Source organism: Bos javanicus, chromosome 23, assembly GCF_032452875.1.
Source record: "Bos javanicus breed banteng chromosome 23, ARS-OSU_banteng_1.0, whole genome shotgun sequence".
Classification (NCBI taxonomy): Eukaryota; Metazoa; Chordata; class Mammalia; order Artiodactyla; family Bovidae; genus Bos; species Bos javanicus.
In genome coordinates, this window is record NC_083890.1 from 11,376,926 (window position 1) to 11,518,924 (window position 141,999).

At 48.7% G+C, this 141,999-nt stretch overlaps 2 protein-coding genes across 5 annotated transcripts; one reads left to right on the forward strand and one right to left on the reverse strand.

Moving 5' to 3' along the window:
- Positions 1-2,027: 2,027 nt before the first annotated feature.
- CMTR1 (cap methyltransferase 1) lies at positions 2,028-55,562 on the forward strand. Its single transcript, XM_061398060.1, has 24 exons — positions 2,028-2,216; positions 4,194-4,331; positions 14,827-14,978; positions 16,473-16,631; positions 19,433-19,525; positions 21,174-21,245; positions 22,329-22,423; positions 22,545-22,617; positions 27,484-27,682; positions 28,441-28,559; positions 30,481-30,577; positions 30,889-31,021; positions 31,682-31,861; positions 45,448-45,504; positions 46,274-46,331; positions 46,780-46,848; positions 47,806-47,937; positions 48,849-48,971; positions 49,657-49,748; positions 50,579-50,647; positions 51,944-51,991; positions 52,828-52,940; positions 53,479-53,587; positions 54,209-55,562. Exons 2-24 carry the CDS (start codon positions 4,199-4,201, stop codon positions 54,339-54,341), a joined length of 2,508 nt encoding a protein of 835 aa, XP_061254044.1. The 5' UTR covers positions 2,028-2,216; positions 4,194-4,198; the 3' UTR covers positions 54,342-55,562.
- A 1,109-nt stretch (positions 55,563-56,671) lies between these two features.
- CCDC167 (coiled-coil domain containing 167) lies at positions 56,672-73,174 on the reverse strand. Of its 4 annotated transcripts, none has more exons than XM_061398062.1 (4): positions 72,098-72,269; positions 58,624-58,718; positions 58,380-58,432; positions 56,672-57,021 (listed from the first exon to the last, which is right to left on the reverse strand). In XM_061398062.1, the coding sequence occupies exons 1-4, from the start codon at positions 72,137-72,139 to the stop codon at positions 56,918-56,920; spliced, it is 294 nt and encodes a 97-aa protein (XP_061254046.1). In that variant the 5' UTR covers positions 72,140-72,269; the 3' UTR covers positions 56,672-56,917. The 4 variants fall into 4 exon arrangements, with proteins under 4 accessions (XP_061254046.1, XP_061254045.1, XP_061254047.1 ...); XM_061398061.1 differs by having other exon boundaries at positions 58,624-58,790; positions 72,098-72,209; XM_061398063.1 differs by having other exon boundaries at positions 72,043-72,102.
- Positions 73,175-141,999: the final 68,825 nt, after the last annotated feature.

Genomic DNA, 141,999 nt, shown 5'->3' on the forward strand with positions numbered 1-141,999 from the left:
AAATTCTGAAAGAGATGGGAATACCAGACCACCTGACCTGCCTCTTGAGAAATCTGTATGCAGGTCAGGAAGCAACAGTTAGAACTGGACATGGAACAACAGACTGGTTCCAAATAGGAAAAGGAGTACGTCAAGGCTGTATATTGTCACCCTGCTTATTTAACTTCTATGCAGAGTACATCATGAGAAACACTGGGCTGGAAGAAACACAAGCTGGAATCAAGATTGCTGGGAGAAATATCAATAACCTCAGATATGCAGATGACACCACCCTTACGGCAGAAAGTGAAGAGGAACTCAAAAGCCTCTTGATGAAAGTGAAAGTGGAGAGTGAAAAAGTTGGCTTAAAGCTCAACATTCAGAAAAGGAAGATCATGGCATCTGGTTCCATCACTTCATGGGAAATAGATGGGGAAAGAGTGGAAACAGTGTCAGACTTTATTTTTGGGGGCTCCAAAATCACTGCAGATGGTGACTGCAGCCATGAAATTAAAAGAATTACTCCTTGGAAGGAAAGTTATGACCAACCTAGATAGCATATTCAAAAGCAGACACATTACTTTGCCAACAAAAGTTCGTCTAGTCAAGGCTATGGTTTTTCCTGTGGTCATGTATGGATGTGAGAGTTGGACTGTGAAGAAGGTTGAGCGCCGAAGAATTGATGCTTTTGAAGTGTGGTGTTGGAGAAGACTCTTGAGAGTCCCTTGGACTGCAAGGAGATCCAACCAGTCCATTGTGAAGGAGATCAGCCCTGGGATTTCTTTGGAAGGAATGATGCTGAAGCTGAAACTCCAGTACTTTGGCCACCTGATGCGAAGAGTTGACTCATTGGAAAAGACTTTGATGCTGGGAGGGATTGGAGGCAGGAGGAGAAGGGGACGACAGAGGATGAGATGGCTGGATGGCATCACTGACTCGATGGACGTGAGTCTGGGTGAACTCCGGGAGTTGGTGGTGGACAGGGAGGCCTGGTGTTCTGCGATTCATGGGGTCGCGAAGTCGGACACGACTGAGCAACTGAACTGAACTGAAGGTCAGACTTGAGTTTATGGGTGTGAAGTTGTTGCAGGCCCATTCTGACTCCATGTTGGAGGTGTTTCTTAGACTTGCTTTTCATTGCTTTTGTTATTATAATCACTTGTAAGCCCTGCCTCAGAGAATCCTGCTCCTCTGCCTGACTGTTAAAGCGCCTTTGTTCAGATCCCTGTTCACCTGTAGATGGCAAGATGTGAGAAATTAACACATCCCCTGCCTGAGACTCTCTATTCTAGGAGATCTTTGCAAGATCAATGGCCTTTTTACTTTGTTTTCCTCACATCCCCCCCATAGCTGATCTATTAAAAAAAACCTGGCAAGATAGTTATTTTGAGATATAGTCTGTCAGCTTCTCAGTCAATCAGCTCTCAGAATGAAGTTGTATTCCTTGCCTCAAGCCCTGGTCTCCAGTCATTGGCCTGTCCCGGGAGAGCAGAACAAGCTTGGACTCCAGGAACAAGGTGACACCGAGGACGCTCAGCAAACTTCTGGCCCCATTGGTCTGAAGATCAGAAGAGGAGTTGGCAAGGGAAGCCCTATGTGTCCATACGGTAAGAGGCCATAGACAGCTCTCCTTCTTTCTTCCAGATTTTACTTCAGTATATGTAGAGGTTGCACTGTTTCTCTATGTTGGAGATAACAGCAGTGAACAACAAGGTTGGGTGTGTGTGCCTTCAAACCATTTTATCCTTTACCTCTCTAAACTTGTTCTTAATCTGTAAAATTAAAACAATTGATTGAGAGAGGAGTTGATGTGATGCCACTTTGCCTTTTCTGTTTTCCACGTTTGTTTCTCGTCCTCTAGTGCCAGAAAACAAGAGACCTGGTTGCTCTCGATTTTATAGTCCTTCCGCGTCGGGTCTTCTGCGCAGGCGCCCTGGACAGGCCCGGGGCAGGGTGGGGCTGAGGCGGCCCCGAAGCCGAGCAGGTCTTCCCCGGGGCCAGGGCCCGCGAGGGGTGGGGGAAGCCGGCTGCCCTGACGTCATCAGGCTGCGCAGCCCGCAGGGCGGGACCCGAGCGCGACTAGGCGGCCCGCGGACCGGGGCGGGCTAGTGGGGAAGCGAAACTGAGGGAGGAGGCGGCGGCTCTGGCAGCGGCTGGGCCAGGCCTGGTGGCGGCGGCATCGGCGGCCTGACCGCCCCCCCTCTCCGCTCCTTGGCAGGTCGCCCTCTTCCCTCAGCGTGAGTGCCGACGCGCGGCCCCGGGTGGGGGGGCGGCGAGCGGGCGGGCACGCGGGGCTCAGCATCCTCACGTCCGCCGCCGCCGCCTCGGCCCCCGCGCTGGCGGTCGTGACCCTTGCCGCCCCTTCTCTCTCCCCTCCTCCCTTATATCCCCCGTCTCTTCCCCCGCGCCCTGTCTCCAGTCCACCAGCCGCTGCTGACACACGTCTCTGCGCACATATTCTTCACACACTCACGTTGTCTACAAATGAGAAGGCTGGCCGGGAGGGACGCGAGCTCATCTCTTGCTTCTTGTGATAACGGGTGGCGGTGCGAAACCCAGGCCTGGGGAGATGGAGAGGGGATCTGAACCCCTTCCCTGGGAGAGCAGCGAGTCGAAGAGTTCCCTGCCAGGGCACATTCTTTTGGATGTGTAGGTCACTTGAGCTGTGGTCGGTTGGCTGCGCGGCCTTCCCCTCTCGGGCCTCAGTTCCTTGCAGTGGCAAAGGAAAAGAGGGTTGGATGAGGTGGTTTGGAAGGTCCAGATCTAGGATGTGTAGGGGCGGAGCACCAGCATCTCCTGCCTTTCGCAAACTATTTCCACTCCTTTTCCTGCATCCATCTCACACAGTTCTTGAGTTTCCTGTGCTTCCAGCCTCCCCCAGACGTGCTAGGAATCAGAGGGCCCTTTTTGCTTAGGTTATGGGCCTTGGAGGTGGTGGTGGTTGCGGGGGCGGGGAGGGGGCGGATTTTTAAGACCGTACTTTAAAGTTAAATGTAGCTCAGCCTGGTTTTGTTTTCTGTTTGTTCAGCTTCTCCTGTTCTTCCTTCTTAGGATAGCTCCTGCCTGTGCCTAGTTAAGAGGCTGCCTCCTTAGAAAGGAGGAGATTGTGTGTTGGGTTGGCTGGCTCATCCTTGAGCTAGAGAGAAGTGACACGTGATTCATGTTTGAATCATGAGGCATCAGTGATATCTTTGGATTTCAGCACTGCTGCCCTGACCCATGCTGTTCGCCTGCTCTTGTGTCCCTGCAGCTCCCCTTCCCCAAGCAGTTGCAGGCCAGCTGAGCACCCAAGTGTTTGCTCTTATTTTTGAGTACTTTCTCTTTTCTGAGTCCTCTTATAGCCACTCTGTTTTCACCTACTCTTGTTTTTCAATTTAATCACTCCTTGAGGAATGATTTCAGGAATCTCATTATTACTTCATTCCATCTCATTTCCCCCCCTCATGTTTGCCTCTCATGCTTACCCATGGGCATGGATGATGGTGACACCGTGCCTCGCCTCCTTCCATTCTCTTTTTCTGGAGGCGGGTTCTTGTTCTTAAAATTTCTGTTTTTGTACCTGAGTCCTATGATATGATGTCTGGTCCTGCTAACTTTCCCACTCTTCCATTTTTTCAGTCAAGTCAACCACTGCTTCCATTCCTTACTCCATTTAAAAACTTTCCCAATTCTCCCATGTTTTCAAACATCCTGAAGTAAACCAAAAACCAGTATTTGTATCATACTGTGTAATCTTTTAATTTTCCTGGTGAAATAATAATGGCGATGGAGTAGCCTTTCTGGGATAGTCTTTTCACCTTGAAAATATTTGTTGATATTCATTAGGTTTCATGATTGATTTCCAGTGTACCTTATCATCACACGTGTCCCTTGTTGCATCAAAACTATAGACTAGCAAGTACCTAAGGCCTTTTTTTCCCTTGTGGCTTGTGGAGTTGATCCATGACTTTTTAGCATTTGACACCAGTGGCCCAGAGACCTCTGGGTCGGTGAGCACCACATTTTCCAGTCAAACTGACAGCTCTTATTGAAAACCAGAGCTTGGCTAGCCTTCCTGGGTATCATTCTGAGGAAGAAGCTGTTCAAGCACTGGCACTGGGAGCTGTTTGGAGTTGCCAGCTTTCATCCCATTAATGGTTTACTCTCTGGAATTCCCTGCTGTGATCCTAGTGTCTCTGACCAGGGCAGCTGACTATCTGGATTTATGGTTGCAGTAACAATGAAGAGGAGAAATGATTCAGAATGCACTGCCCCTCTCAAGAAACAGAAGAAAAGAGTTGCTGAGCTTGCCCTGAGCCTCAGCTCCACATCTGATGATGAGCCTCCTTCCTCTGTCAATCATGCAGCAAAAGGTAAGCCTGCCTCTGGTCAGAGACCACTGACCATCTGGCTGCTTGAATCCCTGATGCCTCAGTTGGGCAGAATACAGCCCACTGCCCCATGAGGAAAATTCGGCAAATTCTACCGAGATGTATCGGCTGTAGACTTTCTCTTTTGCCATTCTCCTGTTGGGGGTTGGGAATGTGTTGTAACTAAAATGCTGGCCTTTCTACAGGCGTGCCTTGGTTCTGTTGTGGTCCTCCAGTGAGTGGCACTCTTTGCTGCCTTCAGCCAGGTAGACATAGTGGTGAGCCTTGAGTGCCCCTTGCTCTCAGCTGTTAGTGATCCAGGGGCTCTTTCACAGGGCTGGACTCTTTGCTGTGGTGATCTGGCTTAATTTCCCTCAGGTTTTTGCATTCTGTTTTCTCAGTTCCCTTGGCAGTTATGGTCAGAAACACCCGAAGGAATTGGAGCATCCCTGTGTTCGCTGTTTGCATTAAGCTTTAAGGATTTCACTGATCTGGTTGAACCTAGCATTTTACTTTGCTTATTTTCTAGGGTGACAGATGTTCACAGTTTCCACAGGTGCTTTCTGTGGAGCTTTCTGTCTTGGAGCTTGCCTGAAATACCAAACAATTAGAAGTAGCTCTGTTTGCATTTTCCTTGAATTGCCAGCTGTATTAATTTCCTAACAGTACCGTGAACTACGTAGCTTAAAACAACAGAAATATATTCTCCAGACTTCTGGAAGCTAGAAGTCTAAAACGAAGGTTACAGCAGGGCCATGCTGCCTCCCAAGGCTTTAAGAAAGAATCCTGCCCTGCCTGTCTTCATTTCTGCTAGTTGCTGGCGATTCCTGGTGTTCTTGCAGCAGCATAACTCCAGTCTTTGCCTCTGTGTGTGTCTGTGTTCAAATTTCCCTTTTCTTAGGAGGGATAGCAGTCATTGGATGAGGGCCCACCCTAATCCAGTATGACCTCATCTTAATTTGATTACATCTGTAGAGACCCTGTTTCCAAATGCCATGTTCCCAGTGCTGGGTGGATATGACGTTTTGGACACCCAATACCCCCAGCAGTCTTGGATTTTGTATCCTGTGCTGGATCAGTGGTAAATTGGAATGAAATTTGGTGACTGATTGGTGACTGAGATAGTGTAAAGCATTCCCTTGAGGGTGATAGAAAAAAATACAGTTTATTCTCAAGAGGCTGGCTAATTGAGGGGCGGTAACTCATCAGGTGTACTGAATTGCTGGTCCAGAAGGGAGGAACTTGACAGACCTTGCAGACAGCTAATGAAGCATTTGGTGTGGCCATGATCCCCGCTAGATAAGAGACTCTTCTTATAACCTTCTGTGTGGGGATAGGTGCGGCTTTAAAGTTGTCACAATGGATTTTAGGGTGGGTGGGAAAGGGTTTATGTCATTGAGGTTGCTAATTTGGGAAGGCAAAAATATATTGGGTGAGTCGGTTCTGGCAAGTGTTGAGGAAGGGAATTTTGCTTATCACCTGGGATTTGAGCAACTTGAAGGTAGAATCTTCAGTCTTGAGCAGGAGAAATGGCGTGCAAGGGAGAAGGGGAGTGTGTGCCTAGGGGAATACTTAGGTGGTGGAGGTATCTGGTCCTAAGCGAATCTCAGGGGACATTTGCTCTCAAGAGAATGACTCCCAGGAGATAAAGGTGTATACTTAAGACTCTTTCAAGGGAACCAGTCTAATTTAAATTTCAAGCTTTTAAAAATGTAACTGTGGAGATTATCCCCCCTCCCTCCCATTCTCCCACAAACTCCCCTTAATTCTGGCAAATGGCTTTAACCTTTTCAGAAGTAGTACCATATGACTCAGTCAGGTTTGACTGTTCCTGTTGTGTGTACAGAATGGAAATCTAGAGGTGGCCAGTACATTGTATATGTCTGGCAATAGGCTGTTTGGTCCCTTTGATTGGCAGAAAAATGAGGCAGAGGCAAACACTGTTAACTTCCCGGGTCAGCTAGTTTTAGGGAGGGGCAGCTCCACAGAGGGAGAAGGCAATGGCACCCACTCCAGCACTCTTGCCTGGAGAATCCGGTGGACGGAGGAGCCTGGTGGGCTGCAGTCCATGGGGTCGCTAAGAGTCAGACACAACTGAGCGACTTCACTTTCACTTTTCACTTTCATGCATTGGAGGAGGAAATGGCAACCCACTCCAGTGTTCTTGCCTGAAGAATCCCAGGGACGGGGGAGCCTGGTGGGCTGCCGTCTATGGGGTCGCACAGAGTCGGACACGACTGAAGGGACTTAGCAGCAGCAGCAGCTGCTCCACAGAAGGCTCTGAGGATGAGGGTCTGGTGTCTTCATCAGCAAGACTGCTGTCTGTGCCCCTCCCCCTGAAGCCCCATGCCTGGCATGGAATAAATGGCACAGTAAGTGGGGACGACAGAGGATGAGATGGTTGGATGGCATCACCGACTCAATGGACATGAATTCGAGTAAACTCCGGGAGTTGGTGATGGACAGGGAGGCCTGGCATGCTGCAGTTCATGGGGTCACAAAGAGTCGGACATGACTGAGCGACTGAACTGAACTAAAATATTTACCGAATAGAACTGATGGAAGGCAACAGGGGTATCTTTTCTAAGAGCCTTAAAATGCTTCACCTCTTTGATTGTGCCACCCCTCCTCCAGTCTGCAGAGGATCATTTCATTAAGTGCCTTGTGTCCCTGTCATCTCCTTCTGTGGTGACTTCTCTCAGGCATCCCCTGGACAGTGTGCTCTGGTAGTTTTCTGTCTCCCCAGAAACTGCATATCTGCTGAGAGCTCTTGTGTGACTTTGCTGCTCAGCACACTGCATTAAAGCAGATGTGTTTCCTCTCCAGCCACTGCTACCTGGACACACTGTTGAATAGATGATTGAAAAATGCTCTTTAGGGAGTGCAGATAGAAAAACAAAACATGAGTAGTTGCTGTGTCTGTCTGTCTGGGCCTTGTTTGTGCTTCCTTTGCTGGATCAATGTGGTGACTCATTAATAGGTCTATTTAGTTTAATCAGTTTGTTTATTTTGCATTATTGACAGGGTAGCTGCATTGCCAGTCTGAGACTGACATCTGACCAGACTAAAGAAGAAAAGGGATGTTGTCATGGCCACTGGGTCATCGTGCGTTCTTTTGAGTATTTTAAGGGGTTTGAAGGCATTTTCAAGCCTAAATATACTCTTGGAAATTAAGCAAGGAGCGGCAGATGGCAGTCATTTTGTTCTTTTTGGTTGTTTGTCACAGGATAGGTTGGTCTAGACCCCGAGACGATTTCCTTTTCTCCTCAGCTGCACATCCCGTGTGGGCTCCCAGCCTTCCCACAGCGTGTTGCTCTGGAAGTCGCCGGGCTCCTTCAGCCGAAAGTGCCTTCTCTCCACCAGGTTTTAATTCTTCCCTAAATAGGCTCTTTTCCCTGAAACACCGTCGTTTTCCTGTCAGCCCAGATTCATGGCCTTAATCAAAAACTTCCTTTATCGGTATCTGTTTAAATTGCTCTAACGAGTTACCATTTGTCCGGCATGAAGGAGAAATTGAGTCTCTAAACAGGAATGAGTGTGCTCCGCAGCAGTGGTTGGGCAGGATGTGGTGTTTATTGCAGCGCGTAGTTTATTCTCCTGCGTCTGTGTGCTGCTCGCCATGGCCGTTCGTGGTCAGCACTGCCCCGCCTTGTGTGTGGTCACTCTCGTTTTTAATCCTGACGTGTTTGACCTACTGTTCTATTGTGAACAATTCTGTCAGTAGCTGGGCTCTCCGGTAGGTTTTAGAAGGGAAGCTCCTGGGGTGTAAATGGGAATGCCACCCAGCTTTGGCAAGTTCTTAATGAAACTCATGATTTTAATAGACCAACCTTATTACTCCTGTTAATTTATATCCTCATTATAAGATTGTCTGCTCAATATTTGCTAATTCTTATCAGTCTTGGGAGGCTAAACTTTCTCTTTAGCTCTTGCTGCAGCAGAGACAGGTGTCTTCTTTTCATCTGAAAAGAGTGGCCGTGGCAGTCTGTGGCCATCAAGACTGTTCCAGGGCACTTGGCTTCAATGGTGTCAGGCTAAGAACAGGCTTTAAATAGCACGTGAAATGGAGAAATAAGGCTTATCTGCTAATCCAGCACACTTCTCCATCTCACAAAGAAAAGCCTAGTCGGATATTTTAGCTCCCATCAGCCTCATTCTCAGACCCTGGGCGGGACAGCTGTACTCTCGGTGACACCTTGGAAAGAGGAATGGAGTGGAAAGATCTTTGTGTAAGAGTCCAGTCCAGGAGTATTGCACCTGAGCCACCAAGGATTTGCCCAGTGAGCCTCGCACCCACATTTGGTTCTCTCTGTCATTTTGGTCCAAAAATGTTACGAAGACAAAACGAAAGATCTCTCTCTCTGGGATCTGACGGTGGCAGCAACCCTACATGCCCAGGAATGGTAATCATATTTTTGATGGGTGCCCACTGATGGATCCTTAAGCAAACCTAACAGCCTGGCAGCTCCCTAGAGCTGGATCAAGGGCACATTGTCCTGTGAGAAGGATACCAAGCTTTCCTAACCTTTGTATAGACAGATGTGTGAGTCTCCAGATAGCTGGTGAAAGAAATAACAACTGATGTAACATGCTAACTTCTAGGCTAGTCCGGTGGCAGGATCCCTGGGCTTCCCTGAGAAACTTTAGGGCTGTGCCCAGGGAACTGCCCCCTACTGAGCAGTACAGGTTAGAGTCAGGAGCAACTGAGGAGAAAGACGCTGCACCTTGGGAAGCACAGCTCTTTAGCGTGTGGGAGCTCTGTTGAATGCACATCTCTCCTCTCCATGGGCGATGAGAGGCCCAGGCTTAGTCTTGAGCTACTCAGGTCTTTTCCCTCATATCTGCTGTCCTCTGAAGATTACTCTGGAAACAAATTCTGCACAAGGCTTATTAAATGAGACTTTATTTCTTTATCGTTTTTTTTCTTTCTTTAACCCTAATTTTGAAACTAATATATTCTTATTTCTCACACAGAAAATGCAGGAAAGGCAAGACAGAAAATAAATATCACCATACCTCTCAGTTTCCATGGTTACTCATTGTTAACGTTCTGGGTCTGTCCTTCTGAGTAGCACTCTGTGATGTGTGCCACATTGGCCCATGTAAGCACATCGGCTCCTTGTTGAGGGAATTGGAGGGTCACCTTAAGAGGATGAAGGCCAATTTGGTGCCTCTCATTCAGGGATTGTCTCAGCCAACATTCCTCCTCAGAAGCCAGAATTTTGGTTTTAAGTTTATTCTAATTTTTTCACACATGCTCACCTGTTTTTCTTTTGCAGAACGTCATATATACTGAAAAACGCATATTTATCTTAGCTGTTGCATTTTTAAGCTCTCTGGGAGTAGGACTGATACTTTTGGATAGTACTCCATTGTATACAACATGGACCATTTATAAAAACAGGTCCTGAACCAAAGTTGTTGCCTGATGTATTAAACAGTATAAGGTGTCCTTTTTTGGCCTTGGTACAGGGTGCTAAAAAGTAGTCCAAGGGGACACAGTTCTCTGTTAGGATATAGATCTTCCATCTTCATGCTTAAATTGTTTGTTGAACCTTAAAAAAATTTTTTAAGACTTCATTTTATTTTTTTTAGAGCATTTGTTTCACAACAAAATTGAAAGTAGAAAGGGACCTCCTACACCCCTGCCCCTGTGTGTACAGCCTCCTCCATTAGCAACATCTGTCTCTGGAGTGCTGTATTTGTTAAAATTGATGAACCTATGCTGATACAACATTACGGTTCACTCTTGATGTTGCACACTCTGTGTATTTGGACAAATACTAGATTGGTGCAAACGTAATTGCAGTTTTTGTATTGTTGAAATTTGCCATTTAATACTGGAATACATTCTTAATGAATGTGATATTATACGTCATTTTAATGCACATTTCTCGCCTTTTTTTTTTTTTCCTGCTAATGTCTTTTTACTTTCTGTTTATCTTTACTTTTTGGACTATGGAAATGATGTTAGATGAAAAGCAAATTCGAGCCATTTTCTTGAGCTTGAAGTCATAAAGCAGTGGTGCCAATTTGCAACATCAACAACTCATTTGGCCTAGAAACTGCTAGTGAACATACAGTGCAGTGGTGGTTCAAGAAGTTGTGCAAAGGAGACAAGAGCTTTGAAGATGAGGATCATAGTGGCTGGCCATTGAAAATTGATAATGACATCTGAGAACAGTCATCAACGATGATCCTCTTACAACTACACAAGTTGTCAAAGAACCTAGCGTCCACCATTCTATGGTCATTTGGTATTTGAAGCAAATTGGAAAGGTACAAAAGCTCGGTGAGTGAGTGCCTCATGAGCTGACAGCAAATCAAAAAAATTGTCATTTTGAAGTGTCATCTTCTCTTATTCTATGCAACAGCAATGAACCATTTCTTGATCAGATTGTGATGTATGATGAAAAATGGATTTTATATGACAGCGATAACCAACTCAGTGGTTGGACTGAGAAGCTCTAAAGCACTTCCCAAAGCCAAACTGCATCCAAAAAAATCTCATAGTCACTGTTTCGTGGTCTGCTGCCCATCTGATCTACTACAGCTTTCTGAATCCCAGTGAAACCATTATATCTGAGAAGTATGCTCAGCAAATCGATGAAATGCACTGAAAACTGCAACGCTTGCAATCAGTATTGGTCAACAGAAGGGGCCCAGTGCTTCTCCACGACAACACCTGACCATATGTCACACAACCAACGATTCAAAAGTTGAACACATTGGGCTACCAAGTTTTGCCTCATCCACCATACCCCTTCTTCAAGCATCTCAATGACTTTTTGCAGGGAAAATGCTTCCACAACCAGTGGGAGGCAGAAAATGCTTTGCAAGAGTTTGTTGAACCCCAAACATGGATTTTTATGCTACAGGAATAAACCAACTTACTTCTTATTGGCAAAAATGTGTTGATTGTAATGGTTCGTATTTTGATGAATAAAGATGTGTCTGCAGATGGTGACTGCAGCCATGAAATTAAAAGACGCTTACTCCTTGGAAGGAAAGTTATGACCAACCTATATAGCATATTCAAAAGCAGACACATTACTTTGCCAACAAAGGTTCATCTAGTCAAGGCTATGGTTTTTCCTGTGGTCACATATGGATGTGAGAGTTGGACTGTGAAGAAAGCTGAGCGCCGAAGAATTGATGCTTTTGAACTGTGGTGTTGAACTGTGGTGTTGAACTCTTGAGAGTCCCTTGGACTGCAAGGAGATCCATCCAGTCCATTCCGAAGGAGATCAGCCCTGGGATTTCTTTGGAAGGAATGATGCTGAAGCTGAAACTCCAGTACTTTGGCCACCTCATGCAAAGAGTTGACTCATTGGAAAAGACTCTGACGCTGGGAGGGATTGGGGGCAGGAGGAGAAGGGGACGACAGAGGATGAGATGGCTGGATGGCATCACTGACTCGATGGACGTGAGTCTGGGTGAACTCCAGGAGTTGGTGATGGACAGGGAGGCCTGGTGTGCTGCGATTCATGGGGTCGCAAAGAGTTGGACACGACTGAGCGACTGAACTGAACTGAGCCTAGTTAATAATGGTTTTAAAATTCACAATCCAATACCATAATCACTTTTGCCCCAACCTAATATATAATGACATGTATCCTTCCCTGTATTTCTGGGGGCTGGATGTCTTACACCACATGTTTGAGGTATTGTAAGAGGGAATGTCCTAAGGAGTTGTACACTCACTAGATGCTTAGCAGAGATGACAACTGGGTGCCAGTTCTTTAAATTCACTACAGTGAGTACCTAGTTTATTTGTTTTAATGCAAAGCCTCAGTTCAAGTGTTAGAGATAGAAGGTTAATTGTGGCACAGTCTTTGCTCCCTAGGAGTGACTGTGTCCAGTGGGGTGGCATGTGGCAACTGCCTCTCAGGCAGTGTGATGAATGCTGTGCTAATGGTGTGAATACTGGTGCTGTTGGAGCTCTGTGGAAGGGAAAGTCAGGCCTTTGTGCTAGGGAAGACTTTGCTTTTCTCTGAATGTCAACCCTTTGCGAATCCGTGTTCTCACAAGGAGATGGATGGATCAGTGCAGACAGGCTTTAGAATTAGAATGTAATCCTCAAGTTATGAATATCTGTATAAAGCCCATTTTGAGTGTATAGAGAATTTTTTTTAAATGGCTGTCTTTTGTGCCTTTCCTCAAATGCTTCCCACAAGCAGCCAAACTTTGAGTCAACGTCTCTTCTCAAGGACCTCCTTTCTTTCTTAAAAGAATTGTGCTATGTTGCTAAGTTAGGGTTTTTTTTTTTAACATTTATTTAAAATTTTGATAGCTAATATATTCACATGAAATATAAAAAGATAGCCACTATAAACTCTAGTGATATAAAAATAGAAATCAGGCTTCACTTTTTCCACTTGTTCCAAGGAATCGTTTTGGTATTCTTCTCTCTGCCTCAACCGCACATGTATGGCTAATCACTTTTATTGGTCTTGTATATCTTGCCTTCCAAAAGCTCTTTTTGTAATTACAAGAAATAAAAATTTTATTCTATTTTATTCTTATTGTCCTTTTTGAGAACATTAAAGTTAGGATGCCATGCTCATGGATATGGTCTCAGTCTTCTGTTATCCAGTTGACAATGTTTCTTGGTGGTCTCATCATTTCAATACATGGAGTGGAGGTTCCCAAGTTTTCTTGGTTCTTGACACTCTTAGTGTTGCCTTAACTTTTTTCACTATGCCTTTAAAATAACAAAAGAAATACGTAACAGGTTTGTTAGTATTTAGGTCTAAATGGCAAGCATTTATATCCTAATAACTACCAGATGTTTGCAAGAATAATATTCATAAATTGAAGAAACTAAAAAACTTCATTCTTTTAAAAAATTTTTATTGTGAGCTGCACTGGATCTTCGTTGCTGCTTGCAGGTTTTCTCTAGTTGTGACGTGTAGGAGCTACTCTTCCTTGCAGTGCAAGGGCTTTTCCCTGCAGTGGCTTCTCTCGTTGCAGAGCACAGGCTCTGGGATGAAGGGGCTTAGTTTTCCGGCACCATTTGGAATTTTCCCAGATCAGAAATTGAACCTGTGACCCCTGCATTGGCAGAGGGAGTCTTAACTACTATTCCACCAAAGAACAAACACAGTTGCCTGTTAATGAGGTTTGTGTACTCCTGAGCACTGTACAGCTTCTTTAACCTTGGGATCAGGTTGAACACTGCCACTGTAATTTCCTGTTCTGCATTCCTCCTGGCTTGTGGTTTATACCATTTTCAGTGGTAATATGCAGAAATTGTTTTACCAGATTTTTTTTTTCTTTGCTCACTCTGTGCACCATGGAAGATCTGCATTCCCTGATCAGGGATCGAACCCCCGCCCCCTGCAGTGGAAGCATGGAGTCTTAACCACTGGACCACCAAAGAAGCCCCCTGTTTAACTGATCTTTGAGATAGAATTTATTTCCAAATTTGGGTGGGTTTGCCTAAGAAACGACTTGAATAAAACTATATTGGGTTGGGATATCTTATTCTTTTTTTTTGGCCATGCCATGCAGCTTGCTGGATCTTAGTTCCCTGACCAGGGATCTAAAGGACCTGGCAATGAAAGCACTGAGTCCTAACTACTAGATTGCCAGGGAATTCCTTAAAATCTAAGAGATTCACATATTTATCAAAGAGAAGGAAAGATGCAGTTATAGTGATTATCTAGACTGTGGCTTATCCCACCTTTGGCCGGGAGACAAGTAACCCACCACTTCTAGTAGCTGCTGAGGTGGGTCTTATTTGGAGTCTTTTGGCAACAAAATTGCTAACAAATGAGCTAATGGCTTGACTCCCCCAGGCCGGCAGCTCCCTCCTGGAGTCTTTAGTTGCAGCTCCTCTACTCCCCGCCTCAGTTCAGCTGCTTGGACCCCGGTCTTCTCTCTCCTCCTCTTCCTTTCCTGTCCCCACCTCCCCCTTCACTTCTTCCTTTCTCTTCCCCCACTTTCAGTCTGTGAGCCAGCTCTTTGAGGCTGTGCTGTAGACACCCCCCTCTCAGCCACAAGTTTGAAGGGCCATGAAAACAGAAAGCTAGGTTAGACAATCGCAAACTAGTAGTCCCCATGATAGAATTGTTGAAAATGAAAACAGGTATCAGTGTTTAGAAAGGGATGTTCAACTAATAAATAGCAGCAGCAGAAATAATAATCATATTGTTAATAAATTTTTTATTTGACACTGCACTCCCAAATATATTTTTTCACTTAATCTTCAAACAACTCTATGAGGAAGGTATCATCCCAGTTTTGTAAGAGATGGGAAAGGAAAACTGGATTTCGAACTCCCATTGTGTGTCAGATACCCTTAGGAGCCTTCAGTGGCCTTGCCCAAGATTACACAGTTTAGACGAGGGAGAGAATACATTTGACCTGGGTGACTTAATGAACTGTGTGTGTGCAATGCATATACCGAACACTAGTTGTATAAATGAAACTTGAACTTTTAGAGGCTATATTGTGCCATAAACACACTAAAAGATTTTCTTTTTTTCTTTTCTAGCATCTGCTACCAGCCTTAGTGGGTCTGACAGCGAGACTGAGGGGAAGCAACGCAGCTCGGACTCTTTCGACGATGCATTCAAAGCAGACTCTCTTGTGGAGGGAACTTCCTCCCGCTACTCCATGTATAACAGTGTGTCCCAGAAGCTCATGGTATGTCAGCACTTGGGTTGGGTTTCTAAAGCTCTACCAGCAGAATGAGAGGAGGGAAACTGTTGGTAGGAGAAGCAGCAAAGCGAGGGCGTAAGTTTTCCCTCTGCTTCCCAGCTGCTGTAGTTCAGTAGAGAGGGCGTGACCCCTTCCTGATACATGTATCACATTGAATCATCCCTGGGAAGCGGCTGTTCAGGCCTGCTTCTCCTGTCCAGAGCTGGGGCAGCCTTTGGTCTCCTTAGTAGTGAGTTCTTATGAGCAGATGTGAGCACACAGATGTGTGTTGGTGGATAAGGGGGCTTCATGCTGAGATTTTTGCTCTAGTGAGTGATCTTAAAAAAAAAAAAAAAAAGACTAAAATCCTGCTCACTCCCAGGTTCCTAAATGGGAGTAGAGCTGTCTTCTGTGTTAACTTCCAAAGGAGGGCCCAGTTTTCCTTTCCAGCTTTGGTACCCTGTTGATATACCACAGGAGGAAGGTGGAAGAAAAGACTTGCATACTTCTCTTACCAGACTTCAGTTTATGTGCAAAGGTCAGGGAAATCCAAGTTTGTCTTCTGTCTAGCTTCACAAATATAGTTGACGTCTCCATTTTCTGTTGGAGTCATTTGAGAATGAGAACTGCCACTTCTGAAGTCGTAGTCAGGATTCTGATTTGGGGGCCAAAAACTTCGGGAAAGTGGGAGATGGGAGGGTTGGTGACTCAGACTCCGACCTGGGGAAAGGTTTGTGGCTACTGTAGGAATTTCATCCAGCTGCTGAGCCTGCAGTGCCCCTTCCACAGGAAATACAGGCCTCTAGAGGAAACAGGTCTTTAGGGTTGGAGTTCTTTTATTAGACAAAGGTATGTGGGTTTGGGGTCTCTGGTTTTAGGGATATGTAACTGGGCCCAGGACTCTAGAGGTTAGTGTAAGCTTTTTAGTTAGTTGTGACATTTAAAAAGATGTTTCTGTCCAGTCTTACAGTACCTTCCGTACCTCAGTTTTACATGAAGTGATTTTTCAATTAATCTCTTGATTAAGTGGGCTCCTACAAGCCCTCATTGTCCTTCCCTAGTAAGGCCGTTTGACTGGTTAAGGGTAAGGTTTAGAAGTTGCCGCTGGAAGCAGTTCCATTTTAAATTATGTTCTCTTTATCAGCTCTGCTCTAGATTTACTTCTCACTTAATCAGACAAATTAGCTGGAAGGGTAGTTGTGCAAATGTCCAGTGAGATTCATTATGTACTCTTGGTGCCTTTAATTACAGCTATGAGGTCCTTCTCATTTATCCAACTTCTGGTTGCCCTAGACTTTCACCTCCAGAATAGACAGCCACGGGGCTCACAATCAAATTGCAGTTATTAGGCTAGAAGGAAAACTTTAGGCCTTACTCGTTTGTATTTCTCAATTTAATACAGTGTCTGACACAGTAGAAAGACTGAATAAATGTCTTATTTATGTAAGTGCTCCACTTCTGTTTGCTCATATAAATGCACCATTTACTTCTCTTTTTCAGGCCAAGATGGGCTTCAAGGAAGGTGAAGGATTGGGTAAATACAGCCAGGGTCGGAAGGACATCGTTGAGGCCTCTAATCAGAAAGGTCGACGAGGCTTGGGTCTGACACTGCAAGGCTTTGACCAAGAGCTGAATGTGAACTGGCGAGATGAGCCAGAGGTACCTGTGTAGCGAGGAGATGGAAGGCCATTTATGTCTTTATGAAACCATATTAACAAACCAGAAGTCCCCAGAGGCAGTATGATCAGGGTGGTTGGTGGGGATTGGAACTACTTACATGGAAGATATGGGGGTGTCCAAAATGGAAAAGAGGAGCCTGGGGGAGATACGGTGGGATATGGATTTGTTTCCTGTTGCTTCATATAAGACTGGGTCTAAGACCAGTGGGTAGAAGATACAGAAAGGCAGAGTGTGTCTCTCACAAAGAACTTGTATAAATAGATACAGCTTTTCACCAGTGATGAACATGCCTAAGGAGGTAGTGAGCGCCCTCTGCTGAAAGGATTCATGTGAGCCAAATGAGGGCCACTCTCCTACTGTGTGAGTAAAAGATCAGGTGCCCGCCAAGGTCCTTGCACCTCCTCAGGTTTATGATATCCTGATATTAAATAGGTGTTTGTTTATGCCAAATAGCTTTTCTCTTGTGGGTTTATTCTGCTTATCTCCTTGGGTGTGAGTTTGTTTTAATCCTGAATATCTAAAGAGATTCCCTTTTGATGGCATAGATAATGTTGAGATTTTATTTTTATTCATTTACTTATGCCCTACCTTAGTCCACAGAGGATTTGAAGTGGGTATAATAAAAGTACCTAAAAATAATGGTAAAATGTTACCATTATAGAGTTGAAACTAGAGAAGATAAAACACAAATGCCTAGCCTATACAGTTGGTGTAAGTTGAGCTTCAGATGTTGCTCTGAACTCTGTAAAATTGATATTTTATTTGTCTCCCTGATGTTCCAGTTCAGCAAAGAAGTTCTGTGAACCTGTGCATGAAAAAAGCCTAATAAAGTGTCAGAGTAAGAACGCTAACAAACCAGGAGTTGCTGGATTCTGAGAGTGGTCCTGCTGTGTTGCCTTGTAGTTGTATGGAGACTCAACAATGCAAAATAGGCAAATATTTATAATTGGGGCTAGATGTAGGTTTCTACCTCCAAATTCCTTGGTACTTTCCATGTCCTCATTTATCTAAAGTGAGTGAAAAGTCCCTACCCTCTCAATGGGGCAGAATTAGAACTTTGCTAAACTTGGAATCTGAAATTGGCTCATAAAATCTGTTTTTAATAGAGACAGGCTGTTGAAGAAAAAGGGGGTTTTTTGGCCTTGTCACATAGCTTGTGAGATCTTAGTTCCCTGACTGGGGATTAAACCCTGGCCATGCCAATGAAAGCTCCAAGTCTTAACCACTAGACCACCAGGGAATTCCATGAATAATTTTTTTGAGGCAAGACTGACTTAATCACCATTTACCATAATTCACTTTTTTTCCTTAAAGATAATCTTTTGGTTAAGAGTTTGCCTCAACTATTTGTTGGTGGCCACTTCTTTTTGTGTGTGTGTGGCTGTGGTTGTTTTTTGTTTTTGTTTTAAAATTTAATTGTTTGCTTATTTTTGACCATGCCAGCTCATGTGGGATCTTAGTTTCCCAACTAGGAATTGAACCTGTGCCCCCTACAGTGGAAGCACAGCGTCTTAACCACCGGAGCATCAGGGAAGCCCCACCCCTTTAAGGTAGTTGGTCTGGGCGGCCTGAGGTGAACGTCCAACTCCTGGAGTCACCGCATGGAGAATGCTCCAGTGGCACCGCTGTCCAGGAATACGGAGTGTAAGGTGTGGAGCTTTAGACAGAGCTCACTTTGTAGGTAGCTGTGATGTTCACACTTCCGGGGGAGGTTGAATCTGCTGTTCCTCTCCAAAGGAGCATCCATATTGTGTATGAGCTTCTTTTTACAGGTTATAATTCACAACTTTTATACCTAAAGGGACTGGATTTGACCAGGAGGAGAAGCCATGATTCACTGCTAGATTCATTGACAAAGTTTTCAGTAATTTTTCTTTTAAACTTTTTCTCTGTTGATGGTAGTTGGCTTGCCCTCAAGACCTTGCATTGAGATACCATTTTATGCCTTTCAGAGCATGTAATATTACCTTTAATCTCATTGCTTCAATTCGCAATGCTGAATCTCTTCTCCACACTTGCTTGGAGGGAAAATGTGGAGCTGCCAATGCAGGTTAGCCACCTATTTAGGTTTTATAATCGTTGTCTCTTCAGCCCTGTGAACTTAGTTCTGGATGCACATTAGAATCACCTGGCGACCTCTAAAAAAATGTCCTTATACCCAATCCCTCTGAGACCAACAGAATCATATACTCTGAGGGTGGGGCCCAGGCATCAGTACTTTTTAAAAGGTCTACAGATAATCTTAGTGTGGCTAGGATGAAAACCACAGTTTTAGCTTGGTAAGGAAAGTGACTGAAAAATTAAGAGGAAGCAGCACTAGAGAAGCCAGTTTCTACTGTGTCTTGCAATAAAAGGCATCAGTAAGTGAGGCTTATTGCACTGTCTTCCTGATGTAATTACCTTATAGACTTATATTCTTCTCTCTGTCCCCACTGCTCTGACTATAGGCCACCTGAGTTAAAGACTATGTCTTTTTACCTCTGTGTACTGAGCTTTTAGTCCACAGTAGGTGTTCATCAAATAATACTGGAACAAATGAAAGAAACTTTGAAAGTTGGAGAAGTTTCTTAGAATTCAAACCAGAATTGGCCCTGGCCTTTAGAAGCTGAACTTCAGAAGTCTGGCTCCGTTTTTAGGTCTGACACTGCCGTTGGCCTCAGCTTCCTGGACACTTCTCACTCTGAGCCCCTCTTGATTGTTTTGGGGAAAGCCCTGGTGAGCTGGGGCTTGGCCCTGAGGGTCTGCCTTACGTGACTTACTTGCCTCTCTTTTGTTTGTAGCCCAGTGCCTGTGAGCAGGTGTCATGGTTCCCAGAATGTACCACTGAAATTCCTGACACTCAGGAAATGAGCGATTGGATGGTTGTGGGGAAGGTAGGAGTTGCGGAAAATGTACTCTGAATTCTTGACACTTCTGACATTTCTCCTCCTCAAATCAGGTGTGTGTATCTATATACTCACAGTTTAAGAAAAGTGTGAATTTGAGCTTTCTAGCAGGAATAAAGCTACGTCAAGAGGGTGTCAAGAGCTTCACGGATATGCCCCTGGAAGATGTGGCATGCTGGGCTTTTTTCCTCCTAGTCATTTACCTTGCAAGGCAGCACAAAATGCATAACTTCTGTCTTCCTCTTGGCTGCTTTTTAGAGTAGCTTATTATACACCTGTGTATATTCTGGTCACTACTGGGCACTGTTCCAGGTAGATAAAAAAGACTACCCCTGTCCTCAGAAAGGAATGAGAGAGTTGTTACAAAAGGAATTTGTTTATTCTCTTTCTGAAAAATTGTAAGAATTAAGTATATAGTTTTACCAGATCAGCATGTTCCAGAGAGCAGTTCTCAAAGTATAGGGACTTGAGGGATCTCCATGACCCTTTCAGAGGGTCTACAAGGTCAGTTATTTTCATAATTCTGAACAGTTATTTGCCTTTTTCATTCTCATTCTCTTGCAAGTGTCCTGGGAAGTCTTCCAGAAGCTATGACACGTGACAGCACATGCTGAATGCACATGTGGGCAGGAGACTCTCTGTCTTGTGTAAGCTGGGTGCTGAGCTTTGCAAACAGGGAAAACAGTGCCACTCTTCCCAATCATTTTTTTCCGGAATATAGTTTCCGTACACATTTATTGATATTAATATAACATTTTAAACTTGGGCTTCCCTGGTGGCTCAGAGGTTAAAGCATCTGCCTGGAATGTCGGAGACCCGGGTTCAGTCCCTGGGTTGGGAAGATCCCCTGGAGAAGGAAATGGCAACCCACTCCAGTACTCTTGCCTGGAGAATCCCATGGAGGGAGGAGCCTGGTAGGCTACAGTCCATGGGGTCGCAAAGAGTCGGACACGACTGAGTGTGTAAATATTTCTTACTAAATATTTAAACATCTCTGTTTTAATTTCTAATAATAAGGTATATAAATACACACACACACACATATACACGTCTATCTCCCACAGAAACAAAAGCTGTTCAGGATCCTCAGTGATCTTAAAGAGCGTAAAACCTGAGAATACCGAGTTTGAGCACCACTGATTTAGAGGCAGCCTCACTCGTACATGACGCTGAACTCAACATCCCCATGAGGCTCCCACGCCCTTGTTTTCTGTGACGCTGCCAAGTCAGTGCCTGAGGTCCTGCCTTCATACTCACCAAGGAGCAAGAGGCTTCCTGGCTAAAGGACAGCCTCTGTCATTTTGGGTGTTCCCAGATATCCCCCATCCTTCTGCCCCGCCACACTCTAGGGACAGACAGCTTGGGTGTCTCCTCCCTGTTTGCTTTTCTCAGCCTCAGCATTCACAAGTCTTGTATCCATATGGTGCTTTCGCGGGAGCCCCCAGGGGGCTGCTCCTTCTCGCAGCCGTCTGGAGCCGAGCCAGGGGGATTTAGGCTTTTCTCTTTCCCGTCCCTCAGGGGTTGATATTCTCTGGCAGGGACTCAAGCCCCCTTTTGCTCTGCTCACTCAGAACCCTAGATTCCCCCCAAATGCAGTCACATGTGGTCATTATGGATTGTTTTCTTCTTCCTGTAGAGAAAGATGATTATTGAAGATGAAACAGAGTTTTGTGGGGAAGGCCTGCTTCGCAGTGTGTTGAAGTGTAAGGTAAGGCCTCATGGCTAGAGCTGGCGCTGAAGATTTTGTGTGAGGGGCTGTGCTGGGTTTTTCTTATTCTTTTGAGTCGGTTGTGGGGAACCTGAAATTTAGCTAAGATTTTTTTCCTGGAGAGCAGATGTCAGTTTGGCGTGTTTCTGTGAGCATCCTTTTTCCTGGTGACTCCCCTGCCCTGCAGTGTTGTTCTGTCCCTGTGGTCAGTAGCCAGGGAGGGAACCACTTAATTTCAGTGGGTGGGTTCATCGTAACCCTGAAGGGGGGCTGGCGTAGTGGAAGTTTTGGAATCATTGTTCAGTATCAGAGCTGAATTCAAATCCTAATTTTGCGGCTTTTTTTTCTTTGCTGAGTGACCTTGGACCATTTGCTTTAGCTTTTCTGAGTTTGAGTTTCCTTATCTTTAAATTGGGAAGAAAAAAATACTCCGTGTTGTTAGAGTTAAAAGAGATAGTTGGTGTTACTCTCCCCTTGACATCTTCTGACCTGACCTGACTTTGGTCAGGAGGTGCATTGCCTGGGGCAGGGTGAGCCGGGGAAACTGAGGAGAAAATGAGTGGGAGGAGAAGCAAGGCCTGAGACGAGCCTCACGGAGCTTATTTTTCTGGCAGGTAGAGAGTTGGAAATATCCTCAGGTAAAGTGGGGCTTTCTTTTTCCAGAGAGAATTAGAAGAAAGAGAAGGGTTCCTTGCTGGGAGGTAGGTGCCCTCAGAAAAGCCTGATCTTGGTTTGCCTACCCTCTTTCTGGGTACACCCTTCATAGCAAAACTCTGGTCCCTGCCGAGTTGCTGCTGGAGTGGAGAAGCAGGCTTGCAGCGAGGGTTAGCAGTGCCAGAAGGATTAATACCACTTACCATGTGGCAGGCACGTGCTTGCTTCCCTTCTATTTTGTGCCATTTTACAAGTGAGGTAGTTGAGAGGGAGAGTGATCGAGCTGCCTGTCTGGGGTCACACATCTGGTCATTTCAGAGCTGGGATGCAGCAGAGGCCTAGCTTTTCAGAGGGCTGTGAATCCAGCTCCTCAAGCTCCGTCCTGAGGGTGATGCTGCTCACCTTGTGGTTCTGATTCTCTCCGGGCAGAGTGTGTTTGATGTTCTGGATGGGGAGGAGATGCGGCGAGCTCGGACCCGGGCCAATCCCTACGAGATGATCCGAGGAGTCTTCTTCCTCAACAGGTTTGCTGGCATTTCCCTCCCCTCCCCTCCCCCGATGCACACTGGTCGATGTTCCCATTTGAGCCTCAGTTCTCCCATCTGTCTGGTACTGAGTATGCTTTTCTGTCTTGCTTTGTTGCAGGGCAGCAATGAAGATGGCTAACATGGATTTTGTGTTCGATCGCATGTTTACAAATCCAAGGGACTCTTATGGGGTGAGAACAAGATTTTGCTTCTGAATTCATAGTGCTAAATAGGCTTCAGCTTCAGTGGCTCAGAAATTGCCATTTGTACAATGCTAGGAGAGTATTCCTGCTGGGTGATGGAGATGCATTTTGTGATGAGATATATTTTGTTTTGAGTTCTTCAGCTAGGGTTCCACAGTGCTTCCTGTGGTCCCAGGAGTGCCCTAGTAAGCAGTTATCTCTAGGGCTTCAGGCCCGGAGTCCCAGCTCCCGACTCTGCAGAGCCTGCTCTTCACTCCAGGTGGAGGAGTGCAAGGCTTGCAGCAGTGGAGGAGGGGTATTCCTGACCAGATCAGCAGGTGTGGCCTGCATAGGCCAAGGGAGCAGGGAGGTGAGGGCACAAGTTAGTGCATAGGCCTCCCTGCTGTGCTGATTAAACATGTGTTTATCCAGCCCCTGCGTTGTGCCGGGCACAGTGCTACCCACCAGGAATACATGGATGTGCTCCCTTTCCCCATGGTGCTAGGTTCTGGGCATTCTGGGGACCTGAGAGCAGGTAAGGGTGAGGGTTGGATGTGTGTAGAGCCTCTCCATGCTCGTCGACGTGTAGAGGCCAGTTGCCACCAGGAAGCTTGAGCCTGCCTCTTACAGGGTCGGGTGGAGTCTGAGTGCAGTCAGCCCTCTGTGTCTGTTGACTCTGCGATACAGAGGGCCGGCTGTACACCACCACTTTATGTAAAGGACTCAAGCATCTGCAGATTCTGGTATCTGTGGGGGGACCTGAAACCAATCCCCTGTCAATACTGAGGGACGACTGTGAGCAGTCCTTACAGTGAGTTAATGTTCCAGATTGAAACTTGTGACATCATCTGATTTGGTTGCTGCTGTTTCTGGTATGAGAGGGCAGTACTCTGGGAAATGTCTGAGTGTTGAATGAAATGTGGGCATCTGGGTTCTTTCACTGGTCTGTTTACAATCAGTATCATGTCTGAAGGTCGGGGGCAGGTAGGAAGTGCAGCATTTAGTCACAGGTGGTGTCACTCAGGGTCATACCTTCTTTGCATCTCAGCTACCTCATCTCTGAAATTAGCCCTACTAACCTGCCAGAGAACCAGGAGAACCAAGAGACTCTTAAGGTTTGCTCCAGCTCTAAAATCTGTGCCTTCAAATGTGGCCACTTTCCCTTTTTGCTTCTGTGAACAAGCTTCGTGTGGGATCCTAATTACAGGTGGTGGATCGGAATGATTTTCTACTTTACTACTCTCATTTTTCTGAACACAGACCCTCCATATGATAGAGAAAGAAAAAAGGACATTTCATTCTAGCTTTCCCTTCAGAGTTTCAAAGCATTTTCACCCTGTCCTAGAAGGTTCATTCTCTGACAGTGCAGGGGCCAGGAGCCGGCTGTTCCCAGTCCAGTTTCTGCCTCACTCAGCCTCCTCCTGGTAGGCCCCCGATTATCCACTGCTTAAAGAAATTTGTTTTCCAAGTTCTTCACTGCTTCAGCTTCACCTGCCTGGTTGTCTCCTCCATGCTGGCAGAATGGCAGGTGGACCCCTCCAGCCTGTAGTTACTTCTCTCTCCCAGGTCTCCCTCCCACCTTACAGTACCAGCAAGCTGTACGAAACGGCTCTTGGAATTAGCATCTTGAGAAAATTACATTGATATAGTGTTGATTTAATTTTCTGAGCTCCGAATGATTTCCCTTAAATCCCTGCCTGGCAGAGGAACTCTGTCAGGTTGATGGGAAATCACAGCGTCATTTTGGGCTTTTGAATGTAAACGCCTCCAGCAGCTGGGATCTGGTTATTGTCTTTTGCTGTCAGGAAAATGAAGTAGGCATCAGGGTCATACCATTCAGGTGGAGGGTGGAGATGTTACATAGGAAAAGGTGGCTGTGTTTGCGATGCTTCAGGCAGCTTCTTGACTTGCATTGATTGATAGTGGCCATGGAGAATTGCCCTTCCAGAGAAGTTCTTCTACGCTCCACTATAAAAGTGATTTCTCTTCAGCTCCTAGTGTTTGCTTCTGTCTGTTCACCCCTGTTTCCTCCCAAGGACTGGAGTGACCGCCAAGCCCAGCAGGCTTGTTGTGTTTAGAGCAGTCCCAGCAGACGTGGGAGTGGCAGAAGCCCCAGGCACACGCCCAGGTTTGCTAGAGTCTCAGTGGCTCTTGGATCAGGGAACTTAGAGTAAGAGTGCAGACAATGTGAAGCCTAGCAAAGTGTGAGGAGGTTGGAGATGGGAAGCTGGGGGGAGGCTCTTTGAGGTTTTTCAGCATGTTTCTGCTTCTACAGGTTGTGGTAAAAGGAAAAAAGAGGCTAGGGAAATAAAGAGATCATAAACAAGAATTGGAAGGGGCCAGGAAGAGAAGGGCGTTTAGATTCTTTGGGTATATGGAAGCGTATTATATATAAACGTTACGTGAGGGACTTGTGTGCCTGCGGTTATCGTTGTGGTAAGAAAGCATTGGCTATGAAGCATAACAGGATACAAAAGCTGAATGTAGATCTTTAAGTTTCAGCGCTGTCTTAGAAGAAATTAGACAGCACTTACAAAGTCCCCGCTGCCTGTGGAGCACTGCGCCAGACTCTGCAGAGAGAAAAGGAGGGGAGGGACAAGGGCCTGACTCTCAGGGAGCTGGCTGATCGAGTTGAACTTCGTGTCGTCTTAACATTTGTTCAGTATTGTACAGTTTTTAAGGGTCTTCGACATAAGGTACTTTGTTTAATCCTACAATAGCCTTAAGAAATAACCTACATTAGTTCCAGTTTGTCGTTGAGGAAGCTCAAGCTTAAAGACATAAATCGTGTTCTTGCCTTTGACTGCACAGTCAGTAAGTGGCAGAGGTGAGAACCCTGGCCGTCCTTTCTGTGAAAGGAGCGCTGGCCGCGGCCTGCGAGGGTGACACGTCTTGAAATTACAGAACAGATCATATTTATGCTGTCTTTTTGGAGGTGAGGTGCTTTCATTGATTCATTCTCCTTTCTTCTCACAGTCTTCTCACATGGAGAAGCTGGCGCCTGGGGCTAGGGCTTGGCCTGTGATGAGGAACAGTGTGTTCACTCTTTGCAGTGTGTACAGGCCTTAAACTTGTGACGCCTGCCTCACTACCGCTTTGCAGCCTGGGAAGTGCTGCATAATATTCTTGGCGTATGCCATTAGGTCTTTTTTAGTGTGCAAATGAATACAATAAGAAAATATGAATAATTGATGGCTCAGGAACAAAGAATGTTAGGGTGGTGGAGCAGAGGGAAGGGAGAAGGAACTGATGTGGCCCAGCACACTGAGTGGGCTTGCCACAGGGTGATGAAGTGTATTTTTAGCTACAGTCCCTTTCTCCAGAGACTTTTTCTACTGTTGTGATCAAGCTAGATAACCATCATCAGATGCAGAGCCCTTGTCACCTCACAAGTGACTGGACTGTGAGCATTAGTATTTCCATTTCTTTCCTATAACTGTTTCCCCTGAAGCCTTCTGATCTTTATCTGGCAGTTAGAGAGCTCTGGACAAGCACCCAGCCGTGCCAGACTTTGAGGGAGAGAAGGCTGCGCTGTCGTAGCCCTTCCTGCTGGATGTTCATCAGGGTCCCCTGCGGTCACCCCTCTGGAGCTCAGCCTCTTGTCACCAGTGCAGATGGCACGTCTCTGCCCTGGAGGCTTGAGACAAGTGGAATTCACCCTTGAGGGCCCAGGTGTGTAGAAGAGAAGTGTAAACACAGTCTAGATCTGCATTCAGCATACATTAAATTTAATTAATTTGGCCAAGCTGTGCGGCTTGTGAGATCTCAGTTCAGGGATGGAACCTGGGCCACAGCAGTGAAAGCCCAGTATCTTAACCACTAGGCCGCCAGGGAACACCCAGCGTTTTATATTAAGAATTTAAAGCCACTTAAGTGGCCAGAACTAATCATCAAATACAAATGATGATAGTGTAATTCAGTCATTCTTTAGGTGGCTGGATGCTCTGATGGCTGCCTAGATCAGTGGCTCCTGTTCTCCCAATCTAACCAGCTTCCAGCTCTGCCCTGCGCAGGCCCTGGTCAGCAGAGGGGCAAAGGCAGGAGCGGAGGTGTGCAAAAAAGGACGCACAGGGCACTGTGGGGTCTTGGATGGAGTCGTGGAACGAATGAGGGGTCTGGTGAGGTCTGAAGCATGTCTGGGCTGTAGTTCATAGAAATATACCCGTGATGTCAGTTTATTAATTTTTACAGCTGACCGTGTAAGATGTTACTAAAGCTGGGTGAAGGACATGTGCGAACGTTGTCCTCGCAACTTACCTGTACGTCTAAAATTATTCCATGATAAAAACTTAATTGGAGGGGAAAAAAAAGGTAGCGTCTAGGAGGAAGGGACAAAGGGACGCAGAGACTGTCATCTGGAAGGTGAGGCCCTGGGCTGGGAGGAAGTGATGTGAGAGCCTCTCAGACTCTGGTTGGACAGGAAGCCTGCGTCTCCTGCTCAGGCTGACGGGATGCTGACTAAGCAGTGCTGCAGACTGTGAACAGGTCGATTTGTGTCTCCGCGTTTCTCTTTCCCTGTCTGTCATGTGGGGGGCTAGAACATCTACCCCACTCGTTGGGACTTTTGTAAGGCAGGATATGGTGGGGAAAAGATGCTGAGAAATAAAACATGCACACTTGGGTGCCCATTAGGGTGTTTTATTAGGAGTCTGAGCTGGGTATGGTGGTGTGAAAGGCATCAGGGGTGTTTTGAGGTGGAGATGGGTGACTGAAGGCAGTGGTCTTAGAGGACACTTGCCTGGTGGTTGTGGCTCTGGCAGGAACTCTGCACTGTGCTTGCTGAAAGGCTTATTTTACTCCCCTGCTTTCTCTTTCCTGCTCCCCACTGAGGCATTTTTCCCCTCTTCCTCCCCTGGCTTCCACTTACCTCTGCAGAAGCCGCTGGTGAAGGACCGGGAAGCGGAGCTTCTGTACTTTGCCGACGTCTGTGCGGGCCCGGGCGGCTTCTCGGAGTATGTGCTGTGGAGGAAGAGGTGGCACGCCAAGGGCTTCGGGCTGACTCTGAAGGGCCCTCACGACTTCAAGCTGGAGGACTTCTACTCCGCTTCCAGCGAGCTCTTCGAGCCCTACTACGGTAGGGACACGGAGGAGGCCCCAGGGACCCAGAGGGACAAGTCTTATCAGGAGGAGTTACTGTCCACGTGCCATGTTTTCTGTCCCGGGGCTCTCAGCCTGGGGTTCCCAGCCCATGTCATGAGGTCTCAGTCTCCTTTTGACTATGCCTTTTACCCCAGGCCTGTGGGATCCAGGTTAACCCTCCAGTAGGCAAACTTGCAGCAGATCCATGTTAATTTCTCCTTCCTTCTCTTGTGGTGACAGGAGATAATAAAACTGTTTGATCTCTGGCTGAGAACTGGCAGGGTTATTAACAAATACAAACCCACACCCATCCCCAGCCTTGTATGCCAGATGCTCAGCAACCGCCTAGCAGTTCCCTCCACTCTGTCTTGCTTCTTGTGACTTGGCAGGAAATTCCAAGTCCTTTGTTAACAGAACTTATGAAGAAGTTGATATTGCTTCCTAAATGTAGGTGCTTTAAACACACGTTTGATCTTGAACATGAAGACCTGTTTCAGTTGATGGCTCACGGCTGGTTGACTCCTCTTGAGCTCTCCTCTACTGTAGCAGGGCCCTGTTTCTGCCTCCTGGCCCATCACTGCAGGGCAGCCTTGTGTGACGGGTCCTTCACTGAGCTGCTCCTCACAGAGCTCTTCTCCTGGGCCTTGAGGCCTGCCTGGTACCTGTGTTCACAGCCCTGGCGAGGTTGTGTCCCGCTGCCAGGGAGGCACAGGGCGGACGAGCTAAATGTGAACCTTGTGTCCTGTCTGTCAGGTGAGGGTGGGATCGATGGAGACGGAGACATCACCCGCCCGGAGAACATCAATGCTTTTAGGAATTTCGTCCTGGATAACACCGATCACAAGGGCGTCCACTTTCTGATGGCTGATGGGGTAGGTAACCTGCTCTTCATGGGGTGATGATGTATGTTTTTATTCTTTTTGTACATCTTTTCCATTTGTAACTTTGTCAAGGCTCTGCTGTTATGGTCATCTTTGCTTGGGGCAGGCGGATCTGCCCAGCTCACTTCCTCAACGGGCCTCTGGTGAGGGTGGAGGCCTGGTGAGGGGGCACCGTGACTAAGACGAACTCGGCAGAGCCGACAGGAAGGACGTTTCCATCGTTTGTCACCCAGGCGCTGCTCTTGGAGAGGCTGTCTGTACACGGCCACTCCTAAGCCTCAGGAGCAGCTGATAGGTGACCACGTAACCAAACGCAGCCACTCCATGTTAATTAAGACTCCATATTAAGACTCTGCAAGAGGCTGTGTCAGTGGCTGGGCTGAAGAAGATACTCAGGTTGCCCATTTCTTGGGCAGCTGCCTGAGGCGTAGAGGCACCCCTGCAGCTTTCTCCCCTAGTAATCTGACGCTGCCGGTAGTCTTCTCTGGACTACCAGAAAAGTTGTGAGCCACAGCTTCGTGTAGAGAAAGGTCAGAGAACGCGGCAGTTAATCCAGGGTCACATGGCCAGAGTTGCAAAAAGCTTCTGGAGCCCCCTGGGCAGCCTCTTAAGCAGTAGCTGTGTGGAGAGGTGAAGAAATGTTTAAGATGTCAGCACAGGAGCCGAGCGTGCCCTCAGTCCCCAAAGATTGGTGCCTAGCAGGGGACATCAGATAGGCTTGGGTGGAGGGAGGGGCCACTTCCGCTGAGCCTGTAGGGGTCTGATATGCTGGGGAGGCAGCCGTGCAGGGCATCAGCTCGAGTGGCAAACTCAAGGATTGTCCCTCTGACTTAGCCAACATAGACTGGTGACCCACATGGGATTTTTTGTGTGTGTTTTTTTTCCCCTCTCCCTATAAACAGCTGTGCATTTTAAGAAGCATCTGTAAATCTGGAAGACATTACTGAACATTTTTACTTCTGGAGACCAGGCTGGGGCCAGTTAAATGGAGGCCAGCCTCTTTGCTTCTCTTAATTATTGTGATAAAAATCACATAACATAAAATGTACTGTTGCAGCCATTTTTAAGTTTACAGTTCAGTTATGTTAATTATAATCATGCTTTCATGAAACAGATCTCCAAAACTTATTCCATTTTACAAAATTGAAATGCTATGCCCATTAAACAATAACTTGCCTCTTTTCCCATCATAGCCCCTGGCGTCCCTCACTCCCCTGTGAGCTTGGCTCTCTGCTCCTTGCTGGGATCTCACAGGGAGGGAGACCACTCCAAGAACAGCAACGTACATTCTTCATACAAACAGCCTGCCCAGAGACTCTGCCAGCTGGAGGAAGAGGCTCCATGGTCCTGGGACAGGAGGGGGGGTTTTGTGAGTAAATCTGTGGTCAGCAGAGAAAGGAAGATTCTTGTGACTATCAGAGTTAGGCAGAGTTTCTCCTGTCACCAGACTGGGGCCTCTTCAGTGGTCAGCCCAGGACTGAGGGAGCCCATACAGATTTAGCCACACGTGCTCCCTGGGTCTCACTGGACTCACCAGGGCATTCAGTTTCCTGACTTGTAGTTGGCTTGTGACCAGCGTATTTTGCCTCTGTTCTGCCGTATCCTTCCCTTGGATTCCAGCATGAGTTTTAAAATTTTCTGGACCATCTCCTTGGAGGAGCAGATCCCCAGGAGCGATACAGTAGGAAAACAGCACTGGCTCAGTAGGCAGGCCTGGGTCCCAGGTGCTGTCTTTACCACAGGGAGCCATACGACCACGCCAGAGAATCTAAACACCAGACTGTATCTGTGTCAGTCAGCTGGTGGAGACCAGTGGAGACACCTGAAGAAGGTTCAGGGAAGATGAGGTCGGAGCACCCTTCAGTCCTCGTCACTTCTCTTTTCTGCTCTGATCGTTGCGTTCTCGTTTCAGGGTTTCTCAGTGGAGGGACAGGAGAACCTGCAGGAGATCCTCAGCAAACAGCTGCTGCTCTGTCAGTTCCTCATGGCGCTGTCTGTTGTCCGGACAGGTGACACTTTGCCGTCTCCCCACCCAGGACCCATCAGAGGCCCTGTTGTACAAGAACATGTGTTGGGGTTGGCTTGAAAGTTAGCTAATGGTCTGCTTGTATGAGATGACACATGGTGGAATGAGGACTTTAGGGGGGAAAGTGCTATGGAATCCCCAAAGTCCCCTCTACAACTCTTTCCCTTCTGTGGCCTGTGACTTTTAATGGGCCCAGGTATCTGGGCCCTGACTTTGTCATAGTCCCTGAGATGACCCAACTCATTTCCTGGAGTGGAAGCTGCTGACTATCGTTGGTGTTTTCTCTTAACCTAGGAGGCCACTTTATCTGTAAAACCTTTGACCTCTTCACACCGTTCAGCGTGGGGCTCATCTACCTGCTGTACTGCTGCTTTGAACGAGTCTGTCTCTTTAAGCCGATTACCAGCCGTCCTGCCAACTCAGAGAGGTGAGGCTTTCCTCTCCCTTTGAATCGGACTAGTTGGCTAAATGTCAGAACAGGAAAACCTGGTGCATCTCTGGCATGAGCAACTCAAGCTACATTAAAAAACCCTGATTTAAAAAAGTGATTGGAGCCAAGAGGACTTGGATTTTCTTGGTTCTCTGATGTACTGTTCAGCCTCCGCCTCCTCCACCAACCTTGTTCACCACATTTTTGTGGGCGATCCTTGGCTTGGCCCAGGAGGGTGAAGGAGACCAAGGAAGGGTTACCTGAAGGACAAGTGGGCCACAAACCAGAGTCACTGTGTGCATCCCAGATGGGACGCAGTGCCCGTGCATCTTGTGAGAGAAGAGGCAGCCAGTCCGAATTGCTAGGTGGCTTGTTAAAAACACAGATTTCTGGGCCCCATCCCTGGAGAGTCATTGCCCTTAGCAGACTTCCCCAGCTGATGGTGATTCAGCCAGCCTGGCACAGGGTAATTGGAAACTACTGCCATAGAGAGTAGAAACACAGCCCAACATAAGAAGGAAGGATTTGAGGTGAACTTTGCAGCACTCTGTTCTTGGTACGTAGACAGGGGTTTTGTGACTCAGCAGGAGGTTCAGGGAGGAGGAATTATACCGGGGAAGCCCTTGCTCAGTGGAGTGACAGGGTCTCTCCTCTCAGGTATGTGGTGTGCAAGGGCCTGAAGGTGGGCATAGACGAAGTGCGGGATTACCTCTTCTCAGTCAACATTAAACTCAACCAGCTGCGGAACACTGATTCTGACGTCAACCTTGTGGTCCCCTTGGAGGTGATCAAGGGAGACCATGAATTTACTGACTACATGATACGGTCCAACGAGGGGTAAGCAGACCAGTGTGTTTTTTCCTTCGTTTCTTTTTGTTGTTGTTGTTTGCTTGCATCCCCAGGGTATCAGGAAAGCCCTAGGGATGAAGAGAATGAAGAACTGAATGACTGGCTCTTGGTATCACTTTGTCCGTTTTGAAAAAGTGGTAGCTGAGATCGGTTTGCTTGCTCCAGGGCTCCCTAGGACTTTGAGTACCTTGAGGACTTTCATCCTGCTCCCATGCCTTGTCAGAGGGCGGCTGGTGGGAGCCTGGCTGGCATAGCCCTGCCCGTGAGAGCCTGAGTATGATAGTGAAGCTAGAGGGCAGACTTGTTTTGTGTCCTTGGAGGAAGGAATAATCTCCCTTTAATTGCTTCCATTTGTAGAAGGCCATCATAGTTTGCTGTCCCATGAAGTCCCTTAGTTGGAAGCAAGAGATGGCTGGAAAGCAAGTATATAGCATGCTTTTGGAAGTTTCTGTTATCAAAACTTTTGCCAGACCATGAGTGTCTCAAATAGGCCATCTGAATGCTGGTTTTGTTTTTGTTTTAACCTTCATTAATTGTTTTCCCCTCCTTGTTAGTGGTGATAATTTAAAGTTGTGCCGGTTGGCTCAGTTTTCTAAGTGGGCAAACCTCATTGAACAGTTTTCTGAGGAAGCTTGGAGAGTTGTATAGTAGCAATGAATCAATAGAAGTGCTTGCTTAGGGGGCCAAACATGTACTGGAAAGGTAATTTCTAAGTGGAACCCCAAGTCTCCCAGAGAAGGTTGAATGTATGGGTGGCCCTAGGGAAACATAGGAGGAGAGGAAGTCTTTATCCATCTTCTCTCAGTATTTTAACTTTCCATTCTGTGGTACTGCTGCATAAGCTCTCTCATCTTGATGTAAGAATTGGCACCAAGGTGGAGCCGGTACTAAGTTTCAGCGTGTTGTAGATGAGGAAGCAGGCCCGGGACCGGAAATCAGCAAAGCCAAGGCTTTGTCACAGTTCTGGACTTCTTTTTGTTGAGCCGTGCTGCAGTTTCATACGGGTGTGCGTGGATGCATGGCAGAACTGGTCTTCTCAGAGCTCCCAGTTGCAGAGTGTTTAAGCAGCCTGGTAAATTGATTTGTGTCTGGTATATTGGGGATGTTTTTCCCAATCTGTGGTTTGCCTATTCATTGTCTTAATGATGTCTTTTGATAAGCAGAAGTTAAAATTTTTTTGAGTCCATTTTTAAATTGTAAAATACACATAACAGAATTTATCATTTTAACTTTTTTTTTCATTTTAACCTTTTTTAAAATGTGAAATTTAGTGGCATTAAATATATTCACACTGTTCTGCAACCATCACCACAATGCATTTCCAGAGCTTTTTAATCATCCAAAGCGGAAACTCTATACCCGGGAGATGACGACTCCTGTTCCCCCATCCCCAGCCATTGGCACCGTCTGTTATTCTCTCTGTGAACTTGCTTATTGCATGTACCTCATATAAGTGCATTCATACAGCATTTGTTCTTTTGCCTCTGGCTGTTTCACTTGGCATAATGCTTTTAAGATTCATCATGTTGTAGTATGTGTCAGGGTTTCATTCCTTTTTTAAGGCTAAGTAATAATCCATTATATGTGCATACTACATTTTGTTTATCCATTCAGCTGTTGAGAACATTTGGATCTTCCTCACGTTTCAGCTATTGAGAATAACGCTGCTGTGAATGTTGGTGTGAAAAGTAACTGTGTCCGTCCCTTCACTTCATCCGGGTATACATCTGGAAGTGGGATTGCTGCACTACTTTACATTCCGATCAGCAGTGCATCAGGGTTCCAATTTCTCCACATCTTCACCAACACTTGTTATTTTTTGATTTTTTTTTTTCCATAATAGCCATTCTAGTAGGTCTGAACTGGCTCTCATTGTAGTTTTGGTTTGCATTTCTCTAATGACTAATAATGTTGAATATGTTTTCATATGCAAATTGGCTATTTGTATATCTTTTTTGAAGAAATATATTCAAGTCCTTTGCCCATTTTTTAAAAAATTTTATTTTTTATTGAAGTATAATTGACTTACAGTATCATATTAGTTTTTGGTATACAGCATAATGATTTGATTTTTTTTTAAATTATTTATTTAGTTTCAGCTGTGCTGGGTCTTCATTGCTACACATGGGCTTTCCTCTAATTGCAGCGAGCAGAGGCTAATTGGGGTGCTCAGGCCTCTAGTTTCGGCGGCTTCTCTAGTTGTGGAGCACAGGCTCTAGGACTCTCAGGCCGCAATTGTGGCCCACAGGCTGAGTTGCCCCAAGGCATGTGGAATCTTCCCGGGCTGGGGATTGAACCCTTGTGCCCTGCATTGGCAGTTGGATTCTTAACCACTTGACTACCAGAAAGTCCGATTTGATATTTTTATACGTAAGAAAATGTTCACCAAAGTCTGCTTACCACCCATCACCATAAAAAATTATTAAGATATTATTAACTGTATTCCCTGTACTGTACACTACATCCTGGTGACTTACCTATTTCATAACTTGAGGTCCGTACCTCTTAATCTCCCTCTGTCATTTCACTCATACTCCCCATTCCCCTCCCCTCTGGCAACCACCAGTTAGTTCTCTATATCCAAGAATCTGTTTCTTCTGTTAATGTTTGTTCATTTGTTTTGTTTTTAGATTCCACATATAAGTGAAGTTGTATAGTATGTATCTTTCTCCGACTTATTTTACTTAGCATAATACTGTCTAGGTCCATTCACATTGTTGTAAATGGCAAGATTTCATTCTTTTTTATAGCTCAGTAATATTCCTTTGTGTATATATATACTACATCTTCTTTGTTTATCTATTGATGGACACTTAGATTGCTTCCATATATTGGCTGTTGTAAACAATACTGAAGTGAACATTGGGATGCATATATCTTATTTTTGTCAGAAAAATAGCCAGAAATGGAATTGCTAGATCATATGGTAATTCTGGCTTCCTTGGTATACCGCTTAGCTGGTAAAGAATCCGCCTGCAATGCAGGAGACCCCAGTTTGATTCCTGGATTGGGAAGATCCCCTGGAGAAGGGATAGGCTGGTTACCCACTCCAGTATTCTTTGGCTTCCCTTGTGGCTCAGACCTGCAAGGTCGGAGACCTGGATTCAATCCCTGGGTTGGGAAGATCCCCCGGAGGAGGGCATGGCAACCCACTGCAGGATTCTTGCCTGGAGAATCCCCATGGACAGAGGAGCTTGGTGGGCTATAGTCCATAGGATTGCAAAGTCAGACATGACTGAAGTGACTAGCACATGGTAGTTCTATTTTTAATTTTTTGAGGAACCTTTATACTGTTTTCTATGGTAGCTGTACCAGTTTACATCCCTACCAACACTGCATGAGAGTTCCTTTTTCTCCATATCCTTGCCAACAGTTATTTGTTGTCTTTTGGGGATGGCTGGATGGCATCACCAACTCGATGGACATGAGTTTGAGTGAACTCCAGGAGTTGGTGATGGACAGGGAGGCCTGGCGTGCTGCGATTCATGGGGTCGCAAAGAGTCAGACATGACTGAGCGACTGAACTGAACTGATTCTGATGGGGAGGTGATATTGTGGTTTTGATTTGCATTTTCCTGATTAGATTAGTGATGTTGAACATCTTTTCATGTGTTTATTGACCATCTGTATGTCTTCCACAGAAAAATATTTAAATCCTCTGCCTATTCTTTAATCAGTTTTTTAAAACTATAGTTTAATCAAGTGTTTTTTAAGTTGAAATATAGTTGATTTCCAATGTTGTGTTAGTTTCTAGTGTACAGGAAAGTGATTCAGTTTATGTATGTGTATATGTTATTTTTCAGATTCTTTTCCGTTACTACAAGGTATTGAATATACTTGCCTGTGCTATAGAGTAGGACCTTATTGCTTATCTGTTTTATATGTAGCAGCTTGTATTTGGTAATCCCAAACTCCTGATTTATCACTCTCTGCCTCTTGCCCCTTGGTAACCATGTTTGTTTTCAGTGACTGTGAGTCAGTTTCTATTAGTCTATTTTGTAAACAAGTACCTGTGCATCATTTTTTTAGTTTCTACATCAAAGTAATATTGTGTGATATTTGTGTCTGTCTGACTTTCTTCACTTAGTATGATAATCTCTAGGTCCATTCATGTTGTTGCAAATAGCATTATTTCATTCTTCTTTAAAGTTGTCTACAGAGAATCCCTTGGTGTGGGAAGCCTCTCCCTTCCACGTGTTTTTTTTTAAGAATTAAAAAAATGTATTTATTTTTGGCTGTGCTAGGTCTTTGTTGTAGCGTGGGCTCTTCTCCTTGTGGTGAGGGGGGCTACTCTTCACTGCGGTGTGTGGGCTGCTTACTGCGGTGGCTACTCTTGTTGCAGAGCACAGGGCTCTGGGGCGTGCAGGCTTCCGTAGTTGCACAGGCTCCAGAGCACAGGCTTAGGAGCTGGGCGCATGGGCTTTGTTGCTCCGCAGGATTTGGGTTCTTCCTGGACCAGGGGTTGAATCCATATCTCCTGCATTGGTAGGCAGATTCTTTACTATTGAGCCACTGGGAAGCCCTATTGCATTCTTTTTCGTGACTGATACTGCATTATGTGTGTGTGTACGCACACACCACATCTTCTTCATTTATCTATGTGTTTTTTTTATGTTGAGTTGTATGAGTTCTTTTTATGTTTTGTATTGTAACCCCTTATCAGATACATTGTTTGCAGCTATCTCCCTCCGGTTCAGTCTGCTGCCTTTTTGTTTTGTTGCTAGTCTCCTTTGCTGTGCAAAAGCTTTTTAGCTTTTGATGTAGTACCAACTGTTTAGTTTTTTGTTTCCCTTCTCCAAGGAAATATGTCCCCCCAAAATTGCTGAGACTGGTATCAAAGAGCATACTACCTGGGTTTTCTGGAAGTTTTATGGTTTCAAGTATTACTTATATTTAAGCCTTAAATCCATTCTGGGTTTATTTTTGTATAAGGAGTGAGAAAGTAGGCCAGTTTTGATTCTTTCGCATGTAGCTCTCCGTTTTCCCAACGCCATTTATTGAAGAAGCTGTCTTTTCCCCGGTGTATATTCTTGCCTCCTTGGTCATAGCTTAATTGCCCATATTTCCTAGTTTGAAATTAGGGAGCATGACACTTCCAGCTTTGTTCTTCTTCTGAAGATTATTTTGGTTATTTGGGGTCTTTTATGGTTTCACACAGATTTTAGAATTATTTGTTCTAGTTCTGTAAAAATTGCCATTGGTATTTTGATAGGGTTTGCATTGACTGTAGATTGCCTTAGGTAGTGTGGTCATTTTAACAGTATTCTTCCGGTATCTTCCAGTATGTCTTTCCATTTGTTTTTGTTATCTTCAGTTTCTTGAATGAATCAGTGTCTTACAGTTTTATGAGTACATGTCTTTTACCTCTTGGTTTACCTCTTAAGTTAGATTTATTTGTAGGTATTTTATCTTTTTGATGCAGTTGTAAATGGTATTGTTTTCTTAATTTCTTTTTCTGATAGTTTGTTGTTAGTGTATGGAAATGCAGCAGATTTCAGTTTATTAATTTTGCCTTTTTTTTTTGCCGCACCTCATGGCATATGGGATCTTAGTTCCCCAACCATATGTCCCCAGGAGGAGCCCCAGTGGCCTCCTGTCTCAGGGAGGCTCTCTAATTTAAAGATCAGCAGGTGGGTCTCACCCAGACTCCTCTCAAATTACCATCTGAGTGCTGGGACTTGAGAGTATGTGAGAGTTTGCAGGTACCCCTTAGGGGTCTGTTTCCTACAGCCCTCCAGCTCTCTTCTGCGAAGTCCCTGGGTGGGGGAGTCCCATCCGGAGCTTGGATGCCTCAGTCCTTGGGGAGAACCCCTGCAGTTGTGGCTCTCTTTCCATTTGTGAGTTACCCACACAGGGTTTTGGGTGTTGTCTATACCTCATCTCTGCCCCTCCTACCCATCTCATGGTGATTTCTTCTTTATATCTGAAAAATCTTTTCTGCTAGTTTTCACATGGTTCTCATAGACAGCTGGTCTGTTCAGTTTAGTTCAGTCACTCAGTCATGTCCGACTCTTTGCAACCCCATGGACTGCAGCACACCAGGACTCCCTGTCCATCACCAACTCATGGATTTTACTCAAACTCATGCCCATTGAGTCCGTGATGCCATCCAGCCATCTCATCCTCTGTCATCCCCTTTTCCTCCTGCCTTCAATCTTTCCCAGCATCAGGGTCTTTTCAAATGAGTCAGCTCTTCACATCAGGTGGCCAACGTATTGGAGTTTTAGCTTCAGCATCAGTCCTTCCAATGAATACTAAGGACTGATTTCGTTTAGAATGGACTGGTTGGATCTCCTTGCAGTCCAAGGGACTCTCAAGAGTCTTTTCCAACACCATAGTTCAAAAGCATCAGTTCTTTGGCTCTCAGCTTTATTTATAGTCCAACTCTCACATCCATACGTGACTACTGGAAAAACCATAGCTTTGATGAGACGGACATATGTTGGCAAAGTAATGTCTCTGCTTTTTAATAAGCTGTCTAGATTGGTCATAACTTTCCTTCCAAGGAGTAAGCGTCTTTTAATTTTATGGCTGCAGTCACCATCTGCAGTGATTTTGGAGCCCAAAAACATAAAGTCTGCCACTGTTTCCCCATCTCTTTGTCATGAAGTGATGGGACTGGATGCCATGATTTTTGTTTTCTGAATGTTGAGCTTTAAGCCAACTTTTTCACTCTCCTCTTTCACTTTCATCAAGAGGCTGTTTAGTTCTTCTTCACTTTCTGCCATAAGGGTGGTGTCATCTGCATATCTGAGGTTATTGATATTTCTCCTGGCAATCTTGATTCCAGCTTGTGCTTCATCCAGCACAGCATTTCTCTTGATGTACTCTGCATAGAAGGTAAATAAGCAGGGTGACAATATACAGCCTTGACGTACTCCTTTTCCTATTTGGAACCAGTCTGTTGTTCCATGTCCAGTTCTAACTGTTGCTTCCTGACCTGCATATAGGTTTCTCAAGAGGCAGGTCAGGTGGTCTGGTATTCCCATCTCTTGAAGAATTTTCCACAGTTTATTGTGATCCACACAGTCAAAGGCTTTGGCATAGTCAATAAAGCAGAAATAGATGCTTTTCTGGAACTCTCTTGCTTTTTCCATGACCCAGCGGATGTTGGCAATTTGATTTCTGGTTCCTCTGCCTTTTCTAAAACCAGCTTGAACATCTGAAAGTTCATGGTTCACGTATTGCTGAAGCCTGGCTTGGAGAATTTTGAGCATTACTTTACTAGCATGTGAGATGAGTGCAATTGTGCGGTAGTTTGAGCATTCTTTGGCATTGCCTTTCTTTGGGATTGGAATGAAAACTGACCTTTTCCAGCCCTGTGGCTGCTGAGTTTTCCAAATGTGCTGGCATATTGAGTGCAGCACTTTCACCGCATCATCTTTTAGGATTTGAAAGAGCTCAACTGGAATTCCATCACCTCCGCTAGCTTTGTTCGTAGTGATGCTTCCTAAGGTCTCCTGGACTTCACATTCCAGGATGTCTGGCTCTAGGTGAGTGATCACACCATCGTGATTATTTGGGTCGTGAAGATCTTTTTTGTACACTTCTTCTGTGTATTCTTGCCACCTTTTCTTAATATCTTCTGCTTCTGTTAGGTCCATACCATTTCTGTCCTTTATTGAGCCCATGTTTGCATGAAATGTTCCCTTGATAACTCTAATTTTCTTGTAAAAATCTCTAGTTTTTCCCATTCTATTGTTTTTCTCTATTTCTTTGCACTTACCTCTGAGGAAGCCTTTCTTATCTCTCCTTGCTATTCTTTGGAACTCTGCATTCAAATGGGTGTCTTTCCTTTTCTCTTTGGCTTTTTGCTTCTCTTCTTTTCATAGCTATTTGTAAGGCCTCCTCAGATAGCCATTTTGCTTTTTTCATTTCTTTTCCATGGGGATGGTCTTGATCCCTGTCTCCTGTACAATGTCACGAACCTCTGTCCATAGTTCATCAGGAATTCTGTCTATCAGATCTAGTCCCTTAAATCTATTTCTCACTTCCACTGTATAATCATAAGGGATTAGATTTAAGTCATACCTGAATGGTCTAGTGGTTTTCCCTACTTTCTTCAATTTAAGTCTGAATTTGGCAATAAGGAGTTCACGATCTGTGCCATAGTCCTGGTCTTGTTTTTGTTGACTGTATAGAGCTTCTCCATCTTTGGCTGCAAAGAATATAATCAATCTGATTTTGGTATTGACCATCTGGTGATGTCCATGTGTAGAGTCTTCTCTTGTGTTGTTGGAAGAGGGTGTTTGCGATGATCAGTGTGTTCTCTTGGCAAAACTCTATGAGCCTTTGCCCTGCTTCATTCTGTACTCCAAGGCCAAATTTGCCTGTTACTCCAGGTGTTTCTTGACTTCCTACTTTTGCATTCCAGTCCCCTATAATGTAAAGGACATCTTTTTTGGGTGTTAGTTCTAAAAGGTCTTGTAGGTCTTCATAGAACCGTTCAACTTCAGCTTCTTCAGCATTACTGGTTGGGGCATAGGCTTGGATCACCGTGTTATTGAATGGTTTGCCTTGGAAACGAACAGAGGTCATTCTGTCATTTTTGAGATTGCATCCAAATACTGCATTTCGGACTCTTTTGTTGACCATGATGGCCACTCCATTTCTTCTGAGGGATTCCTGCCCGCAGTAGTAGATATAATGGTCATCTGAGTTAAATTCACCCATTCCAGTCCATCTTAGTTCGCTGATTCCTAGAATGTCGACATTCACTCTTGCCATCTCCTGTTTGACCACTTCCAATCTGCCTTGATTCGTGGACCTGACATTCTAGGCTCCTGTGCTGTAATTTTGGTGTCCCATGTGAAGAGGTGAGCTCAGGGTCTTACTGTGCCATCTTGACAGACCTGCCTTTGCCCATCATTAAATTGATTTGCTTGATTTTTGTTGTTTAGTTATAGAAATTAATACATTCTGGGTATTAATTTCTTAATCAGATATATGATTAAAAATATCTTCTTGTATTCTGTGGGGTTTTGTTTTTTTTACTGTATTGATTATGCCCTTTGCACAGAAGTTTTATATTTTGATATAGTCCAGTTTATCTATTTTTTCTTTTATTGCCTGTGCTTCTGGTGTCATTCAAGAAATCCATCGCTAAATCCAGTGTGGTGAAGCTTTTCTCTGTGTTTTCTTTTGAGAGAAAGAAAAGTTTTATAGTTTTATTTCTTATGTTTAGGTCTTTGATCCATTTTGAATTGATTTTTGTAGGTAATGTGACGTAAGTGTCTAACTATTGTTTTGCATGTGGATATTGAGTTTTCCCAACATTTTTTGTTGAAGAGTATCTATATGCATTCCCCATGGAATAATCTTGGCACTCTTTTTGAAAATCATTTGATCATACATGTGAGGGTTTATTTCTGAGCTCTCTATTCTGTTCCATTGGTCTTGATGCCAGTACCATACTTTTTACTGTGGTGTTGTAGTAAGTTTTTTTGAACTCAGGATATGAGGCCCCCAGGTTTGTTCTTCATTTGCCGTATTGTTTTGGCTATTTGGGGTCCCCTGAGTTTCCATATGATTTTTAGGATGAGTTTTTCTATTTCTGCAAAAACTGCCATTGGGGTTTTGGTAGAGATTGCATTGAATCTGCAGATTGCTTTGGGGAGTGTTGTCATGTTAACAATATTAAGTGATCCAGTCCATGAACACAGCATGCCCTTCCATTCATTTATATCTCTTTTCATTTTTTTCAGCAGTGTTACACAGCTTTCAGTGTACAAGTCTTTCACTTCTTGATTTAATTTATTCCTCAGTATTTTATTCTTTTTGATGCTATTGTAGATGGAGTAGTTAACTTCATTTTCAGATTGTTGTTAGTGTGTAGAAATGTGACTGATTATTATAACAATTTTTTGTGAAATCTTTAGCATTTTTTGCATAAAAGATCATGTCATCTGCAAACTGAGATAATTTTACTTCTTCCTTTTCCGTTTGATTGCCAAGAAGTTTTAAATTTTGATGCTGAAATCCAATTTATCAATTTTTTATTTTTGTTGGTGATTCTTTCTCTAAAAAACTTCCACTGTACTAAAGTAATGAAAATACTCTGACTAGAGTATCAGTCAGAAGTTTCATCTAGAAGTTTTATTTAGGTTCTTTAATGTCTCTCAGCAGTTTAATAGTTTTCAGTATAGAGATGTTACACATCTTTTGTTAAATTTATTTCTAAGAATTTTATGGGTATGTAAATGGTGTTTTAAATTTTTCATTTTCTAATTGTTCATTACTAGTTTATGGAAATACAATTGATTTTTGTATATGGACTACATATTTTGTGTGAATGCTTCATTTACTTATTAGTTCTAGTAGTTTGGTAGATTCCTTAAGATTTTTTACATATATAACCATATCTTCTGCAAGTAAATAATTTTTTGCTTTCCTTTCCAATTTGAATGTCTTTTAATGTCCACTGACAGATGAATAGATAAATATATATGTTCCTTTATATATATATATCTCTCTCTCTAAAGGAGTTTAAAAAGGATTAATAAAGGGAAATTTATAGCATTTAAATATATACATTTGTTGTTGTTCATTCTCTCAGTCATGTCTGACTCTGCAACCCCATGGACTGCAGCATGGCAGGCTTTCTTGTCCTTCACTGTCTCCCAGAGTTTGCTGAAACTCATGTCCATTGAGTTTCCATCCAACCATCTCACCAAAACTTCAAAAGACTGCACATTTATAGATTAATACCCCTCATGAGCCTATACAGAAAATCTTCCCTTCGTGTCTCGGTGGTAAAGAATCCACCTGCCAGTGGAGGAGACATGGGTTCAGGAAGAGCCCACAAGCCATGGAGCAACAGAGCAGGTGCACCCCAACTATAGAGCCTGTAGAGCCCAGGAGTCGCGACTGGAGGGCAGCCCCTGCTCTCCGGAGCCAGAGAGAAGCCTGCACAGCAGCAAAGACCCAGCACAACCAAAAATGTAAAGAAAACTGTTTAAAAATTAGTAAATCAAATATAGCAATGTATAAGAGTAATGCTTATGATCAACTGGAGTTTATCTAAAAATGCAAGATTTGTGTACCTTTTGAAAACTATTTTTTGTACTTCACTGTATTAAAGGAATAAAGAGGAAAAATAATATAATAATTTTGGTAGATACAGAAAGAATATTCAACAAAATTAAACATCTACTCATGATTAAAAACTCGCAAACTAGTCATGGGGATAAACTAGCCGTGGGGATAAACTAGCCATAGTGATAAACTAGTCATGGGGATAAACTAGCCGTGGGGGATAGACTAGTCATGGGGATAAACTAGCCGTGGGGGATAGACTAGTCATGGGGATAAACTAGCCATGGGGGATAAACTAGCCGTGGCGATAAACTTTGTCAGTGTGTCATGTGTCCTTTTTCCTCTGACTGCTTTCAAGATTTTCCCTTTATCTTTTGTCAGTTAATTTATGACACAGGAGGTAAGAATATACATTGGAGAAAAAAGAGTCTCTGTGTCTTTGTGTCTCTATGACAGCAAGTGATGCTGGAAAAACGGGTGGGTATATGTAAAAGAATGAAATTAAAACATTTTCTCATGCCATATACAAAAATAAACCCAAAATGGATTAAAGACCTACATGTAAGACCAGAAACCATAAATCTAGAAGAAAACAAGGGCAGAATACTCTGACATAGAGAGTAGAAATTTTAGAGGTGGAGAGATCAGGCCCTAAGGCAAAGAAAGCAAAAATAGAGAAATGAAACCTAATTAAAGTTAAAAACTTGTGCATAGCAAACGAAACCAACAGAATGAAGACAACCTACTGAATGGGAGGAAATATTTGCAAATGATAAGACTTATAAAGGGCTAATATGCAAAATATATAAATAATTCATATAATTCAATATCAATTAAAAAATGGGCAGAAGACGCGAATAGACATTTGTCCAAGGAAGACATATAGATGGCCAGCAGGTATATGAAAAAATGCTCAGCATCACTAATAATCACAGAAATGCAAATTAAATGTGATCACCTTGCACCTGTCAGAATGGCCACCATCAAAAAGTCTACAGATAACACATATTGATGAGGAAGTGGAAGAAAGGAAACCCTAGTACACACTGAAATATTACAGTCATTAAAAAAAAAGAATGAAATTCTGCTATTTGCAACAATATGGATGGACCTAGAGCAGTGGATCTTAGTGAAATCAGTCAAACAGATAAGTTGTCATTATATGTGGAATCAAAAAAATGAATAATAAAACAAATTGCATGATAGATTTAGAGAACAAACTGTTGGGTTACCAGTGGGGAGAGGGAGGAGGGGAGGGGCGAGATGGGGGATTAAGAGGCACAACCTACTATGTGTGAAATATAAGCTACAGGGATACATAGCCAGTATTTTATAATACCTTTAAATAGAGTGTAATATATAAAAATTTGATTTACTGTGTTGTATACCTGCAACTATACTTATGTAAATCAGCTAAATAAATAATACCATTTATTTCTAATATATTTTTAATTTCTAGAATTTTTGCTTTTGAAAAACACAGTTTTTATATATCTCTGCCAGTATTTTTCCATCTTTTAAAGTATATTATACCTTTTTCACTAGATGCTTTAACCTGTGTTTCAGTTATTTTCAAGGTCTGGTCTGATCATTTTAACATTTGGATCATCTCTTGGTCTTGTTCTATTGGACTGTTTTCCCTCTCGTCAGTAGGTCACATTTTCTTGCTTTATCACATCTCACTTTTTAAATGAAAAAGCGTGTCTCTAACAGTCGTGGAGGCTAAGGTAGTAAGGGCGGCTCTTAGCGCAGGTGAGTCAGTTTAGTGTGTACTTGAACTAGGTCTGGTCTGTGTTGTTGCTTCATTCAGAATCAGTTCAGGGAGTTCCTGGTGGTCCCTCGGTTAGGACTCTAATTGAAAGGTTGCAGGTTTGGGGATCCCTGCTTGAGGAACTAAGATCCTACAAGCTGCACAGTGCAGCCAAAAAAATCATTTCACTACGGCTTTCAGGGTTTTTTTTTAAATAATTTATTTGGTTGCTCTGGGTCTTTGTTGCTGCTAGCGTGCTTTCTCTAGTTGTGGTGAGAGGGGGCTACTCTTTGTTGAGGTGCTCGGGCTTCTCATTGCGGCAGCTTCTCCTGTCGCAGAGCACGGCCTCTAGGCACATGGGTTTCCGTAGTTGAGACTCTGGAGGCTCTTCGGTGGTTATGGCGCAAAGTCTTAGCTGCTGTGCGGAATGTGGGATATTCCTGGGCTGGGGATCGAACCCATGTCCCCTGCATTGGCCAGTGGATTCTTATCCACTGTACCACAGGGAAGTGCTCAAATTTTTAAGAATGAGATCAGAACCTTCCTTTTGGCTGGGCTTGGGATCTGAGTGTCTGGAGGGTTTGACTCAGTTCTGCTTTACCCTAAGCCTTCATCAGATCCATGTAACTGTACCTTAAGGGTATGGTCGAAGGGGTTCTTTTTTGACTTTAACCCCTTCCCCAAACATAAGATGGCCACTGCTCTGGCTAAACTTCTCTGTCCTGATGACCATAAGCTGTCTTTTTTGGTAATCCTTCTGAGATAAAACCCTTTTCTTTTTTAATTCCAGCCACTGTAGTCTGCAGATCAAAGCTCTGGCCAAAATCCGTGCCTTTGTCCAAGACACGTGAGTGTTGCCCTTTCCAGAATCCACCTGTTTCAACGGAAGATCTTTATGTTTTGTTCCCCACCCCCCAACCCCAAACCGAGCTCTTCACTTCATTTCTACGAACATTTAAAAATACCTACTTTTTTAATCTCATACTTTACCGTATCCTGTGAAGGATGCCAGAGAAGCATATGGCATGAACCTCGGCCTCGAAGGCTTTACTTTGTCTTTGGACAGATAAGAGTAACCCAGGCAAAGGATACGGGAAAAATTGTTACCAGTGCATCAGAGAATGTAGGGGGGCAGGTGTAGAAGATCTGATGTTCAGGGGACGTAAAGAGTGATCAGGCTAGGAGAGGGAGGCCTGGTCAAGGAAAACCTCTGGTAGGGGGTGAGCAGGAGCTCCTCCAGCTTTCTCGGGCATGGCGACGTCCACGGGATGGACTTAATGTGGCCTGTGTCAGGGAAGGAACCAGTGTGTTCTGATGGGTACTTGGAAGAAGGGTGCTTGGGGACCCTGCCATCCAGGGTGGTCAGGAGGGTGGCTCCTCCCTTCCCTTTGTGGTTGAACAAGGAGATCGTCTCGTTTCCCGTGCCCCTGTGCCCTCATCTCCCGGAGGCAGAGCTGTGTGAGTGTTACAAGCAGCTTGGGTAATGGCGGCTTGGCCTCATGTGCGCATGCACACGTTCCCTCACGCGACTCCCTCTCCCTGGGGTTCTGATGGGCGTGCAGGAGGTACACTCCTTGTTCAGAGGTTTCAGTCATTTACTGGCTTCATTTTCCCAGGACCCTGATCGAGCCTCGGCAGGCAGAGATCCGGAAAGAGTGCCTCCGGCTCTGGGGGGTGAGTGTCCCCCCACCCAGTTCTGCTCCAGGGCAGGGACGCTTTCGAGAAGACTGGGACCGACTCCCAGCCTGGCTGGCCCCCACAGCACTCAAGAGTTGGACGTCTCAGCACTGTTGGGAGTTACTTCCTTGGCTCTTTCACTCAAGTTTAGCCCCACAGACTGGTCACCAAGGACAAGGGTGGTGGGTAAACAGGCCTGTTTCCTGCTGGTGGCCCTGGGTAGCAGTATTGACCGCAGAGAGCCCCGAGAAAGGTAAATGGCTCTGAAGGAGTGTTACCACAAGGCCTGAAAGGGAGCAGGGACTGAATTGGCCACCTCAGCCCCCCTTTCCAGCTTCCTTGGGTGCCATTTCTTCTTGCCCAGTCTGAGCCTGTGTGTAGGCTCACACACAACCCTGATCAAAAGTGTGCTTGAAAACTGAAGTTCTTTGCTCTCTCGTTTCAGATCCCGGACCAGGCTCGAGTTGCTCCTTCTTCCACAGACCCAAAATCTAAGTTCTTCGAGCTCATCCAGGTAAGCTTGCTGTCTGGTGAAAATAAAGAGTTAGAGAGGCCTGGTAAGAGGTGGTATCACTGAGACCCCCGGGTGCCTGGCCTCCAGGGGGCTTGTGCAGGTACCACGTGGGCTTCAGGAGTGGGCTGAGACCTCCTACAGGCGGGACTTTTGGTGAGAGTGTTGAGTTCCCCCAGAGCCCACCAGGCTCCCTGAAGATTCTTGGCCTGAGATGTGTTGTGATCAGCATTCCTGCTGCCCCAAGGGTGGTGCTGGCTCTTACTCCCCAGCAAGTTTAGGGTGCCATGTGCCTGCAGGGGAGGCATGAAGTGTGAGGTGATCTTAGGCCAGGAGCTGGTCAGAGGGGCAGGAGGGGCTGCCAGGAGAGCTCCATAATGGAGTGGCCCAGACCTAGGCTCTGTTTCTGGTGAGTGGTCTCTGGAATTCTGCCCTGTGTTTTCCTGCCACCTGAATTCTAGCTTTTCCCTGGGCTTCATTAAATCTGGCCCAAATCTTGAGCTGTTGTGCAAGTCAGGGACTGGAGAATGAGGTTCAAGATGGCCTCAAAAAAACAGCATGTGTAAATTTTTCTGAAACAGGTGGAGAGATCACCTAACTGCTTTCAAATCAGCTGCTTGCAAGTCTTTGCTTTCAATTTTATTGAAGGGGAGGCTTTTATATTCGGGTGACATTTCCTTATAGCTCTGGTAAATCGATCTGTACTCAGGGACTCGGTGTTCTTTCCTTTTCCAGCCTCTTCTAATAGGTCCTAAAGGAACACTCCAAGTAGATGGAATTAGATCCCAGTTTGTTCCTGGTTAGGTAGAACAGGGGGCATGTTTCAGAGAGCAAGTGCTCCCTGTCCCCACCCGCCCCCCAGCCTGCCCTAACCCTCTGCCCCCAATCCCCCAGGCGCCCGTACTGAGCGCCTGTCCCTTCCCCCAACCCAGCCATGTTTTCTCTGACCCGGGGCTGCAGGGCACTGAGATTGACATCTTCAGCTACAAGCCCACGCCGCTTACTGCCAAGACCCTGGAGAAGATCCGCCCAGTGCTCGACTACCGCTGCATGGTGTCTGGCAGCGAGCAGAAGTTCCTCATCGGCCTGGGGGTAAGTCTGCAGCTGGTTCCCTCCCCGGATTGGGTGGTGGAACCGTGCTGTCTGTGGGAATCTGGACAGCCGCCTGCCACACTTGGCGTGCGTTTGTTTGGCACTGAGGAGCTGGCGCTTTGACCCCAGGGAAGGTATTTCTTGAAACTTCCCTTCCTTTCCTCCTCTGAGTTACCCATGTGTCGTTCATTCTTGCACTTACTCGTGTGTTTGCTTGTTCACTTCGGTGCATTGCCGCCGGGAGCACTGCCTCCTCCTGGTGGCGTGGCGCCTCCTGGGCTAGGAGGACGGTCAGCAGGCTCGGCGGCTCCAGCCCTGGCAGCCGTGTCTTTGCAGCACTGCCCCGACCCCTGCCACCCCTGTCTCGCAGACACCACCTGTCCTTACTCTGGTGCCTTTGGAATCTAACATGAGGTGAGGGAAAGCCTCGGCAGTTCTGTATCTGAACTGGGTAGAGTCCTCACCGCTCTCCCCCTAACTCTGACTGGTCTTCCTGTGTAGTTTTCTCTCTTCCTCACTTCCTTTCTCTGTGTCCTCTCACATTTTATCTTTTTCTCTCTTCACTGTCTCTCTCTGCTCTGCTCTCTGGATCCTTCACTAAACCCTCCTCACACATACACCAAGCTGGATCTTGCCTGAGGGCCTCTGATCTTGGACTCAGGCCTCCTGAATGGTGCCTGAGCCTGTTCCCTGCGGCGGGACCAAGTCAGAGCACTCCTCTTCCGCCGAGGCAGCGGAGGACAACACTGTCCTCCTCGCGTAGGAAGTATCACCGGCTCCTTTCTCCAGACCTCTTCTGGCATTTCCAGCCCCATCAGCTTGGAGCCACCAACTGAAAGCCTTTTTGAGAACTGGCCTCTCACCGCTCAGTCCCTGTTCTGCCTGACGTAACCCTTTCTGTCTGCCCGTAGAAGTCTCAGATCTACACGTGGGATGGCCGCCAGTCAGACCGCTGGGTCAAGCTGGACCTGAAGACAGAGCTGCCGCGGGATACTCTGCTCTCTGTGGAGATTGTCCACGAGCTGAAAGGGGAGGTCAGAGGTGGTTCTGCTCGCGTGTTGTGGCTCTGCCATCTAGGGAACTGAGGCACAGCTGGGCTTGGCCCTTCACTGCCTCCCGCCACACACACCCCGAGTTAACTGGGTTACACTCTGTGTGGTTGTTGGCAGGGCCCAGGGCCCAACGAAGGCTTTGTAAGTATTCCTCTTCCAATAGTTGCTTTAAGCCACAGTATGTTCAGGTAGGAAGGCTCACAGTCTCCTTCTGTGCAGGAAATCTTGATCATCTCTGGGTAGCAAAGGCCCTAGTCAACCTGCTGTGTAGTTTTTAGATATTGTTACTGACCAAGGATTCCTTGGGAAAGAAGCAAGTTGTTATTTCCCTTGAGCTTTGGGTATTACCACTACACACATAACTTTCAGAACAGTCAGTGGGAACAGAGGGCCAGAGTGGGAAGCCAGCTCCTCCCAGAGCACCATGGCGGCAGTCTCACCGGGTCTGAGCTTTAAGGGGGCTAGTCCAGGACCTCAGATCTCTTGTCTGCTCAGAAGCCTGGGCCAGTCTGTGGCCAAGCATCAACTGGGAGGGAGGTGAGAGAAATGTGTTTAGAGCACCTCCCTTCCCCCAGCTCTAGGTAGAACGGAGGCCAGCAGGCCACATTGGGTGGAGTGGGCCCCAGGCCACTGCCTGGCAGGGTGGGCAGTGTCCTTGTCCTTCTAGGGGAAGGCCCAGCGGAAGATAAGTGCCATCCACATCCTCGATGTCCTCGTGCTGAACGGCAGCGACGTGCGGGAGCAGCACTTCAACCAACGGTCTGACGGGGGCTCTGGGGGACAGAGGGGGAGGTGGGCCAGGGCGGCGCTATGGCAGCGGCCTCTGTGGCTTGGCTCCTCACTCAGGTCTTCTCTGCTTAAGAACATCCTTAGTTTCCCTCTTCTAATGGTAGCTGGTTCCAAGGGCAGGGTGAGAAGTTGATGTTGGCACTTTCATTCACCAGGGCTCACCCTTGATTTCATAAATACCAGTGCACTCCACTTTGCTGCTGTTTAGATCAGGAGAGATGTTTGCTTTAAGGCTGAGCAAGAGGGTGACCTTATGGGGAGAGGGAGGGTCTTCTCCCCTGAAGAATGTGTTTTGTGCTTGGTGGCCCCACCTAAGTCAGTTCACCTGGGTCCCCAGTTCCCACTTTCATTCATGGACGGATGCTAATCAGTTGTTTAAAGGGAGTTACAGAACACCCTTAAACTGCCGTGCCGCTGACATCACTCCTAAGTTGGCTCATCTGAGTGGGTGCACTGTGGGATCAGTGGTTTGGGGTGAAAGCGCAGACATTTACAATAAAGATGATACTTGAAGTTCTGCTGGAGGTGACTGAGTACAGCCAAAGTTACACTTGAGGAAAACCAACCAAGATGTAGTAAAATTAGAGGTCAGAATCCAGAGAGGGGGAGCGGGCCTCCCTGAAGACGTTGGTGGAGAAGGGCAGGAGGGGGCGTCCAGGGGCACGCGGGTGCCGCCTCTTAGAGCAGCTTTGCTGCAGATTCAGGAGTGTCCTCTCACTGGTGCCATGAAGATGCTCTGGGGGCGGGGGTCCAGGTAGAGGTACCCTTACTTGCCTCTGAGAGACTCCGTTGGATTGTAGGATTCAGCTTGCTGAGAAATTTGTGAAAGCTGTTTCCAAGCCCAGTCGGCCTGACATGAATCCCATCAGGTGAGCCTATCACCTCTCCCCCCATATCCTCCTCCCCCGTTGCTTCTTTCTGGTTAGTGCCTGCCCCCCTGCCCTGTGAGGTGGGAGAGGGCTCAGTGGAGGCCAGGCCAGGCCAGCGTTAGAGGTCAGACCACCCTGATGAGTGATGTGCTTGGGGGTCCTGGAGAGGTGCCTGCTTGCCCTGGAGTATCTCCCTGTCCCGCCTGTCACAGCAGGCCAACCTCCAGCAGAGAGAGTCATTGCTTGGGGTTCAGGTGTCCTCATTTCAGATACACGTGCTTCTGAGGGCGCTGATGCACCTGTGAACCACACATCCATGCTTGGGTATCATTAGCATATCAATCCTGGCCTTTTCAGGTAAGAAGAGGGTGCTGAGGGAATGGGAGTTTTTGAATGTGATAAAGAGAAGGGTGGTTTGAGGTAATGGGATCCTTGGTGCATGGGAAGAAGGCCACGGATTGTTGCCATGTGAGGTGATATGAAAGGTGCAGACCTTGTGGGAGGCAAGGAGGATAAGAACAGTCAGCAGATAGACGGAGAACAGACTTTTCCAGTCTGGGCTGAGGTCTGATGTTATTATCTTTGGGGTTTCGTGTGTCTACAGACTGAAAAAATAATTTTCATTATTCTTTTTAATACAAATTTACTTAGAATTAAATCCAGTAGTAAGAATGCACTTGATAGAAATCTTCTGAAAGTCTAAAAAAGCAATTTCCTCTCATGCTTTAAAATGTCCTGTCTGCCAGGTCCTGAGAAGCCGCTTCAGGGACCCTGTCTGTGTTGTGTGGGGTCTGGTTGCTCAGTCTCTGGGCACCTTACCCAGTAATGGCTCCAGAGGTGTGCTCAGCGGCCCTCAGGGCTGGGGGGCTGGGTAAAGGGTCTCCTCACCTGTGATGGAAGTAGGCCTGTTAGGACGATTTGGAAGTAACTCTGCTACCCGAAGGCCTAAAGTCCATGCAGACAGACCTGGACAAGAGCCTGGCCCTTAGTGTCCTGGCCTCTAGTGATGGGGACGTGGGGCTGGAACACTGACAGGGACATCGCTTCCAGACCTTCCTCTCCCTCCCTCTCGCCCTCCTCAGCCATGGCTCTGCTCCCCAGTTGCCCTGGGCCAGGCTCCAGGGTGCTTGGCAGCTGTGAACCCTAGGGCTTGTCTGTGGAGGCAATGCCAGGCTGCGGTCCTTGTTCTTGGTGGTCTGGGTGGTGCAGGGCCTGCAGGAGCAGCCTCCTGCCTCCCCCTGCTGCCCAGACAGGTGCCCCGGGAAGCCCTCGTCATCTCTGCACCTCTCTCCACAGGGTGAAGGAGGTGTACCGGCTGGAGGAGATGGAGAAGATTTTTGTTAGGTGCGTGGCTCAGCCAGGGAGCTCAGGATTTGGGAGGAGTTGGGGTGGGGTGCGTGGCAGTGTCCAGGACTCCTCCCCTGCTTTTCTGTAGAGATGAGTTGGGGGCGCGGTGCCGAGTGGCCCCACGGCTCCTCTAACTCCCCCTCCTTTGTCTGCATGGCTGCCTGGCAGCCAGAGGCCCCTGGCTGAGCTGATTCAGCACCGTCAGGAGGGGGGTAGGGCGGGTGCGAGTCAGGCAGAAATACGGGCTCATTGATGCTGTAACAGTTACGAGTGTCCCCACGAGAGGCAGAGTGCAAGCTGCCTCAGCACTGTAAATCCAAGCCCCTGGTGCCGAGAGGGGTTGAGCCTGGGGGTTGGAGGGGCTAGGTGCCTCCTCGTGCTCTCAGCCGTTGCGCGGGGGGCTTGGATCTGGGGGTCTCTTCCTGGGTGTGCCCACCGGGCCACTGGAGCCAGACCTGGTCTCACTGCTCCCAAATTAACTCTTTAGTGGCTACGCTGACACCATGGCTGGTGAGCCGAAGGCCCCGTGGCACTTGGGGTTTCACATCTCACCCCAGCTGGTGTCACCCTGACACCCCGCAAACAGCAGCAACATAGCAGAGGCATGTGCCATTCCCCTGCCTCCCCTGCTCAGTTGGGAGTTCAGAGGCTGAGTTCTAAACCCAGCACCCCACTGTGTGACCTGGAGCAACTCATGTCTCTGCCTCAGTCTCTTTTATGTTGAGCCGAGATTCAAGTATTGGGTTGGCTGGTTTTGACATTAGTCAGAGATTAACATCAGGACTGACTCTCTCACACACTTCCTGTTTGCACGCCTGCTTGGGAAAATCAAGGCTAGAAATGAAGATCATTAAGGGCTCCAGTGGCACACCGAAGCTCAGCTACACAGGGCGGGACGACCGGCACTTCGTGCCCACCGGCCTCTACATCGTCAGGACGGTGAATGGTGGGTGATGAGCCCCTCCCTGACCCCCTCCCTCAGCCAGGGCGACTGGCCCACACCTCGCCTGGGCTGGAGCTCAGGGCTTCCTACTGAGGTGGGCAGAGCCAGGTGTATTGAGGGGGACTGCCTTCCCTGAGCTCGTGCGTCTTTGGTGGTCCTGGGGGTTGGGCTGGGGCTGGAGAGTGGGGCCCAACTTGTACATATGGTGTCCTTATGGCAGGAGAAGGGCCTTCCTCACGGGCAGTGGCAGATCCAGAAAGACAGACTGGCCATTTGTATCTCCTGTTGAGTCTTCTTCCCTCTGGCTAACAGAATCCTGTCCCCTCTGCCAGCCCTGGTGGGAGGTGGGGCTGCTGAGTAGTCGTCGTCTTCGGCGTCCTTCAGGAGCCGCTCTGGGCTGATGATGAGGGCTGTGTCCTCCCAGGCTGTTCTCTGCTGCTGTCTGGGGGAGAGGGCATGGAGGAGCCAGGGAGGAAGGCTGACTCATCCCTCAAGGGTCTTGTGTGTCCTTTCTGAGCCTTTGTCCCCTTCCTCCCATCAGAGCCATGGACAATGGGATTCAGCAAAAGCTTCAAGAGGAAGTTCTTCTATAACAAGAAAACCAAGAACTCTACCTTTGACCTCCCTGCAGATGCCATTGCTCCATTTCAGTAAGTAGGCCTCCTCCAGGCCTGCCCCCTCAGCAGCCCCAGGAACTCCTACCAGGATGCCAGCTGTTGGGGCACACCTGCGCCCTGAGACTCACTGCTGCCCAGGCAGGGGCCTCCCCCGTGGGTGGGATGGTGGTCTCTGCAGGGTGTGTCTGGGACTGGGCGGTGAGCCCAGGGAGAGGCGGGTGATGTCAGGACTGGCTGTGAAGGTTGGGTGGGCATCCTGAGTGTGAAGGGCCGACCCTGGCACAGGCACGTGGCAAGGCCCACAGCCTTGCTCTCAGACCCAGTGTCTGTTTGCCAGACTCTTGGTCATAGGTTTCAACAGCAGCAGTAGCTCTAATGCGCCTGTAATTAGTGTCACCACACTAATACTGTTCAGTTAGAGCAGCAGAGACAGATAAGCCCCGAATATCAGTAATGGGAGGATCCAGTAGGATGCCGTTAGCAGTAGAAGCTATGTGTTGTTGGAAAAGCGGGCTCCGGAAGGCGGGAGGAGCGGGGTTACTGGGTATGTTTTGGCTGCCAGACGGAATCGTTCCCGTCACAGGTGTCAGGTTGGTGGGGGTCTCTTGGTCCTGTTCCCCTGGGTGCAGCCTCTGACCTCCTCTCTCCCCCCAGCATCTGCTACTATGGCCGGCTCTTCTGGGAGTGGGGGGATGGCATCCGTGTGCACGAATCCCAGAAGCCCCAGGACCCAGACAAGCTGTCCAAGGAGGACGTCCTCTCCTTCATCCAGACGCACAGCGCCTGAGGGCCTGGGGCGTGCCCACCCTGCCCAGCGCCCTGTCGTTCGGAGCCTGGCCTTGAGGGCGGTGGCCCCCTCCTGCTCCTCTGAAGAGCTCAGTTGGAGCCTTTCGAGGACACATGTTCCTTCTGTGGGACACTCTGAACTTTCCTCCCTGGAGCACTGCCTGGGAACTGTCTCCCCTGCCAGGACAGGGCTCCGTCAGCTCCTGCAGCAGGTCAAGGTCAGGGCCCAGGGCACCTGGGGCCAGCGGGGGACGTGTCAGGGGCAGCAGGGCTCAGCTGTTCTCTTGTAGCACACACTCACTTTTCTGAGTTCTGTGCATTGTCCGAGGGCGCCTGTGCCCCTGCCTTGCCCAGCTTTTTATTGGGCAAACTCCGAGAGGGGAGGCCCACTGTTGTGAGCTGGCTGGAGCAGCTGCTATATAAATCAAAGTTTTGTTTTCTTGAACTTGTTCTGTTTTGATGCCAAGTTGGAGAAGACTGCCTCCTCCCCTGCCCTGCCCTGGTCTTCCCAGCCCACACCTCTGACCATCCTGCAGGCCGGGAAGGGAAGCATGTGGACCCCGTCTGATACTACATGGGATGCAGGTGGCATGTCTGGGAGTGGGTGTGACTGCTTCCTGGGGTTGTAGAGTCTGTCTGTGCCCCAGCCCTCTCAGTGTAAACCCTGGGCAGCTCTAGAAGGGGAGGAAGCAGTCTTGAAGAGCTGCGTTTTCTGTGGCCAGCAGTGGTGGCCCCCTGTAACAGGGTCCTCCAGGGCTGGGTGGCACCCAGTCCTCTGGTGATCATGGCACTCCTGGTTGCCCCAGACACCTTGCCACCCTCCCCGCTCCTTTGTTTTCTTCCCCAACAGGAGGCACAGTTGCTTTTGTTTGTCCTTATGTGGTCACTCCACGTCCTCTATATCTTGGCGGGCGGAGGGGGAAGCTGGGCAGTAGCTTTGGGTGGGGGAGGGAACCTGTGGTGGTTTTTAATGGGAAATACCTCTCGGAGATGCTCACAGGGGCTCCCTAGGGCCCCATCCGTGTACTAAACTGGTTTCCATGGAGATAGAGGGCACGGAGGCTTCCCATGAGGTTGGAATCGACTCCACCTCAGGGGTCTCCAGCCCGCATCCAGCCCCTCCCCCCAGGTTGTCAGCAGCACCGCTGAGATGCTGTATTTCCACCCAATTCTGGGTATCCGTGTCTTGCAGAACCTTGGATCATTAAAGACATATTTTTAACGCCTGTGTGGTTCTGTGCTGGGGCTGCTGTGTGTCCTCTGTGCTTTGTGGTCTGGGGCTGGGAGCTGAAGGGGAGGAAGCTTGCCTCAGTGAAGTGGGGAGAAGGGGCTGGTTTAATCAGCGCCGTGTCCGAGCTCAGGGCTCCCAGGGCTGCTGCTTGCTGCCCAAGAGGGGCCCAAGGAAGAGTCAGAAAATGCTGTGGCTCCTGTGAGAAGCAGGGGTTGGAGAATGAGAGACCCCGCAGCCCAGGAGGCCCCTCCCCCTCATGTGAATCACTCAGCTACTCCCAGTGGCACCGTGACAACCCGGGATCAGTCTGTGCGACTAAAATAACAGAGGCGTCAGACCAATTAGTGCCACTAGATGGGGAGGGAGCCATGGCTCTGCATCTGCACTGGAGGCCGCGGGTGCCTTTCCCTCTCTGCTGTAGGCGCATTCTCCGTCCTGTCACCCAGCAGGTCCTCCCCTAGAGCCTTCTGCCTACACACTGCTTGGGTGGGTCCTTCACGTTCCACGGCCTGAGCACCCAGGCAGTGCCTTTCCCGGCTTTTCTGACTTAACTGGTGTGATCTCGGCTCCCAAGCCCCTGCATCCTTCTGCTTGCCCTGCTTGGCCTCGCTCCAGCCTCCAGCGCCTATGCTGGAGAGGCTGTGAGCAGGGGCGGGGTGGTCTGCGTTTGCCCCTCCTGCAAACTCTGCCAGGTTTCCTGGCCACTCACCCTGAGCCTGTCTGGTCGTGACTGTGGCCCTGGCTGCCCACTGGCTCTGCCACACCTCACCAGGCCTGCTGCCTCTTGAAGATACTGGATTAACTCTGCCCTCCAGTGGGACCACCACACAAGCACGAGTCCCCAGGCTGCACTTTTTCTGCTGTGATCACAGGCAGGCGCCAGCTGAGGTGCCAGACCGTGTCTGGAGGGCACAGGGACAAGTGGTGCCAGGTCGGCCTCAGCCCAGCAGCCCAAGCTCTCGATGTGGCTCCCACTGAGGTTCTGCCTGAGCAGGTGCTTTGTCACCGCCTTATTCCCCACCTGGGTTGGGGGCTTACCTTCACAGCCCCTTTCCTCCCTTGAATCCTGAATGCCACCCTACTGCCATCGGGTCATGACATTTTCTCGGCACACAGGTTCTTTATTGCCTTTCCCCTGGGCTAAGCCAGCACGAAGTCCTTCTGGAGCCCCAAGCCCACAGCGGGAATGGGAGGTGAGAGGGGCCAGGCCAACATGAAGCCCTGCTCCAATGTCTGGGTCAGGGAGAAACAGCCTTGTACTTTGGTCCTCTTGAGGCTCGAAGGGCCTGCTTAGCTATGATCACGGAGCTGAGGGGAAGCCAGGGCTGACCGGAGAAATCGCAGCCTCACAGGGCCCAGTAGGCGTAGATGACGGTCAGCAGGAGGAAGATGGCCACAGACAGCAGCATGTTCTTGCGGTTCTCCTGCCGAAGCAACTTCAGCTCCTTCTCTGGGAGGAAAAAAGGTGGTGGACAGGTGTCCTCGATCAGCACAGATCCTCAAAACCTTGTGGCTGTAGCTGCTGGGCCCAAAAAAGCCCCAACCCCCAATGCTGCTCAACTGTTTCTCTCCAAATGCAGCCGAAGACAGCATGTGTGGGAGGCACCAAAAGGGCTACGCCGAGAGCCCAGCGGGGTGGTGGCGCGGCCTCCCCAGGAGGGTCCTCCGGCTCGTCCCTGGGTGGCCCCGTGGCGCCCCTCCCTCCGGGGCGTCTTATCTGGTCAAGCAGAGACTGAGGGCAGCTGGGCCCCCCTTGGGGAGCAGGCAAAAGGTAGGGCCACACAAGCAGTGCTCCAGTCTGCCCTCTGCTGGATGCCCAGCTAAGCAGGAACTAGTGATGGTGAGCGGAGGCCGTCTGTGCTCACGGGGTGGTCAGGCTGCCTCTGGAGGATGCCAGCCCAGCTGATCCACAGCCATGCTGTGTCCTTTCATGACACAGAGGTGGCTGGTACTCTGTGAGGGCTAAACTGAGTGATAAATGCTACAATTTTGTGTGAAAACTGCCAGCTTTGAGGGGGGAACTGAGGTCTCATCTCTCCCTCTGTGAGGGAGTGGGGATATGTGCAAACCAGCCTTGGGCAGGCCAGACAGGACCCGGGCAGGGGTATGTGACACGCACCGTGCTTACGGTGTTCGTTCAAATTCCTCAGGGAGGTTCCCTGCCGTATAAACTACTCTAGGGCTGATTCTGGGCCAGCTCTGGCCCCCCAGGGTGACTAGAACAGAGCCCGAGGAGCCTCTGCAGACCCTTTACCTCCCAGGCCACTGGGTAGGGCGGCAGCGGGGTGGTGGGGGGCAGCGGCCACCCTCCAGCTCTGGGCCCGGTGTGGGCTCCCCCTGGCTCGGCGCCCGGCACCCAGAAGATGGCAGCATCGCTTCACCCACAGCAGCCCTTCACGGCACCCACGTGGGAGGTTCATTGTCCATCCTGGACCCCAAAGACCCTACTACCATCGTTCCCATCGCAAGGTTTTCCTGGGAGGGAATGGAGGTCTGCAAGGAGAGGGCCAGAACAGGCCTCCCAAGTCAGGGGAGTGGGAGGGATCTCAGCCTGGCTCCAACCACCCCCTTGATCCCAAGGGGGAGAACAGATCCTCTGGCCTCTCCGTCCCCCTTGGAACAGAAGAGCAACCCTGCTCCTCTCCTAGGCTGCTGGGCCTTCAGTGGAGTCCTGTGGCCTCCTGAGGGCTGGCCCCCTCCCGAAGTGCACCCTTGACCCCCATCACTTTGTGGGCTCCCCAGGCTGTCTGCCTGTTCCTGATCCTGGGACTGGAGGGTGGGGCTGGCAATGGGAAGGAGCTTTCTTACCATAGTTGGAGGCTTTGTTCATCAGGCTGCTTTTCTCCTTCTCCAGAGACCTCCTGTGAGGGGGGAAGGTCAAAATAGCTCAAGCTTTTTTCCCACCCAAGGGGCAGCGGGTGCGCCAGGGCAGGGTGGACAAGAGGAAAAAGGGCCCAGGTCTCTGGAGGCAGGGGGAGGTGAGGGGTGGAATTTGAAGGTCAGGACCCAGGGACAGATACGAAGGGGTGGGGGCCGTGGGGAGGGGCATCACCTGGCCTCTGAGCTCAGCTCCGCCCCACAGAGCCTGGAGTTCACGACTTCCAGGTCTCTCCGACATTGTGACAGCTTCTTCTCCAGCCCATCGATCTGAAAGACACAGCACACCCAGCAGGTAGAGATGGGTGGCAGACTCTTCCAGTTTTCAAGACAGCTGGGATCCTGGGATGAGGAGGAAGGAGCCTCTAGGAGTCTTAGGACAGCATCCATACCCCGAATCCACGCTTTGCTGTCCTCTGTGTCCACATGGTACAGCCTGAGCCCGGCTAGAGACACCTGTGAATGTTGCTCAGGGTTTCTGAGCTGCCCTGACCCACCGGGCCAAACATGGGATGGGGCAGACAGGAGCAGCCCCTCAGTCAGCTGTGTCCCCAGCTGGGCCCCACAGCAGGAACAACCAGAGCCCTGAATGTGGCAAGTTCTGCTACACAGGCAGATCCTAGAATGAATGAGGTGATACGGGCAGCCTCTGCCTTTCCAAAGCACTCCATGCGTGATTAGACGTCTAGGGGCCAAAAAGCAGAGGCATTTCTTCACATTGGTACACTTCATTTTAAAATAACCCAAGTTGTAATAATACACATTTTCCCATGAGATTCAATAAAAATTACTAAAAGTACGGATTAAAAGTTTCTGACTTGGTTTTTGTGCAAAAGCATTGACCAGCATCAAGGTAGCTGTAATGTGTGGTAAAATACCTAAGCTCCTGAAAGGCTACATGCCAAAGGTGCCCGTTCTCCCATTTATTTTGATTATAGTTTCAGAGATGTGTTCTTGGGGAAATAATCTGAATTATGGGGACATGCCTTATGAAGTACTACACTGGATCGTCCAAGGTCCTGGTGTCACGCATTTGGCTTTCAAAGTTCACCTGTGTCCATCTGTGTCCAGGTGTCTTATCGGCCACCTCTTTGGGTCTGGGTCTGCTGCTTCTTGCCCTGCTGGTGGAGCCTAGACTGCAGTCGGTGGGAGTTCAGGGGGCCCTGTGTCCCTCACAGCAGCTGATGAACAGTGCCCTGGATCCAGCTCATGCTTGATTTTCCGTATGACCTCACTCACTGTTACCACAACCGGGGGAGGGATAGCAAATACCACTTCGATTTCACAAATGGGAGACTGGGTCCCCTAGATAGGAGGACTTTACTGAGAAGTCAAAGTAGAACGCCCCTCTCCTTAAAGGTCTCAGCCAGCTCTCTGCTCCAGTCCTTTCTGGAGTGGCCCCTGTACAGATGGAAATCAATGACCGTGCAGAACAATTCCAGCATCCCTAGTGTTCTGGGGACAGCGTCAGAGTTGCCCTTGAAGACTCTGGGCCTTCAGCCCCTCCTCCTGGCCCGTACCCACCCTGGTCCTTCTGGGTCAGCCTCTTTCCCTTGTCCCAGCGCTCAGCCCAAATGACACACCACCTACCCCCTTCCCTGCAGCCCCAGCTGCCACCAACTCCAGCTCTGGAAGCAAGGCTCTGTGGGAGGGAGCCACTGCAGAGCCTTGAGTTAATTGCTTGGTTAATTGTGACATTTCCTGCTGCTGCCGCTACTGCTAAGTCAATTCAGTCGTGTCCGACTCTGTGCGACCCCATAGACAGCAGCCCACCAGGCTCCCCTCCCTGGGATTCTCCAGGCAAGAACACTGGAGTGGGTTGCCATTTCCTTCTCCAGTGCATGAAAGTGAAGAGTGAAAGTGAAGTCGCACCGTGTGTCCGACTCTTAGCGACCCCATGGACTGCAGCCTACCAGGCTCCTCAGTCCACGGGATTTTCCAGGCAAGAGTACTGGAGTGGTTGCCATTGCCTTCTCCGTATTTCCTGCTAGTGGGTACCAAAGGGAGGGCTGTCCTGGGAACAGCCCTAGCCAGGAGATGGGCCTTTGCCTGGGGAGGCCAAAGGCCGTCTTGAACACGCGCTGTAGGGAAACCAGAGCCGGGGAGCCAGGCTCGGGGAACGGAAACAGCCTGATGTGAAGGTTAGTGGGGATGGAGCCAAGAGGAACAGGTGACAGGCCGCCGTGAGGCCCGCCCTTCACAGCAGCACCCTTGACACACACAGCCGCCCCTCAGGCCCTAAGACTTGTGGTTTCCATTTCCTGGTGCAGAAACCAAAATCAAGGCACCAAATGCTATGCTGGGTCCCACACAAAGCTTAATTCTTGCTGTGCTCTCTCCTCCATGAGGCCTTTTCTGCGGCCCTTGGCTGGAGAGGTACTGCCTCCTTCCCTGGGCAGATGAGCCAATCCTTCTCTCATGAAGCCAAGCGCATATTATGTCATCCAGCTGTGGGTGTCCAAACCTCATCTTGCCAAACTGTGGGAGCCCCTTGGGTAGATGATATAAATCTGCAGCCCAGGGTCACACCTAGCCTAGATCAACCCACTCCACTTATGTGTGTGACGCCTGGCCTCTAAGGAAGGCTGACTGTATACCTCCTACCCTAGAAGGCGTGGTGGCCATCTGTCTCCTCTGTGGCCACTACAAAGCCTGCCCTGCTGCAGTCCCTGTGTTTGTAGCCATGGAGGAATGAGCGGGGCTAGGTCTCATTTAGCACCTGGAGTCTGAAACCCTCCCCTGATGCCCACAGAAGCGGAAAGAAGCTAGAGAAGCAGTGCTACATGCACGTGGATTATATACTTTGTGGACCACCCCATGCAAGTATTAGCGCTAGGTTAGATTTCTCCCTGCCACCCTTTGGCCAGGCCCTGGTGTGCATGTCATTTTGTGGAGGAATTTCGGGGCTTTCCATCCCTAAATACCTCTACAAGGCTACCGGGGGCCAGGAACTCATCATGCTAAGCAAAATCTTTAAATTGAGGTTGGCAAACCACAAGTGGGCACACCAGTCTGCTGTGACGCTCTAGGCAGGGCCTGTGGAGCTGGCGGCTGGAGGCCTTTATCTCAACGAGCCCAATTTATCTGCAGTTCCATGAATACCCCACTTTCACTTACCACTTTTTAATGAGCATAAACAGACTAACACAAATCAAGGTTTTAGGGACTCAAGTTCTAACCTCCCTCCATGAATATTTATGGCCTGCTGCAGCTCTCTCTGATTCCCTTCTAAACATCAAATTCTCCTTTAAACCCAGCTGCCTGCTGTGGGCAGAGCGAGGGCAGTCTGGGGCTGGCGGGAGGCTCTTCAGCAGGCCCCAGACCCATCCTCAGAAGGTGCCCCCCGCAGTCCAACACCCTGCAGCACTTGCTGAAGCAGAAGCCGGTTCTCAAGCAGCCATAATAATGGGTGCAAAAGTTCTAGTGACCTGGGGACTTCACTGCTGGTTCAGTGATTAAGAATCTGCCTGCCAATGCAGGGACATGCGTTCGATCCCTGGTCTGGGAAGATTCCACGTGACATGGGGCAACTGAGCCACTGCAATAAGAAGCCAGCACATCGAAACAAAAAGTAGCCCTTGCTCACTGCAACGAAGACCCAGGAAGTAGAGCCAAAAGTAAGTACATTTTCTGGTGGCTCCTGGCTGCCAATCAGGCGTGGAGGGAGGGTCAAGATGCGTCTTTTACGTTGTGACCGGGGTCAGGGAGTCATGGCCACAGAGCAGAGCCAGCCCAGCAAGATGGAACCTGAAATACGGGCGGGCACCCAGGAAACAGACCTAAAATAAGCCTCTAGTTGGCTTTTCAGACAACAGTGACAAGCACGTAAGTAACACGCTTCGCAGATTCCCCCAAACAAATCTATAGTCTTTGATCAGCCTCCTCTCTGCCACCAGGCTGAAGGCAACAGAGGACAGGACAGCCAGGACCAGGACAGAAAACACGGGTTAGGACCAGAATAAGGAGACAAATGTCAAGAAGATTCTGGAAGCATAAGGGTCAGAGCTGGGCAAGCAGTTGGAAGACCAAGTGCGCAGAAGCCTGAAGCTATAGTTCCTGAGAAGTGTGGTAACAGGGAGTATGGGCTGTACTCTGGCGACTCGCCAGTCACCTGCTACGTCTAGGTGACTTCCTTAATTCTGTGCCTCAGTTTACTCGAGTATAAAACAAAGGTAATAATGCTTCCTATTTCCAAGAGTTGTGAAGATGATACAAAGCAATACATGTAAGGTATTAATATTAGAACAGTGCCTCACACAGTGAAGGTTTAACAAGTGTTTGCTATCATTATTAGAGAATGGTTTTCAACTAGATCTTTAGGGAATAAAAAGAAAATTGAGTTAATTTGTGGCAAGAGTAAGAGGAGCAAGATACAGGGGTGTGAAATGGAGCGAACTCCCCGTTGGTCACTGGCTGGCAGCAGCTGGAGGGGGGCCCCTTGGCTCAGGTACGGCCGTCCCGTCCATGGAGGGTCAGCAGGGCCTGCAGGGCGGCCATCAGAACAGTCATGCCTCCAGACCGGCCTCCCCAGCCGGCTTGGGATGCGGCACACTGGGGATTTTATGACCCGGCCCTGGATGAACCTGGGGTGGTCTGGAGCCGGTGCCATGTTGTAAAGTTTGGGCCTGGTGGAAGCAGAGGTCAAGAGGCCAAGAGCAGCGGCTAGGGGCAGAACAGACTCAAGCGTGGTCTGAGCCCCAGCGGGCATCTGAGAAGATGCAGAACAGCAGGTGGGGGCTGGGGGCTGGCAGCTGGCGCCCAGGTTCCCTGAAGCTGCGGCTCTCTGGGGCCAGGTGCTCAGCTAAACTGGGAGCAGGAACGCAAAGCCCAGGACTTCAGGTAGAAAGAGGCTCCATCAGAGATCCGACCAACTCCGACGGGAAGGGAAGATAACACTCCGGAGGCCAGGGAGGCTCCCGGGACTCCTGCCCAACAGGCTAGAGAGCAGGCATTCGGCAGGAGGAGCGTGGCTGCCCCACTGGTTCAGTTCTGGGACTTCCCTGGAGCAGTCTGCTGGCTGTGACTCTCACAGGTACAGGAACAGCTACGGTGGGCACTGAGGCAGGCCCTCACTCAGGCTGTGTGGGAGCAGAGAGTGGATGCCCCTGGCGGACAGTAACACGGACGAGAAGTGTCCATGCATTACGTTTAAACTCAGAAGACCAAGTGTGTTTTAATACAGGGGCATGAAGAGTGTGTCTCAGGCCGTAGGCAGAGCATGGCCGCACAGGGGCCCGAGCAATCAGTGAGGCCGTGGTGTGAGCCCCGCACCACTGCTTGCCTTCTGGCACGCCACACAAGCACCCGCTAGGTGTTGTGTACACTTGTGTGCAAGCAGCTCAGGGGGCCGGGAAACAGGTGGTGAACAGGCAGCCTGTCCTGACAGTAAAGTGTGCTCTTGACCCCAAGACCAGCAGTGGCTAAAACGTACCCATGGAGACTGCCAGTCTGAGCCGTGTGGGGAGGAAGGAGGAGGAGACAGGCAGGGAGCATCTCTCAAGGAGTGGGGAACTGAGGGCCCCGGGGGAGGTCCTGGAGACGGGAGCCAGAAAGTCTATACTGTGTTGGCCAAACAGTTTGCTCAGGTTTTTCTGTACCATCTTTTGAAAAGATCTGGACGAACTTTCTGGCCAACTCAATACTTTAACCAGAAAGGCCCACGAGGGATTCCTCCAATCAGAACGGGAACTGCTGCCCTTCTTACCCAAGCTGGGGCTAGGGGACTGGAGGCTGGGCAGTGGCTCAGAGAGTGGGCAGAGGAGCAGGCTCAGTGGGGAAAAGTTTAAGACCAAGGATTCTCCCCAGAGGCGGGGGTGTTTCCTGCAGCAGATCTTGGAGTTCTGAAGGCAGACGCTAAGGTCAGAACAGGCCCCGGCCCCAGCCGAGTGAGGCCACTGCTCCTGCTGGCTGGCATCGGGGCCAGGGCCCCTCCGTCAGAAGCAGCTCTGGGCTCCCTGCAGGCAGTTCAGTATTAAGCAAAACCGCCTCTGCCGCCTGACTTGGGGAATAACACCCTATCCTCACAGCTTTAGGGAAGTCTCCCTGGGGTCCTATATGCCATAAAACTACTGTGTTAAGAGAAACTGTAAAATTCTCCCAGAATCCCCAGGGGGCATCTTTTCAGGAGTGTGGAGCCTCCTGATACTGAAGTGGCCCCTTTGGGGGCAGGGAAGGATAAGCACTCAGGATCCTGGTCAGGCCAAGCCCACGGGCGGCCATTTCCAGGTCTGCTAACAAGCACAAGCTGCAGGCTGTGGCTCTCCCACTGAAGATTCTCCTACTGAAGGTGCTGAATGGTGCTCCCAGAAACATGCCGACAGCCCGGGAGGTGGCCCCCGCCCACTTCCTAAGGAGCCGCTGTCTAGGGCCAGACTTTCTTCTGGAAAAGGGCAGAGGCACACTTGGGGCTTGGCGCTGCCAGGCAAGCCACTGTGCTTTCCGGTTTTAGGAAGTCATTTCCAGTCTTGCTGGCCTTGCTCTTGGGAGCTTCTGGGCTATGAGTGACAGGGGCTGAGAATGAGTTAAGGGGTCAAGCAGTGGTCACGGGACATATCCTACCCCGGCCTGGCCAGATCCTTCCTGTACCAAGATCCAGTAACGAGCACGGTGTCGAGGGACCTGAGCCCAAGCCAAATCATGGACTTACATGTGTCTGGATGGCAGCGCGCCAGTCAGAGCAGGCTCTGGAAGCCCAAGGTCCACAGTAATACCGGCAGCAGCCAGCACTTTGGGGGCAGGCACTGCTCTAAACGCCTCACATGGCTCCCTCACAGGACGCTCACAATAACCCTGGGCGGTGAGGAGAAGTGTCAGTACCCACATCCTGCAGATGAGGAAACCTGGGCCACGGGGATGAAGTAACCTGTCCAGGGTCACACAGCCGGTACCCGAGGGGGTGGTGGTGGGAGTCAGTGCTGTGAGCCACCAGCCCAGGGGGACACGCAGAGCCACCAGCCTGGAGCCACTTTCAGCTCTTAGGCGAAACCTCCACTTACACCCTGGGCCAGTCTGTGGGCAGCTTCCCACATGCTCCCCAATGTCTGCATCAACTCTGCAAGAAAGGGACCTTCCCCTTTTTACAGAGGAGCAAACTCCTGTGTGTTTATGCAAACCCATCTAGGTCACAGCACTGGGAAGTGGCAGAATTGGGGTCTGAATCGGTGTTTTTCTGCTTCAGAGCTCATGCTCTTTCCACCACTTCAAGCTCTTTCACCAAAATCCCTCATGAAAACATTCATGACAAAGAAGGGTTCTGTGGAACAAAATCATTACACATCCCAGTTGAAGCCCATCTAAGCTTGTTGATCTGGCTTTAACAGATTCTCTGTTCTGAATAATCTTGTACAAGGGCTTTGCTTGGTTTCTGTCCACATAACAGATACTCGCTGTGAGGGAAGAACCTGACTGAAATCTGTTTGCCTGGAGACAGTGAGATGGGAGCCCAGCATGTCCTCACACTGAAGGCAATTATTACCTTCCAACTCTGAGCTTCAGACATCCGAGGCACCCTCCCCCAAACGACCTATGCTGCCAAAGCACCCTGACAAAGCGCACAGAACAAATACGTGTCTGAGAAGGAAAAAGGTGGGCTAGTTGGGCCTGAAAACCTCTTCTTTCCCCATAGCCTTTCTTCTTACTTGTTAACAATCCACAGCCTGAAGAGTGGGGTCAACTGTTTCATCTCCAGCCCCAGCAGTCCAGGAACTGGATTTCTGGAAACCCACTCATTCTCACACGTCAGGGAAGCCCCAGGACGTTTATTATGATGGGGAGAGAAGCCAGCCCGCCAGCACAGATGGTCTCCGGCTTCCCATCTGGGGCCTGGAAGCCACACAGCCAACTCACGTGGGGGTCACGGGCCCTGATTTTCCAGGGGACCAGCCTCAAACCCCAGAGGACGGATTACCCTGATAGCCCCTAAGGGATGTTTTCTGTGGAGGAGGCTCTTTTGTTTTCTGAGGGTAGAAAACAGAAACCTCCATCACGGCTCCCAAATCATCAGAAGTTTCTCTGCTAGGCTGGGCAGACGACAGCAAACCCATCCAGTTTGTAATCAATGAACAAGTTTCAGGAAAAGCAGAGAGCTAAGGGGCTGGTCATTTCTCTGGAGAGTCACTCCCTGCCCCAGGTCAGGAACTTGGGGGCCCGGCTGAAGCCCTCACGAGCTCTGAAGCCTTCTGAGACCCCCTGGCCTTTGAGCAGCTCACAAGCAGAGCCATGTCAGTCTGCGCCTGGAGCCTTCAGTCGTCCCTGGGCCAGAACACCTGAGCTTTGTTTTCTCTTCTTGCCTCCAGTATATAGTTTTTGATAAATTAGCAAAAGCCTCTTCATCGCTGAAAGGCTCAGAGCCCTTTTTAAGAATTGGCATCTACCCCGCGCCTTATGAATTCATTAATTAAGATGCTGGCAAACAGCCACTTCCACACACGCTGACATCCAGCCGCGTTAGGTAATGAGGTTTTAGTCTCCTGACCCCCGTCAAGTGGAGTGGAGCCAGACACAGGCTGCCCAAGAGAAATCACCTGCCCAATGGCAACCTGTCGCTTGTGCCTGGCAGCAGGTGAGGCTTATTTAATGGTCAGTCGCCCTTGAACTGTGTCCACAGGCCTCAAGCCTTTCTCCAAGCCCCTGGCTGGGCGGCAGCCAGCAAGGCAGTGTCCAGATGCCTGCTCCACTGTGGGCTCCTGACCTCTGATCGATGAACCAGTCAACTGGGCCCAGAAGTCAAGAGGTGAGGGTTCAATGCCTCCTCTAGCCTCTCAAGGCCGATTCAGTAAATATTTATTGATGGCCCACTAGGCTGCTTCTAACCTTTGTCTTAGAAAGCTGGTAGGTTCGCACCAGCCTTGTACACAGCCTGTTTTGGAACCGAGACGGTCTTCAGCCACACTCAGTGCTGCTGCCTCTCACTGCCCTCAGGGAGTTCACAGCGGGGGCTGACATCACACAAACACAAGTGTCCAGGCTCCTCTCCTCCTAGTGCTCATCCTGCCTTGGTCAATTTTTCCTCTCATCCTACCACCTGTCTTTCACCTGTCTTTCACCATCACTGATCCTGGCCTCTTTCTCTGATAAGAATTCCAGTGAATTTTAAATGGCTACCACTCACTTTTATTCCCTCTAGTAGATACTGTTAGTTGGTCAACACAACATTGATTCCCAGCCCCTCCTCCTTTGTGTGCCACCATAGAAGTTAGAAAAGCTCAAAGATACTTTTCCAGCCTCAATGCAGCCAGAAGTCGTCATGTTCCAGTTCTAAGCAAAGAGATGATCCAGAAGTCAGCTGGGAGACTCCCAAGAGAGCTTATGCTTCACTGACAAAAAGGACAAAGAGTGTTATAGTTCCTTTTTCTTTGCCTCCCTGACTTAAAGTTGAATATGATGACTGGGGCTGTGGCAGCTATCTTGTGAACAGAGGAAACAGCTAAGAAAACGCAGAAACACCAGCCCTGACATAGCTAACCTTTTGAACTAAAGTCAGTAGCTACCTCCCTCCAAATTTCTTGTGATGGGGGGAAAAAAGTGTATTCTTGTTTTTTTAGGTCACTGAGGTCAGTTTTCTGTAACTTGTAGCTTAAAAGTTTTCCAAACTGATAGATTTTTTGTACTGGGCACCAGATCCAACTCTCTAAATGTCAGCCAAGACACTGCACATCTGTTAAGACTATTGAAACATTTAAAGACACCAAGGTGAATGGTCCAGTTGTGGCGGGAAAGTACAATGACCAAATAACAGGTCATTACTATCAGAAATTAAAAAACTAACAGGTTTTATGTGAGCCAAAATCCTATCCATTGAGACTGAAACGCAAGCTTTCCCTCAGGCAGAATCCTTCTATCAGTTTAGAAGGAAATAAAATCTTTCCCTCCTCCCACACAATTTGAAAATCAGTACCAGAGGTGGCGATTTCTCATCTGAATTATAATTCTCTCTTGTTATTCAGAATAAAACTTGGTAGCCAGTTTTTCCCCAAATCTGAGATCTCACAAGGTGGCACATGAGTTGGATAAAAAGGCTTTGAAAGGAGCCACAAGTGGGGGAGGGTGAGAGATGCCTTAATGTCCTGGGAGGTGACTGTCCAGTCCAGCTGGCCCGAGCCAGCCCTCAGGGGGAGCGCTGCCTGCTCAGTAACTGCTTCATTACAGCAAGTGGAGACTGTCTGCAGGTGCTGAAATCACTCACTTGTGGGGGTTTTACCGTACTCGTCAGATTAACAAACATTTTTTATTAAATCACCACTTCATTGGCTCGGAGCACATGACTTTTAATAACAGGACAATATCTGCTGCTCCTGAACACCAGAGCACATTCAATACTCAGATCTGCAGGGGGCAAAGGAGGAGCAAGGTGAGGAGACAGCCAGATGCCAAGTTTTTTCTCACGCGCACAGTTGCAGAGCTCAAACCTTAGAATATCCAAACAAAAGTAACCTAATCATCAAGATGACCAGTGTAAATACTTATATTGACATTGACAGGTTAATAAAAAAACAGGCAAAACTGATTGGTATAAGGCACTAGGAAAGCAGGCACATCACCACATTCAAAACACTTTTAAAACTCACATCAGGGACTTCCCTGGTGGTCCAGTGGCTAAGAATTTATGCTCCCAATATAGGGAGCCCAGGTTCCATCTTGGTCAGGGAACTAGATCCCACATGCTGGAATTAAAAAAAAAAAAAAACCCACTTGTCAAAAGAAAGACCCAAAGTAAGATCCCAGCTGTCACAAGTAAGCAGCCAAAACAAAGAAAGTAAATAAAAATATGAAAAAAGGAAAGGTATTATCACAAATAAATAAAACCCATATCAGACAAACAAAAGATATCTATGAACATCTATGATCTATATGTGGACCATAGTCACTGAGTCTGCAAGCCCTGGTGATGTTCAATCCTTCATGTTACCAATGAGGAAACTATAAAGTCCAAACTTACTTACAATGGAAGGATGGCTACCAATGAGAAAGCCTTGTTTATTGACTATCCATTGTGTGTCACACATGCTCCTTTACAAACACTCTCTCATTTAATCCTCAAAACTACCCTGTGAGGTAAGATGCAGTCTGCTGAGGAGACAGGCTGTCCAGTAAAATACACTTACTTCTTCTTCCACAGAAATGGAGCCCTAGTTGGGCACATGGTCTCCTAGGTGATGAATGTATTTACGAGCCACCCCTTACAGGCCTTGCATCTTAGCTGCAATCTTTGCCAATGGGGAGAGGGCACTTTGGGCCCAGTACTCTTAAGACACTGAGTGTACTTCCTCCACTCTATCTTTCCTGTCAGTGAACACTTCAGTGTGGTGCAACCTAGCTTCATTCATGAGGTGACAACAAGGCTCTGGGGGACAGCAGAACCACAAGACCAAAGGAATATGGCAGAACCACTACTGTCCTGGTACCCTAGACCGGGAGTTGGCAAACAATGGCCTGTGGGTCAAATACGGTCCACGACCTGTTTCTGTAAATAAAAGTTTTATTGGATGTATGACTTGCTTTTGTAAATAAAGTTTTATTGTAACACTCATTAGTTTACATACTGCCTATGGCTGCTTTTTGTGCTAAGTATAGTTTTTGGTTATTTTTTAGTATAGCTGAGTCTCATTATTTTGGTAGTTATGTTCTATAAAGTTGCCAACAAAAAATTAGCAAATACTGAACCAAGTTAGGTTCCAGAGAGCCTCCGGTCACAACACTTTTATCAGCTGATCAATACAAAACCCTGTGTGCTTGTGTCTAAAGAGACCTTATTTAATATATACTGTTGTTTAATTAACATTGAACGCACATCCAACAGCACATTATATAATGATGCCTGAGAAAGCTACTCTCACACACACATTTTCTCCATAAGGCATGGCTCAGCCTTTTTGCACTTTGGAAAACTGAACAGCACTTCAGGCCTACACTTGAGGGCCATTTTAAACTGCAAAATCACCAACCAAAAGCACAACAATGCAGGAAACTTGGCACTAAATAGACCAGAAAAAGGACACTAGTGCATAGCTCACAGAAGAGTTGAAAAATAAAGACACACTATTGCCTTGTTTGACTGTAACTGGACACGTGTGCCTCAGGTGAATCAAATCTCAATGCTTTCAGTCAGTTTGGTAATTACTACTGAACCGTTTCAAGTATTGATTTGGGGGTTACAAGCACATTTTAGCAAGTAGACAAATGCACAATACATAATCTGTGAACAACGAGGGTTAACTGTAGTTGCAATAGAGACTATATGGCCCATAAAGCCGAAAACATTTACTATCTGATCCTTTATAAACAAACAAAACCCCGAATTTGGGGATTTCTGTTACAGCAGCTTATCATGTCCTAATATAGGCTATAAAGTCTAGGCTTTTCCCATTTCAGAGTGCCATCTCATTTTAGCATCTATATTTGATTTTATTGTGTGTTAGTTACTCAGTTGTGTCTGACCCCATGGACTGTATCCCGCCAGGCTCCTCTGTCCGTGGAATTATCTAGGCAAGTATACTGGAGTGAGTCATCATTTCCTTCTCCAGCGGATCTTCCCGACTCAGGGATTGAACTGTCTTCCCAAAGTTTGTTCGTGTTTTTCCACATCTTACAGAAACACTCGAATGAAATTTTTGGTCATCCCAATGCAAGAAGATTCCATCAACCTTGTTCCCTACCGAGTAGGCCAATATTTCTCAAGTGGTGGTACTAAAACCTCCTGCATTAAGCATGGGTGGAGCTTGTTAAAAATACAGATACTTTGTTAAGAATACACACCCAAGTTCTACTGAATTACCTGGGATGGGGGAGAATTCAACTCCCCATTTTTAACAAGGCAGATGATCCTCAATGCATTCTTAAGACTGAGAACCACTGAACTGGGACTAAGTTCAAGAAGACAAGTGCCCAGTATATTTCCTGCAACTGCTGAAAGGCTGATCTAAGGGAACCATAAACCGGGAGAAACAAGATGCAGCAGAAGGCAAACCACCTGTGCTTGAATTTGGGCACCTCAACCATTTCCACTCGGGCTCTACTTGAAACTTGTTTCCCCATCTGTAAAAATCTCACAGGCTTGTAGTGAGGATTAACCAGGAATGCAAATAAAGTAACAAATAGCACTTGCTCAATAGGCATCAATTTTCTTTCCCTTCCTTATGCAGTTTTTTTAAGCTCTTTGAGAACACCATTCCCGAATCCTCTACAGATTCTCACAAAGTACTTTTCAAGCTCCATGCTTCAGTACCCCAGAAGAAAAATTCCCCATCTCAGGCCACCAGTGATATACTAAACAGTATGGGGTCCCTGACCTTCGGGGGTCCCCTCATCTACAGATTTCTACCCCTTGGGGATCCCCCTTACTTCCGAGTACCCGCCCCCTTTGGGTTCCCCCTTTCACTTAAACGTTTCCTCTCAGGGCCTCCAAATTTACCCGCGAGTCTCTTCCCCTCTGGAAGTCCGCTCACCTTCTGTTCCCACCTCTCGTGACCCCTCGGGCCCTGCAACCTTCGATTCTCCCAGCGGGCCGTCTCTCACCCTCGCGTCCCTCTCCCAAACCCACGTCGCCCTCATCTCCTCCTCTTACTCCTTCCTCCAACCAGTAGCCCGGCCGACCCACCATCCGCCGCGGGGAGAAGTTCACGACATGCTGCAGCCCCCGTTTCTCCCCTCACCTCTAAAGCAACGCCCAGATTCTCCCGCTTCTTTTTAGTCATGTTACTCGACGGGTTCCCGGAGACATTATTGGACGCGCCCACTGGTGGCGCCACGCATGTGCAAAGTCTCGTGCTTCTCCCTCATTGGCCGCCGAGGTGGCGGGAGGCGGGACTAACGGCGGTCGCCATCTAACTGAGGGGCGTGGCCAGCTTGGTGCGGCCATGTTTGTGAGGGGCAACCTTTCTTTGTGGCCTTAGCGTCGAAGGCGGTGGGGAGAGAGTACCTGGATTGGTCCGGAAGGAACAATGCCCCGCCCAGGGGTGGAGCTATGCCTTTCCTTACTTACCCAAAGCCACTTTACAGCACAGGAGACGCTATTTTTTCACCACATCGTCATCTGTGTCCTTCAAGCTTTTAGGGACCACTTTGCGCTGTTTGAGGAAGTCAGTTCCCATCCCTTCAATTCTGTCATTTCTTCACTATGGACCTTCAAGACCATACTGAAGCACTGCCTCACCTCGAAGCCCCATCTTGAGCCCCTTGGCCCTTTGGGAACTGACAATGATCTGTTGTTATTCATCCTTTTCGTCTTGTTCTTATTTTTCTTGTTTTATTGTAACAGCCTACAAACGTCACAGAAGACTTTTAAGTGAAAAGCAGCTTCCTTTATCCTACCACTCAGTGCAGTTCCTGCCTTTGTTTCCGTGTATTCTGGTCCGGGCTTGGTCTCAGACATTATATTTTACGCTGTTGTAGTCCTATCATACCTCCCCCTGGTGGGTCAAACGGTAAAGAATTTGCCTGCAGTGCAGGAGACCCGGGTTCAATCCCTGGGCCTGGAAGGTCCCCTGGAGAAGGAATTGGCAACCTACTCCAGCACCCTTGCCTGGAGACTTTCATGGACGGAGGAGCCTGGCAGGCTACAGTTCTTGGGATTACAAAGAGTTGGACTCGAGCGACTGACTTTCACTTTTCACTTTCAGTCCTGTCCATAGAGTATGCTGTAGACCCATGTCCTTTGAAATGCTTTGACTGGGATCCAATTTTGTCTGGTAACCCAGTTACCCATATAACCAAAACTAATGTTCCCTAATAAACACCTTTACCACCTATGATGCACTCAAATGTCTTCTAATCCAGTCTGTTCAACTGAAAAAAGCTAGTGGCAGGAGACCTATTAAGTTTATTTCATGACTCATTAATGGATATTTGAAATAGACATTTTCCCATGTGCTTTTTTTAAAGCTTAAAAAAAATTTTTTTTAAATTTATATTCATTTTTGGCTAGACTGGGTCTTTGTTGCTGAGCACAGGATTTCTCTAGTTATAGTGCACAGGCTTCTCATTGCATTGGTTTCTCCTGTTACAGAGCACAGGCTTCAGGGTGTGTAGGCTTCAGTAATTGTGGCACGTGGGTTTAGTTGCCCCATGGCATGTGGAATCTTCCTGGACCAGGAATCAAACCCGCCCCTCCCCCTACTTGCCCCACTGTGTCCCCTGCATTGGCAGGGGGATTCTTAACCAGTGAACCACCAGGGAAGTCCCATTTCCCCATGTTTTGAAATCAACATTTGCAGTGGGGTATATTGCCACCAAGTGAACGCATCTTATTCTTGTATTATTTTATAGGATGTTACCACCAAATTATGCTAAAGCAATTATCTTAGTGTACATAGCTCTGTCCTTTTGAATTATTTCTTTAAGATAAATTCACACAAGTGGAATTATTGGGTCAAAGAGTATGAGAACAGCATTGCAGCTTCTTATTTTCTGACCAGTTATCTCTCTGTTCGAGTCTGTGTTTCTGTGTGTGAATAATAACCTTGACAGTGTTTGGGGGGAAAAGTCTTTTCAGATCTGTTTTCTCTTCTTGATAGAGTCACTGAATGATGGAGCTGGAGGGAACCTGAGATACCATCTCATCTGGCTGCCTGACTGAGGCCCACAGCAGGAAAGTGTAGTAAATTCTATCTGAACAGGAAGCAGGCTATTGAGCAGTTGTTTAGTGCAGTTCTTAGCTTAACACTCAGCCCAGGAAAAACTTACTCTAGAACACTGTCCATCAACTGTCAATCAACAGCATTTACTGTCAGAACACTCTTCATAGCTTTGGTTCTGATCCCAGAAAAACCAGACTCTCTGCTTCCCAATTATCATAGGCACAGGCCCAGGGGAGGTGAGAAGAGAAGGAAAAACACTGTGTTCTTTTAAAAGTGATTCCTTCTGCGTTTGTTTGGCACCAAGAAAAAGCCGTGGGTATGCTTCATGTCAGTCCCTTGTCTCTCTTCCCCACTCACGGTGAACTGATGGGTGAGCTGTCATCCTTCTCCCCAGTGAGCCTTGGATTTTCCAAACCAGAGCCTGTCCCACGTACCTGCTAATGGGACAAAATGCCTGAATTGAAGCTGGAATGAGAGCCTACGTGGGTTGTAGTAAAAGGGGGAATTTTGGAGTGAGGCTGACTTGGATTCCAGTCCCAGCTCTGCCACTTAGCTGTGGTGTGATTTGGGGCAAAACACTTAAACTCGCTGAGCCTTGATTCCCATGACTATAAAATAAGCTCGTCATGCCAGACTTATAGGGTTGTTGTGAGAAATACTAAGTGGTTGATACTGTGGTTTGTAAGTGACCAGGAGAGATAGCAAGACTAAGGCACCTGATTCCAGCTTTTCATTATGGGGTTTTGCTTAGCAGTTGTTGCCATTCGTATTTTTTGCTATTATTTTGATACTAGTTTCTGTCAACTTTGATATTATTGTAAACCATCTGCTGTTAGGAGTTTTGGGCCAATATTGGTTTATTTCCTGTTACTAAGGATGTGTCATTTACTGCAAAATGCAGCCACTCACATACATTCTATTCAGAGAGGAGACGCCCTCTTCACCTCTCTACTCATCCTTCCTACTGAGATCAACTGTGGGTTTCACGTGCCCAGACATTGCAGACGGGTGCTGGGGAGATTGAAAGAACCCCAGGTAACCCACTGAGATCCTTTCACCCCATGGTACGTTCAAAGACCAGCTTTGATTCCCATGGGGGCTGTTTGTCGAGCCTAATGCAGCTTGGCCTGGCTTTGTGCCAGAAATTCTGTCCATATGCAGATGGATTACCGTTGGCCAGCTGTCTGTCTGTCTTTGTTCTCCAGTGAGCGTCCTGAACTGTCTATTTGGGAATTTTGTAGCTAATTTTTAAGGGAAATCAAGCAGCACACTGGCAAACAGGAGAACTGGATTCACTCTTGGCCAGGTCAGGTTCTCACTTTCTGACCTTGGGCAAGTCAAGCCTCTTCTTTGGCTCTCAATTTTCTTGTCTATGAAATGGGCACACTGGGGAGACTAGACAGCTTAGACACCGTAGGATTATGTTTTTAACGGCCTTGTTATTTGTAAAGTGCCCAGATAAAAGGCACCCTCGTTGATTGTAAGGTGGACGTATAAAATAAGAAGCAATCATTACCCTCAAGATATCATCAATCTAGTTAGAGAGACAGACTGACAACATGAAATAGTGAATGCCAGACAACATATAATTAAAAGCCAGCTGTTTGGTACTTACTGTTGATACATTAGGAGCTCAGGGTAAAAAAAGAATGCCATGCATATTCGGGGTGGCTTTGTGGAGGCTATGGGTCTTGGAGGATAAACGAGATTGGGTAAGTTGAAGATGGGAGAGGGCACTCCAGGTGGGAACCCAAGGATTTCCTGTGCAGGGGGTGCCCTTTTCAACCCTGCACAAAAGCACTGTATTGGCTAGCCCCAGCCCTGGCAAATTTGTCATGGAGACCCCTAAGTCTATTCTTCCATCCCAGCCCCATCGTGGGCTTGCTGGACCCAGAGGGCCCAGGCCTGGACCCCTACCACTGCCCTAAGGGCACCTTCTCAGAGCGGGAGTGGGGGAGATTGAAATCTTTCATTGTCAGAAGTATCACAGGCAGGAAATGAAGAATTTCGTAGGTGGTTAAAAATACAGTGGAGGCTGATTTATGTTTGAATTTTGTTCCAGGACAGGAGATTATAGCCCAGGTTCTGAGGCAAAGGCAGCCGTGTCTTTATAGCCTGCTTGGATCAGTTTTATGTCTTAGTGATTTTTATACGTTTCAGCTAAGCCAAGATGCTCGAACCGTTTTGTCCCACACTTCACGGGGGAACTCATGTACCACTCCTGCACCTAACCTCATTTTCCCATAAATAGAAAAAAAAAGCAAAATAGATGAAAAAAAGGTTTTTGCTTTCTACCTAGTTGGTATCCAGTGATGTTAGCTCAATTAAACCAAATCATAAGTAGATGATGAACCCACCTGACACCCTGAAGCAGATGTCAGGGGGCATCTCGAAAATAAAAGGACAGGAATCTAAATATTTGTTGAATATGGAGACCAGTCCTTCCATAATATTTTTAAAAACTAATTTATTTATTTTTGGCTAGGCCGGGTCTTCGTTGCTGAACGCAGGCTTCCTCTAGTTGTGGTGCGCAGGCTCCAGGGTGAGCAGGCTTCAGCAGTTGTGGCAAAGGGGTTAGTTGCCCTTCAGCAGGTTGAATCTTCCCTGACCAGGGATCTAACCTGTGTCCTCTGCATTGGCAGGTGGATTCTTTTTTTTTTTCTTTGGCTTTAGTAAGCGGACCACGCTTACTAAAGTTGCCGGGAGACTCCGGAAGTGCGCGCCACTCCGGCAGGTGGATTCTTAACCACGGGATTACCAGGGAATTCCATAATGCTTTCTTGATAAGAAGAGATTTCTATCAGATATTAGCATCAAGATAGGCTATGTGCCCTTCCTGGCATGCTAATAGGATTTTACCTCATGGCTACTGTACCTTTGGTAACTGATTATACATCCACTATTTCGCTCACAACGAAGCTCAGATCTGAACTTGTTCAGGGATTTTGAGCATAGATTTTCATGTACTAGCATTCTCCTTGGCTTTATTTTCTTTTTCTACCCTTGCTTTCCCTTTGTTCTATCACTTCATCTATTTTTATCCCACTGTATTGTGTACATTTTGGTAAACTACCTCAAATCCTTTTTTAGAATACAAAGGAAAATAAATAAATCAATAAATACATCCTGTGTTTGTAAATATGGCACTTTGTTCTTTCTAAGGCAAATTTTCACATCCATTAGCTCTGTGGTCCTCACACAGCTCTGTAAGGAAGGCTGGGCAGGCTCGGTCACCCTCCCTTTGCAGACAAGGAATCTGAGGTACATCCATGGATAAATGGCCTGTAGGAGAGGACAGACCCTCTCCTCCATCCCTAAAGAAGATGGCCTGAACCCTTCTGAAGAAGGAGATGGGAATATGGAACTGATAGCCCACTAGGTGACTTTTTACTAGTAGGTGTGGATTGAGAAAGAGGAAAAGTTGGAAGGGACACAAATTGGGGTGACCATTGGCTTCAGAGATTCCTCCAGACTCCATATCTGTGCTGCCATCTCTACCGCCCCCCTCCTTTTGATAACAAGTCCACTCCCACTGGTCACATGGGGGGCCATGTAGCTCCCTGAGCAGGGTAGCCAGTGATAGAATCATATGCTCTTGGCCACAGTGATTGGTTCAGAGGAGAGAGCTCATGACTCAGGTTTGGCCAATAGGAGAGCTTCACTGAGGTTTTTAATCTCTAGCTGGGAAATGAAACCTCGTCTCAGTTTTGGTTGCAGAGCTGTGACCCTGGAACTGCCGCTAGTTGTGCTGCCTTCCATGAAAAGAAGTTCCTGTGGAGTATGAGGTGAGGCAGGCGGAGTGCACAAAGCAGCAGCTAGTGAGAGACGGTGAGAGAGACGGAGCCTTGTGGGTGTTTGGACCTGAGGTTCCAGTTGCCTTGCTCTTGCCTCTCCCGGGATGGAGGCCAACAAGGATGGAGGCCAACACATCCTCCCTTTTGAGTACACCAGTTTGAGCTGTGTTTCTCTCACTTACTGCCCAGAAATTTCTTATTTCATATAATTTGTAGACTGAGTGTTTTTGTTTGCTTTTTCTGGGAGAACCCTGAAGTTCTGCTTCTCTGGATGTTCATACATCTGGATACTCAATGTTTAAATTTCAGTGTTTAGCTTCTGCGAGGGAGCTTGGGCCCTGGGAAGTAAGAATAATAATTACCAGCACACTGTCAGGCGTCTATCACTGGAACATAGACAGAGGCAGTAGAGACTGGTGGTTCAAGGCATGGCAACTGACTCGGCTGCTCACCAACTGTATGACCTTGAACAAGTTACTTAACCTCTGAGTCTCAGTTGCCTCATCTGTAAAATGAGGATAAAATAAATAGTAGGTATCTCATAAAATTCTTGTGAAGATTATATAACATAATCCATTTCAGCACATAATGCTGTGCCTCATACCTCATTGTGCTGTGCTTGGTCGCTCAGTCATGTCCGACTGTTTGTGACCCCGTGGTCTATGGCTGGCCAGTCTCCTCTGTCCATGGGGATTCTCCGGGCAAGAATCCTGGAGTGGGTTACCATGCCCTCTTCTAGGGGATCTTCCCAACTCAGGTATCAAACCTAGGTCTCCTGCATTGCAGGCGGATTCTTTATCAGCTGAACTACCAGGGTAGCCCTCATACCTCATTAGCACACCATAAATGTGGTTCAAGTATTTTGGACAATTTTACATGTACTATGCCTTGAGAACTCCTATGAATGAAGCAGAACAAATATTCTCATATCTGTTTGGCTGATGAAGACTCTGATGTTTGGAGGGGTTAAGTGATCCATTCATATCACCTAATAAGTGGAAGAGTCTGAGGACTTCCCTGGTGATCCAGTGGCTAAGAATCCACCTTGCAGTGCAGGGGATGCATATTTAATTCCTGGTTAGGGAACTAAGATGCCACATGCTGTGGAGCAACTAAGCCGCCATACCACAGCTACTGAGCCCACATGCCACAACTAGAGAGTCTGTGTGCCACAGCGAAAGATTTTGCATGATGCAATGAAGATTTTGTGTGCTGCAACTAAGACTCTTCACAGCCAAATAAATAAATAACTATTAAAAAAAATAAGTGGAAGAGTCTGGATTCTAGCTCTTGGAGTCAAATCCAGGGTTCTCGCCTTTGGATTTTGTTACCAAATGGCTCTGTGCTGGCTATTCTCAGGAAGCCAGTTTAGCAGCTTGTAAAGGGCACTATCTCTCCAGGGACAAGGTCCTTTAAAGAAGCCAAATTCTGTCCAGAAGACAGCTTGCTGAGGACAGAGGATTGGCACTGGAAAGATGCCCAGAGAAAAGATTGCTTAAGTTGGCTTCCCTGGTCACCTTCAGCACGTGCTTATCTGCACTCCTCTTCCTCTTCTTCCTCCCTGGCAGCTCCCAGCACCCGCATATCTCACATATAAGAATTCTACAAGACAGACACTACAAGAATCAGAAAGTAACGTAGAGGTCATTCGAGTCCATTCATTTATTCAACAAACATTTGTTAAACATCTACTATGTGTGAGGCATAGTAGATGTCATGGTGAACAAGATACAGATCAAATCTCTCATTTTACAAGTGAGAAAAACTGAGTCCCAGGAAGGAAGATGGCTTCCCTAAGGTCTACAGTGAGTTAGTAATTTTGTTAGACACCTAGAGCTATCTGCCTAGTTCATAGCAGCCCCTCTTTTCTGAAGTTTATGTGGTTTCACCTTCCTTGTCACAGTGGATTGGGCCAGAAAAGATAACAATCAGATACCTGACAGAAGCTGGGCCAATCAGATTTCACCTCCCAGAAATCTGACCCTGAAATGTGATGCTGTTCTCAGCCCAGAGAGAAAGGGACAGAATGAATGCATGGTCATATCCACGGTCCGTCTCTTGGATCAACCCGTGGGTGTTCTATCAGCACTGCCCATTTTTTATATCTTCCCTCTTTGTTTGGGAAATTTTGAAATTATTGGTTTTTTTTTTTCTTCTTGCAACAAAAAATAACATGAACTAAGACTGTGGCTGAACTTGGATTAAAACCTGTCTCCTGGCTCCCAGACCTGTGTTCTTTCTCTCACACTGAATGGCAACGGAGATGCTTCCCAAGGAGTTCTCAGAACTCTGGCTTTTGGGTATGCCACACAAAACCATACCATCCAAAGGCGTTCTCACGGTTCAGAGAAGGGGTTTCTGGGATGTGTCTAGTCCCTTGATCTCTAGAGCAATTGCCTTGGGGGTGTGTGTGAAGGTTTCCGGAACAGCAGGAGAGGATGGTGATTAAAAGTTCAGGCACTGAGGCCAGACTGTCTGAGTTCAAATCAATCCTGGTCTCCACTCATTAGCTGTGTACCTTGGGCAAATCACTTTTCTCAGTTTCCTTCTCTGATATTCACCCTCATGGGGTTATCATAGGATTCCATATATGTATAGAGTACTTGGAATAGTGTGCAAGAAATGCTAGTTATTTACTATGCAAGCAACCTGTTTTTTTAGATTCCATTTGCTCACAAAACATTCCTAGACCTTTAGGGTTTAGCTTTCACTCACTTCTCTAGCTACTGCTATTCCCTTGAGATCCACCTTGGTCGGATCACATTTTTAGCATAAAAACAAGTAGCATTCAAAGCCCAAGTCAGATACCACATGAAGAGTAATCAGTTTCTGACCTTTTACACACCTTGATGTGTGTGTTGTACCTGCTTTTACACACCTTGATGTGTGTGTTGTACCTGTGATGAGTTGTTATCTCAGCTCATACTCTCCCCTGGGACAGGAGCTGACCAGACTGATTAAAGTTTCTCATCAAACCTTCATTCAACAATTATTTATAAAGTGCCTATTGCAGAAGGGAATGGCAAACCACTTCAGTATTCTTGCCTTGAGAACCCCATGAACAGTATGAAAAGGCAAAATGATAGGATACTGAAAGAGGAACTCCCCAGGTCGGTAAGTGCCCAATATGCTACTGGAGATCAGTGGAAAAATAACTCCAGAAAGAATGAAGGGATGGAGCCAAAGCAAAAACAATACCGAGTTGTGGATGTGACTGGTGATAGAAGCAAGGTCCAATGCTGTAAAGAGCAATATTGCATAGGAACCTGGAATGTCAGGTCCATGAATCAAGGCAAATTGGAAGTGGTCAAACAGGAGATGGCAAGAGTGAACATCAACATTCTAGGAATCAGCAAACTAAAATGGACTGGAATGGGTGAGAATTTAACTCAGATGACCATTATATCTACTACTGTGGGCAGGAATCCCTTAGAAGAAATGGAGTGGCCATCATGGTCAACAAAAGAGTCCGAAACGCAGTACTTGGATGCAATCTCAAAAATGACAGAATGATCTCTGTTCATTTCCAAGGCAAACCATTCAATATCACGGTAATCCAAGACTATGCCCCAACCAGTAACGCTGAAGAAGCTGAAGACCTACAAGACCTTTTAGAACTAACACCCAAAAAAGATGTCCTTTACATTATAGGGGACTGGAATGCAAAAGTAGGAAGTCAAGAAACACCTGGAGTAACAGGCAAATTTGGCCTTGGAGTATGGAATGAAGCAGGGCAAAGGCTAATAGAGTTTTGCCAAGAAAATGCACTGGTCATAGCAAACACCCTCTTCCAACAACACAAGAGAAGACTCTACATATGGACATCACCAGATGGTCAACACTGAAATCAGATTGATTATATTCTTTGCAGCCAAAGATGGAGAAGCTGTATACAGTGAGCAAAAACAAGACCGGGAGCTGACTGTGGCTCAGATCATGAACTCTTTATTGCCAAATTCAGACTTAAATTGAAGAAAGTAGGGAAAACCACTAGACCATTCAGGTATGACCTAAATCAAATCCCTTATGATTATACAGTGGAAGTGAGAAATAGATTTAAGGGCCTAGATCTGATAGAGTGCCTGATGAACTATGGACGGAGGTTTGTGCCATTGTACAGGAGACAGGGATCAAGACCATCCCCATGGAAAAGAAATGCAAAAAAGCAAAATGGCTGTCTGAGGAGGCCTTACAAATATCTGTGAAAAGAAGAGAAGCAAAAAGCAAAGGAGAAAAGGAAAGATATAAGCATGTGAATGCAGAGTTCCAAAGAATAGCAAGGAGAGATAAGAAAGCCTTCTTCAGAGATCAATGCAAAGAAATAGAGGAAAACAACAGAATGGGAAAGACTAGAGATCTCTTCATGAAAATTAGAGATACCAAGACAACATTTCATGCAAAGATGGGCTCAATAAAGGACAGAAATTGTATGGACCTAACAGAAGCAGAAGATATTAAGAAGAGGTGGCAAGAATACACAGAAGAACTCTACAAAAAAGATCTTCATGACCCAGATAATCAATGATGGTGTGATCACTCACCTAGAGCCAGATATCCTGGAATGTGAAGTCAAGTGGGCCTTAGAAAGCATCACTACGAACAAAGCTAGTGGAGGTGATGGAATTCCAGTTGAGCTATTTCAAATCCTGGAAGATAATGCTGTGAAAGTGCTGCACTCAATATGCCAGCAAATTTGGAAAACTCGGCAGTGGCCACAGGACTGGAAAAGGTCAGTTTTCATTCCAATCCCAAAGAAAGGCAATGCCAAAGAATGCTCAAACTACCGCACAATTGCACTCATCTCACATGCTAGTAAAGTAATGCTCAAAATTCTCCAAGCCAGGCTTCAGCAATACGTGAACCGTGAACTTCCAGATGTTCAAGTTGGTTTTAGAAAAGGCAGAGGAACCAGAGATCAAATTGCCAACATCCGCTGGATCATCAAAAAAGCAAGAGAGTTCCAGAAAAACATATATTTCTGCTTTATTGACTATGCCAAAGCCTTTGACTGTGTGGATCACAATAAACTGTGGAAAATTCTTCAAGAGATGGGAATACCAGACCACCTGACCTGCCTCTTGAGAAACCTATATGCAGGTCAGGAAGCAACAGTTAGAACTGGACATGGAACAACAGACTGGTTCCAAATAGGAAAAGGAGTACTTCAAGGCTATATACTGTCCCCCTGCTTATTTAACTTCTATGCAGAGTACATCATGAGAAATGCTGTGCTGGAAGAAGCACAAGCTGGAATCAAGATTGCCAGGAGAAATATCAATAACCTCAGATATGCAGATGACACCACCCTTATGGCAGAAAGTGAAGAGGAACTCAAAAGCCTCTTGATGAAAGTGGAAGAGGAGAGTGAAAAAGTTGGCTTAAAGCTCAACATTCAGAAAACGAAGATCATGGCATCTGGTCCCACCACTTCATGGCAAATAGATGGGGAAACAGTGGAAACAGTGTCAGACTTTATTTTTTGGGCTCCAAAATCACTGCAGATGGTGATTGCAGTCATGAAATTAAAAGACGCTTACTCCTTGGAAGGAAAGTTATGACCAACCTAGATAGCATATTCAAAAGCAGAGACATTACTTTGCCACCAAAGGTCCGGCTAGTCAAGGCTATGGCTTTTCCAGTGGTCATGTATGGATGTGAGAGTTGGACTGTGAAGAAGGCTGAGCACTGAAGCATTGATGCTTTTGAACTGTGGTGTTGGAGAAGACTCTTGAGAGTCCCTTGGACTGCAAGGAGATCCATCCAGTCCATTCTGAAGGAGATCAGCCCTGGGATTTCTTTGGAAGGACTGATGCTGAAGCTGTACCTCCAGTACTTTGGCCACCTGATGCGAAGAGTTGACTCATTGGAAAAGACTCTGATGCTGGGACGGATTGGGGGCAGGAGGAGAAGGGGACGACAGAGGATGAGATGGCTGGATGGCATCACCGACTCCATGGACATGAGTTTAAGTAAACTCTAGGAGTTGGTGATGGACAGGGAGGCCTGGCGTGCTGCAATTCATAGGGTTGCAAAGAGTCAGACACGACTGAGTGACTGAACTGAACTGGTTATGTTCTGAGCTCTATACTGGGGCTGGGGGACACAGGATCACTGTGTGGTGACAGGCTAAAAGATAAATACAATGCCATGCTCCAAAACTGTGAGAGAGTCAAGCTTAAGGAGCTATGGATTGAGTCTCCTCTAGTGGTCCAGTGGTTAGGACTCTGCATTTCCAATGCAGGGGGCACAATTCAATCCCTGGTCCAGAAACTAAGATCCCATGTGTCTTGCAGCAGAAGGAGCTATGGATTTGTTGAGAATGTTGGGCTTAGTTCACACTGGGGAGTTAGGGAAGGAGGCTCAGAGAAAAGGAAAGATGAGTAAGAGATAGACAGGGAATACAATTTCACACCCATCAGATTAGCAGACATCTGACAAAACCAAGCACTGACAAGGATGTGGAATCATGGAAACTCTGATACACCCCTGGTGGAGTGTAAGTTGATACAAAACTATGGAAAACAAATCAGCATTAACTAAAAAAGTTGAAGGTGCGTCAGTTGACATATTACAATCGTGTACTTTGTTGTAATAGCAAAGATTTGAAAACAGTTTAAATGTCCATTGTATTAATCAGCCACTGCTGTAATCATACTGTGTAACAAACAATTCTCAGTGACTTACAACAACAAACATTTACTTCCTTTTTTGGGAGAGGAGTCAAGTCATTTGCTTTTTACATGAAAACAGAAAATTGGGAGAGGGAGAACAAGAGGCGAACCAGCCAGCCGCTTAGATTTTTCTGCAGTTGAAAAGGGGCAGCTGGCTTTAAGACAGGAATTGGGTCCCACAGCAACCTGGTGACTAGACCAGAAGCAATTTATCAAAGCACCATTTTCTATCCAATGTTATCCCAAGCTAAGCAGGTTAAGGTTACGTTGGAAAGTATCACTGTCTGGGAGTATTTTTCTTAAGAGCACAGAGATGAGATGACAGGCAGCGAGTCAGCAGCAAGGTGAGCAGCGAGAGCCAGGCTAACCTAGGAGCAGAGGATCAATTCATGAGGAGCGAGCGGGTTCACTTGACATAGTCAGAAGCAGTGGGGAGTTCACAGCCCTTGTTGTCCATGGAGGGCTTCACGTGGGAGACGAAGCAGTCGGCTTGTTCCCGAGTCAGGTCCTGGTACAGCTCCTCCCTTGGTCACAGAAGGCTTCCCTTCGAAGCTTCTCAGTCTCCCTTCTCGTTCTCACAGCTGATCATGAAGGTCAAGTACTCGTGCAGGGTGATGTGGCTGTCCCTGTTTGGATCCACAGTGTCCAGAATGGCCTCAAACATGGCGTTGGGCTCTCCTTCCTTCATCGTGGGCGGGTCATAGCCCAGGGAGTGCTCCTTGCCCACAGGATTTCAGGTTAGCCGGGGTGAGTCTGCCCGGCTTTGCCCCGGCTCTCTGTGTCTCTCATTTGGGGATTGAGTCTGAAGGAGGAACAGTGTGCTGGGAGCAAGCTCTTCTCATGACAAATGGCAGGACTGCAAGAGGCCAAATTAAATCATTTAAAATGATGCTTGCATCACATTCGATAGCATTCTATTGGTTAAATTCCATTAGGCCAAACTCAAAGTTAATGGGGTAGGATAGGTTCTCCATCCACTCTACATGGCAAAGGATGTGCATGTATAGTTTTATATAGTCATGAATGCAAGAGTTGGGAAAATAATTCAATTGCTTATATCAATCAGCAGAAAAAAGATCAATAAATTGCAGTGTATCATACAATGAAAAATTATACAGCAATGATGATCTAAAGCAGGGATTAGCAAAATACACCCAATCCAGCCTGCTTTTTGATTTGTTTGTTTTTGTAATTATGGTTTTTGTAATTACAGTTGTATAGGAACACAGTCACATTTGCCCATCTACATATTGTCTATGGCTTTTTTCACATTATAGTGGCAGAATTGAGTAGTTGCAGCAGATTGTTCAGCCCACAAAGTTTAAAATTTTATTATCTTTCTCTTCCAGAAAAGTTTTCTGACCTCTGATCTAGAGCTACACACATCAACATGGATAAATCTCACAAACATAATGTTTGAAAAAAACAAGTTGCAGAGGAACATAAACCATATGATACTATTTCCCTAAAGTTTTAAAACATGCAAAATATTCAAAATAATACTATATATTGCTTCACTACTCAAACATATGCTGTTTAAATAGCAAACATCAAAAGCAGGCTGAGGGGCTTCCCTGGTGGCTCAGTGGTAAAGAATCTGCCTGCCAATCAGGACACACGAGTTCCATTCCCGATCCCAGAAGATTCCACATGCCACGGAGCAACTAAGCCCATGTGCCTCCACTACTGAGCCTGTGTGCTACAGCCGGGAACCACAGTACTGAAGTCTGAGTGCCCTAGAGCCTATTCAGCAACAAGAGAAGCCCCTGCAGTGAGAGGCCTGTGTACCGCAGCTAGAGAGTAGCTTCTGCCCACCGCAACTGGAGAAAAAGCCCTCGCAGCAACGAAGACCCAGCACAGCCGAAAGTAAATAAATAAGTAGAATTATTTTAAAAAGTAGATTTATTAAAAAGAAGAAAAAAGCAGGCTAGGGACTTCCCTTGGAGAAGGCAATGGCACCCCACTCCAATACTCTTGCCTGGAAAATCCCATGGATGGAGGAGCCTGGTAGGCTGCAGTCCATGGGGTCGCGAAGAGTCAGACACGACTGAGTGACTGAACTAAACTGAACTATGACTTTTGACAAATGTGTATACTTGTATAACCACCACGACAACCATGATATAGACTATTTCAATCACCCTTAATCAGAGAAGGCAATGGCACCCCACTCCAGTACTCTTGCCTGGAAAATTCCATGGGCAGAGGAGCCTGGTAGGCTGCAGTCCATGGGGTCTCGAAGAGTCGGACACGACTGAGCGACTTCACTTTCACTTTTCACTTTCATGCATTGGAGAAGGAAATGGCAACCCACTCCAGTGTTCTTGCCTGGAGAATCCCAGGGACGGGGAGCCTGGTGGGCTGCCGTCTATGGGGTCGCACAGAGTCGGACACGACTGAAGTGACTTAGCAGTAGCAGCAGCAGGGATTTCCCTGGCAGTCCAGTGGTTAAGACTTCGAACTTTAAAAAAAAAAAAAAAAGCAGGCTAGTGATTATCTCCATAACTGGGGAGGTGGATGTGACTGGGGAGAAGTGCCCAGGGGGTTTCTACTGTGTTGGTAATATTTTGTTTCTTAAGCTGAATGATGGTGCTCATATAAGGGTATTCATTTTATTATGATTTACACCTTTTGTGTAGGTCTTAAATATCTCATAAAAGGAAAAAAAAGAGGGGAGAACAGAAGATGGGTGAAGACCGTTCTAAGGAGTCTGATTCCTTACCAAAGTAGAGAGGAGTTCTTGGGCAGGTCTGAGCGTAAATGGCATTGCAATCAGATTCGTGTTTTAGAAGCATCAGCTGGTTGCATTGTAGAGGACAGTGGGAGCAGGGCTTCCCCACAACATCTTGCCCCCCAGGTGCCTCGCTTGCCTCACTTTACTGCCAGCCCTGGTCTGGAAGCAGGTGAAACTGCAAGCAGGGACTGGTTAAGCAGGGATGGCAGGGCCCCAGGGCCTGAGCCGAAGCAATCACACGGGGATGGGAAGGGGTGACATCTTGAAGACCTAGGAAGGGGGTGATTAAAGAGGGAATATGGGACTTCCCTGGTAGTTGAGAGATTAAGAAATCTCCTACCAATGCAAAGGACACGGATTCTAGCCCCGGTCTGGGAGGATTACACATGCCCTGGGGCAACTAAACCCATGTGACACGACGACTCCACACACCCTGGAGCCTGTGCTCCACAAGAGATGTCACTGCAATGAGAAGCGCACTACGGCTAGAGAAAGCTCACACGCAACAACGAAGACCCAGCGCAGGCAAAACGAGGAGAAGAGGGAACACAGAGAGTAAGGGGGTAGAGTCTAGGAAGCCACCCACCTTTCTGCCTCAGACTGATGGATGGCCTTGCCGTTTGCTGCAGGAGAGCCAACAGCAGAGTGGCAGAGTTTGGAAGAACGCTGGTGAGTTCTGTGGAGCAGTGGCCCTGAGCGCTGGGCTCCAGGGTGCGGCTGGAAGGATGATAGATGAAGTGGGAGGACAGGCAGGTGGTGGAAGGAGCCTGAAGTGGTGTGTTTTCTTTGTGCTGCAACAGGGGCGCAGCGGGAGCTGGGATGGACGTGGCAGACATTGTCCATCGCCTATCCCACAGCATTCCTTCTCCTTTGCTGCTGCTGCTGCTACTGGTAAGTCGCTTCAGTCGTGTCCGACTCTGTGCAACCCTATAGATGGCAGCCCACTAGGCTCCTCTGTCCCTGGGATTCTCCAGGCAAGAATACTGGAGCGGGTTGCCATTTCCTTCTCCAATGCATGAAAATGAAAAGTGAAAGTGAAGTCGCTCAGTCGTGCCCGACTCTTAGCGACCTCCTGGACTGCAGCCTACCAGGCTCCTCCGTCCATGGGATTTTCCAGGCAAGAGTACTGGAGTGGGGGAGAGCTCTATCAGGAGTCAATGTGCTTAGCCACCAGGTGAATCATGATTGGTGCAAATCCATGACGACCATCCATCTCCCTCTTCTAGTAATTGGCTTAGGGGTAGGCATGTGGCCTCATTAAGGCAATGAGACATGAGAAGTAATATGCAGGGACTTCTAGGAAATTCTCTTCCTCTGTAAGAGACCTATGTGAGAAGAAAGTCATCCTCTCTTCTTACACTGAAAAGTGAAAGTGAAGTTGCTCAGTCATGTCCGACTCTTTGAGACCCCATGGACTGCAGCCCACCGGGCTCCTCCGTCCATGGGATTTTCCAGGCAAGAATACTGGAGTGGGTTGCCATTTCCTTCTCCAGGAGATCTCTCCAATCCAGGGATTGAACTCGGGTCTCCCACATTGCAAGCAGATACTTTACCATCTGAGCCACCAGGGAAGTCCACCCACATTTTTCTCCATCTGACCCCTTCAGTTCTACTTGGGAAGCTGTTGAGAATGTATGCGAGGCTTGGAACTGCTGCAGGCACCTCGTGTCATGAGGAGACATAATTGAGGATGGCAGGATGGAAAAACAGGAGGAGCACAGGGAGCACCCCGTGCCCTGCCTCCCTCTTGGCTGTTGTTAGTGTTCCAGGCTCCTGCTTCTACCAGGTGACTCCTCTCACCTGGAATTCTGACTTTTCCAGAGCTGCCTTCCCAAGCCCAATTTCCCCCTGCTCAGAATTCCTTGGTGGCTCAGATGGTAAAGAACATGTCTGCAACTCGAGAGACCTGGGTTCAGTCCCTGGGTCAGGAAGATCCCCTGGAGAAGGCAATGGCAACCCACTCCAGTCTTCTTGCCTGGAGAATCCCAAGGACAGAGGAGCCTGGCGGGCTACAGTGCAAGGGTCACAAAGAGTCGGACATGACTGAAGTGACAGTATGGACTGTAGCCACCAGGCTCCTCTGTCCTTGGGATTCTCCAGGCAAGAAGACCGGAGTGGGTTGCCATTGCCTCCTCCAGGGGATCTTCCTGACCCAGGGATCAAACCTGAGTCTCTTCGGCAAGTTCTTTAACACTAGGGCCACCTGAGAGGCTACAGTCCATGGGGTCACAAAGAGTCAGACATGACTGGGGGACAATATTTCTTTCAGAATTCCTTGTACTACCTTGAAACTCTGCCTGACCCTAGCCCAGAGTTCTCCCGTTGTTTCACGTCGGTGTTTGATTTCCCACCCCCTCCTTCTCTCCAGGAGCCCACAAGGCAGTGCGCCCGTTAAGATGTTCGGTAAACCCTTAGGGGACGAGGGAAAGGTCCTGTCATTTCAACTAGATGCATTTAAAGACGAGTACTCCTTTTGGGTATTCCATAAAACAGCACGTGCCTGCCATCCCCCGTCTCTTCTGGTGAGGAACATACGCTTCCCCAAGTGTTGTCACACTCACTTCTCCAAAAACCCCAGGAAGTGGGTGCTGTTATTGCCACTTTCCAGAGGAGGACACTGCGATCCAGAGAAATACGGGATCCTGCCTGGAGCTACAGTTAGACACGGGCAGAGCCGGGTCTGAGGATTCTGAGTTTTCCCAGGGGTGAGGGAGAGAACCCCTCCTCTTTCACTCAGCCCCGCACTGCCCCCCTGCTGCTCCGGAGGAAGCGAGAACCTGATCTGTGTGTTTTGCGGTGAACAAAGGCTCAGGAGCTCTTCCTAAATGGCTTTGCTGGAGGCAACTGTGTTTTTATCTACGGCCTCCTGTCTCCCTCGCCTCCTCTCTTTGAGGTTGTAAGGAATCAGAGAGCAGGAGCACCCCTCCTTCCACCACCTGCCTGGATTCCCTTTGGCGGTGATGAGGCTGGAGCCTGGGGTGAGCCACATCATGGCTTAGCTAGCTGCCTGCCCGGATCTGCCTGCGGGGATGTGAGTTTACAGCGCCCGGCTCCCTGGCCCGGATGACTGCTGCTTCTCTGGATGCCTGCGAGGGCTCCTTTGCCCACTGGCTTCCAGCTAGGCTTCAGGAATGGAGGCAGTGAGGATGGGGAATCTATTACCCCAGCTTCCTCCCCGCAAGGTCACGGGCTGGCCACGGCCCTCTGCCCACGGTTCCCCCCCAGCCTTCCCTCCACTGCAGCTCTCTCCGGGGCTCCCCACACTCGCCGGCCCTGGGTACTGAAGCACCCCTTATCAGCTTCCCTAAGTCTTGCCTATACACCTTTGCAAACAAGCTCTTTATTAAACTCTCCTCATGTCATTCGGGGTGAGGCTGTCATTTCATTGTTCTGAAGACACTGAACTAATCAAGTAGCAGCCACTTGAGAAACAGCTGAATCCCCAGCAGGAAATGGCGGGAACTGAGAGAGAAGGCTAGTTGAGCAGAAGGGAGCTGCCATCACCCCCGACCATCAGTCTCTGAGAGGGTGGGACCCCCAGTGAGCCGTGAGTGGTAGTCCAGTCGGCTCCACCTGCGCAGCAGATTATCTGAATGCCTGCTGCTTCCAAGCCTGGAGAAGACGGCTTCCATGGGACCAGATCCACAAATAGGCACCGTGCTGTGCAGCAAACAGTGATCTTCAAATATCTTGATCACACACCCCTGTGGGTAAAACATTTTTGAGGATGTGTCTGTATATCAGTCAGGGTCCCAGCAGGAAACAGATGTCCTGTTTAATTTAGGGTAATTCAAGCAAGTTTATTTACCTGCGTGTGTGCTAAGTCGCTTCAGTCGTGTCTGACTCTTTGCGACCCCATGGACTGTAGCCTGCCAGGCTCCTCTGTCCATGGGATTCTCCAGGCAAGAATCCTGGAGTGGGTTGCCGTGCCCTCCTCCAGGGGATCTTCCCAAGCCAGGGATCGAACCTAAGTCTCTTATGTCTCCTGCACTGGCAGGCAGGTTCTTTACCGCTAGTGGCACCTGCGAAGCCCCAGAACCTCTTTATAAAGCTGTGGGTGTAGAGAAGCTACAAGGGGTGGTGCAGAGCTGTGACTGCTCCTCAGTCCACAGGGGAGGGGAGAGAGTGGAGCACCCAGACGTGGAGGGACACAGCCACCTGGGGTGGCCCTGCAGGGAGGGAGCCGTGGAAATAAAGTCCCTGACTGCACTTTCTTCTTCCCATTAAGTCTCCCATTAGCCAAATCCTCCCTGACACCCTAGGGCAGGGATTCTCAGGACCGGGTGAAGGTGGGCTGAGGGGACAAGCAGGAAATAGTAAGTTCATAACCCCAGCAAATGTAAGTTTATTTATTAATAAATTCTAAACACACACAACTGAGCTAATGTATATTATAGAGTACATACAAGAGGGCAAATTGAAAAGAATAAGATGCAAGAGATAGAAGTAGAGCCCCAAAAGATTATTTCATGCCCCCATGGAGTGTAGGCTCCCTGCTGTGATGCAGCCTGTGTGGAGGACCAGTGTCCCTGAAGGAACATTCTGGGGTGATGGAAATGTGTAAAAACTGATCAAGCTGGACACTTAGAGACAAGTGCCTTTGCCTGCATGTAAGTCACACACACACACCCACGCACACATACATCTGGGCCCAGTGGGCCCCCAGTTTTCTCCAGTTTGCTCAGGAGTCCAGAGTGGCCTGTTGTTCCAGGGTTTTCTTCTCCTCTCACTCGTGTCCCCGGTTCCCCACGCTGCTGAAGTGGCCTGGCCCGGGCACCTCCCTCTGGCAAAGGCCGACACCTTGTTCTCTCGGGTAATAATAGAGTCGCGCTTACAGGGCTCTTGCTGGGAACTGGGAGCTGCTCCAGCCACTTAATATGCATTAACTCCTTTAATCCCCACAACAACCCTCAGAACACTGATGCTAATTTTACCTTCTTTTTCCAAACGGAGAAGTGACACAAGGAGGATGAAAAGTGGAAGAGATTCACCGCAGGCCACACAGCTAGGAAGGGGCAGAATCGGGGTGTGGCCCCAGGGTCTGAGCTCTGGCGCCAGGCTGTGGGGCTTCTCTTAGGTATTCCCTGGGGCCGGGAAGGAAGTGGACCCGGCCTGTGCCCCTGGAGCTGGTCTCTTTCTCTCTCTCACTGTCTCCAACTCCCTTCTCTCTTCCTCTCACGTGCTGACGGTGGTCATGTGGGAGGCTTGGCGGTGGGGTGACACTTGACAGCAAGTGGCCTGAGAAGCCAGAGTCGGGGCCTGGGGCAGGGTCCTCTGCACGTCCACCCAGCCTGCAAGAGGGAGTGGTGCGTGTCTGCCCCAGCCTCGCCCTCCAGTCAGCGGGCCTCTGCTTCTCCGTCCCTGGCTGACTGGGTCCTCCCGACCTATGCCCCCAGCCAATATCCCCTCCCCACCCTCTGCAATGCACTCTGGCCCCCAGCCTAGCTGGCCTTCCAGGCCCAGTTGAAATCTACCCTCCCTCTAGAACAGCAGTCCCCAACCTTTTTAGCACCAGGGACCAGTTTTGTGAAAGACAATTTTCCATTGGAAAACTGGTTGTTTGTGTATGTGTTATGGTTTGGGGATGATTTATTGTGCACTTTATTTCTATGGTTATTATATCAGCTCCACCTCAGATCATCAGGCACTAGATCCCAGAGTCAGGGGACCATTGCTCTAGGGAGTATCTATCTCCCCGCCCTGCCCACATGAGCCCACCTTTTGAATTTGAGAGCCAGGCTTCCCTTTCCACTGCCAGCTCAGAGAGGGTAGGAACCATATCTGTCCTGCTCACTGTCACCAGCTGGACACCTTCCTCAAAGGGGCTTGGCATAGAGAGGCACCCGGGGATTGTTTGAAGCAGCAAAGGAATGGAGGGATGTTTGTGAGTCCTGATGTTGTTCTGTGGGCCATCAGCAGGTCATCAGAGGTTTTTCGGCACGTGCATTTCATGATCAGAATTCTCCAGGTGTCCCGGGCTGTTTGGGGAGGGGAGGCACCATCCCCTGTTTCTGAAATGTGCTTGCTGAGAGCTGTGGCAGCTTGACAGGACCCCCTTCCCGATGGCCAGATAGGAAATGGTGGGCCCAGGCTCCTTTGCCGTGAGAGCCTTGGGCAGCCAGACGGGGCAGGGCCAAGGGCCGGCTCCACTGACTGGGGGCACCATCTGCGCCCACCCGCCAGAGGATCCTGCCTGCGTGGGGCCTCGCGACAGCCTCGTGCCAGAAAGCCCTGGGTAACTGAACTCTATTGCCTCACAAGAGAGGTCATTTCCCTCCCCGACTTCCAAGCCTTTACCGGAGCTGTTTCCTTGTCCCTTAACTCTGTTGGTATTGAAGTCTGGGCAGCCTGACAGCCCTGGCAGACAGCCCAGAGGCCAGCGCCCCAGGCAGACACTCTCTCTCTCTTCTTATTCAGCTTCAGCGGCCTCGCTGCGATTGGGTGGCATTTATGAGCACAAAAGAGAGGACGCAGGCATTCAGGAGGCCCTTTCAGAAAAGGCGCCGCAGGCCTCCTGGCTGGAGATTCTCCTGAGGTCCGGTTGGGTCTATTTTCAGCCACCAGGCACTTCTGTTTGCATCTGACCCTGGCCCCTGGGCCTCTGCATGCCGGAGGGGGTGGAGGGGTGGAGGGGGCTGGCAGGGAGGTTTCTGCCAGGGTCTCCCTGCCTGGAGGATCGGATGCTGGCTGCCCAGAGCTGAGGGGATGATGGGGGTGGCATCCACAGAGATCAGTTCCCTACTGGCCTCCCTTGACCCACCAGACCCACTCAGAAGTGCACAGAAGCAGCTACGCGGTTGCTACTGCCGTGTAGCTGCGAGTCAGCGATAAAGGGCCAACTCCCCTAATTGGTGCCTCGTGTGATTCGGGGCTCCTTTGTCACCCACATCATCATTCCTGGTACCCAGATCAAAGCTCCTGCCAGCTGTGCACCGAGCCCTGCTCTCGGCAGGAAAGAGCGAACTGGAGCAAGTGAGGATGAAAGATGACGCTGAGGATGGAAAGGCGTTTTCGGTGACAACAGCCTACAGCTCCCTGCTGGCCCCTGCCCCCTAACCTTGCTTCTAGTCCTGGGACCCATGGGGGGCTTTGAAAATTCCACCAAGAAATGGTGCCCCGGTTCCCGGCATCCCCTGTGGCTGTCTGTTGTTGATTTGAAATCTGTTCGCCCAGGAGTCCCAGTCCGGCTCAGCAGACAGCAGTATTTGCTTATTAATTTGTTTATTGATTTACTGGGCTGTACTTGGGGCTTCTCCTGGGAAGAAATCCAGACATGCGGGCTACCCAGCATCCAGCCATCAGTCAGACTTGAGTTTGGACTTTAAGATGTCGCAGGGCCTGGAGCCGGTGGGCCTCAGGCCAGCACAATGTCCTGGAAGCGTTGAGGGGATGGGCAGTGGGGTGCTGGAAGGCTGAGGCCAGTTGCTGAAGAGCTGGGCTGACCACAGGGACGGAAGCATGCTGTGCTCGATGGGGACAGCGCCCAATGGGGTTGTGCAGCATGGCCTCTGCCTGTGGAGAGGTTATTACAGAATCGTGGCCAAAGGGAAGGAAGCCCACATCTCCATCTCGGAAAAGGCCCTCCTCCAGCTGAGCAGTATTTAAGAGACCTCCTTCCCAGAGGCAGGGGATGCAGGAGAACCAGTCCAAGGTCTTTGGTGCCCGAAGGCGCTCAGATTCATGTTTTAGGAAGGGTTTTCTGAACGTGCCCGGACTGAGTAAGGCAAGGGGTGTTTCTAGCAACAATTCGCTCAGCTCTTGCATAATAATACATTTTAAAAAACCTCTGAGGACGTCTGTGGCTTTGTCGCCTTTTCAAGGCATATGTTGACTACAGATTGTGGGAGCAGGATGGGAGGGGGAGGGGAGCTTCTGGGGGAAGAGGCAGCTGCGTCTGAACAGAATTCTGTCATGGAGAGAAAGATCTCTGACTGAGGACTTGGAAGAGTCAGGCCACTGTGGGTGTGGGCTTGGGCGTCATGCGGACCAGGGGCGGTTCTCGGTGCTGTCATTTATGTGCTGAGCAAAGCCAGCAAGTTACTTAGCATTTCTGTGCCTTGTCTCATCTGTAAGATGATGGTAAGTGTGTCAACCTCATGGGATTGGTGGGAGGGTAAAAATAAGATAACGTGCATGCATGGGTGCTTAGTCGCTCAGTCGTGTCCGGCTCTTTGCGACCCCATGGACTGTAGCCCTCCAGACTTCTCAGTCCATGGAGTTCTCCAGGCAAGAATACTGGCGTGGGTTGCCATTCCCTTCTCCAGGGGACCTTCCCAACCCAGGGACTGAACCTGGGTCTCCTGCATTGCTGATGGATTCTTTACTGTGTGAGCCACTGGGGAAACCCCAAGATAACGTGAGAAACACACTAATATATGGATGATGGTTACCTCCTTATTATAGACACAGGATTAGAGATGTGAAGCTTCCTGACAGAAATCTTTCCTCTAAAACAAAAGAAGGACCCTGCCTGAATGAATCTGGGGTCCCCTTTTCAGATGTGCCCTTTTCTTTGGCTGCTCTGGGCTTTCTCTCTGCTCCCTGGAGCCCCTTCAATTCTCTTTCCCTAAGGACCAAGATCAAAATCTCCTGGTATTGTTAGGGGAACCACTATCCAAAACAGCCCGCCCTGTCCAGGCACCACAGTAACCCCCTGCATCAGTTAAGGAATGCAAAACTAATAAGCTACCACCAACTGGAAGAATTCGAGGAAGGTCGAAAGGAGACAGGAGCCATCAGTCCATATGTCCTACCAACCTCCCAGAGTCCTTCGTTACTGGGATCCATCTTGGTTAAGTGATGGGCACACCACTTGGGAAGACCCTGGATCGGAATGATTGGGCAGAGACAACCTGGAAACTCACTCCATCACCAGAAAACCTGAGACTGTGAACCGTGTGGCAGAGCAGTTCTCCTGGGCTCCCTTACCCTCCTGCCCTCCGCCTGGATGCTCCTTCCCAGTAAAGTTTCTTGCTTTGTCAGCACTTATGTCTCTTGGACAATTCATTTCTGAGTGTTAGACAAGAGCCCACTGCAACAGTATTGCTGTAAGCCAGCCAGGCACTAATATTGCCCACAGACGATACCAAATGGGGGGAAAGGGGTCAGGGTAGGTAGATGGAAAGGGCTGAGAGTATCTTCTGCAAAGCCATGTTCCTGTGAGAGTGCAGAGGGGCTCAGGAGGGCACCAGGCTGAGAAGTCCACTGCTCAGCCTCCAATCCAAGCCCCATCGTTCCCTGCTGTGAAGCCTGGGGCCAGAGGTTTAATCTCCCTGTGCCTGGGTTCTGCATCTGTGAAAAGAGATTATGAGAGTACTTGTCTCACACAAGTTGTGTGAGGTTAAGCCACCCGGGTGGCACTAGTTGTAAAGAACTTGCCTGCCAATGAAGAAGCCATAACAGATGCAGGTTCGATCCCTGGGTTGGGAAGATCCCCTGGAGGAAGGCATGGCAGCCCACTCCAGTATTCTTGCCTGGAGAGTTCCATAGACAGAGGAGCCTGGCAGGCTACAGTCCATGTGGTCACAAAGAGTCAGACACAACTGAAGCAACTGTGCACGCATGCATACACGTTACACACTAGGCATCTGTGCCCAGCTTCCAAGCCTTCATCCACACAAGGATGAAAACATCCGTAACTCATCTTCCTTCCTTCATGGTTCCTATCCCATTCCTGTGCACGCTGTGCTCAGACTGCACCAGATCAGCCCTGTTTAGTCACGGCCTCTTTGACTTTGCACTTGCTGTGCCTCAGCCAGGAACGCCCTTCCTCCCAGCCTTGGCTTGTCCAAGTCCTTCTCGCCACATTCACCCCTCCCCTGCCACATCCCGCCATCTTGAAAACTCCTCCCCATTCCATGGATCTCAGTGTAGGTGTCACTCCCTCCAGGAAGCCTTCTTGGATCCCCTTCCCTGACATCCCCCTCCCAGTTGGGCCTGGTCCTCCCTCCTCTGAGGCTTTTCCTACAGTATATTGTGCAGAGCCATCATCACCACACTTGGCAGAGTAGGTCTATTTCCTTCTGTGCTGCACCCAGCTGACTGAGTTTCCAGTGATGGAGTCAGTATCAGTTAGGACTGAGATGGTCTGCAGGTGATAGCAAACTCCCAAATATTGGCCTATGCATTAGGAGTTTTTGGAGTTCAAGGCTCATAGGAAAGCTCTGCTCCATATGGTCCTCTGGGACTCAGGCTTCCACTGTCCTGTGGCTCCATGATGGGCGGCTCTCATGACCAAGTTCTCCTCACAGTCTAACATGGCTGCTCCTATTCCAGCGATTACATCACTTTCCAGTCGACTGGAGCAAGAGTGAATATCAGCTATCTCTTAAGGAGAATTCTGGAAGCCATCATTTGACATCTCCCTTTACACTGTATACCTCAGAATTTAGTCACCGGGCTGTCTAGCTGCAAGGGAGTCTGGGAAATGTAGTCTTTATTCTGTTCGACTATGTGACCAGCCAGAAGTTCCAGGAGTAGGGAGGAAGGGAAGAACGGAAGGACGGTAACTAGCAACCTCTGCCACAGGGCCCTGGCCTCCTTCATCCCTGTGTTGTGCCCCTGCCAGTGAGCACTCAGTGCTTGTGGATAGACTTGTGTAGACAGTCCCAGTGTGTGTTTGCCTCTCCCATCAGAGTGGATGTGTGGCAGCCTCTGATTGGTGCATGTGTTGTTCCCCCATCCCCCCTTCACTCATTCACACACTCTTGTTGATGCCTCCTGTGTGCTGGGTGTTATCCTAGGTGCCAGGCTAAAGCAGTGAATAAAAGGCACAAATGTCTGTACCTTTCTGAGCTTGCATCCCAGTGGCGTCTGTGGTGGTATGAAGCATTGTGTTTAATGCTTTCTGAAGATTAACTCACTTGAAAGGGTACTCTATTAGTCATCTCTATTTTACAGGTGGGGAAGCTGAGGCATGGAAAGGTTACATGACTTGTAGAGGTCATACAGTAGAAGAGACAGAGCTGAGGTTTAAACCCAGGGAGTCTGGCTTCAGAGCCTGTCCCCTCAGCCTCTACTGGATGTGGTCGCTCAGCGTTTCTTACACGATGCTGCTCTTCCTGCTCATGCTGTGCTGTGTCCTGCTTTCTGCACTGAACTGTGCCACAGATATTTTCCCGTAATTTTTGTAATCACCATTCGTGGTGGCCACACGGGGGAGGGTGGAGCAGAACAGCTGTGATCAATGTGGGTGGAGGGGGGAGAACGGGGTTGTGGTCCCTGTGAGGGAGGGCTTAATGGGAGAGGAGGATTTGAGCTGAACCTCAAGAACTAGTAAAAATTAAACTCATACACACAAGAGATGGAGAAGGGGCAGGAGGGCAAGGCCACCAGCTTGAGCCACAGAGACTGGACCGAGCTCCCACATGCCAGGTGTGCTGTGAAGCCGGGCTTAACTAGGCTTATTGGACGGGGGTAAGCAATGGTGCTGGAGAAGCCTGACAATGGAGAGACGTGGACGAGCAGTAGAGGTATTTGAACTTTATTCTGTAAGCCAGGGAAGATAGCTCTTCAGCACGAGTGCCTCTAACCTGCCTCCATTCACAGCAGATATTTACTAGTCAATCACTGCACTCTCCCTGCTGAAACTGACAGCGGCCTTAGAGTCCTTTTCAACCCAAAGCTTCAGGCAGTCACTGCCTACTTAGTTGCTGTGGGTAAATGGGAGCCACTGCATGTTCTTGGGCAGGAGAATGAGTGTTAGAATATATTCTGTAGTCCTGGAGCCTGCAAGGCTGCTTGCCCTGACCCCAAGCAGCTGTGAGTCACAGCTGTGGTGGGACCGGGGCCTGGGAAGACCACAGGACAGTGGGGATGCTGCCTTCACCCCTGTAAACCCACCGAGCCTCGCTTGCACCCCTGGGGAGAGGACCCAGCTTTTCTTATCACGGAAACTGAGCAGAGAGAGAGAGAACCTGTCACACTAGTCAGGCGAGATAGAATTCTGAATGAGGCCCTGGTTGGCTGCCCCCACCCCTCTGAGAAAGAGCGGAGGCCAGTCAGGGCTGGATGGGTGCCACCAGCAACCCAGATTCTAATTTCATGAGTTTAAAGGCACCTTTAAAATGCATAGAGAGGTGAACAAAACTCATCTGTCATGGTTTTCAGAGTGAGAGGGATCCATCCATCCACCACAAATATATATGTGTGTGTATGTGTGTATATATATATATATATTTTTTTTTTTTTTTCTTTCCCGAAAGTAAGTATCGATTCTCGGTGATTGTAAACAGGTCGTAAGAATGCTCGCAGGCATCCCACCCTCTGATTTCAACCATGCAGATGTGACTCTGAGACGACATTCCTCCTGCGGTTCTCGTTTGTCATTGCTGGTGCCTGTGTGTGTGTGTGGTGTAGTGCGTTGGTGAGAAGCACAAGATCTAGAAAGGTGGGGATAAAAGGGAATCATTCTGTCTGCCCAAGCTACTGTGGGCACTGAATGCAGATGTTTGTTGTGGGTCTTGCAAGCCGGTGGATGGAAAAGGAGCTCCATCATGCCTGCAGTGGGCAGTGGAAGGTCCCCCGCTTTGTATGCTCCCAGGCCCCCACCCCACCTCCAGGCTGCAAGTTTATCCCTGGCTGGGGAGGCTTGTTGATAACCCAACTCCCTGGCGAGCACCAAGTCCGTGAGCAGCTGAGAGATATGTTTATTTCCTTTTAATGTTGTTCAGAGTTCAATTTACCCAGTGGCACACTAGTAAATAAATAAGAAAACCAAACCTTTGACAGGGGAAAATATGGAGTTTTCCTCCTACATTCCTGAGTAATTTCTCAAAACTTTTGTGACTCACGAGGGCCTTCAGTGTTTGGCTAAAAGAGGGGAAAAAAAAGAAGAAAAAGAAAACCATCTCGTTTCTTATATATTTGTCAACAGCTTTACAGCAAGTGGAGAATATTCTGTATAATGTGGTCCCATGCACCATCTGAGCTGACTCCAGGTTTCCTGGGTTCTGTGGCTGTGTCTGAAGCTAAGGACGTGTAACCTGTATAATTGCATCTCTGTAAGGGGGGCCGTTTTCTACTTCCCAGAACACATTACCCACCAAAATCTCCTGACACTTATCTCCCAGGCCTCCAAGATCTGGCTGTTGGGGGTGGGGAGTTATTGCACAAAACTCATTCAAAGGCTCCAGCTTAGAACACAGAGGCAGTGAGGAAAAAAAAAAAAAAAAAAGGCAAATGAGGGAGAAGCTGTTACAGATGAATGAGGCAGTAGGAGGTGAGACCAGGGAGGTGAGAATGACAACTCTGCATTCTGCTACGTGTTTAGCTGGAAGACTTTGAGACCCTATGGTGCCAGGCATTCGGCAAGGCACAAGGGGAGGAGGCGACAGAAACAGCAACAACACACTCATGGCGATGGTAATGATAACGGGGCTGTTTACTGAGCATTTACTCAGTACTGTGCTGAGCACATTATCTCAGGGTTGAGTGGCCAACCCAAGCTCCTTGTTCTTGGGGCGTTTACCATCTGGTGGGGGTGGGGGGAGTGGGGGGAGTGGGGAGCAGGGTCAGCTGACTACTGGAAATCCAAGGAGAACCCTGGTCTTGAAGGATAGTTGGGAAAACCCCCAACTGAGGAATTTTTTGCAAATTTTGAAGTTTGGGGCTCTGATTGATGTTAGAAGCCTTAGTCTTATCGATTTGAGGGACTAAGGGCTGAAGTTACCAGGAACCTGGCAGTTTAGGTTTCCATGGGAGAGCTTGCCAAATTTAGCACAGATGGGATGGGCAGAGGGGTGAGGGAGGTGGGGGCTGGTGAGGGAGAGGAGGGGACGTTCAGGGAACAGAGAAAGGCAGGGGGCAGAATTACTAGGGTGTGAGGTGAATAAGGCTGCAACAAGCAGATGAAGGCTGAGGGACTTGGAATTCCCCAGCCCAAGGCACTGAGCTGAGAAGGAGGGAGATGAGGGCTGTTGGTTGGCTGGCTGGGAGCTGGGATGAGTGGTAACAGGTCTTCTGCAGCCTGAAAGGAATCAATGGAGGCAACTGAGAGTGAAATTGCTCCTTCAGTTTCAGGACAAAGTTTGAAGACATGCCTCCCAAGGAGGGAGAGGGGAAAGAGGGGCTGTGAGTGGAATCCAGGGGGCAGTGGATGGAAGGAGATGGTGGGTAAACGGCTGTCCTCAGTGGGTTCTCCTGTCTCGGGCGTGGGCGGAAGATAAGCACTGAAGGGAGATGCTGGGAGCTGTCCAGTCTCCAGTTCTGAAATGGATTCCTGGAACTAGCATTTTTTTGGTCACAGGAGCCGACAGCCTCCTATCCCAGTGGGTTCTCAAAGTGCAGTCCCCAGACCAGCAGCATCAGTACCCCTGGAAAGTAGCTAGCAGTGCACATTCCCAGGCCCCACTCCAGAGTGAATGCATCAGAATCAGTGGCGGGAGGCTGCGTGCAGTAGCAATCTGTTTTAAACAAGGGCTCAGTGGTTTCTGATGCCACTCAATTTGGAGAACCACTGCTCTAACCAGTAGCTTTTCCTGTTCCCAATCCCAGACCCCTAGTCCATACCTCTAGGGATAATCCTGTATGCAGCTCTACCATGCCACTTGCCACCCTGCCTTTAAAGCATGTCTGTGCTCATTTTGTCTCCAGCTGAACTCCATGAGGGGAGGGTAATGTCCTGCTTAACTCTGAACCACCAGTGCCTGGCGCACAGTAGGTGTGCAGTAAATGTTGTCAATGAATTGATGGAAGGATGGATGGATGAATTCCGGAAAGGCAGCTACCGTGACCTTTTAAAATCTAAATAAGGTTGTGGGGACTTCCCTGGTGGTCCAGCAGTTAAGATTCTGCACTTCCACTGTAGGGCCCATGGGTTTGGTCCCTGGTTGGGGAACTAAGATTTCACATGCTGCAGCCAGGAAAAAAAAATATATATATATATATATACACATATATATACATATACATATATATATATATATACATATATATATGTATATATATAAGTTTGTGTCACTTTCTTGCTTAAAGTCTTCCAGGGGCTGCCAGTGCATTTAGGATGAAATCTAACTTCTTTCCCTGGCCCACAAGGCCTATTGGTCTGGACCTGTGGCCTTGCCTCTCTGATTTATCCTGCCATCCCCCTCAGCCACTATCGCATACCCCAAGCTCATTCCTGTCTCAAAGACTTTTTAAGGCTGTGCCCTCACCCTGAAGTGCTGGTGCCCAGAAGGTCACACAATGGGCTTTCTCTCATTTCTCAAGCTTGGCTCAGATGACACCTTCCCTGACCACTCCTCCCTCCTCATTCCTTTACCTTGTTGTTTGGTTGTTTTATTGGTTGGTTTTTCTCTTTATAGCACTAGAACAGATTTCAAAGATGTATGGGGAAGGATTTGTCTCTATCATTTCCAAATTTCCCTCCATATAAAAGAGGATCATTCTTTATATAGACAATTGATATTGCCTCCATTTCAAAAACTTTCTATATTTATTTAGATTTACATTAAAATCACTGTGTGTACTTAGCAAACCCAGCTTCAAGGCCAGTTCCCTTATAATTATCTTGCTGCCTCTAAATCCCTTTAGATGGGGTTTCTGAAACAGCCATGGGCCAAGCCCTTTTAATCCCACCATGGTAAGAGTTACGGACTAAGATGACCCCTGTAACTTGAGGTGTTCCATTGAGCTAAAAGAAAAGTGAGCCACCCAAAGAAGATATGGAGACTACGGGTGAAAACTTCAGCACGTTCAGAGAAATGAGGGAAGGATGCATTCTTTGGGACTGGGGTACAAGTTTCGATATGGCTAGTCAGAGAAGGCTTCTTGCATAACTGAATATTTGGGTTGCATGCAGAAGATTTTAAAGGCATGAAGATGACTAAGATAACCGTGATAATATTCTGTTTAACGCTTGACTCCATGCCAAGTACTGTTCTAAAAACCCATATTCACTACTGTTTACAAGAACCCTATGAGGAGGATGCTATTTTCACTCCCTCCCATTTTACAGATGTAGAAACTGAGGTACAGAAAGGTGATGTCATCTCTCCAAGGTACCCAGCTAATAAGAGGTCGATCAAGGAAATCCAGTTTGCATCTCAGCCATCACACTCTCCTGTCTCTCCATTAAAGACGTCAGCAGCCCTTCAGGTTTCTCTACAGCTTCTCAAGCCTGTCCCCATACTGTAGCTGGTTCTGAGGGCCTATGAGGTAGCCAGGGCAGGTGTTTCATCTCCATTTTGAGATGAGGGTGCTGAAGTCGATGAGGTTAAGCAAACCACCCCAGGCCCCACCAAAAAGAAGAGGCATAAGCGGGACCACAGCCAGCAAGCCCAGCCCAGGGAAGAGAGGGCATTTGGGAAATGACATTGAGAGCCAGCAGGCAGGGAACGGTCTTGCTTCTTTCCCCAGCCCACCCTCTCCCAGCCGTAAGATATATATAGCTCCAACGGAGAAATGAATCGTGTGTTTGCAGCCCCTTCTGCAGATCCATCACGGAGCAGTGTTCGGTGCAGATTTTGCAAACAGCTTGAGATTACTGAATTAATTAGAATAAAATTAATCAAAACACCCACCACAAAGGAACCTGAGCATGCGGAGTGTGACTTTGGTGAGAGAGGAGGCGCAGCAGAGAGATGGCACCAGGGGCTGGACTGGCTGTCCGCCCAGAGCCCACTGGGGCAGGCAAGGAGCCGCTGGGCGGGGCGCTGACTCCTGCTGGCACTCTGCCAGGCCCCCCCAGCCCCCACTTCTGCACTCTGGGTCTCAAAAAGGAGAAGACTCTGCCCTTTCTGTCCAAGCTGTTCAATCTGTAGGGATGGAAGCTTGGATCCTGTCGGAATGTTCAAGGTAATAAATGAGAAGGAGGTGAGCAGGCAGGGATAAAGCAACTGATTACAGGTCAGAATACCTGGGGTCTCTGAGCATTATCATCCCAGTTTACTAGGATGGGTGATTTCGATTTTACTCACCTCTTTCAGCCCTTGCTGTTCGGTCGCTTAGTCATATCTGACTTTTTGCGACCCCATTGACTGCAGCATGCCAGGCTTCCTGGTCTTCCCCTATTTCCCGGAGTTTGCTCAAACTCATGTCCATTGAGTCAGTGACCATTTCATCCAACCATTTCATCCTCTGTTGTCCCCTGCTCCTCCTGCCTTCAATCTTTCCCAGCATCAGGGTCTTTTCCAGTGAGTTGGCTCTTCGCATCAGGTGCCCAAAGTATTGGCGCTTTAATTCTTGTAAGTTGTATACAATAATGAGAGAGCTATAAAATAGAGCTTGCACCCTCAGCCAGACTGAGTTTAAAGCTCAACTCTCCTACCTACTAGCTGTGACCTCAAGCACTTACTGGCTGCATAATCTCACTTAGCCTTAGTTTCCCCATCTGTCAAATGGGGATAAAAAATAGTGCCTCCCTTATGGGGCCCATTATACAGTAATTACCATGTAAGTGCAAGCTATTCTTAGATCTAACCACTCAAGAGGCCCTGTCCATCTTCCTTCAACTTGGCTTCACATTTCCTCTATCTTCCTGCTGCCATTGTCTCAGGCAGGCCTTCATCGCTCCATTCATTCATTCATTCCATAAGCATTTGTGGAGCTCCCACTATGTGCCTGACACTGGACCAGAGCCAGCCACTGCCTTGGGGCATTTCTCACCTAGCAAAGGGGGTGTGAATGCACCTGGTCAAACTCCGCGGGGATCAGGGAATGCGTCACAGAGACCTTTCAAGCCCAGGAAAGGCATTCCAGCCAGAGGAACAGCACGTGCCAAGCATTGCCACCAGGCTCAGTGTCCTCAAACATAAATTTGATAGAAATCATGTCCTGGTTCATAACCTATAATCAGCCCTATTCACTCACAGCAGTTCATGCCATAGTGCATGTAAAGCCCTCTGCTTGGGTTTCATGCTTCTTGCAAATCTGCTTCCACTTACCCTCAAGCTTTTTGACTCCTAGCACCCCGCTTCAGCTGGGGACTGTAAGATGAAAGGTTTATTGTGGAACCTATGGTTATGCGTATGCAGCAGGTGCTTAATAAATGAGCCCCCCTCTCCTTCTCACCGCCACACTAAGTTGCTTGGTCAGCTTCTCTTGGTTTAAGTGTGTGCAGGAGGCAGCACCGTGCAGCGTTCAGAGTGAGGAGCCCCAGTCTGGGGGTCAGCAGAGCAATTTCTAGTCCTGGCATTTTTTTTTTTTTTAATTTATTTTTCACACCTCGCAGCATGTGGGTTCTTAGCAGGGATCCCGTGCCTCCCTGCAGTGGAAGCATAGAATCTTAACCATTGGACTGCCAGGGAAGTCCCTGAAAAACAGTTTTGTAATCCTTTCTGCCTCTGACCTTTTCTCTGGCTACTGAAGAACATGTCTCACACCTCTCGGGGACTTGGCTGTTGCCCCGCCTCCACAGCGCCTCGGCCTCCTATGTGGCGGCGTTAGTGGTAAAGAATCCGTCTGCTAAAACAGGAGATACAAGAGATGTGGATTTGATCCCTGGGTCAGGAAGATTCCCCTGGAGAAGGAAATGGTAACCCACTCCTGTACTCTTTCCTGGGAAATCTCATGGACAGAGGAGCCTGGTGGGCTACAGTCCATGGGGTTGCAAAGAGCTGGACACGACTGAGCACCACAGTGCCTAGAAAAGTTGGTGTCACATGATAGGCACTAAACAGGGAGTCTCTAAGAGCCTCCTGGGAGCAGCTAAAGCCCAGACTTTGGAGGCACACTGAGAAATTTCAAATCTGACTCTGCCACTTACTGGCTGTGTGGAACTGGGAAAGCTTCTCAGTCTCTTTGAGCTCCAACACTTGGTTCAACTGAATGAATGGTGGTTCTAAGAGTAACCACCTCATACTGTTACTGGGAGGGTTAAATAAGATAACAAATGTAAAGCACTTAGCCTAGAGCCTGGCAGGTAATACTGCTCAAAGTTTTGTGTTTTTTGGGGGGGGAGGTGATCTTGGGCAAAACTGAATCTCTCCCAATTTTCTCATCAGACACGGATAATCATGCCACCCTCCCCAGCTGTCATGAGGGCAAAGTCAACAATGTCCGTACACACTTGGCACAGTTAGCCCTCTGCAGGGCACACAACTGGTGGGAGTTTAAGTGACTGGAGGTCAGTTGGGCAACATCTTTCGAAATTACAAGTATATATATGTGCCTCTCGTCCCAGCAATCCCACATCTAGCTATTTTTCCTATAGATACACTTCCAAGTGTGCAACTAAACACAGGTACAAGGTTTGTATTAGCAAGTGATCAAGGATAACTCAAAATAACCATCCAGTGGGGACTGGTTAAATTGGTTATGAGACATAAATGCTTATGGAATACTAGACAACTGTAAAAGGGAATGAGGAAGGTCTTCACATACCCCTGTAGAAGAATCTCCAAGACAAATTGTTTTGGAGGGAAAAAGAACAATGTGCTGTAACGCCTACATATGTGTGCCTGTCTATCCATAGAACATCTCTGGAAGGAGCCACAGTAAATCAGCAGCAGCGGCTGTTGTCTCCAGGGAGGGAAAGAAGGGTGCAGAGAAGGAAGGAAGGCTTTTGTGAATGTGGAGCTGTGTGCCTATAAAAGCCATTGGTAAGTAGAAAGCCTGACTCAGCACAGCAGGAACCGTAACGAGCCCAAGTCTGAAGTGAGGCCCTCTGCCAGGGGTGACTGTGAGGCACGGCTCCCTCTGTCTCAGGCATATGGCCCATTGCTCTTGCTGGCAGTGCACACTTCCAGAGGCCAAGACAGGGGCTTGGTTGGAGGCCCAGAAGGACAGGGCCCTCTCGGGACTGGCAATGTTTGAGTACCACCCTGGCACCTTGGGAGGCCACTGTCCTCCAAGGGTCCCTACATGTTTGCACTTAAACTGAGGCAGTGGTACCAAGAGCCTGATTGCTCTGCCCAGGACTGCAGACCCCAGGGCTCTGTGGGCGTCTGTGTGATTGGAAAAGAGTCCTTGGGTGGCCTCTCAAGTCTGCCAGGGAGGCAGTTTCACAGACAGCCTGGTTCTGCACCCCTTTTCCCTTCCTGGAGTGCAGGAGCTGCTGCTGCCCTGGCTCTGAAGGAATGAGGTGTCCACTGTGAAACAGGATTCAGCCCCTCAGAAGGAGAGGAGGGAGGAAGGTGGAGATGTATAAGCCAAGGGGTTCAATTTCCAGCTGGGCCACATGCCTACTGTGTGATCTTGGGCAGGGCATGGAGCCTCCGTGGGCCTCAGTTTCCATATCTGTGACATGGAATGACCACACTCACTTCACAAGCTTGTTGCAATGAGCGAAGGTCCTGTCTTTGCACTAGCACAGAGTAACAACTGAGGCCAGGATCTGAGTGCAGAGTCGTTTATTTGGTGGGTGATCTTGAGAAGCACTGGACAAGGGAGACAGGGAAGGTGGAAATCCAACAAAGGTTGCATTGAAGAGCAGTTACCACCCAGTCTGGGAGACTGTGTAGAATAAGCCTTGGTTATCTCAACAAGGGCCAAGCTCGCCTGGGTATGTATATGCAAATGCCTTAAGATCACTGGTTAAAGGTTTCTCTGGGCACTTAAACTGCTTGCACTTCTAGCCTGCCTGGAGCTCAGGGCAAGCAGACTGGGAGGGGGTGAGTGGGTGGAGAAAGCTGTCAGGCACAGAGACACAGGTGCTTGGAGCTGGAGCAAGTCCAAGTGCTACACATGGGACTAGAGAGTGTTGAGGGCATGTGGCAGGGGCACCAGTCTCTCTGTCACAAGGGGTTTCACATGTGCTTGGCACTGTTTTAAGCACTCTTCAAATATGAACTCATTTAATTCTTACTGCAACCCAGTGAAGCCTGGTGTGCTGCAGTCCATGGGGGTCGCAAAGAGTCAGACACAACTTAGCTACGGAACAACAACAACAATTCAGTGAAGTCGATGAAAACACCAAGGCACAGAAAGGTTAAGTAACTTGCTCAAGTTCCCCCAGCTAGAAGGGGGAGCCAAGATTTAAACTGAAGAAGTCTGGCTTATTAGGTCTAAAGGGACCTTGGGCTCCCTTGGTGGCTCAGACGGTAAAGAATCCGCTTGCAATGCGGGAGACCTGGATTCGATCCCTGGGTTGGGAAGATCCCCAGGAAGAGGGCATGGCAACCCACTCCAGTACTCTTGCCTGGAGAATCCCCATGGACAGAGGAGCCTGGTGGGCTGCAGTCCATGGGGTTGCAGAGTCAGACACAACTAAACAACTATGCGCATACAGCATTTAAAGGGACCTTAGAGACCACTTAGGTCAACCCCTTCCATTTTATGAATGAGAAAACCAGAGGGGAGAAGCAATTTGTCCAAAGTCACACAGCTAGATGTGACCAGAACAGAAACTTGAACCCACCCCACCCCATGCCCCCCCAACCCCCCCGGCCTCTGCCAACCACCACCTTCTTAACCTTAGCCCTTTCTCCTCTGGGCTGTCAGGTGGGGCCAGCGGCAGGTGAGAGGGGTGGTGGAAGTTGGCCTTCTGCAGAATACTGGGTGCTGCAGTGCGGAAGCCAGGGGGGCCATTCATCGGCTGGTAAGGCGGGCATGGCAAAATCAGATTAGATCTTTAGGATGCATGCTTGGAATCTCAAAATCAGCAAAGGAATCAGAACCCAGAGGAGGCGTGTGTCGCTTGTCCCTGCTTTTTAACCCCAGGCTGGCATCAAAGAGGAAAAGATGAGCTGGGCTCACTAGGGTGTGAAATTTCTTTTTTGTCTCCTGAGGTGGGGAGGGAGAGATGAGAAATTGCGATGAGCCCCGTGTGTAATTAAAGGCTCCAGAATTTCTTGAGGATTATGTTGCTCAAAGAGACAGAGGTGGGTATTGCTGGGCCCTGGCTGATGTGCCTTTAGACAGACTAAGAGAGGTAAGGAAGCATGGTGGGGCGGGTGTGTGTGTGCACGCGTGTGCACACGCTTCTATGCATGCTTGGACTGAGAGGAAATCATAACCAACAAGTAAATTAACCCTTACAGCTTCACACTTTTCAGAGAAGTCAGAACAAGGATGAGCCGTCCTTGCCTGGAGACAGCCTTCTAGAATCTTCAACCTTGAGTTGCCAAACTGTCAGTGGGCTGCCATAGACACAACTGGCACAAGAAGGGTTACTATTTCCCAATTTGCCTAGGACTGTTCTAATTTGGGGCATCCCTGGTGGCTCAGACAGCAAATAATCTGCCCGCAATGCAGGAGACCTGTGTTCGATCCCTGGGCTGGGAAGATCCTCTGGAGAAAGGAATGGCTACTCACTCCAGTATTCTTGCCTGGAGAACTCCATGGATCAAATCCTGGGAACCACCTCAGTTCCGGACAGATCACAATGGTTGGTCACCCCAGGCATAGCCCTTCTATTCCCACCCCTGGTAAGACTGGGCCTGTGGGGCCTGGAGAAGGGCAGGGTCATGCACAAGTGCCGGCCACCCAGCCAGGTGTCCAAACCCGCTTCCAACTCTTGTCTTTGGAATCAAAGACTGCTCCCTCAAATCAGGTCACACTCCAATTAGGGGCCCTTCCTGCTCTGGAAAGGGGGCCCCCGATTCTCTTCTGGGCCTGTTGAGCCTGGCTGGCCAGGCTGCGTGCCTGGGAAGGAGCCTGGTAAAGGGACACGGAGGATAGGGCCTGAGGCCAAGCTGTGAGCACAGTGCAACCTGAAAAGTGCCTTTCCCTCCCTGGGCTCTGTTTCAAATGAAGAAGTTAGACTGGAGGTCTCTTTTTCTTTTTCTTTTCTTTCTTTTTTTTTTTTTGGAAAAAGATTTATATTGAAATTGTGAAAGTAAATGCAATCATTTTTGAAAAAAATCGAACAAAACAAAAATTTCAAAGTGAGAGGTTAAAGTCCCTCTCTCCTCCTTATCCCATGGGACAGCCATTAACAGTCTTTTTTCCTTCTCAGACATTTTCTCTGCATAAGCAAGCCTGTGAGTATATATAGCCTTTATTTAAAATGTAACACAAATGAGATATTTCGCTATATGCTATGCTGCAACTTGCTTTTTCTATTGAACAATATATCCTGGACATCTTTCCTCACACACAAATCTCCTTCTTTCTTGCTGGGCTGTGGAACGTTCTGCTGTCAGAATGCCCCACGGCTTGTTTAATCAGAACCGCTGGTTTCTAGGGCCCTCCTGGCTCCCAAGTTCACAGCCCAGGCAAGAGAAACAACCAGGGGGGCGGGATGGGGTTGGGGACGATCAGCAGAGTGTCAGTTCCAGAAAGCTTGCCATCTGTCACATCTCTTCACTGGGAGATGAAAATGATTCCGAGAGGGGTGAGGAGGAGACAGAACTCCTGGGCGCCGAGAGTAAGGGGTGGGGTGGAGAGCTCCTGAAAACGGAAAACAGCCCCTCCAACACCGAGTTGGGGCCACAGACACAGGGCTCTCGGCTAACGCAATGTGACAGAGCTGCAGGGCCCGATAAGTTTTTCCATTTCTTTGTCTTTCCTGAGAGAAGCTCATGATTATCACCTTCCAGGTCACCGGGAGCGGAGCTCAGAGGGACAGCACAGCTCCGAGCGCTTCCAACTGGCTCCCATCAAGAAGTTAGAAGGGAGCCTGCAAATGCATTTCCTGTTATCATCTCTCTAGCCCAGAAAGACTTCCCCTTACGGGGCTGGGGGAGGGCAGGCGGGCGGCAGGCCCCTGGGAGGACCTGGGCAGGAATATTAATGCCGGAACGACTCCCTAGCGCCGCGGCGGTCCTGGGAGGGTCTGGTTGCTGCGCAGCCCGCGGGAGGGACGGATCCGATGGCTCGCGGCAGGGGCACCCCGAGTCTAGTGAAAAACCATTTCCTTGTTCTGGGCTGGACACCCCCAACACACTGCCTGGGCCTTGCTCGACCACCCGGGAGGCCCTCCTAAGCGCGATCGGCGACATCGCTTTATTCCTGGCGGGTGCATCCGTCTCGCTGGGTCTAGATAGATAATACAATCTCTCTGCCCACACCCCATTTGCTAGGAGACAGCCTGGGCTTCTGAATTTTTTATGGCCTCACTTAGCTTGGAGGAAATCCAGAGGTCAAAGCCGGAGCAGACGCTCCAGTCACCTTGGCCGTCCGGGCGCGCAGCCTTGCCGAAACGGGCTCACCCACGGGGCCCTAAATTACGGCGATTACACTGCAATTCGCGGCGCGATATTACTTTGATACACTACCTGCTGCAGCCGGCGCTGGGAGGCGTGCATTATTTACCAGGAGGCTGCCCGCGCCGTGCACCAGAGCCGCCAGCGCTCCGCGGGGTCTTTCCCGTCCCCGCAGCCCCGCCCCCGCTCGCCCGGTGCGGGGTCTGGGGTGGGAGCGGAGTGGAGCAGCCACCCTGGCTCCGCGTGACCCTTTCCTGACCGCAGTACAGGCCAGGAGAGGGACCAGTGGCAGCTGGCGATGAGGTTGGGGGTGGGTGGGTGGGGAGAAGTGCCGAGCCTGCGGCTTCTCGTGCTCCGAAAGAAAGAAACCTTTGGTCCCTCTTAGCCGTCCTAGGAGAGCCCTTCTCCGGAGCGTCCAGGGAACCCCCGCCGAGGGCTCGCCCAGAACGCGCAGCTGGCTCCCCGAGGCTGGCTAACTGCAGCGGCCAGATTAACCCTCCTCGGCCAGACTCAGCGATACGGCTGTGCCCGCCAGTGTCGGGGACGCAGGGACAGCAGGCTTCGCCCCTTCCTAGGTCCCTGGAAGCTGAGTCGGCTGCAGCCCAGGCCGGTTTTCATCCTCGCTGAACGCCGGGGTTGGCCCGGGTAGGGACCGGGTTGGGCAGGCGGCCTCCTTCCGGCTCCCCCCATTATGGCTAGGCATCAGCATCTAGATTGCAGGTTTCTTCTGCTTGTATCCAAAGCGGTCCTTAAGGGAGATGGATTTCTGATTGAAATCCAGTCAATTGGCGCCGAGGCTGGCAGGGCGCAGCGTGAGCGCTCTTCTGGGGAAATTGCCCTGGGTCGGGGGTGTGCTTGTTGGCGGGGAAAAGACAGGAGCCGGGAGCCCTGCTCACAGCCCTGCTCTGGAGCCTGTGAACAAGCTCCGGTTGGTTGGTATCTGTGCAAGTCCCCTGCAGAGAATCTGCGCTGCCTTTCCAGCTCCTTGGGATTGATGGAGCCGGAAGTCTTCCGTGGGAACCTCCAGAGGTCAGTGCATCCGGTCTCTGGCACCCAGTGTGTGGTTAATGAACCCGAGGAGGGGACCAGAGTTGGTTAACTGGAGGTGTCTGCTCTGTGGGCTGAAGGAGGATAGTCTGCTGTGAGTCCTGGTGGTTGATCTGTCCAGTTGTGGATCAGTGCTAACATCCTAGTTCCTGCTCTCTAGAATTTAGGAGAGGTCATTGTTCCCTGTAGAACATGCCCAGTTTAGGACATCAGTGGTGGAGGGTGGGGAGCTGCCCCCTGCCCTGCGAAGAGTGCCTGGGGTCCTTGTTACCTGCTTCCCCTCCTGGATGGTGACCCCCACGTTCACCCTGACCTTTCTTTCCCATCAGGAAGCCCTGGGAAGGCGTCTCTGACCCCCACATCTCTCCCCAGCATCCAGAAAGTCCTTAATGTCCATGCTTTAGACTCCAGGTTAAACCTCTCCCTCTTACAGAGACTGACTTAAAATGCAAATTCTCCTGGGTGGGGGAATATACTTTGAATCTCCACTGCCTTCCAGTGGAGGAGTTCACCGGCCCTTCAGGAGCAGCTGGAGGAACTGGATGTGAAAGGGCTCCTGGGAGGAAGCCTGCGGGCTGGGGAAGGTGAAGGGTGACTGGTGCCCATACTCCACAGTTGCTTGGGAGAGAACATGGCTATGAGAGGAAATGTGAAGACTGGAGTAGATTCCAGAAATGTCAGGAGATCATTCTGTCTGCTCTTCCCAGGCCGGCAGAGAACATGTAATACATACTGTCTCTGTCCACTTTGGGACCTGAGAGGAACATATTTTTAAAAGGAATCCCAGCTACTGCAGGAACAGGTGGAGCTGTGGGGGCAGCTGAGAGCAGGAGAAAGGGCACTGGCTTTCGAGCTCTAGGGCTTTGCCGCAGCCCTGCCCCTGTGTGGTTTTGTGACTGTGGGCAAGTCACTCCCTGCCCTGACGCTGGTTCCCTGGTGAAGAGTGAGTGGGTCCCAGGGAGCGCTGGGTGAGTCGAGGCCTCGGTGCCCCCTGCAGGTGAGGATAGAACACTACTCTGGTTGGCAAGGAAGACTTATTTTTCTACTTATTTATCTGTTCAGCCGGTCTGTTCCGGGCAGTCTTGCAAGCCTACAACAGCCACCACTGTGTTCATCCTTCTCTGATGCATTTGATTGCCTGATTAATGTATTGAGTGGCTTCTTTGGTTGGAGCTGGTCCCTGTGTCCTCCAGCTTCCCTGGTGGCTCAGACTGTAAAGCGTCTGCCTGCAATGCAGGAGACCTGGGTTCGATCCCTGGGTTGGGAAGATCGCCTGGAGAAGGAAATGGCAACCCATTCCAGTACTCTTGCTTGGAAAAATCCCATGGACGAAGGAGCCTGGTGGGCTACAGTCCACCAGAAGTTAAAAAGAATCGGACACGACTGAGCGACTTCACTTCACTTCCCTGTGTCCTCCTGCTCATCTCCTCTGGCCCCTCCCTGAGGTTATCAGGAGGAGCCCTGCTGCAGGGTTGGGGGTGGTGAGAGTAGAACCTCCACCATCACTGACTGCCTCTTGGGCTTGGAAAGAATCTTAAAGGCCCCCTGGCCCAGCGGCCACCAGGTGCTTCCGGACCCTCCTCAGAAGTTTCACTTCTCCTCTTAGGAGGCTCACTATTTCTCACTGATTCACTCTTAGAAAGGTCATCCTTTTCTGGAACCAAAGTCCAGTCCCCTGAGTCACCTCCCTTTAATTCTAGCTCTTCTTCTTGGGAATAGCACAGAAGGAGTGGATTCTACAGGATTCATAGGACAGCCCCTCTAATAGTTCAGGGCGGCTATCTTGTCCATACCACACCCTGTATTCTCAGGGTTAAACCTGCCTGGCCTCCTCACACTGCCACTTCCAAGTCCCTTCACAATCTTAGCTCTGACTAGATTTGATGACACTTCCAGCCTGGTGGCAGAGCCCCTGGTCTTCAGGGAGCTTCCAGTCTGGGAGATAGTCTTCTTACAATCCCAACAATGAATAACAAATTTGCATAGATAATTTGAGACTGTTGGATTTCCAACTGGTGTGGCTGTTGGTCTAGAAATTTCCTCAGCAGTGAACGGGTTTAGTCATTGGCCAGGGAGAAGAATTTTCCAATTCCCCCTGAAAAACTGTTCTGCCTTTCTCCAAGTGCTCCCACTGTCCCCTGGGAGGGATAAAGAAACTGGGGGAGAGAATGCTCTTCAATTCTCCCCTCCCTCATACAGCCATCATGGTGGGGTGGGGACCCCACTGGCTTTGGTGCCACAAAGATTTGGGGTCAGTGGGCCTGGGACCTTGGAGAAACCTCCTCAGCATCTGAGATGCCAGTGTTCCACTATTTTTCCTGATTCCTAGAAGATGTTCCTGGAGGGGCCGGTCTGCCCCAGCACAGAGTGGGCCCCCCGTGTGGACTCCTCCTCCACCCGCCTGCAGCTCTTAATTTATTATTAACTCTGGAACTGACTTTGAAATTATGGGGGAGCATGTTGTTTCTTTCCTTGGCATCTCTTATGGTCCCCAAGGGGAGGCGAGCTGAGAGCGCCAGATACACAAATATGCTGTGAAAACCCTGTGGATTTGTGGTTCTAGCAAGGGGAAGGAAATTAGCTGTAATAAGCCGCTGCCGCCTCACTCGAAAGCCGTCACCGCAGACCCTCAGAGGGGCCCCTGGCCCCCTTCCTCTGTCCCCTTCACTTCCCGGCCACCTGTCTGGAGACCTCGGTCTTCAGGTTCCCCCTGCAGGACAGCAACCTCCCCCCAGCCCAGTCCCACGACATCACTGATGGGGATTATCAGTATCTCCGGGGCCTGTGGGGAGAAGGAGGCGAGGCCACGGGCACACAAAGAAAACGGTCCCTGGCCTCTCCCTGAGCGATTAGCTTGAATGGTGGTAGGACAAGCAGGTGGTAGTCAATTTTCATTCTCCTAGAATTACTGGAAGGGAGAGGGTTATTTGGAAGTTTCTGAGAAGTAAAAGGGATTCATTGGCCCCCACATAAAAGGATCAGTAGGCGTCTGGCCTTTCCTTTTTCCTCTCCCAAGTAGAACCAAGGGCTAAAACTCATAAGTGACTACCCCGCAGTGGCAGCTTCACTTAGGCAGAAAATAGACCCCAACTGTGGCTGGGATGATGGAGGGAGCTGGTCCTGGCCCTCAGCTGGCTAACCAGTTGGCCCACCGTGATCTGGGCTCTGCCTTCCTCTCTGGCTTGTGGTGCAAAGGACAGGACTGAGTCATGTGGCAGATGTTATGTTCATGGCACTGAGCAGGTTAGGTTCGCCTGCTAATTTGCTGTGTGACCACTGATGAGTCACCTGACCTCTCTGGGCTTCTCTTTTTTCATGTATAAAAGAAGAACATTGGTGAGATGAGCATGGCATTCCTGGGATGCAGAAGTAATCACGGTGGATCACACTGCGACTCAAACATACTTTCTGCTGGGCCCACCAGCCAAAGTGCTGTCTGCTGAAGCTTCACACTGATCCTGTAAAAGGAGAATTTTACATCCAACGGGACAGTCATGATTTTTCACTACTAACGGCTATCTTTGTGATTTAAAACCTTGTCAATAAAATCTGATTCCTAGCAATATTGTTGTATCTTTTTACTTTAACATTTACTAAGATTTTTTTTCCCCCTCTTGGAGATACAGCCAGATGTAAGGGTGATGAGTGTAGCTCAGGATACTGACCTCTTACTTGACTATGAACCTTGGCTCTGTCACTTACCAGCTATGTGACTTTCAGCATGATCCTAACCACTCTGTGCTTCAGTTTCCTCATCTATAAGGAGGAGAACATGATATATCATAAGTTTGTGATCTGAAGGGCTTAGAACAGTGTCTGGAGCATAATAAAGGCATATTCAATAAATATGGGGATTATAATTGCAATGCAGAGTGCCTTTAAACATTTCTCAGGAAAGGTGTGCTCTTTGTTTTCATCATGCTGGGTTCTGAATCTTTGCTGTAGTGATCAGTTAGAAACACAACTTCTAAAATCCTGAGAAGAACTGATTTTTAAGGTATGCTTCCAGCGAGAGTGTTGGGCGGTGGGGGGTGTGTTCCCGGTTAACAGAATATCCTGGTTAACTGATAAGAGCTGTTCCTTTTAGTTTCATTCCCTTTGTAGTTGAAAAATTTATCTGAAATGCACAGACCTCTTTCCTTGCTTTAGCCAGCAGGGTAATTAATAACCCGTTCTGTGGAGGCCTCGAAGTATTGTTGGTAAGAGTCCTGGCTAGGCTGGGGGAAGGCTGGCAAGTCTGTTCTGCCTCCACCCCTGGTTTCCGCATCTGTAAAACTGGGGGGCAGGGAATGAGGCCTGGAGGGAGCCTGGGCTTTCCCTTCTCACAAGGAGATATCAAGTGGGATGGGGTTCCAAGAGAACTTTGTAAACTCTAAAGCTCTGGGTATGCAAAAGTATGTCTCATTTTCTCCAGGCTGACTCTGCTCCCTGGGAACCCATTTCTGAGACAAGAAGTCACCCCATCCAAGGCTTCTCTAGTGGAGGCCCAGGAGATGGCCTAAGGGTGCTGGGCCGGGGACTTCACGCCAAGAAACAGGATGTTGTTTTGCTCCTTTTTTGTGTTCTTTTCTGATCTTGCTTTGTGCTCAGTCCCTTCAGCCGTGTCTCTTTGCGGCCCTATGGACTGCAGCCCACTAGGCTTCTCTGTCCATGGGATTCTCCAGACAAGAGTACTGGAGTGGGTTGCCATTCCCTCCTCCAAGGGATCTTCCCAACCCAGGGATCAAACCTGCGTCTCCTGTGCCTCCTACCTTGCAGGCGAGTTCTTTATCACCAAGCCACTGGGGAAGCCCAATCTTGCTTTTCCTAAGTAAAAATAAAAATCCAGTTAATGAACAATCTCGTGAACAGAGACTTTACAGGCTGGATGTATGTGTTAAAACATGAAATGCATGTATGTGGCATTCCCTCCAGGCCCAACCTTGACCAAGGTTTCCAGGGTTCATCCTTATGTCTGGCCAACATCACATGCTTTACTAATATAGTTGTTCATTCATTGGACAAGAATTTATGGAGAACCAATCAATGATGTTCTAGGTGCTGGGGAGATAGCCATGAATAAGACTGACAAGGTCTGTGCCCTTGTGGACCAAACACCCAGATGAGGAGAGACTGATAATACACAGAGAGATATAAGAAGGAGGAGTTTAGGTTGTGAAGAGTGCTGTGAGGTAGGTAAGTCATGCAGATGTGATGGGGAGTTACCTGGGGGCTAGGTCACTTCTTCAGGTCAGGACAGATTCTGAATGGGCAACTTATGTAACAGAGATTGTCCTAAATTCTTTCTCTTTAATAGAAACACACTACCATACATATGAATGATGGTAGTCAACAATGGCTGAGCTCTTGCTGGTGCCACACCTCTTCTGAATGGGCTGCAAGAATCATCTAATCCCTCCAACAGCCCCATGAGGAAGGTATTGCCATCCTGTCTTTACGGATGAGGAAACTGAGGCACAGAGAGGTTAAGTAACTTTCCCAACATCACACAGCTAAGAATGAGTGAAACCAGCATTTGAGAGTCCTAATGGATTTATGAATATTGTTGTTCTTGGGGGGGCTACAGTATAAGCATTTGAACTGTCACTGGAATAGTTACACTCCATTAAGTATTCTTCATTCAATTTGACCCATTTTCGAAATGCATTTGGTAATTTGTAGGTTTTATTTCATTTTAGTGAAGAGGGCTTCTCTTGGGAATTAATTGGAAGGCTGGTGGTTCAGAGAGGTTTGTAGTTTCTAGAGTGGCAGAGAAATCATGAAGCTGTGGCGTAGGAAAGCTTCAAAGGCTGCGGAGACCATCTGGCCCAGGTCACTTATCATGTAGACCAAGAAAGCGCGTCTGGAGAGATTACGACACATACACCTCACATGCTGCACATATTCAACACACACCCCCCCACACTTCAGGTCCTCCCTCCAGCCTCCCACACAATCCGAGGAGCATGTCAGATTCTATTAAGAGTAACCCAGTGCAGCGTTCAAACACAGTTTCAGTCTATTTATCCAGGGAAACACGGCTTTGGAGGCAGCAAACATGCCCATTTGTTACTATTTGCAAAGATGGTGTACACCAAATATGGGCTTTCTGTAAACAAATTAAAAAGTAATAAAGTGGCCCCATCTGCATACTAGAGCACTGTGCTTCCATTTTAATGAAGCTTGCTCCTGCAAAGCCGTTTTGATGGTTTGTCAAACAAGCTGAAGCCCTTGGCTGAACATGGAGCTGTGCTCCTTCCTTCAGCCCTTCTTCCCTCCAGTGTGTCTGAGGCCCCCGGGATGGGGTGGCTGAGGAGCTGGGCTGGGATCCTGGGCCATCTGCTATGCTCAGGAGACCGGACAGGTGCCAACAATACTGTTTAATAGCGAGGTACGAGGTCACAGACAGTCCACACAAGTCACACAAACAGTAACAGTAGTAATAATATTTCATCAGCGTTTGCCGAATGTCAGGGGGCTGGAGATCTTCTATCCTCTCCTCCCAATCCACCCTCTGCCCTGTGCCCTGGTGCCTCCCTCTGCGGACTGCATCACAGGGCTCCTTGTGAAGTGAACCCTGGTTGGCATTGCCCAAGGGAGGGGGTTGAGGTAGGTATCTCGGGGTGCAGCGGCTGCCTCCTCAGTACCCGTGGCACCTGTCTCAGCCCCTCTCCTATTGCAGAGTTCTACCTCTGGGCTCTTGCTTCTTCTCTGTGCCCCTCTAGGCCGATGGGTGCTAACAGCGCCCCAGTGTTTCTAGCCCTGGGGTTCTCTACACTCCCTCCTTGATGCCTTCCTTAACTCTACCCACCTCTCTGCAAACACCCCCTTTGGTAAACTCTCCTCAGTGGTTTGAATAAACCATCTGTTTCCTGCCAAGACCCAGATGAACAAAAATCACCTGAATTAAGCCTTTACAGACAGACACTCCATCCTCCCAGAACAGCTCTGTGAGGTAGAGGCTGTGATTAGTCCCATTTACAGATGAGGAAACTGTGATTCAACTTGCTCAAGGCCAAAAAGCTGGCAGAATTTGAATCCAGACTACCCATCAACAGAGATAAACTCTTAATCATCACCTCACCTGCTGTAGAGGAAGACTGATGCCAGTCCTGTGTACCTTTGGGCACCTCCAGAAAGGGGACTGGCCCACCTGTCATTAAATCTTTTATTTACAAACATTTATGGAGCACCTGAGCACCAAGCACCAAAGAAATGATGCTTTTGAACTATGGTGCTGGAGAAGACTCTTGAGAGTCCCCTGGACTGCAACAACATCAAACCAGTCCATCCTAAAGGAAATCAACCCCGAATATCCATTGGAAGGACTGATGCTGAAGTTGAAGCTCCAATACTTTGGCCACCTCACGTGAAGAGCCAACTCAGTGGAAAAGACCCTGATGCTGGGAAAGATTGAAGGCAGGAGGAGAAGAGGACGACAGAGGATGAGATGGTTGGATGGCATCACCGACTCAATAGACACGAGTTTGAGCAAACTCTGGGAGATGGTGAAGGACAGGGAAGCCTGGTGTGTTGCAGTCCATGAGGTCGCAAAGAGTCAGACATGACTTAGTGACCGAACAACAACATGGAGCCCCTGCTGTGTGCCAGGCCCAGCACTGGGCACCAGGATGTAGTGCCCAGTTCATCTTCTCTATGGAGGAGACCACAGCCTGCTCCCTTGGTTCTCAACCACAGCAGCATGTCAGCACCACCTGGGGAGTTAAATGGAATCAATACCCTGCCGCCCCACCCACAGCCAATTAAATCAGAATTCCTTGGTGGTGGAGCCAAAGCATTAGTGTTTTAGAAAACTCACTAGTGAGTCTACTAGTGGACCAGACCCAAGGGCGCACTTGAGTGCCACAGTGGGTCAGAGCAGGTTGAGAGAATTTGCAGCTGAGCTGGTTGGGGATGTGGAGAGTTTGGAAAGATGGAAGCTGGTAGATGTGAGCCTTCTAGGCTGGGGAATAACTGGCCAGAGTGTTGGCGATTATTCATTCAATAAGCACTAGTTGAAACTCAATTTCAAGCAGTCAGTGTAGTTCATATGCAGAGATGGACCTGCCGGCTCTCACAGCTTGGGAGCTTCCCTCTGGGGTTTGGGATAAGGCTGGGCAGTGGGGAGCCATCCACGCTCCTCCGTGCTCTTGAAGCCGGAGACAGGCCTGTGAAAGCTGCTGCCTGAGCCTGAGGCCAGACCTGGAAAGAGGCTGTGGCCTGGACAGAACCTCCTTCAGCCTCCACTGCCCAAACCCTGACTCTGGATCTCAACAGGTCTTTCCACTGCTTGCCAGGACTTTAATTCTCTATCTTGCTGTCCACCCACCCAGACAGGATGAAGGGAAATTTTGAAGTGTAACAGCCAGCATTCCCTCCCTAGAGCAGACACGAAGCCTAAGTCTTGTTCCAGGAGAGAAGTGAGGTGCCACCCAGGAAGGAGACTGAGAGGGGAGACACAGCCCTGCCTCAGGGAGCCCCAATCTGGGGGGAGACACAGTCCTGTCCTCAGGGAGCCCCAGTCTGAGGGGAGACACAGTCCTGTCTTCAGGGAGCCCCAGTCTGAGGGGAGACACAGCCCTGCCTCAGGAAGCCCCAGACTGAGAGGAGACACAGCCCTGCCTCAGGGAGCCCCAGTCTGAGGGGAAACACAGTTCTGTCCTCAGGGAGCCCCAGTCTAGGGGGAGACACAGCCCTGCCTCAGGGAGCCCCAGTCTGGCGGGAGACACAGCCCTGCCTCAGGAAGCCCCAGTCTGAGGGGAGACACAACCCTGCCCTCAGGGAGCCCCAGTCTGAGGGGAGACACAGCCCTGCCCTGAGGGAGCCCCAGTCTGAGGGGAGACACAACCCTGCCCTCAGGGAGCCCCAGTCTAGGGGGAGACACAGCCCTGCCCTCAGAGAGCCCCAGACTGAAGGGAAACACAGTCCTGTCCTCAGGGAGCCCCAGTCTGAGGGGAGACACAACCCTGCCCTTAGGGAGCGCCAGTCTGAGGGGAGAGAAGACTCACCATTTCTTCAGAGCTGGAAGTCTGAGTGGGGAAATAACCATAAGGAGTGAGACTCACCCCCATGTATGGTTAGGACCAGATGCTCTCTGATCAGGAGCCCTGCTGGGATACTCCTGAAGTGAACAGAGACTTCTGGTTTCCACTCAACACTCCACTGTCCCCAGCAGCAGTGACCACCCCGTCCTGATAAAGGCCTAGGCCAACCCATCCAGAAGGCAGAGACCCTAAAGGAACAGTGGTGGCCTGAGGCCAGCCTCATGAGGGAAAGATGCCCAGCAGCAGGTGACTTCTCTCTGTGTCTGTTTCTCTCTCAGGAGGGCAGCAGAATGGGAAACAGGTGAAGAATGAAGGAGGATAATGTGGGAGCCGGGATTCCCAGGTGACTCAGAGGTAAAGAATCTGCCTGCCTGTACAGGAGCCTTAGGAGACACGGGTTTGATCCCTGGGTGGGGAAGATTCCCTGAGGGAGGAAATTGCAACCCACTCCAGGATTCTTGCCTGGAGAATCCCCATGGACAGAGGAGCCTGGTGGGCTACAGTTCATGGAGTCACAAAGAATTGGACATGACTGAGCGACCGAACACAAACGAAGGTGGGAGCCGAGCTGGGCAGCCTCAGCCCAGACTTCCTCTTCCAGAAAGCTCCCCAACCCCCAAGACTTCTGCTGCAGCTCCTTCCAGACACCCTCTGCCCCTCCCCTTCACCTCCATGTAGTCCTTCTGCCTCATTTTTGATATCTACACCGCCCGCACCACCAGGGCCCACAACGACACCAGAAGGACCAGCAGCCCGTAGTGACAACTGACATTTACCATATGCCTGGGATTGTTTGAAATCAGTCTCTATTATTATGTAATGCTCACAACAGCATTAAAAGATGGTTTCTGCTATTATCTCTGGTTTATAGATGAGGAAGCAGATGCACAGAGAGGGTAAGCCATTTGTCCAAGGTTGCGTAGCCTGTAAGCACTCAAGGTTGGACCCTGGCAGTCTCTGCTCTTGCTGGCTCAGCCTTGTGCCTCCTGGTAAAGCATGTGGATTAACGAGGGGTAGATGTGAGACAAAAGCTTTGGTAGATGGAGTTGAAGGAAGCAGGCCTCCATTTGTAGCTGCGTGGATGGACCTAGAGAGTGTCGTATTGAATGAAGTCAGGCAGAGAAAGAGAAATATGGCATCCCTTTTATGTGGAATCTAAAAAATAAAAACAACCATGAACCTACAAAATAGAAAGAGACTCACACACTTAGAAAACGAATTTATCGTTGCTGGGGGGTTGTGGGGGGAAGGGATAGTTAGGGAGTTTGGGAAGGTCATGTACACATCGCTGTATTTGAAATGGATAGCCAACAAGGGCCTATTGTGTAGCACATGGAACTCTCCTCAGTGTTACCCACCAACCTGGATGGGAGCAGGGTTTGGGGGAGAATAAATACATGTGTATGTATGGCTGAGGCCCTTGGCTATTCACTTGAGACTACCACACCATTGTTAATTGGCTATACCCCAATACACAATGTTTTTGGTGTTGAAAAAAATAAAAAATTAAAAAAAAAGATAAATTAAAAGCAAGCAGGCCTCTTCTCTGTGCCCCTTTGGCTGTCTGTTGCTGGGAAGGATTGATTTTAAGCTGGAACTAATTCAGATTCTGTTTCCCCTCCTCCCTCTGAGAGGCTGAGGTTTGGGGCTTGAGGCCCTGCTGGCCTGGTGTAGATGAGGAGCGGGGAGGGTCATAAATTAACCGCCCTCTGAGACTGGCAGGTCCACCCAGCCCTGCACAGATGGCAGCCCAGGGCGGGGGCAAGAAACTCTATAAGGAGCTCCGGATTGGCTGTATCTGGGGCCAGGGTCGGCTTCCTCTCTGCTCTCCTGCTGGAGAGGAAGGTGAGTCAAGGGTGGGCTTCCAGGTGGTCCAGGTTGGGCCAGGGGGAGTGGATCGGGCAGCCTCTAGGCTGTGTACGCTGCCCTTGCCAGAGGAATCACCCATGGTTAAGTCTGTAGGAGTTTAAATTGCCACTGACTCAGGCCCTCCCATGGAAAAGGTGATGGCACCCCACTCCAGTACTCTTGTCTGGAAAATCCCATGGATGGAGGAGCCTGGTAGGCTGCAGTCCATCGGGTCTTTAAGATTCGGATACGACTGAGCGACTTCACTTTCACTTTTCACTTTCCTGCATTGGAGAAGGAAATGGCAACCCACTCCAGTGTTCTTCCCTGGAGAATCCCAGGGACCGGGGAGCCTGGTGGGCTTCCGTCTATGGGGTTGCACAGAGTCGGACACGACTGAAGTGACTTAGCAGTAGCAGCAGGCCCTCCCCGGGGCTGGGATGTGTGCCTTAGCTCATTCAGTCCTCAAATCAGCCCTGTGTAGTGGGGATCGCTGTTTCTCTATAGGTTCAGAGAGGCTGAGTTGCATGCCCAATGTCACACAGCCTCTGCAAACTGCAGAGCCAGGGTCCTTGACCACTAAGTATGTATCTTGCGGCCAGCCCACACAGCTGCGCCTGAGCCTCAGTTTCTTCTCTGGTCTCTAGCCCCCAGGGGAAACAGAGCCCTACCTGGAACTCTGGCCTCTGAGCCTGGGGTCCTGACCCTTTTCACCCCCTTGGGCCCCTTGCTCCCTTTCCTGCTCCCCCAGAAGATCCACTGCAGGGATTAAATGATGCTCACGCCTGAGTATCCAGATGCCTGAGACAGAACTCAGCATGGTGGTTCAGAGCGTGGATCCTCGACCATTTCGGCACTGCTGCGTGGTCCTGGATATGTTATCTAGCTTTGCTGGGCGTCAGTTGCCACACTTGCTAAGTGGGGGTGAAAGTCTCCGGTTGGGTGGCCTAGGAATCTGAACGTGTAACTCTCCAGGTGGATCTGATATCCGCTAAAATCCGACACCTCTGCAGGGAGAGGGGAAGGCTGGGCATGTAAATTGTTTGGATGGATCTCAGTCACAGCAGATCAGATCTGCTAACCCTGTGATTCTCTGGCCTCTCCCACTTTCACACTGAAATCTTGCTGAGGACATCTCTAGTGACCCTGCCTCCCCTCACTGCAGTGCCAGTCTTTGAGTTATGCTTCCCATAATCACCCAAGTCCTCCTGTATGACAAGAAGCCTCAGGTATCTCCATTGCAACGTTGAGTCTCTCTCCGTAGAAGCAAATTAAATGGTTCCCTCTGACAAGGCTTTAGGGGAATCAGTGGACATGTGTGAGAGTGTGTGCGTGCTCCCACATGTCTGTGTGTGTATCACTCTGTGTGTGTGTGTCTGTGTATGTTTCTGGATACATGTGTACACACACTCTCAGAAGCAGCATCTTTCTGGTTATGAAAGGCCTTGGGCTTGTGTTTTCTGTCTGAATGGTGGCAGCTGCCCTTCAGAGTTCAGATCAGCTCAGTTTCCCATCACCTCCCTCCACAGGGGCCTGAAGACCCAGCTTCTGGCCTCTGTGCCCTCTGGAGCTGAGACTTCTGTTCTTTAACTATTTCTTGCCTGAAGTCCAGGGCAGCATCTTCCATTATTAACTGCCTAACAGGCCAGCACAGAGCCACAGGCTGAGGCAGCAGAACTGAGAGCCTCTGGAGGTCACCTAGGCTGAGTGCCTGGGAGAGAAGTGTAAGGGCCATAAAGTCCACTTTGAGATCTGTCCGCTGACTGTGTGGCTGGCTAATAGCTCTGAGCTTCAGGGTCATCACCTTTACAATGGGGACAATAATAACTATGTTATGAGGTTGTTAGGAGGATATGAAAGGTCAAGAGCCCAAGGTCTAGTTGAAGAGACAGACTCATGATCAGATTATAATATGGTAAGAGCCAAACTGGAGGCCTAGATGGTAAAGAATCCTCTTACAATGTGGGAGACCTGAGTTTGATCCCTGGGTTGGAAAGATCCCCTGGAGAAGGGAATGGCTACCCACTCCAATGTTCTTGTCTGGAAAATTCCATGTACATAGGAGCCTGACGGGTTACAGGTCCACGGGGCGCAGAGTTGTACAGGACTGAGCGACTAACACTAACATTTTTTTTAAAGAGCCAAATTGGTCTTAATAATAATAGCAGCATTTAGTGAGGTCTTACTGAGTGTCACAGGCTGGGCTAAGTAAACACTTTACAAGCCTTGTTTAATCCCCACACCATTCCCATGAGGTGGTTTCTGTCATTACACCCATTTCACAGATGAAGACACTGAAGCCCAGAGAGGTAACTTGCCCAAGCTCACACAGCCAGCAAGAGGCAGAACTGGGATTTGAACCCAGGCAGTCAACTCTTGCATAAGGAAGGACAGAGGAAGGTGGAACAGTTCTGCCTAGATAAGTGAGGATGGAGGACAGCAAAGGTCAGGAAGCTCATTCTGGTCTCTGTGATTGTGATGAGGGGTAGACATGTCCCCCGAAGGACCAGGACGAGGAGCAAAGGCCCTGCTGAATCTGACTCATCTTCCCACCTGGGACCAAGTTTGGTGGAGAGTCACAGCCCTGAGGCCTGGTGAGGTGGGCTGTCTTCTGTCATCAGGGTGGGAGTTCCAGCCCCAAGCATCTCTCTTTGCTGAGGGTAATAAACCCACCTCCTTATCTGCCTGCAAAGAGGTCCTTTTGTTACTCCTCTGTTCTCCTGTCACCATAGCACCAATAAGCTGCATCTTTATGGCCGACAGCAGTCACATTGAGCTGGCTAGGGATGTTCCCTTGCCTGATATTTGCCCAGCATGTAAGAGGAGGCGTGGGTCCCATTCCCACTCCTCCACTGCAGAGCTGAGAGCTTCTTTCTTTTTTAATAGTTCTGCTCCAGGAGCTGAGTCCCCTAATCTCTTTTCCAATCTTTGGTTACAATACTTTATTGATCTATTGCCATATGGTGTGTACAAGGTCTCCTGACCCCTGTGAGTCTTGACTGTGATGAAGAACTCCTGGAAGTACCGACTAGACTGGAGGTGGGAGTTGGGCACTGACACTTATCACGTGCCTGGCCCACTATGTGCTGGCCACTGGGATACGCAGTGGACATCGAATCCTTCCGAGTGACATCCCTAGGAGGTGCATGACCTTGGGCAAGTTGCTTGATCCCCATGGGCCTCAGTTATCTCACCTATAAATTGGGGATAATAATAGGACTCTATGAAGACCTGCAACACCTTCTAGCTGCTGCTGAGTCACTTCAGTCATGTCTGACTCCTTGCAACCCTATGGACTGTAGCCCACCAGGCTCCTCTGTCCATGAGATTCTCCAGGCAAGAATACTGGAGTGGGTTGCCATTTCCTTCTCCAGGGGATCTCCCCAACCCAGGAATTGAACTCACTTCCCACATCTCTTATTCTTTTGCATTGGCAGGTGGCTTCTTTACAACTAGTGCCACTTGGGAAGCCCAACATCTTCTGGAACAAATACCAAAAAAGGATGTCCTTTTCATCAAAGGAGATTGGAATGCAAAAGTAGGAAGTCAAGAGATACTTAGAATAACAGGCAAGTTTGGCCTTGGAGTGCAAAATGAAACAGGTCAAAGGCTAACAAAGTTTTGTCAAGAAAACACTCAAATACCCTTTTCCAACAACCCAAGAGATAACTTTGCACATGGACATCACCAGATGGTTAATAGCAAAATCAGATTGATTATGTTCTTTTTAACTGAAGATGGAAAAGCTCTGTACAGTCAGTAAAAACAAGACCTGGAGCTGACTCTGGCTCAGATTATGAGCTCCTTATTCCAAAATTCAGACTTAAATTAAGAAAGAGGGAATACCACTAGGCCATTCAGGTATGACCTGAATCAAATCTATCATGATTATACGGTGGAGGTGATGAATAGATTCAAGGGATTAGATCTGGTAGACAGAAAGCATGAAGAACTATGGACAGAACAGGAGGCAGTGACCAAAACCATCCCAAAGAAAGAGAAATGCAAGAAGGCAAAGTGGCTGTCTCAAGAGGCTTTACAAATAGCTGAGGAAAAAAGAAAAGTGAAAGGCAAAGGGAGAAAGGGAAAGATATACTCAGTTGAATACAGAGTTCCAGAGAATAGTGAGGAGAGATAAGGAGGCCTTCTAAAATGAACAATGGAAAGAAATAGAGGAAAACAACAGAATGGGAAAGACTAGATCTCTTCAAGAAAAGTGGAGATATCAAGGGAACATTTCATGCAAGGACGGGCACAATAAGGGGCAGAAACAGTAAAGCCTAACAGAAGCAGAAGAGATTAAGAAGTGGCAAGAATACACAGAAGAAATACACAAAAAAGATCTTAATGACCCAGATAACCACGATGGTGTGGTCACTTACCTGGAGCCGGATATGTCAAGTGTGTGAAGTCAAGTGAGTCTTAGGAAGCATTACTACGAACAAAGCTAGTGGAGGTGATGGAATTCCAGCTGAGCTATTTAAAATCCTAAAAGGTGATGCTGTTAAAGTGCTGCACTCAATATGTCAGCAAATTTGGAAAGTTCAGCAATGGCCACAGGACTGGAAAAGGTCAGTTTTCATTCCAATCCCAAAGAAGGGCAATGCCAAAAAATGTTCAAACTACTATACAGTTCAGTTCAGTTTAGTCGCTCAGTTGTGTCCGACTCTTTGCGACCCCATGAATCACAGCACACCAGGCCTCCCTGTCCATCACCAACTCCCGGAGTTCACTCAAACTCACGTCCATTGAGTCGGTGACGCCATCCAGCCATCTCATCCTCTGTCGTCCCCTTCTCCTCCTGCCCCCAATCCCTCCCAGCGTCAGAGTCTTTTCCAATGAGTCAACTCTTCACGTGAGGTGGCCAAAGTATTGGAGTTTCAACTTCAACATCAGTCCTTCCAATGAACACCCAGGACTGATCTCCTTTAGAATGGACTGGTTGGATCTCCTTGCAGTCCAAGGGACTCTCAAGAGTCTTCTCCAGCACCACAGTTCAAAAGCATCAATTCTTCAGCACTCAGCTTTTTTCACAGTCCAACTCTCACATCCATACATGACCACTGGAAAAACCATAGCCTTGACTAGATGGACCTTTGTTGGCAAAGTAATGTCTCTGCTTTTTTTTTAAATTTAAATTTATTTACTTTAATTGGAGGCTAATTACTTTACAGTATTGTATTGGTTCTGCCAGACACCAACATGAATCTGCCACGGGCGTACACGTGTTCCCCATCCTGAACCCCCTTCCCACCTCCCTCCCCATGTCTTTGCTTTTTAATATCTAGGTTGGTCATAACTTCCCATCCAAGGAGTAAGCGTATTTTAATTTCATGGCTGCAATCACCATCTCCAGTGATTTTGGAGCCCCAAAAAATAAAGTCTGACACTGTTTCCACTGTTTCCCCATCCATTTCCCATGAAGTGATGGGACCAGATGCCATGATCTTCGTTTTCTGAATGTTGAGCTTTAAGCCAGCTTCTTCACTCTCCTCTTTCACTTTCATCAAGAGGCTCTTTAGTTCCTCTTCACTTTCTGCCATAAGGGTGGTGTCATCTGCATATCTGAGGTTATTGACATTTCTCCCGGCAATCTTGATTCCAGCTTGTGCTTCTTCCAGCACAGCATTTCTCATGATGTACTCTGCATAGAAGTTAAATAAGCAGGGGGACAATATACAGCCTTGATGTACTCCTTTTCCTATTTGGAACCAGTCCGTTGTTCCATGTCCAGTTCTAACTGTTGCTTCCTGACCTGCATATAGGTTTCTCAAGAGGCAGGTCAGGTGGTCTTGTATTCCCATCTCTTTCAGAATTTTCCACAGTTTATTGTGATCCACAGAGTCAAAGGTTTTGGCATAGTCAATAAAGCAGAAATAGATGTTTTTCTGGAACTCTCTTGCTTTTTCAATGATCTAGCGGATGTTGGCAATTTGATTTCTGGTTCCTCTGCCTTTTCTAAAACCAGCTTGAACATCTGGAAGTTCATGGTTCATGTATTGCTGAGGCCTGGCTTGGAGAATTTTGAGCATTATTTTATGAGTGTGTGAGATGAGTGCAATTGTGCGGTAGTTTGAGCATTCTTTGGCATTGCCTTTCTTTGGGATTGAAATGAAAACTGGCTGTTGAGCTCATTTCACATGTTAGCAAGGTTATGCTCAAAATCCTTTAAGCTAGGCTTCTGCAATACATGAATTGAGATTAACAAGCTGGGTTTAGAAAAGACAGAGATCAAATTGCCAACATTCACTGGATCACAGAGAAAGCAAGGAAATTCCAGAAAAGCATCTATTTCTGCTTCAAAGACTATTAGCTTCAATGCTAAAGTCTTTGACTGTATGGATGACAAAAAATTGGAAAATTCTTTAAGAGATAGGAATACCACACCACCTTACCTATTTCCTGAGAAATTTGTATGAGGGTCAAGAAGCAACAGTTAGAACCAGAGATGGAATAACTGACTGGTTCAAAATTGGGAAAGAAATATGACAAGTCTGTATATTGTCACCCTCCTTATTTAAATTATATGCAGAGTACATCATGTGAAATGCCAGGCTGGATGAAGCACAAGCTGGAATTAAGATTGCCAGGAGAAATATCAACAACCTCAGATATGCAGATGATACCAGTCTAATGGCAGAAAGTGGAAAGGAATTACAGAGTCTCTTAATGAGGGTAAAAGAGGACAGTGAGAATGCTGGCTTGAAACTCAGTATTTAAAAAAACTAAGATCATGGCATCCAGTCCCATCACTTCATGGCAAATAGATGGGGAAAAGGGGAAACAGTAACAGATTTTATTTTCTTGGGCTTCAGAATCACTGAGGACAGTGACTGCAGTCATGAAACTAAAAGATGCTTGCTCCTTGGAAGGAAAGCTATGACAAACCTAGACAGCATATTAAAAAGCAGAGACATCACTTTGCCAACAACGTCTGCATAGTCTAAGCTATGGTTTTTTCAGCAGTCATGTATGGATGTGAGAATTGGACCATAAAGAAAGCTGAGCACTGAAGAATTAATGCTTTCTAATTGTGGTGCTGGATAAGACTCTTGAGAATCCCTTGAACAGCAAGGAGATCAAAACAGTCAACCCGAAAGGAAATCAACCCTGAATATTCATTGGAAGAACTGATGCTGAAGCTCCAATACTTTGGCCACTGATTTGAAGAGCGGACTGGTTGGAAAAGACCCTGATACCGGGAAAGATTGAAGGCAAGAGGAGAAAGGGGCAGCAGAGGATAAGATGGTTAGCTAGCATCCCTGACTCAATGGACATGAATTTGAGCAAACTCCAGGAGGTAGTGGAGGATAGAGGAGCCTGGGATCACAAAGAGTCGAACATGACTTAGAGACTGAATAACGACAACAATAGGACTCACTTCCCAAGACTGTTGTCAGGAACAAATGAGTTTGTTCAAGAAAAGCAACTTAGAATACATAGGGTCTCCACACAGCAAGCCCTGTGGGGGGTTAGTGCGGTGATAGTGTTGGTGAAGGTGGCAGGACTTGAGGCCCCGGAAGCTGACATGACTCTCCCAGGTCACACAGCCAGGATTCATGTCCAGGCCCCGCAGTCTCAATCCCCATCAGTATTTTGGCATCTAATCAAAGACTTTCCTTCTACAGGGAAGGAAGAACGGAGCCTGGAGAGGTCCAGCGACTTCCCCAAGAACACACAGCAGCAAGCCAGGATACGTGTGAGAAAGCACCCTGCGTGGGTGACAGCCAGCCTGCTTTGGTTCCCAGCACTGATACAGCTAATAAGGAACTCCCCTTCTTTGGGTCTCAGTTTTCTCGTCTATAAAATGGGTTAGGGATTTAGTTGGACCTGATGGGCTCTAAGGTAACTTCTAGTTCTAGGTTTGGATGGTAGAGGCTGGATAAATCATAGAGATTGTATGTATATGTGGTGATTCTCCCAGGGGATGCCTAGTAAGTTTTTGCCCTGAATCTGGGGATGCTTTTGCCCCCCTGCTCAGCCACTTCCCCCACCAGCTAGGCAAATACTTGTAGAATTGGGCTGGAAACACAGGCCCCAGGTCCCCAGCATCCAGTCCGGGCAGGAGGTAGCAGATGTGGGCAGCTATCCAGGAGGCTGAAAGACATCTTCCTGGGGACCAGCACCTCAAACTCCAGCTGACCCCCTTGCCAGGGAGGGAGGCAACCCCACTTGGGGCTCTTGGCTGTGTGCTATAGCGAGGCATGCAGGCACAGCTGCCCACACCCCGCAGACAGGCCAGGGCCGACTGCAGCTTGCCCGTGGAACAGCCCAGAGAAGATGAGACGCTGGGTACACCAGGAACACGGTCTGTGGAAGTGGTGCCCCAGGTGCTCTGGGGAGCATTCTGCCACCTAAATCATGGAGATTTTTTAGTATTTTCTTATTTATTTATTTTTGGCTGCATTGGGTCTTCATGGCCGTGCGTGGGCTTTCTTTAGTTGTGGCGAGTGAGAGCTACTCTCCAGTTGCAATGCTCTGGCTTCTCATTGTTGTAACTTCTCTTGTTGCAGAGCCCAGGCTCTAGGGTACGTGGGCTCAGGAGATGCCGCTCCCTGGCTCTGTAAGTGTGGGCTCAGTAATTGTGGTGCATGGGCTTAGTTGCCCCGTGGCATGTGGAAACTTCCCGGAGCAGGAATTGAACCTGTGTCCTCTGCATTGGCAGGCAGATTTTAACCACTGGACCACCAGAGAAGTCCCAATCATGGAGATTTTTAATTGTAGAAGAGACCCTAGAGCTAACCTTCAGAGCATCCCTGTACTATAGACATCATAAGCCCCATTTTATAGGTGAGGAACATGAGGCCCAACATCTCACAGCAGGACTGAACCTGGATGTGGAGTGCAATTTGCCCAAACTGGCAAAACAGTTTCTCCTGATTCACTGTTCTATGCTCTTGGCACAAAATTGTGTCCTAGCCATGGTACGCACTGTCTTGGGGGGGCTCCCTCCGACCCTGCCTTTTGAGATGGGGTAGAAAGACGGAGAAGAGGGGTACACCCCCACCTCCACACTCTCTTTCCACCAGACAACGGCCCCTGCCCCAGTCTCTCCAGGGGTCCTACTTTCTGATGGCTGGAAAGGATCAAAACAGTGAGTTAAAAGCAAAAACCCACAGCATTTTCTTCACAATTCCCTCTGCTCTTGAGGAAGGAGGCATGAGCGCTCGCGGAGCTTTCAAGTTGTCTGGAACAGAAGTGGGACCCTTTCATGGTTCTTCCTCTGTGTTGGAGGCCCTCGGTGCAAAGTGCTATTATTAGCATTGCCTTCACTATCTGCCAAACAGGCTTCCCCACCAAGAAGTAATTAAATGCGTTATTTAGTGCAAAATAACAGCATATATCTGCATCTGCAGCCTCAGACACTGTCACATTCATTTTTGCAATTTTTACAGTTGGGAAGTCTTGGGGCTACATCACATCTAAGTGAGGCGATTAGCCCTGGGGGAGTGGGAGGCAGGATGGAAGGCAAAGGGCAGGCCCTGGCGACATCCTGGCAGTTAGATGAGATGGTTTGTTTGTGGGTTTTAAGGCTGGAAATGGGGGTCACAAAGAGCTGACTCATTGGAAAAGACTCTGATGCTGGGAAAGACTGAGGGCAGGAGGAGAAGGATGAGATGGCTGGATGGCATCACCAGCTCAACGGACATGAGTCTGAGCAAACTCCGGGAGTAGTGGAGGACAGGGGAGCCTGGAGTCACAAAGAGCTGGACACAACTTAGGGACTGAAAAACAACAACGGGGGCTGCAGGAGAGCTGGAAGGACTGAAGTGCCTGGATTTGAGCCAGGCAGGGCTGGGCCATCCCCCTTGGTGACAGAGTGGAGAACAGGATTAGAGGGTGTGGCCATTCGTTTCCCAGGTGATCTGGACCCTCCAGAAACCCTGGCTCTGGCCTCTGGAGGCTCTGCCTCCTGTTACGGGAGAGATCCTCAACAAGAAGCCTCCTCTCTGACTCTACAGGAGCCAGAAATTGGGCTTTTTTAAGCCTCCATATCGAATGTTTCCTAGCCTTGCTGGCTTGATTTACTAAACAGTCTCAAATCCATCTGCCTCTCTTGCCAGCTCTCGGGGTCATAGTGCAGATTCCATTGGAGCATGGCAAGCGGGGGTTCGAACCTGACTTGCCCACTGCCAGCTCAGTGACCTTGGACTAGGGTCACTAGATTTAATGAATCCAAAATACAAGGTGCCTATCTGAATTTAATATGCAACTTTCGGAACATATCTATACTTTTATACATTCCTTGTTTATCTGAAATTCAAATTTCACTGCTCATTCTGTATTTTCTCTGGCGTCTCTACCTTGGACAAGCTCCTTAACTTCTCAGTTCCTTTCTCTATAATGCAGGGATAATAATAGTACCTACTGCAGGGGTGGTTCTGAGGGTTAAATGAGTTAAAAATGTAAAATACTTATAACAGGAAGATAATAACTATCCACACTCAATTAGTGTATTAGGAAGTGCTTTCTACCTTAAGAACTGCCTTGCAAACTCAATTGATGTGTTATTTTTGCCGCACCTCGCCTCTCCCTGAAGTTCATCAGAGCCAGCAAAGCAGCGAAGTCAGATAGGGGCTGGAGATCAGACCTAAGAGGAGGGGGTGGGGGCAGTAACAGGTGACAGGTGGCACCCACAGACTTCCGTCCTGGGCCCGGAAGCAGGCGATGAGCGAGCTTGGAGCAGTTAACCTCACCCAGAGGGAAGGCAGGAGCCGGGTTACGAGTCTGGGAGGGGTCTGCTGGCCTGCAGAGCCTCAGAAAGAGACGCAAGTGCCAAGGACTGGTTGTGCGGCAGCTGGGAGGAAGGCGAGAAGTGCTGGCCACCCAGCAGCCTGATTTGAGGGCTCCCAGGAGGGTAGTCATTCACTCACTCGGCAAACATCTACCAGGCAACAATTAGGCACCACATGCTATTTCAAGTTCTCTCCCCAGCTTCTGATGCCAATGCCTGGGATGCCATTAGAACCTCTCTTTGTGGATACCAGACTCTCCCTACACTCCCTGCTGATATCCAGCACCCCGAGCAGGGTGTGAGAGCTTGGCCCCATGGCCCAAAGGCTGGGGTTCAGTCCAACCCTGGTACTCCTCCCTGTGTGATCTGTCTGCAGAGGACCCTAGATCTGCTGTGAGGATTGTCGGTGTCTTCTCCCCAGAGCAGTAGGGGAACAGAAAGAGACTCACAGACTTAGAGAAGGAATGTGTGATTGCCAGGTGGAAGGGACAGTTAGGGAGTTTGGGAGTACACACTGCTGTACTTAAAATGGATAAAAAACAAGGTCCTACTGTATAGCGCAGGGAACCCTGCTCAATGTTATGTGGCAGCCCGGATAGGAGGGGGTTTGAGAGAGAATGGATACATGTATGTATATGGCTGAGTCCCTTCACTGTTCACCCAAAACCATCACAACCTTGTTAATCGGCTATACCCTAATACAAATAAAAAGTTAAAGAAACAAAGCAATAAGGGGCTGCAGCTGGGGAGACCTGGGCTGGGGAGACGGGTGGTGGGGTTGGGGCACATGGGCAGTGACAACCTCTCCCAGACAATAAGAATGGATTGTGACCACGCCAACCACACAGGTGAGACACACACACACAGTCAGGTTGCCAGGGAGAAGCCAGACATGAAGGAATCCATAACACACGGTTCTATTTATGTAAAGTTCAGAAACAGAAAAACCATACCCTACTGTGGAGGGAGCTCACGCACTATAATGAGAAGCAAGAAGCGATTGCCCGGGACCTGGGGGAAGATGGAGATGGGGAGGAAAGGGCCCGTGGGGTCAGAGGGTGCTGGCCGCATCCTGGTCCTTGGCTGAGGGGGTGACCACTCTGAGTTTGCTTTAAAATAATTTCTTAAATGGAACATTTGTCTCATGCCCTTTTCTGAATGTGAGATTTGTTTCATAACGAAAAAAGATCACAGGAGAGAGAGGAGGCATGAAGGGTCGTTGTCGGGAGGGACCATGGTCTCGGGTCTCATGGTCTACCTTCTTGCAGAGAAGGGCCTCCAGGGAGTCGTGGGAAGCTGACCTCTCCTTGTCCCCAAAGTGAAGCTGGAAAGGGAAGCTGGTTCGTCCCTCTCAAGTGATGTCCCCGACCATGGCCTTCTGGCCTGGGTCAGATTCATTAAAATCCTCCTCGATTCGGCCCTCAGGGTCCAGTGTGGCAAAGAGAAACCCAGGAATTGTGCAGACACCTGGGGTGAGAGAGAAAATTGGAAGCAAGAGGTTGGGGAGAAGGAGGGATGGGGAAAAGGTGGGAGAGTGAGAGAGGAGGTGGGTGTGGAGGGGACCCCCAGATAGAGGTGCAGGTCTATGCTCTTAGTCCACTCAAACCTTTCCAAGCCTGTCCCTGCCTCCTGCCCCAGGAGCTGGAATAATTGTTGGACATAACGATCTCCTGGGGGACAAGGGCATTTAACAAAAAATTAACTCCAGATCTACTGTCCAACTGCGCTTCCCAAAAAGGCTGACCCCCACCTGTCAGCCCACACCTCGGGCTATGCCAAAGGCAGGTCCCTTTGCCTGTCTTCACCTTAATTCCCAGGTAAGGGACATTTAAGGGCAAGCTCTTCAATGGGCCATAACAATTTACAAGCCAGGCTGTGGAAGCTGTTCTGGAGACCGCAAGGCGGCGGGGGGCAGCCACCCTCTATCAGCTGCCGGAGCCAGAGGGTCAAGTGATGCACTCTCCCTCATTGGAGCCCCATGCCAAACGCAGGGATGCTATCAGGGAAGTAAAGCCTTTTAGCGGCCCGTGCACTTTTCATTTCATGAGTCACCCTCCCATCAGGAAGAGCTGCTCCTCATAGAGCAGCTAGGAGACACTGCTGCCTTCCGAGGCTTTGTTTCCACCCTCCTCTCCTTCCAGCTGGGCTTTGTGCCACTGCCCAGGGCCCAGGCCACTCCCCATCTTGTGGCCCTTTCTGGCAAACACCCTGGAACCATTTCTGTCACTGTTGACAAAGCATCTTTACCCACTGTGTCTTCAGGGAGCGCTCAACCATTCAGGATCTGGTGCTAGAACACGCAGGATTCAAACGCAGGCCTGACGGAGACAGCAGACCCTTCCCCCGAAAGGTGAGGCCAGGCAGAGAAAGCCCACGGAACAGGCAGTCTTGAGCCCCCCTTGGAAACCAGACGAGGTGTGAAGAGGGGCGAGGCCTGGCCCTCCTGGGTCTCTGTCCGGCGCGTCCTCTTCTTCAGCTTCACTGCTTCCTCCCTTAGTGGGAACCTTAGGTGAACCTTTGTGCTTGTCCCTCCCTGTTGCTTGTTGTCTCTCCCTGGTCCCTCTCCTTTAGCTCTCGCCACCACGCTCCCCTAGCCCCAACCCTGCCTCTTTGTCTCCATCTCTGTGGTTTTCTACAGAACCGGCCGGATAAGCTGGGAAGAGGAGATGTCATGGGCCCTAATACCTGGGTTCAGTAAGTACCTGGGTTCAAATCCAGACCTCACCCCCTCGGGCTAAGCCTCTCAGCCTCTCTTGAGCTTCCACTTCTCCTGGTATGCGCGTGTTGTGCTAAGTCACTTCAGTCGTGTCTGACTCTTTGTGACCCTACGGACTATAGCCCACCAGGCTCCTCCGTTCGTGGGATTCTCCAGGCAAGATTACTGGAGTGGGTCGCCATGCTCTCCTCCAGGGGATCTTTCCAACCCAGGGATCAAACCTGAGTCTCTTCAGTTCAGTTCAGTCGCTCAGTCATGTCCGACTCTTTGCGACCCCATGAATCGCAGCACGCCAGGCCTCCCTGTCCATCACCAACTCCCGGAGTTCACTCAGACTCACGTCCATCGAGTCAGTGATGCCATCCAGCCATCTCATCCTCTGTCATCCCCTTCTCCTCCTACCTCCAATCCCTCCCAGCATCAGAGTCTTTTCCAATGAGTCAACTCTTCGCATGAGGTGGCCAAAGTACTGGAGTTTCAGCTTTAGCATCATTCCCTCCAAAGAAATCCCAGGGCTGATCTCCTTCAGAATGGACTGGTTGGATCTCCTTGCAGTCCAAGGGACTCTCAAGAGTCTTCTCCAACACCACAGTTCAAAAGCATCAATGCTTCAGTGCTCAGCCTTCTTCACAGTCCAACTCTCACATCCATACATGACCACTGGAAAAGCCATAGCCTTGACTAGCCGGACCTTTGGTGGCAAAGTAATGTCTCTGCTTTTGAATATGCTATCTAGGTTGGCACAGGCTCTAGGGCTCCTGGGCTCAGTGGCCCATGGACTTAGGTGCCCCGTGGCATGCGGAATCTTCCCAGATCAGGGGATTGAACCGGTGTTGTCTGCACTGGCAGGCGGACTCTCAACCACTGGACCATCAAGGAAGTCCAAAAAAAAGTTTTTAACATTTAAAAAATTTTATGTATGAAGAGTTAGCATCACATGATCCATTCGAGGAGGATCGCTCCATCCAGCTTAATGATGCCTGTATCCTTTGTGCACTGTCAGAAACCTTGGCACACGTGGAAGCTGTATTTCCAGATCAGATTGTGCCAGTTTGAGCAACTGTGGCAAGAGTGAGAGCTCTAACCCAACTTTCTCCAGTAAAGCTGCTGGCAACCCAGCTTGTTTACAGGGATGTGCTCAGTCGCTCAGTCGTGTCTGACTCTTCGCTACACCATGAACTGTAGCCTGCCAGGTTTCTCTGTCCATGGGATTTTTCCAGGCACGAATACTGGAGTGGGTTTCCATTTATGAAGCAAAAGGCTGGAAAGATTTCTCAGACTAACCTCCTAGACTCTGGTTTCCAGTCTCTTCTCTCTACTAACTGAGGTTTAGCTCTGATAACCCTGATACGGTGTTGGTGTTGTGCGGGAGGAGCTGGAACAGTCCCTCTGGACCAAGAGCTTGGCGACTGATCATATCCATAACCATGGGTGGGTCACTCACCTGGGAATTTTGACCTGCTCAGCCCTGCTCTCGAGGACTCCTTCCAGGAGATGGGCACACGGGCAGCTGAGGGCAACAGAGGGTACTTGGGCATATGGTGCTTGAGGCCCACGGTGGAGTGTGTGGGGGAGCAGTCTGTGCAGTTTCATTGAGGACAGAGCCAGGCTCAGCAAGAGCTTCACGCAGGGGAAGGAGATCGGAGCTGAGTCTTGAAGCCTGGCTAGGATCCGGCAGGTGGCGGGAGACCGCAGCAGGGAGGGTGTTCCAGGGGGAGGGCACAGCGCTGAGCATGGAGCCTGAGGGGAGGGGACGGGGAGGAAGTGGGGGGGGGTCAGAGTGGGAAGGCCGAGCCAGCCCTGCTAAGGGGTCTGCACCTTTTTCTGAGGGTGGAGGGAGGGGCCACTGAAGGGAGTTCAGGAGTAACCGGATCAGATGTGTTGGTTTCCTTTGCTCCACAATCCTCTTACTTCTTCTCTCTTTTTTGTAAATGAGCCTTTTATTTTCATTTATTTATTTGGCCACGCCAGGTCTCAGTTGAGGCACGCAGGATCTTTGACCTTGGTTGCAGCGCTCGGGATCTTTAGTAGCAGCATATGAGCTCTTAGCTGCCACATGTGGGATCTAGTTCCCTGACCAGGGATCGAACCTGGGCCGCCTGCATTGGGAGCATGGAGTCTTAGCCACTGGACTGCCAGGGACGTCCTAACCCTCTTACTTCTATGCTGACATCTTCACTGAGTCCCAGCCCCTGACTCAAGTGCGTAACACGTGTGGATGGATACCACTCACTCACGACTCTCGCATAGTCCTTAGAATAAAATCCATGCTCTTTGGAGGGTGCCCTGCAGGCTCCTGCCCGCTTGGCCCATCTCACACCGGAGGCGCCCCTGTTCCCGCCGTTTAGGCCCTCCTTAGGACTTGGCACAGCTCCCGAGCTCAGTGTTGCTTTGTGGCCTGGGCTGGGGCCGCTCCCTCCTCCTGGGCCCTGTTTCCCCACTGCCCCCTCGCCACCACACCCACTCTTGCTCTTGGTTGGCTCCTCACAGGAAGGTCTTGGTCACAATACCCCTACTTGAGAGATTTCCTGAACACACAGCCGAAGGAGGATCCTATCGCTAACATTCTCTCTTGTATGAGCTCCTTTCCTTTGCAGCATTTAACCCGGTCTGTCATTATGTAAGGGCTTCCCAGGTGGCGCTAGTGGTAAAGAATCCGCCTGCCAATGCAGGAGACATAAAAGATGCGGGTTCAATCCCTGGGTCGGGAAGATCCCCTGGAGGAGGGCATGGCAACCCACTGCAGTGTTCTTGCCTGAAGAATCCTATGGACAGAGGAGCCTGCTGGGCTACAGTCCATGGGATCACCAAGAATCGGACATGGCTGAAGTGACTCAGCAGGCACGCACGCACGCACGCACGCACGCACGTCATCATGTAACTGCGGTTAGTCTGGGGTCTGTCTGCTCCACTAGACTACAACCTACGCTGGGAGATTGTGGCTTTTGTCTTCTACCGCGTCTCCAGGGCCTGGTACCAAGCCTGACTCAGGTTCCATGACTATTTGGTGAGTGGATGAAGGAGGTTTAAATCTCTCCTCAGTCCCAGGCTCCCAAAGGCAGGAGTTCATCACCCTTTTCAGCCTTGGACCCTCCAGCCCTGCCCAGAGCGGGGACTGCATTGCCCCCCTTCTCCTCCCCCCGGGTCAGAGCTGGAGCACAGGACACAGCGGGTGCAGGCAGCTGGGGCGTGCTCGTAGATCAGGACCCACAGGACCCTCTAACCAACAGAGCCAACGCTCAGCACAGGAAATCTCCAAGGAAACCCTGCCAGTGCCCTGAGCGTGGCCTCAAGCCCCAGCCACTTGTTTGCAAAAGGACACATTTTCTCCTATCTTCAAAGCTATCTCAGTGCTCACTTTCCTGCATCCACCTTGATGAAACATAGCATGGCTTAAACACCAGGGCTGTGTGGTAATACTCAAACTCAGACACACACACATATACAGACGCACCCTGGACACATCCCTACTTCCACCCTGCAGCTCAGCAATCTTCTCTTTTCTTTTTTTTTCTTTCTCTCTCTCTTTTTAATTTGGCTGCTCCACAGGCTTCCCAGGTGGCCCAGTCATAAACAATCCGCCTGCCAATGAGGAGATTCAAAAGAGACAGATTCGATCCCTGGGTTGAGAAGATTCCCTGGAGAAGGGCATGGCAACCTTACTCCAGTATTCTTGCCTAGAGAATCCCATGGACAGAGGAGCCTGGCGGGCTACAGTCTGTGGGGTTGCAAAAGAGTCAGACACGACTAAGTGACTGAGCATGCTCCAAGTCTTAATTGCAGCATGTGGGATCTAGTTCCCTGACTAGGGATCGAACCCAGGCTCCCTGCATTGGAGCTCAGAGTCTTAACCACTGGACCACCAGGGAAGTCCCTCTTTGTTCTTTTCTGTGTTCACCTCTCTGGCCCACCCTCTGTGTCTGGTTCCACCTATTTCAGTCCCCTCTCTCTGTTTTTGTCTCTGTCAATCTGGGTCTCTTTCCATCTGCCTCCATCACTGTCTGTATCTCTGCTTCTCTCTGCCGTATCTTACATCTCTCTTCTGCTACTGTCCATTTGTATGTTTCTCTCATTTTGGAGTCTCTGTTTGCCCCTGCCGGCTCTCCCCTCACTACGGAGCCTTCTGGGCCTCACCTCCCCATCCCTCTAGCTCCATAGCAGCCTGTCTCTCTGTGAGCCACTAGCTCACACTTTGTAAGCTCCCAAGGCAATCACAAAAAGAAGAAAGGGAGGAAGCAGGGAAATGGAAGCAAGTGGTGGGCCGGCAGTGTGAAGTCACGCTGAATAAACACGCAGCTGTCCCTTGTATCTCTCCTTGGCAGGAAGAAGCGCAGGGCGGTGGTGTGTGTGTGTGTGTGTGTGTGTGTGGCAAGGAACAGTGGGCATGGAAGGAGATAGATGACAAGGCCCAGGTGAGAGAGAGGGAGTTGGGGGCAGCAGACAAGACTGAAAATTAAAGGGGATGGAAGTTTCCATGACCTCTGGTTCCTGGCAGTGGACATTGATTGCTGGGAACAGGGAGTTGTTTTGAGTCTAAGATAACAAAAGGATAAAATAAGAAACCATGGGAAGAGCAGTGAGTGAGTGTAGGTGTGTGTGTGTGAGCTGTGTTGTAGTAATTAGTGCTATTTGCTATCAAGTTCTAGGTTTCTGGCTTCCTTGAGTGGCATCACCTAACTGGTTCTAGCCAATGAATCGGAGAAGGTGATGGCACCCCACTCCAGTACGCTTGCCTGGAAAATCCCATGGATGGAGGAGCCTGGTAGGCTGCAGTCCATGGGGTCTTGAAGAGTCGGACACGACTGAGTGACTTCCCTTTCACTTTTCATTTTTCACTTTCATGCATTGGAGAAGGAAATGGCAACCCACTCCAGTGTTCTTGCCTGGAGAATCTCAGGGACGGGAGAGCCTAGTGGGCTGCCGTCTATGGGGTCACAGAGTCGGATACGACTGAAGTGACTTAGTAGTAGTAGTAGTAGCCAATGAATAGAAAAGAATGCACCACTTCTGGGCAGAAGGATTTTTTCCTAAGTACTTTGTTAAATTAAAAAAAACAACAAACTATTTTTTGATCACAGCCCTCAGTGTGTAAGATCCTAGTTCCCCAATCAGGGATTGAACCCACGAATCCTGAAGTGAAAATGCGGAGTCTTAACCTTTGGGAAGTCCTGGGCAGAAGGACTTAATTGCCAGTGTGAGATCTTTCAGAAGTCTTCTTTCTCGCTGACACAGTGACCAGCACGGGTGTCAGTCGGGGTCCTAGAGTGACTACCAGGAGCAGAGGCTGTGATGGGCAGGAAAGAAGTCTCTGCTTTTTGAAGCCACCGAGATTTTGGAGTTGTCTGTTTATGAAGTATAGCCTTACCTCCCGTGACTACTACTGTATAT

Bases quoted from the DNA above. Each gene is read 5' to 3' on its own strand.
- CMTR1 (XM_061398060.1), top strand. From the start codon at position 4,199: ATGAAGAGGAGAAATGATTCAGAATGCACTGCCCCTCTCAAGAAACAG. The intron at 19,526-21,173 runs GTAGGAGTTGCG...TTCTTCCTGTAG, and splicing joins ATTGGATGGTTGTGGGGAAG to AGAAAGATGATTATTGAAGA. The intron at 50,648-51,943 runs GTGAGCCTATCA...CTCTCTCCACAG, and splicing joins CCTGACATGAATCCCATCAG to GGTGAAGGAGGTGTACCGGC.
- CCDC167 (XM_061398061.1), bottom strand. From the start codon at position 72,139: ATGACTAAAAAGAAGCGGGAGAATCTGGGCGTTGCTTTAGAG. The intron at 58,791-72,097 runs GTGAGGGGAGAA...TCCTCATCCCAG, and splicing joins ATCTGGGCGTTGCTTTAGAG to GATCCCAGCTGTCTTGAAAA. The intron at 57,022-58,379 runs GTAAGAAAGCTC...TTTTCCTCCCAG, and splicing joins GAACAAAGCCTCCAACTATG to AGAAGGAGCTGAAGTTGCTT.